Here is a 144,179-nt window from a genome sequence, read left to right as displayed (position 1 = left end):
TAATTCTGCTTAAAATCTTGCCCCCCAACTGCTCGTACAAATTGTGTACTGCACTGGATGATGTTTTGTCACCCTTTTGGTTGTTTTTCCTTTGGATTTTCTTCATCAAATTGTTTAAAAAACCAAACCAGAACAAAACAAAACACCAAACAAACAAAAAGCTTCAACCCCACTTGTTTCTTGAAAAATTGGTTGCCAGCCCCCTCTGATAATTCTGATCAGAATTTATCTGTTTAAAAAAAGATTAATAATACAGAATACCACTGAAATATGTGAGGTTTAGTATTAATATCAGTGTTCACAGAATCAGAAATTAAATGACACTAACAATACTTTTGCCTGAGATTCCCAGAAACTAACCAAAATGAGAATGAATAACCTTGTGCTAGCTGTAAAAGTAATTCATACTGCAAGATACCATGCCTGATTTGAAAGGATTTATATGTTTTCTATTTATTAACTGGGTAACAAATCAAATAGACCTAGGTTAGAAATGCTTTCTACTGAGCTTAGTACTTGTACTGAACTTCTAGTACGGATACTGAGAAACCAATTTGTGTTGCAAAGCACGTTAAAATGTGGAACACAAATATTTCAGTAAGGGGGAACTGGCTATGGATAATAAAAGAATTTACCAACACTTATGTAAATTACTTGGACCCTGAGGAGCGTGTTTATACAATAGAAGACAGGGTACTGCAAGTGATTACAAGAAATCTAAGATAGCCAGGAAACACTGGACCAAATTCTGTCTTTGTTAGGCAAAACCTTTATTGTGTTAGCAACCAGAGCCGTTGGTATGTTAGGTGTTGCTGTTACAATATTCACATTCAGTTAGTGTTTTTAAGGAGGGAAGACAATAGAACGAAAAAAGTATAGAATGAGTCAGTGCTAGCAGTGGGAAAAGTGGATGATCCACCCTTGAGGGGAATGAAATTGGTCATGACTCAAGTGTCTGAAATGCTGATCTTCTGTTTGAACTCTGATTTTAGTAGGGAAAACAATGACAAGAAGTGGAGCATATTTAGGCCGCGGTCTGAAGCCTACTGACCTTGACGAAATCACACTCAAAGAGTGTGTGCTGAATTAGACTCATGGTAAATAAATATAAGGAACTAAAAAAAGAGGTGTATATGACAGGCCTGTCAGCCTGGTAATATGCATATGAACAGGATGGGACCTAGTTTATCAACTCACCATACCTTTCTCGCCTATTGACCATTTAGATCTTTAGTTACCCCATATAATGAAGTAGATAGGACTCTGTGCTTGATGGATGAATATTGATGAGGAAATTACTCATGTTTTTAAACAATTTATGGTATGGGGCATAGAGGAGCATGCCTGAATTCATAAAGGTATTATGCAACTCTATGGCATGGAGTACTTCCAGACGATAATGCTCTTAGACATAGAGGGACACCACCACCTGCTCTTGAGAGAAGTGCCCTGCTTCTAGCAGCTCTCTTACTGTAGTTTGACTGCAGGCTAAACTCTAAAATGTGCTTGGTTTCCAGTTGTCTGTTTTGCAACTTTGCACAACTTCTGCTCAGAAAAATAAAATGGAAGAATTAAAGATGATACCTGAATTTAAAAACAAAGATTTTCTCCTCATTGCTTCAAATGTAAGTTGTGTAGGACTCCTTTCTCCAACCAGAAAACATTAAGTGGAGAGCAAGTTCTCCATGTGAAAACCTTACTCTCTTTATACAGGAACACCTGACTCCCTTTCAGATGCAAATGCTGTAAGGAAGGAAAGGCTTGTAGTGATTTACCACAAAGTATGTCTATTAACCACCCCCCCCTTTTTTACCCCCTCCCCCTTTTTTAACCCCCTCCTAAATTATAATATAGAGAGTTGGCTGCACTTGTGAAATCATTCCCCAGATTTTTCTGACTTATTATGTCTATGTTACCTGAGAGTGCAAAAATCTAAAAGAAGGAAAATGACAAAATAAAGCATTACTTTTCAATGGGAACTTGTGGGGAGGGAAGAACAACTGCCTTTAGAGCAGGGCACTGGGAGATGGGGAGTGGCTCAAGGATATGAGAAATTTTGCAGTAGAGCTGGAACTCATCACCATTTGGATGCTTACATTGAAAAACACATTAAAGTACATTACCAATTACATTTCTCATATTATTTCCCCCTAATATTTTTTTTCTTCTGCTTGGAAGATCTCTTCCCTCACAGGTTGTCTGTATCCTGTCTGGTTTCTGGCAGAATCAGTTGTTTGTAAAATAAGTCACTGGGAATTTTTTTGTCGGAATTGCCTCTTCCATCTGAGAGAACCTTCCTTCTGCATGTCCCACCAATTCATATTAGATGCTGAGCAGCATTAGTGTTTAGTTGATTGAATCAGTCATAAGTCATACTCATTTGGGGATTTTTAGTTACTCTGTTAGAAATCTTGGCTCCATTTTCTGTTTAATTTGGATTATAAAACTCATTGAGAAGGAATTATACATCTTCTACATATTCCGTATAATTATTTGTAAGATTGGTCATCAACAAATAAAATTAAAAGTATGATTACTAATAATAACGCTATATTGTTGTTGTTTGCGATAACGTGATACAGCTATTTTTTTCTAACTGTTCCTTTTTCTTTCCCCTTCCCAGGAAACTGATTTTAAACTGATATTGCTAAACAAACTATAGTTTAACAGATGTTACTTCTTTAACTAACTTTATCAAAAAGAAAGGGAAAATGCCATTATTTCTTCTCAAATCAGAATATACCATCAAGTGGATTTACCTTCATCCATGACTATGAACATCTTATTCCTGTTACTGACCAGTAACTAACATTTATAGGGAAAACCCTTGCAAGTAAGCACTTATCTATGAAGCAGGCTATTCCCTGCCTGGCTCACAGTCAGAGAGAACTTGAAAAAAGGCTGCCCCAACTTGGCCACCTGTCAAACCTCTTACCTTATTGACCGTTGTAAGATAAATATCCAAAGCATATTTAGTTTGCAAACAAAACTGGTGTTGCATCTCTCTCTGTGGACATTTTAAACCTATTGTTTTGTTCTATGTGATAATGTTTTCTATTGCTTATGACAATCATTAATGTTTTATGAAGCGCTGCATTTATTTGCTTATTGTTATTCCAAATCTTTTTCACACAGCCCTGAATCGGGCATGCCTGACTGCCTGAAATGCTGACAAATATCAGTGTTCAGGGATGGTTAACTAGGCAATGAGCTATTCACCACTCCAGTGTGGAACATACTGTATTTTGAGAGGTGTAAGAACATATGTATTGCTCTCTCATCTAATACAGAATGCAAATTAGATTTATAGTTGGCAATAGCAGAAATGGATTAACTGGTATGACCAATACACAGCACAATGGCTTGTCTTCCAACAGAAAACTGTTCCACCAGGTAAAAGAGTTGGTCAGTTGAGGGCCAATGATAAGGCACCAGGATGTATAGGTGACCTTGTTGTATGTATTATACCTGCACTACAGCACCTGTGACTGCAGTTGAATAAACTGCTTCTTCACCAGTTATACAGAATCCAACTTTACTCATGTGAAAGGATTTCTTTGCTTCTTCATTGGTCTGTTTGACTTTCTACAGTACAGCTCTAATTTGAACCTTCTTGGGTAATGATGGTGACTACTGTATATTTCAATAATACCTTTATTTCCTGAATTGACAAAAAAAAAATTCTAAGATCAAAAATTAGTGTGGAAGTACACCATTTAAGATAAGAATATGCTCTGTGAAATGGATACAGTCATGAGAATTTCACGTGTTTATTCTGGTGAAATTACTGCTTAAAAGCTGGAAATTCATTTAAGAAAATGTATATCTGAAGATGTATTTAAAAAAAAATAAAGGTAAAAGAAACCAAAACTCTGATGTGTTGGTATCATTGGCATATATTTAAGCTTTGAGATCTTGATTCCCAACCACCCAGGCAGTAGAGATCAGTGCAGTTTATAGCAGTCTTGTCCCTGAGGGTAGACCTTCCTACAATAACCAGAGTATGTGGCAAAAGGCAATGGAATGGTCAGGTCTTAGTGCAGAAGCAGACTTACAGACAGTAGTAATGTAGTAGTAGTAAGCTATGGGTTTTGTCAGTGACACAGGCCACTGAGCTGAATCCAGGATTATTGACTCAGGCTCAGCATCTTGCAGAACAGAAGCATGTGAGTGTGAGTACATAGCCCTTCACATACTAAATTCCTTGACCTCTCAAGACATACAACTTTAAACTAGCTTGCATCATGTAATTTTTAAAAAAGAAAGGTTTTTTATTATTGTTATTTTTATTTTTAGAAGCACTGTATTGACTTTGCTGCAGGCAGTAGGTAGAAGGATAAACATGCCATGTCTCAAGAAAGGATTGTTAGCATTCAGTTAAAGTAAATGATTGCTGTTAGCATTCAGCTGGAATAAATGATTACCGCCAAGGGACAGCTATACTGCAAGCTCTTCAGCTGTTCTCTTTCAGTGTTACTGCATACAGTTGAAGAGCCTTCCAAAATCTTGCATTTGTTTTTTCAGAAGACTTATCAGAATATCAGATTTCCACTCTTCTAAGGGAGTGAGAGGGGCAGGGGGGAGGGAAATTTCTGTGTTTGTGTATTTGAAATAAAGAAAAAGCTATAGTAACTCCAGCAGCCTGAGAAACAATTAGTGCTCCAGATGGTTTCATTATAAAACAACTATCACTTATATGTTGATTAGAGGAGAAAAAGATTGTGAGAGGTTAAAGGAGAGCCATGTTTGCTTCTGACTTTTCAAATGTGATACCAAATGCAATCGGCCACCTACAGACACAATTCATTAATACCAAATTTTATTTAATGTTGGAACAGCAGGAATTTACTGAAAATAATTGGGAAAAAAATGGACCATTTAACTTCTTTCACAGAAAATCCTTCTTTCAAAAGCTATTATGAATTTAGGAAAAATGTAGGTCTTGTATAGTAATCCAAGGAAAATGGGGAGAATGGTGGCCTAATTCTAACAAAAATTATAAAACAAGATAATGTTAAATTAAGTCATACTATCATGAGGCTAAAGAGTCACTTTGTCTTGTCTCTTTTACCAGGAATGTTGGCTTCTGAAGATCTCAGCAAACACACAAAATACAGTCACATGGCCCTTTCAGCTTTAATCATGCAGGTAGAATGCGGAGTTCTTTGCAAACTGAATTCTCTGACCTCTCAGAATGTACACCCTTAGCTCAGTCTCTAGTGTGAGGTTTAAAAAAAGAAAGGGTTAGACGAAGGCAGTGGTTATTGAGAGTGGCAGTCTGCCAGAGGGGATGACGGTGCTCCACCTGACTTTGTCTATACAGAATGAAGCAGATCTTTCCAGCCGGTATAACTGCCCAAACAGCCAGTGTCCAGCTCCTGCCCATGTCCCAGTGCTGCTGGTGGTGCAGGACAGAGCCAGACCCAGAGCTACTGCCCAGAGCTGGCGGGTGGCCTCTCCCAGCAGCTGTCCATGTGGCATCAGGAGCAACAGGCACTGCTCACTGGTTCTCCTAGCAGCAGCAGGAGGAGCAAGGAGCAAGGCACTGCTGGAAACTCTTGATCCAGGTCTGCCAGCAGGACTTGAATAGTAAAGACCACAATATTGTTTACATGTGTTTTCTATAGTTATGTTGCTGTCTGCTTGTAACTATTCTGAATCTAGGTCCTGTTTCTTCAGCTGTCTCTGTGCAGGCTGTGATAAAAAACCCTCAGCTGTGTGGAGCCCTGGGAAGAGCTGAAAGAAGACTTTTTGAAACATAAGTATACCTGAAAGAACATTTCAGGCTTGCAGGAGGCAAGATAGGAGAGAATAATGCAGGAATTCTTTAATAATTCAATATATTAAAAATTCAGTACATGATTTGGTTTGACAAAAATCTGTCAAATTTGAGGATTTATGGTTACCTTTAAGTGTCATAATTATTCTTTTGAACTCCACAAGAAAAATAACTGTTAATGTTGTACAGAAAAATCCTACTGTCATAGAGCTACTTCAGTGTACATGCTCATGTAAACTATCTTACACAAGAAAACTTTGCCTTTTACAGCTGTTTGTTTTACTAATATATTTGTCATATTAAATTTTTTTTTTTTTGTCATAAGAGTGGTTTTTCTATATTTTAGCTTAAAATTATTTTCCAACTAAAAAGGTGTTGGGTTTGGGGGGGGGCAGGTTTTTTGTTTGTTTGTTTTTTAATAACACAATGATTGTGCTTATAATGGAGATGTAAAGATATCTCAGTTCGCGCAAGTATTCTTACTTCAATATCCAGCATTAGGAAGGTAAGGAGAGCTGGTTCTTTTCTGAAGCTCTACAAGTGTGAGAAGGCAGAAATTTTAACCACCATTTTGTGCCTGCTCAAAACCAGATATAGTATTTACAAGAACAGGTAATGGTTCAAAAACCTTTATGAATGTGCAAAAAATATTGCACACTGATTAACTTTTTCAAGAAAGATGATTGCCAGTTATTCAGATTTAATTTTAGGCCACCAGAGGGAAAAAAAGAAAGCCAAACAACAACTAACCAAACAAAAAAAAAAAACAACCACAAAAACCTTTCTTATCTTCACCTAATAGTTACAAACCCTAATGTAATCTGTGTTGGTGCACTCTTCAATAGGTTTTGAGCCTGGCAATTGATATACTGAATATGTCCTACGTTTATACCAAGCTGTTGAGGAAAAGAGTTATAGCATAGAAATTAATAAAGGATTATGAGTGAACAGTGCTTCACTGAAAACCTGCCTTGCAGACTCAACTATAGGTAGAAATTTTTTTGCATCCCGAAGGCAAAAGATAATGCTTCAGACATAGGCACTAAAACGATGTGCACGAAAGCAAGGACATATATCGTGTGAGGACTACAGGTCCTGGTTGTTTTATTAAACTCTTCCAATTCAAGAGCACAAAGCCAGATTTTTAACTCTGTGGTAGAATTACTCTGTCAGGGGATGTATTTGGTTAAAGTTTGGATACCTGTGTTGCCTTTGAGAAGGAAGCGGTTCATTCACATTAAACACGGTAACTTTTTTGGAAGATTGTAACACATTCCTTAAATTGCTCTAACAGAATGACTGGCATGTCTTCCAATATTTATTTTGTTACCACTGCTATTACTGTTGCTGTGTTTACCCCCTGCTGGTTCTGGCCTCCTAAGCTGGCAAATACCGCTCATCATCTATAAACAGCTGTTATTCATTGCAAAAATTCAGCTCCTGAGAGCAGTCACATTCTGATGAGTGTTTAAGTGGCAACCTGAGATCACATATCAGCACCTGCATAATCTAAGATTCATTCTGTTTTGAAAATCACTGTCTTAAGTAATAGTCTTTCAATCAATATATGTTTGGAAACATCTTACAGTCTTTCATAAAGAGAAAATTTAGCACCATAAAAATTCCTTTAAATAGGTAAATTTAAATACTTCCTGGCCTATTAATCGGTGCACAATGCACACAAAGATATTACTAAGTAAGTAATGGTATATCGTTGTCTTTGAAATAAAAAATAAAGGCCTTTCCTAATTGTCCAGAAACCTTTTCTTGCTATAGTACCCCAGCATACTCTTTTAGCAAATGTCTATGCTCTGCATTTTGTACCTTAGAAACACTCTAGCTTGGATTGCAAAGTTAAATCACAGGCAGCTCAGCTGGTACTCTTGAGGTGCACTGAAGTAGCCGTGAATCAGTATTGACTTCATTTCTCCACTGTGTCTTTGAAAAATACATAGTTTGATGTCTTGGCTAATTCTGGAGATTCATAAGAATGGGCAACAGAGGAGGGATAGCTACTGTTTCTAAGCCATAACCTCTTTCCTACGAGGCAAACCTTCTTTACATTTGTTGCTCTCCTTTCTCTCTAACCTTGACCTTTTCAGCTGGCTATTTAATTCAGGATATTAACCAGCTCACTATGTTCACAGCTGATGACCTTTTTGTACAGTTTCTCACAGAGCTGTGAGAAAATTGACTTAAGGCCTTCTGAATACCTTCTCTTCTGAGTAGGAGCCTACAGTTTGGTTTTCAAGGAAGCAGCATGCTGATAGTCTGTGACAATTCCCCTCAACTGAACAAATTTAAAACAGACCTTTCAACTCCCTCATCTGTGTTTGCTCCCAAACAAATTCATATTTTCAGATGCAGATGGAGTTCTAGGAGCTTAACTCTACAGCTGTAGCTTGTTATCACTGGTGGCTCTTTGAAGAGCCAACAATGCATTTTAAACTTTAGCAGCTTATGCAGGAGAGTGGGTGTGGGGTTAGGGGGTTTCTTAGTATTATTTGTTTTCAAAAAACCAACTAGATTTTCTCTTTTGAAGATGTCCAAAAGTTAGATCCTTGATTTGTTTTAAGTGCCTGTTTGCAAATATTTCTCAGCTGTTTTATGGTGCGATGACTGCAAAATGGGCATTCACTGGCTCCCAACGTGCACTGCTTCAGGTGTACCTGTACAGGTGTGCTCATATTTGCCTGCCAATACTAAATATTTGAATAAGCTGGCAAAGGAGAATGAGGGCATGAAAAGAAATTAGGTGCCCAAAATTCCTTTCTACAGGACAGACTGCTGTTCCCAGTTTCCAGTATACCTACAGAATTAGGTGTCATTTCATGTAACCCTTAGGATGTATTTTCTCCTGTCTTGGGTGGTAACAATTGTTGCCCATGGTTTGGTTTTTGGGTTTTGTGGTGGTTTTTTTTTTTTAAGCTTTGCTTTTTCCTGTTAAAAATATTAGAAACCCCACGTAAAGTCACAATTCAGGTGGGCATGAAAACCTCACTGTTCATTCTTAATGCCTGGAGAAGTCATGTGTTGGAATCAAAACATCTGGTTGTATGTGAGGTCTGCCCAGGATGGTATCAGCATTACTGGATACAGTGGTTAAGTAATCAATCTTGCTTTTGATACAAACGCAGAAGTATGCTAAGACCATACTTATAATGATGAATAGCCCAGTGTAGCTGATGAACTAGCATATTTATTTCATCACTGTGAAAGGCATTTTTTATAAAGCTAGCTGTTTCACCAGGCCCACAGTTTGCAATATTCTCTTCATAATGTTTTGGGGTTTGTTTTGGTTTTATTTTTTTAAGGAGTGATATATGCTACAATTCACTTGCCAATTTGCATTTGCACTGTTGCAAAAATCTCATAGTTGTTAGATTTGAGAACGACTATAGCAAATCCTGTCAATTTTCTGTTTTGCTCTCTGGTCTGTATCATTTAGCTTGTTACGTGTGGTAGAGTTGCTTGACAAAGAGCAGCCCAGAACTGAATGAAGTTGACTTTATAAGTTACTAAATTGTATGTGGATGCCAACATCATGTCTGTGTGAAGTTGGAGTCCCAATTAAGAGATTGACTGTATTTTTTGTAAGTATGTACTTTCTATCATTTGATGGAAGATACATGTCTTTATCTGGAAGTTTTTGACAGAAAATAAGGTGAACTCTGCCTTGCAGATAAGTAGACATGCAGATTTGAATGAGTAATGACTAAATAATCAAATACTGAGATACAACATTGATAACAGCCAGTATATTTGAAAATGTAAACTATGTATTTGTGAGAAAATGCACCAGCAAGAACTGTACTGTCCTGTTATGAATAACATAATCTGTGAGCAAGTCATCTGCATTCTCCTGTGCACATTATGAAATAACTTTAACTTGTAAGAAGTCTCGCAGCTGGAAGTATGCAGCCTTGTCTGTACATGCTTTACAGATAATTGGGCTGTGTATGGTAGATGAAAAGTATGCATAAAAAATATTCTAAAGCATCTGTCAGTTTTAAACAAACAGATTTTCTGAATTCAAGGTGAAACGTGGTGAGCAGAAGGGCTTCAACATTTTTATAAAATGTTTCCTCTTTAGTAATTGACCTGGACACAAGTTTACTACAAGAAATATTCCTTTAAGCAGGCAAACAACTGTAAGCACCAAAGAGAGATTTTTATAGTGGCAAAGTTCAGTCCCATTATTGAGAAAATGAGAACTTGGCTCTGCAGTCAAATCAAAATGTGCTGACTGTAGCACTGGCACCCAGATTTAATGAAAGACTTTTAAGGAAAGAAAGTTTAAATAACTTTTTAAGTAGTTGTGTGCTAGTATGAAGTATCTCCAGGCAGATTTACCCAATTCAGATTAGATGATTGTATTTTACTTGTCTTCTTAAATGGGATACTATTTTAATATTTTTTTAAATTTGATTACAAAATGTTTTAATTTAATGTACTTATAACATAAGTAAGTCTTATAAGTAAGATTTACAGTAAGGTTACCCTCAAATCTGTGATGGGTATGGGCACTACATGAGGGATAGATTTAGACCAACTCCATTCCATCTGTGCCATCACAGAACTGCAGGCTTGTTTCACTGGCTGTCGGTACTATTGCTCGAAAAAGCATTAATTGTGCAATCCGGGTTCCTTTCGGAACTGACGGTGGTAGGGCCGGTGTCCAAACCGTAGCTTCTATTTGGCCACTATAATCAGCATCAATTACTCCGGGGACGACAAACAGGCCTGCCATGGTGGTACTGGAATGACCTAGCAACAGTGCACTACACCCTCCCCAAACTAGCCCCTTCACATTCAGTGGAATGCGATGTACATGTGTGCCCCAGAGAGTTGAGTCTTCTCCTGTGGCGACATACAGTCCGGCCCTCCCTTGGGTGCTGGCGGAGAGGGTGCCCACGGTGGCAAGCAGGGTGGTTGCATTCCAGGTGGAGTTGGAGATTTGTGCAACCATTACATGTGACGCTGTTCCCATCGGGGTACCCTGCTTTGGTTCTTGTGACGAGGGAGCTTGTGTCATTGCGCGACCTCGCGCCACGCTCCGCCTCCTGTTTCCCTGCCGCGCTGGCAGGGGCTGTCCATCTGTGTTATATTTGGATCTGCACTGGCTCACTCAATGGTGTCCTTTACCACACCTTGGGCAAAGCGTGGACAGTGCGGCGGGTGCGCTAGGGGCTCCTCCTCCTTGTCTTTGTTGAGGGTGCTCAATAACTAAGTGGTCTGGGCTTCCACAGTGGTAGCACCGCTTCTTTGTGTCCCTATTCATTGTTAAAGCTGCTGCAAAGGCTGATGCTAAGGACGCCGTTTGATGAGCAATAGAGCCTACACGGTTGCAAGCCTCTATCATTTGCACTAGGTTAGCATTGAGTCACAGCATTTGTAATATCTTTTTACAATCGGTATTTGCATTTTTTACCACTAATTTCAACAGCAGTGCTTCTTTTGCTTTTCTGTTGTCTACCTGCTTGTCTAATGCATCCCGCAAGTGATCCACAAACTGCATATAGGGTTTGGTTGGCTGCTGCTGGACTCTAGTAAATGATAGAGATGGCTTTTCAGCTTCCAGAATTTTTAACATAGCTTGAAGAGCAAGAGTGGCAGGCTGTCGGAGTATATTCTCATCCAACTGCGTCTGTAGGTAAGGGTCTGCTATGGAATCTGTGCCCATTAACTGTGATATGCCTTCTTCTAAGAGAGGATCTTCTTGCTGTTGCTCTAAATTTTGAAGGGCAGCTTGTTCACAAAGTTCCTTCCATTTTTGCTCTCACAACAACTTCTGCGTTGGGGTTAATATCATAGCCTCTATTGTTCGTAAATCATAGGGACCCAATAACTGCCTTGTCATCACATTTTCAAGCAAAGATTGGGAAAATGGAGCCCATATGTAGTTACTGGTTTTCTTAATTCTTTTATTAGATCCCATTGAAAAAGGCCCCAGTCATTGGGTCCTCCATCTCTGATCAATACTGGAAAGACTAGTCCTGCTGCCCCTTCCTCCTTTATTGCATCTCATTGCAGTTGTTTCCACCGGTCCCGGGGATCGAAGGATGTTGGCAGCTGTAAAACAGCTGTCACGGGTGATATGGATGGGGAGCCATTGGTTTTAACAGGGGTGACAGCAAAGGCTCACTGTCTGCGTCTAAATCTACTACATCATTTTTCTGGCAGGGACTTCCTACAGGGAGTCTCACCGCCCTGTCCACACCTCCAGTCACTGTCTGTGCAGATATGGTTTCCACACTTTTATCTGCTTGCCAGGACTTTAATGTTTCCAACACCAGCCACCAGGTAGTCATCACCTCCTTGGCAGTCTCATACCCCCGGGAGGCGGCCTCCCATACTATTGTCCCTGCTTCTTCCCATGTTTTAACATTGAACACTGCTTGAGACTGTTGATGGAACCCCATGCTTTTGCAGGAATTTCAGTAATAACTTTACTTTAAAGGTATCATATTTAATGCCTCGTTTGCTCAATAACTGATTCAGTAACTTAACAATCACCTCTTCTTCGGCAGAGAGATTAGCTCCCATGGTTACTGCCCCAGCCGCTCGCCTGTAATATTAAGGTGATGTCCCAGGATTAGAGCTGCGGTCCTGCTGTCAGCTTGATGCGTCCAACTGGGGCCCCTGCGGACGCTGCTCCTCAGCGTTGCTCTCCCACGTCGGGGGTCACCATTTGCAGGGATGAATGTCACGGACTCCTGACAGATGTTCCACAGAAGACCTTTATTGCCAGATTTTCACTGCTTATATATCTTTCGACACATTCTTCACACGATCATGCACGCAGTTTCTGTTATTCCTCAGCTACCTTTAAGCACGTGCCTTATGCTACATTCTAATAGGCTGTTCTGTTTGTGCTACCTCATTTGTTTTTGCTTACTTAAATTCTTCTTGGCATTCCCATGCTCCTGTCTCTGTTCTTTACTGCTGCCTTGCTTCAGTTCAAGGACGTGTCAAACAGTGCTAAGTTACTTGCAAATTCATCCCCCCCACAGAACTAAGAATGATGGATGTATAAGTTAAACTAGAAAATATAACATAAACATAATCTTTTAAGTTGTGCTAGTGTAAGGTGCTAGAAAAGTGACTGAAGCTTTTATTTGTTCACAGAAGATTAAAAGAAAAAAAAAAAAAATCCTTAAAGCTTGCAATGTCAAAACCACCCAAAACTACACCACTATAAGGCAGCTGAGGAAGAAAAGGTACCTGTTATCTGGTAGTGATAGCAGTTCTGTTAGGGAGTTAATTGTAAGTGGTCTATTTATACTTGCATAGACAGATCCTTACTCTTTTACAAAGAGGAACTGTCCTTTGAACTGTATTTTCTTTTAAAAATAAGATTATCTTATAGTTGTCTAGAGTAAAATTCTAAAAATTATTTACAGAAGTAATGGGCTGGGATATAAATGGCCTCAGATGGCACAGCAGTTTTCATGTGGCAGATATATTACAAAATAGGCACGGTCCTGACCAAACAGGATTTATGACTGTGAAGGTCAGCAAACTTTGTAATAGTTTCTCTCTAATTTGGAATTTATTGTGCTTATCTAGGTTGCTCTGTCTTCCAGGTGGATTATAAATGGCAGTGTACATATGTTCTCACAGACTGTAATGCACGCTACCTCTTAGGTGAGTCTAATGTAATTAATAGAGGTATAAAACTATTGCAAAATCAGTATCAAAGAGTATTGTTTCCAGAATTTCCTTCCTCATCAGTCCAAACAGAGATTAAGAAGGTACTGTTTGGTTTTTTTTTTTCAGACAGCACAAGGAGTAGGAGGGTAAAGATGCATTGACTTGATGTTTGCAGGTGTTTTATAATGAGTTTGCAATTGGGAGCCTTGTTGGCAACCAAGTCTCTCCCAGGCAACCACAGCCTCTAGTTCAGTTGCCCCGAACAGTTTAGTTAGAGAAAAACAACATCAGATTAATTTTCTGTGACCGATGCATCTGAATGTGAATTTGCTTATCATGCTCCTTCTAAAAGGACTTGCAAGTAGCTGTTTCTACAAGCAGCAGGCACCCAGATATTCTAACTCAGGGTATCAGTGATATCTGAGATCTGCAACTAATTTGCTTATAGTTAAATCATGAGATATTTTGTAACTCCATAAAATTCATTTGGCATGTCCAGATATTATCTGTTCATAAGCTGACTCCAACTGACCCAAGGGGTGTCCCACACCATATGGCACCAAGCTCAGCATATAGAGCTGGGGAAGAAGGAGGAAGAGGGAGATGTTGGGAGTGATGGCGTTTGTATTCCCAAGTCACCATTAGGCATGATAGAGCCCTGCTTTCCTGGAGGTGGCTGAACACCTGCCTGCCGAGGGGAAGGACTGAATGAATTTCTTATTTTGCTTTGCTGATATGTGTGGCTTTTGCTTTACTCGTAAAATTGCCTTTATCTCAGCCCACCCTTCCAGTTGTTCCTCCCGTCCTGCTGCAGGGGGAACAAGCGAGAGGCTATGTGGTGCTTCATTGCTGGACAGGGTTAAACCACAACAATTATGCAGGCAGCTGCATTGTGCAGGTCTTTCTGAGGATCCTGAGTGGAAGTAAGCGCTATTACATTGACTTTTGCTGGCCATGACTAGGGAAGTTACGATGACATTCAGAGCCTGACAGCACCCAAGCCATGCTGCAGCTTTTGGGAGCAAGATCTGCTTAGAGTGCCAGGGAATGCCACTGCACTTTAGCATAGATACCTGAAAACAGAATCCAAAATTCTCAGGCATAACCCTGCAGTCTGGTAAGCGTAGATCACAAAAACCCTTTTTTCTATTTGGAACATATAAGAGGATGAGTTTAAAGACAAAAACATTTTTTACTGGGAAAAAAAGATAAAGGTTAAGAATAGGTCATGGCCTTCTGTAAATTCTTAAATATTTACGTTACAAAAAGTACAAATAAGGGAGATATTAAAATACCACATCATATGTTATTCTGGTAGGTCTAGCAATTACACAGCCTTTAACAGTCCCTCAGGTATGGCACTGGGCTGGCAACAAAGATCTTTGTTATGCACCATCTAAAGATAAACAAGCAAGAAATGATGTTGGACTTGATATTGCATTTTTAAACATTGGAAATAGATTCCTTTCATTTAGAAAAAAATTCCAATACTCCAAATATTTGGCTAGTTATTCAGATCAAAGGTTTTATTAAATAAATCATGTTGAATAAGCAGCATAAAACTGAATAGATTGTACAGCCTCACAAAGAATGCCTTGGAGAGGATGCCATTTCACAGCAGTCTAGAAACACCCTTACATTACTAAATAGTCTGCTATGGTGAGCATTGGGCAGTCACCTGGAATCAGTAGGGTTGCTGTTGCCTCATGAAACTTGACTCCTTTCTGGCTCATTTTATGCTTTTTCTATAGCCTACTCCTAAAACGGTGAAAGACACCTTCAAGGACTTAGCGATAGAATTATATTTGTTTGTAAAAAGTGTCTTTCAGAAGGGTTGTCTTTTGCCTCAAAGGTTGAGAAGGTTTTAGAATTAATCAATAGCTCTTTTCAGTAGTTTCATTCAATATCCATGTTAAACCACGATATTTTGATAATATTTGAAATTAGGCAATTAGCAACTTTCTGAATACAGCTTCACAGCAAATGTCATGCTTTGTGTAGATTTTATATCACCTATGTGTCTTTCTGACATTTTTTTTCGCAAGAATACAACACTCTGTAAATTTCTTTAGTTTGCTGAAGTGCAAGCTGTATTGACGTTTACAGAGAATAATGAAAATTAGAACAATTGGAGCTACATCTCAGTTTTAGCAATCAGTTTTCATTAAAAATAAATATTGGCTCCTGCCCAACATAAGGTAGATCTCTCTTTATTCGCACAGCTTTTTCTTGTATGTTTTCTTCCTTATTTTATGAAAGAATAGCATCATGGAAATTCAATAAAATGCTATATTTATGGGTTGTGATTAAAAAAATGCAAAGGAATTCTGGCATTTGAATTCTGCTGATCTATTTCCCAAACATAGTATTTCTTTGGGTGACAGAAAAGTTGTTTGTCTTTTCCTAATATGAAGAATTCGTTTCTACTCACTCTTACAGTCTGAGCTGCTGGTCTGGTTATGGAACAGACTGAACTACAGCTGTGAAGGAAACCATCATTTGTCATATGGGTGAAAGCTGCAGCTCAGTAATGTAGTTGAGAGGAAAAGGGAACAGCAGAACATCATCTATAAAGTCAAGTTCAACCTGTACTAGTTGTTAAAGCAGGAATAATTATATATTTATAAGTACTTTCAAATAACTCTTCTTTTTCCCAGTATTCTTCTTCCCAGTGTTCAACAAAGCAGAAAGAGAGGAAGAAACACTGGTAGAAACAGTGAGCTAGAAGTGATGGTACTGAAGAATTATAAAGTGTTGTAGACTACAACACTAAAAATAAAATGCAATGACTACTTTCCTAATATTATTTTCCCAAATGGCACAGGAAAAATACGGGATTCTGAGCAATGGGGTAGTGGCTTATTGCGTCACATGGGCTAGATCATCACAAGGCAGTTCAGAAGTAAATACACACACAAAGAATATCCAGGGAGTCTTGATGTGAAATGTATGTAGAATATTAAGTAGATTTGGACAAAATCTACTTACATATAAGAAGCACTAATCCATGATAAGTTTTCTATCCACATTTTTATTAAGTAGGGGAGAGTACATGGAAACACTTAAGTATTGTGGTTTGATCTGATCCAAGAGAAATGTCAGAACAAGTTACAGGGAAATATTTTTATATCTAAAGTTTTTGCATTCCATATCTTGTAACTAAATGTTTATTGTGTTTCAGATCTTGCAGACATTATTTAGGGCAATTTTCCTAAAGTCCTTTAATACTAGCATAAACTTATTTAACAGTAAAACAGTTCCAGAGAACATGCATTTATGAAGATAGTAGTACCTAGACATGCCAAAAAAGTTTAATATTGTTATAAAATATTTCTTGGCTGTTAGTTTTATGATTTTATAAGGTTTATGTTGTTAATGCTGCTCTATCAGGACCCTCCTATGTCCTAAAGAGATTTACAGACTTACCGACTTTGTGTCAGAGTAAATATTTGGTGATGAATGAATAGCTTGGCTATGCTCTTTTCATAATGGGTATCAGCAAGAGTGGCAGATAAAGTCTGGTATTTTCATAGCACAACACTGAAGATTATTCTGAAGCACATAGAAACTCATTTCCTCCTCATTTTTGAAACTTCTGCTGATTCATAAACAGATTATAAGGAAAAAGTAGAGCAAGTGAGGAGGATAAATAGACAGAACACAATGGTGTGCAGTAGGAATGCTGTGGGGCTGCTATTACAGCTGGATTTCAAGTGGAAGTAGGTTTCCGACTGAGAAAAAAAACAAAAAGCCCCAAACCACATTCTAAATAGAGTACTGTGACAGAGGAATTGGAGTCTTTCAGTAACATATATTACATATGAGAAATAAAAAATTTTATGATTTAGAGGTCATGCCATGCTGGTTCTTCAAGCTAAGATGGAAATCAGATCCATGACCACCTATGGCCAAGAAAACACGTAAAAGTCAATCATTTTAGTGGGAGGCTACTACACTACAGTAAAAGCTTAAAAAACAGCATCTATCAATAATAAGGGGAGGAAGGGGAATAAATCATATGTCATATTATAATAATGCAATTTTATCTGGGGTTAAGGGTTATACTGATATTACTATCTCAATTTAAGAAAAAAAATTCTTAACTGAAAAAACTACTCTAGTACAAGAGTTAGTACCTTTCCAGGAACAGGAAGCTCCTCTTTTTCTTTTCCTTTTTAATGTTTTTTTTTCTTAATACCTTAGCTGAATGTACTACTAATGATGGAATCTAGTTGGGTTTACTCCAGTGCCCATGATAGATAATATAAATGCTTATTTTATTGCATATAATTAAGCTTGGTTTATACAAAAGGCAGATGTTCTCATTAATATTTTCATATAGGTCCTCCCAAAGTAAAAGAAATTTCCTCAAATATGCAGGGTAGGAAGCTTCTGAAGTCCATTCATGATAGCAGTCTCCAGAGGAGAATACAGAGCTATCCTTTCCCATTATAGTGCATTAACAAAAATTCAGAGATTAGTAAAGACTGAAAAACTCATCTTTGTCAACGGGCTGAAGGCAATGCAGCAGGGAGTGGGAAGGAAGAAATGCAATAGCATTGCACTAAGAGACAATGAAAGGTGAAGGATATGAAACAGTAGATTGAAAAGACATTTATTCTAATCAGGATATGGCTTTTAATAATACAAGTATATGGTCCTGCCCCTGGGAAGGAACAACCCCAGACACCGGTACATGCTGGGGGTTGACCTGCTGGAAGGCGGCTCTGTTGAGAAGTATCTTGGACTGTTGGTGGGCAGCAAGGTGACCCTGAGCCAGTACTCTTCCCTTGTGGCCAGGAAGACCAACGGTATCCTGGAATGCATTAAAAGGAGTGTGGCCAGCAGGTCAGGAGAGGTTATCCTCCCCCTCTACTCTACCCTAGTGAGACCACATCTGGAGTGCTGTGTCCAGTTCTGGGCCCCCAGTTTAAAAAGGACAGGGAAATGCTCAACCAAGTCCAGCAGAGAGCTACCAAGATGATCAGGGGGCTGGAGCATCTCCCTTATGAGGAAAGGCTGACCTACTTGGGTTTGTTCAGCCCAGAGAAGAGAAGCCTGAGGGGGGATCTCATCAGTGCTTATAAATATCTGAAGGGTGGGTGTCAAGAGGATGGGACTGGACTCTTTTCAGTGGTGCCCAGTGACTGGACAAGGGGCAATGGGCACAAGTTGGAAGACAGGAAGTTCCAGCTAAACGTGAGAAAAAACTTCTTTCCTGTGAGGGTGCCAGAGCAGTGGCACAGGCTGCCCAGGGAGGCTGTGGAGTCTCCTTCCCTGGAAACATTTAAAACCCGCCTGGATGCGTTCCTGTGCCCCCTGCTCTAGGTGTGCCTGCTCAAGCAGGGGGGTTGGACAAGATGATCTCCAGAGGTCCCTTCCAACCCCTACCATTCGGTGATTCTGTAATGCTGCTCTGCGCTGCTAAACTCATCACCTTGTTAATGCTGTTGGTACCATTCACATTTAAATAGGAGATTCCTAGCAGGAAAGCCTCTTTAGGCAATCTTAATCTCTCATGGGATAGGAGTTTGTATTGTGACAGGGTGACCGGGGACTCAATTTGATTTGATTTCCCGAATATGTTGATATGCTTTCTCATAACCAAAAACTGAAGTGAAGGTGCACCAGATGGCATTTAAACTAATATTATTTGCTACTTGCTAGAAATAATGTTGTCCCGGATCAAACTCTGTAATTTAACAGCATTCTCCCCTGGAAATTTCCTGACACATGGCATTTTCCAGAGGCAAAATAATTACTCTTTAGAATTACTTTTATCTTTCTCAGGAACAGAAGTCAACAGTGCCAAAGATGAGTCAGTACTGAAGGCAGTGGCTGAGTGGATATTAGTAACTGGGAATTTGCCACAGTACTCCCTGTTTCATGGGTACTTTTTGTTAACACAGGATGCTGAGAACTTTGCCCCAACACATAACTGCAGTTCCTGCAAGGAGATTCAGGGCATCATCACACCTGGAAGTGAGCCACCCCAGCCCTCTCAGAAAGCGAACTAAACATTAAGAAACCAACCATTGGATTTTAACAGTTTTGTGTTCCTGAATAAGAAGAACTGGGAACTTACCTGGAAAGAGAAACAAAACCAGCAATACTTTCCTATACTTTCAGTGCTTGCCTACTGCTTCTTTTTCTGTTAACTTTTCTCTAACATTCAAGATAAGAAACTTACTTTATGTATACTCATTAGATCTATATGCTAAGCGAAAAGTCCACAGAAATGCATTTGCAATTGAAATGTAATTTGCAGCAAAGAGACCGCTCTCACTTTGAGTAGTATTTGTTATTGAAGGACCTAATCAGAAATTTAAAAAATGACATTGCATTATTTAGCTTACTGACACCTCATATATATTTTGAAAATGAAGCAGTCATGATAACTACTCTGAATGAGATTGTTTGCTAAGGGATAGGATCAAATATTTCAATTGATAAAGGAAATCACTGGCAGCTTGAGAATGAAAAGAGGAAAAAGTAACTGACTATAGTTCATAACAGCTCCCAAGAAAATTATTTAGAATTTAGAATTTACAAGCTAAACGCTGGCTAACTATGCTTGTTCTGTAGGAGAATCTATTTGATGTAGGCAAACATAAAATTAAAATTTGCCATGGGACTTCAAACCCCACATTAGGCTGTGGTGGCTGCTAACAACTTTTTTTTCCTACCATTAGGCACTAGATACATATATAAAAATGCTCTGGCAGGAGGGAGGAGAGACAGCCAGCCAAACCTCTGCCAGTGATCATGCCTTTTTGCTTGATAAGGAAGGAGGCAAGCAGAATCCACTCTCTATTTTTTTTTCCCTCTTTCCTTTGTACTGCTTCTACTATTCCTTACCCTCATGCTTGAAGCTCTGAGAACTGATTTGGATTTTGACCTGTGATTAGGGATAGGGAAAGACTTGGTCTTTTCTGTGACCGGGCAGCCTGTATTATCACTAGCTGTCAATCTCTCAGTCTGAGGACCATATCTGCATTTAGCTACTGTCCGTCAGGGAAGACACAGAGCAAGTGCAGAGGTCTAGGAGAGATCTTAGACCTCAAGAAAACCAAAAGCTAAAAACCTCACCCCTACAAATGGAATTGACTAAATCAAAGAGTAAGGAATTTTTTTCAACCTAAAGATTAAGATGTCAAATTCTCCAGAGTCAGAGGGAGTTATGAGGTTAGAATATGGAAGTAGAGTTTCAGATCTGATAAGGGAAATTTTTTTTTAAGACAAAAAAATATGAAGTATAAAAATGCAGTGTCTTTGGATTCTCCATGACTGCCAATCTTTAAGAACAAATTAGATAATAATTTATTGGAAGTACATGGCTAGGTATAGCTAAGTCTACCTTGGGGCAGGAGAATAGACTATATAACTTAAAGCAATCCCTTCTTCCCTTTCTTTTTTTGCCATGTTATGACTAATGTTGATTTTGTTGTCATTGTTCTGGTCCACCCAAATGAGGGGAAAGACATTGGGGTGTTTTCCTCCTTTGCTTTGCTTTATTCTTTATCAAAATAATTAAATGATTTCTCTGCATCTTAAAGGAGGCATGTTTCTAATAAACTTTAACTGAGGTTTGGTATATGTCAGCAGAAGTAATCTAATATCAAAGGATAATACATGCTGCTGATCAGGTTATGTATTGTACAAAAATGTAGATGGATTGGAAGGAGATGATTGGTATTCCCAAAGACCCTCTTTCTCCCAAATGGATAGTGATATTTATGAGGCAATGGAAGTAAAGATGTTTAGGCTCTTTTTCCCGGTATGTCTGTTTGCCAGTAAGTGAATTTTAGTGTGAACATAACTGCTCTGAAGTTGGCAGCTACATCTGTCTACCAATATACTGTACTAGCTATGGTCATCCTGGCGCTATGTGGGAAGATGTATGAGTGAGCTAGCAAAAAGCTATCTTTTATGGTAATGAAGTGTAACAGCTTGGGAAAATGCCTTTCTGTGGAGTTGTCTGGACTGAAAACAAGCCAAGCACATCAAAGGAACTGAATCCCTGACAAGGGGGTTGAAAAATAGGTCTGGGCACACAGAGGAACAAGAACTGACAACATGGAAAGGAATGAAAGCCTAACAGATAATGTCCAAAAAGAACCAAACCCCAGTTTGAGAATGGACACCTCTTTCTAGAACTCAGTCACTGCCTTACTGAATGCTTTCTCTTTGAGGGGTTTCAGAACTGATATTTTCTGTCAACCATTACTCATACACAGCTGCCACTTTCTCTCTATTTATTGCTGGTTTTAATGAATCTCTTTGAAAAACACCTTTTGAGAATTAGACTGGCTTGTATACTTTGTCACCTTCAAGAGAACAAAATCTTTTCGGGTGTCAGCAAAAGTAATAACAGATAAAGGGTTGGAGCTGGGAAGCTGGTATCTTTTTCTTATTTTTTGCTTTCTTAGGAGACTTAAAAAACAAAGTAGACATAAGTGGGCAAGGACGCTGGTAGGAAGAGGTCCAGGAGCAGCAAACTATACTTTTTGAGAAGGTAGCTCTAGTAAAATCATCAGAGTTTTGGTCAAGGTGTTGAATTTAGTATCATTTTTCAGTACACAGTATTTTTGTCTGTGAAAGTAGGAGTAAGAAGTGATGCTTGAATTGAAAATACTCAAACAGTAGCAGTGCAATGAGGTAGACATCTAAATATGCCTCCCTCCTCAAAATTAAACATTAAAAAATACATACTCTACAGGATGTGGTGTTAAATCTCTGTTTCATTTGCTTATGCTAGTTCTGGGAAAATGGTTGAAAAGGGAACTTGAAAAACAAGTTAGAAAACTGTCTTGTTATGTTATTTGCAGTAGTTCTGACTGCAGAGAAGCAAACAGGAAAACTGTGTCTTTATTAAGTCAATATATTTTGCTGAACTTCCATTTAGGTCTACAAGCCCTTGTCTTGTCAGCAATGTATAGTCTTTAGTGCATTTGTGCTTATGTGCAAGGGCATTGTACTTAATCAGTCAAGGCAACATGGTTCAAAACCAATCTTCTGGGATTTTAGAATTTTTTTCTTTAAATATTCTCATGTCTTCTTTTCTTTTCCCCACAAAATCATACATTCTTTTCACATGGATCACACAAAATCACATTCTTTTCATCCAATAGTTTTGCATTCATATCCATTCCATTATAAAAGTATTTTAGGCAAATTTCCAGATATCTTTTAGATTTTTTTGGCAGTGCTTCTTAGTGATAATTTCTCCAGCAGGTCCTTTTCTTCTATCCTGCATCAGCAACAATTTTTAATACCTGTTACTGGGCAGTTGGCCCAAAATGTCTTTCGGTCACTTTTAGTTACCCGAATTTCAAATCTGAAGGCAGTAGAAGCTATGGGGCTCAGAAGCTATGAAAAATGAAGACAAAATTAGCTAGTTTGAACACAGCCTTCTCAGGCTTTCATCTTCAAAAAGAATTTCAACTTTGTCTCCAAGAAACACTGCGGTGACTTGTCTTTCTGACTACAGCCCGTTTTGTAGTGCCAGGTCCAGGCAAGGCACCAGCAGACCTGTCAATACTCTCCTGCCCTTTCTAGGTCACTGACAGCTGAGTAACTTGTGACTTTCAGTCTCTCTCTAATGGATTTGTACACAGCTAATTACAAAGGGCCATTTTCCTGGACTACAGCCATAGTCTAAATCTTTCTGAAAACCACTTTTCCATATGTATCTGAACTTTTTGCTCCCAAAAGGTGAGGACTGTGAAGTTTGCTGTTCATCCACAGAGCAGATGGTAGCCGTGCCTATTTCTATAGGACCAGCTTACATGAACCCTGACATGGAGGATCAGTCGTTTGGAATGAAAGGTTAATTAAATGTCTTATGCTTTTCAGTCCTACTTTTTCTAATGATAGTGCTAATTTAGTCTCACTGCAAATTCGAATATAGCCAACTTGCCTGGAGCAGTGCTTACCATGTATCTCCATTATCTTTCAGAAGTCTAAGAGTCAGACTCTGCAATGCAGCTAGACTTATTTTATTCTATATTCTAGGGAAAAGTGGCCTTCAAGTTTGAAATACTCACACCGTGTGAGACAACTTTGGGCCGGCAGAGATAATACAGCATCATGTCTTGTGTCAGCAAAACACTTTGTCTGTAGTAGGAATTAGGGAGGTAATATGGTTAAAACCTTTTTGAGTATAATTTTTGGCTTGAAAATGGAGAAGAAAAGCATAGTATATTTGTGTTCAGCTGTATATACTTACATAATAAGATAATATTTTGGAGAGAAAGACTGAATTGGCTACTCCCTACAGTTTGTTTTGTATTTAAACATAATGCTGGTCCACTGAGGCTAAGGCTTCTGACAGAAGTATTAATTAAGGTTCCAGCAACAAGCTTTTGAGAGACCTATTGTAGACTCTCAATGCACTTTCATGGGATTGGGAGTATGGGGACATAGCTAAGAAATCTGACCATTTTTCTTCTCGAAATTTTGGGCAGATTTTGCTCTGACAACAACAGAAATGAAAGCAAGTTTCCAAACCATAAGTTTTGGTAAAAGTCATAGCCCTGCTTGTTTCTAGAGGAAGCTCAGTCCTATGAGAGGTGATGATGGCTGTAAGACACCTCATGATGGCTGTAAGAGGTTTGTTTCTTGCACTGCATTTCCACTTACCTGCTGAGATTCCCATCTCCATTGTACTGAGGGGACTCAACTGTTTGTGTAAGAACTGCACTGTTTGCAACACACACAGTACATTAACATAGCCTAAGTCAGTGTCTATTTACTGTGTGATGATTTCAACACTTCATAAGCAACTGAAAAGTCTCTGGAGTGGGAAAAAGAAATTTTCAGAGATAGTTAGAGATAGAGAGAACCAAAGAGGAGAATTTCCCAGCATAAGCTTTTCCTCACTGATGAGTGAAATCCTTGAATAACCCTATGATCTTGGTGTAAGTCAATGCTGCTACTGTGAGGCTGTGAATTATGAATTCTCAGTAAATCCATGTCTTGCACTTCTCCACTCTAAATCAATCCTTGATATTTGGGTGGGGGTTTTTCCCCAGTTAATTCAAGATTAGTAGATTTTAAGAGCAGAAAGGACCTCAGTGAGCCTACAAATGCAATCAGGTCCTTTTCATAAATTAATTTATTAATAAATTTGGCATAAGAATTTTTTTCAAGAGGGGAAAAAATGTTTCCTATCTTCTGGCTTAAGGAAACTAAGAATATATTAAAAAAATAGAAAAACATCAACATTTTCAAAAAGAAACATTACAAATATTTCTTCTGAAGACAATTAAAATGAACTTTTTGTTTATTTTCATTAGTGCTTTGAAACAGATAAAAGTATGTATACAAAATATTTATTACTCACACATACCAGACATCTAAGATTACACATTATGTAGAAGAACCTACTGTAAATAATTTACAGATCATAGACAGAGACAATACTTCTCTACCTGTTGCATTTGGCTATGATTACAATTTGCATACTTTTAACCTGGCTAATCATAAGAAAAAAAAATCTTTGGGATTTGGGCAAACTGCTTTGTTACAAAAGTTGTAAAAGGTTCCCTGTTGGCTTTTATGAAGTAGGTTTTTTGTTATTTTTTAAAAACTAAGTGTTAAAAATGAGGGGTGGATTTTTTTGTTTCAAGACTACTTGGAGTCCCTACAGCCATACCTCTTTTTATTAAGTTTCCAAACAGCTGTTACAGTAGAAAGACATGGGGAGTCAATAGCTGAATTACAGTTTGGGGATGGATAATGAAGTCCTAATCCTGAATTTAATAGGTATTGTATTTCTGTATTGGGGTTTGCTGTTTTCCAGTCTAGATAACTTTGACTAGTTCAGACATTTCTAGCAGAAGCTATCTTTTAGTTAGAGTCCGATTAGCCCATGATAAACTTCAGATGTCTTAGACTGTTAGAGGGTGCTCTGTGTGCAGGATGATGTTTCAGCATACTACTTCAGCCAGAGACCTTGGAGTAGAAAGGCGTGTAAAATCAGACTGCTCTATACTTAGTACTGTTAAATGACAGTACAATGGAGCAATGGCTATGACCTACTGACATTTTGTTCAAGAGAAAACTGAAAACAAATATATCCGTAATGTTAGAAACTGATGTCTAAAGCTTCAGGGAGTTGCGGAAATATATATAGAGAAAGATGTAAAACAAAGCCACAGTATGATCTTGGGGTCTTTGGAACTATCATTGTCAAAATGATTCTTCATATTTCTGCAAAAGGAGACAGTGGTGGGTAACATGAGGTTTTCTCCCAGTTGTAGGAGGTTGTCACCCCAAACAGATGAATACCGTAGTGCAACATCTTTTCTAAATCCCAGTGTAAGAAATAGGAGGATATGTTCCATCCAATCTCAGGCAACAGCTATGAAATATTAAGAAAATAGAGCCATGAGATCCAGAAGAATCAAAATGGATGCCATCTCTCAACACCCCTAGGGTTTTTTAGCACCCATACTGTGAAGTGGAGAAGCAACCAACAGGACCTACAACTGGAAATGAAACAATCAAAATTATTGTAGACAAACAGTAAATGTTGGCTTGAGACAGCTCACCTTTTATACTGTGTGACCACAGTACACAACTGCTAATGTTCCACTGCATCTTCCGAGATTCAAGGTGATTTTGAGCAAAAAACATATCAGGGATTTTTGCTGGTGAACATACGATATAAAGTGATCTGTTTTCTACTGTTAGTGAGATTTAGTATGATTCCATTCTGACCTAAGATATGTGCAGGGTTGAAGTTCGCTATGAGCAGGTCTGGTAAGAGCATAACTTGTGGCAGAAGTGCGATCTCTTGGGTTTCCATGCATTGTGAAAGACAATTATGTTCTAACATATATGGGAGTTCCTCGTAGCTTTTAAGCGTATTAGTTGACGTACAAGGCTCTGTATCACATAGCCTTTAAGATACTTCACCTCCAGATTTGCACATTCAGACATGGGGTGTTCTAACATGCTTTTATCCACAATAAAGCTTTGTTTACCCCACTGACCCCCTCCCACAAACTTTATTGGAGCTCTGTATGACTTTAAGATACTAAAGAAAGGGAAATGAACTTGCACTGCCTAGCTGATATCATTGTGAATAATTTTAGGACTTACATTGTTTCATTCTTTATCCCACGAGTAGTCCCAGGGAAAATTACAAGGGCTGCAGAATCTGTTAAAAACCACTCATTTATTCAGGAGCATTTGCAGAAAATATTAACCGCTCCTCTGTGAGGGATAATGAAAATTTTCACATACTTTTAATTAAACTGAAAACTTCCATGTTTGCATAATAGGCTGGTGTGCTTGCTTGCTTGGTTGCATATTCTTTTTGCTCTTTTCAATTATTTCTATTTCTTATGCAAGAATCCTTTTCACACCTTCTCTTTGCTCTCTCTAAGCAGTTTGTTGTTTTTCACAGCTTGATCTTCACTGACAGCTTTCTTTGCTGTGTTTTGGGTGCATAAAGAGCAAAACATACATTTCAGTCTCAATGACTTTCATTTTAGATTAGGAAAACTGAAATACAAAATGAGAACAAATATAAAATCTTCATGAGAGAGAAAGCAAAGAATCTGTAAGATCTGCAGTTTAAAAACCTCTGTAAAACCTTTCATCTTTAATCCTCTTATAATGCTGTCACTGGCTGACAGTCAGGTGGAGAGATGTTTCATTTTATGGCATAGAAAGGACAGATTTGTGCTTAAGGCATAGATTGGGTCTCAAAGGATTCTAGTTCAGTTTATATCTTTTGATATAAACTTTGTACGAGTGTCGGTTTAGGCTTCACATTGGCGGTATTTTTTCTTTCTTTCCCTCTTCTCTGTAATGATAGCATTCCTCTATCTATTTAGATGTTGTAATCTCAAAAATGCTGTCTTTTGCACCAGAACTATTAACTTGGTTATAATCTGAAATTTAGGCCTGATAAATGTTATACCGTGACTCCAGTTCAGGAATGCAGTTGTGCATGTGTCTAATCCCTTTGGAGAGTCAGACTAAGAGCACACTCAGTGTATGTCTCCATACACTCACCTGGACTGAGGCAGAAGAAGGGTGACATAGGGTTGTTTTCAGAGAAATTAAATGTACCAAACAATGTGTCTATTAGCAATATAAAATCTGCATAGTACAAACTTTAAACAAATTTCTCTTCAGTACTGTGAGAAGGATGGGGATATGTTTATATTTCAGGGTGTTGCTAACTCTGAACTATAAGCACAAATGAATATTCACCTTTTTCATACTGCACAGACAGCAGTGGATATTTCAAGGGCATCTTTGATAGAATTTGAAATGCATATCTATATCTTTAAAAAGTTCTTATTGGAAGCTATTATTTTTTACTCATGTTATCTGATATAAAGACAATTTATTTTGACGTTCACATTTAGTTGTTGTGGCTTTATATCTCATCTGACTTTTATGCTGTTCATCATGAAACCAGTTTCCTTGTCAGCTAAGAGTAACATGCCTTGTTTTATTTTAGCCTAACTTTTGTGCATTGGGAAGATGTGTAAGCATTCACACTATTCAGTCTACTAGACTTACAGTATCAGTCAAGTGAAGATTTCTGCACCAGGAAAAAAAAGTGAATTTGTGATGGCTTGGCAAAAAGAAACAGATTCCATTCCCCAGCCCCCCACCCCCAACTGATGAAACTAGCAACTGGGTTTTTAATTACACATTAGTCACCTTTAAATGGCTCCTGGAAAGCCATCTCATATCACTTAAAATTTGAATATCTATAATAAAGGAGAGCAATGTCTCAAGTTGGTATTTCTCTTCATTCACGTCATTTCACTTCCTCCCACTTCATTGACAGGACAAAGGGGAATGGACACAAGTTGCTCTTGGGCAGATTCCAATTAGACACAAAAGGGAAATTTTTCACTGTGAGAACAGTCAACCATTGGAATAATCTCCCCAGGGAAGTGGTTGACTCCACCATATTGGACACTTTTAAGACTCAGCTGGACAGGGTGCTGGGCCATCTTGTCTAGACTGCGCTTTTCCTAGAAAGGTTGAACTAGATGACCCCTGAGGTTCCTTCCAACCTGGCAATCTGTGATTTTGTGATTCATCCAGAGTCTGTAAAATAGACCCAGCAGGATAAGAATCAACTAAAATAATGGAAAAAGAGAAGCAAGAAGAGGTTTGAACACATTTACCACTTCCCCAAGAGAAGAATGATCAGAAAAGTTATTGGTAGGAAGAATTGCTTGGCAGTGTGAACCACTTTTTCCAATTTTTGCCTGCAGATCATAGTCTATATAGGAATATGAGAGGAAAGTTCTGTGCCGTTGTACAGAATTGCTACAATTGCTGTCACCCTGATTCTTCTGTCATTTTGTCTTAGAAGGTATAGGAACAGAGTCATCCTCCTATTGTCCAGTGGGTTTACATTAATTTCATATTTTTATTCCCCTTTGAAAAAGCTTTCAGAAGCACATCTTCTGTTCATCATTGCATCCAAATATTCTTTTCAGTCTCAAAACAAGCAGAGTCAGGGGACATGAATAAAAAGTTCCATATCAGCTGTAGAGTACACATCCTTGGTTTCTACAGTAGCAAAAGGAATTTCTTAGAAGATTGCCTGTTGTGCTGGTTTGGGCTGGGATAGAGTTTATTTTCTCCACATAGCTAGTATGGGGTTGTGTTTTGGATTTGTGCTGGAAACAGTGTTGATAACCCAGGGATGTTTTTGTTCCTGCTGAGCAGGGCTTACACAGAGCCAAGGCCTTTCCTGCCCCTCACCCCACCCCACCCACAAGGGGCTGGGGGGCACAAGGGGTTGGGAGGGGACACAGCCGGGACAGCTGACCCCAAGTGACCCAAGGAGTGTCCCACACCATATGGTGTCATGCTCGGTGTATAGAGCTGGGGGAAGAAGACGAAGAGGGGCAGGATGTTGGGAGTGATGGTGTTTGTCTTCCCAAGTTACCGTTACACATGATGGAGCCCTGCTTTCCTGGAGATGGCTGAACACCTGCCTGCCGAGGGGAAGGGGTGAATGAATTCCTTGGTTTGCTTTGCTGGCATGTGCAGTTTTTGCTTTATCTGTTAATCTGCCTTTATCTCAGCCCACGAGTTTTCTCTCTTCTACTCTTCTGATTGTCTCCCCCACCCAACCTAGGGGGAGTGAGTCAGTGGCTGTGTGGGGCTAAGTTGCCAGCTGGGGACAAATCATGACACCTATACAAGTTAATTCAAGGTAGAATTTGTGTTTTTAGCTAAGCGTGAGCACTTACGGGAGGATTCTCGTTTTAGCTATTGTTTCTTGAAACAGAAAAATCTTATTTTTATGTGACAGTATTAGTCAATGATTAAGGAATTGTTATGAGACCGTGGAGACTAAGCCTTGGGATTTTTCACTGCCCATGGGTGTGTTGTTCTGACATGCAAGATCATACTTGCCTGCTAGCAGCCAACAATTAAGGTCATTATTTTTAAGAGTAATAAATAAGACAAAAGAGCCTGGATGTAGGCTATAGGTTGCTATAGGTTTTGTTACCATGAAGTAAAGGGGTTTTTAGATTTAAAAGAGAACAAATAATGCACTATATCTTTATATGTCATCCCCCCAACCTGGGAAAAAAAAACACTAAACCAAAAATGACTTGAGGAGAGTAGGGCTGCTGCTGTCTTGAGCACATTCATAGTGCTTTCCTCCTTAATGGGGTTAGGCAGTTTGCTAGACAGTTTGAAAATGTAAGGCAATGCTTCATCTACTCTCAGAACATACCCAGGTAGCATGATATTTCACAGATAATATTTGGGTAATGTTTATGAATCTCATAAAACAGAACACTTTCTTGTTTTCAATATTTACTGCAAAATATGTAGTACAATAAAACTGAAGATTACTTAAGAAGAAGGCATAGCCAAATGATATTTTTTAATGTTAAGTGGTAAAGCAAACACTTTAAAGGTATGAGGGAGACACGCACTAATGAGTACTGTTGCCTTTTTATGCATCTTTATATTCAGCTTTATATAAGGAAATGTGGCAGACAGAATGTATGACTGAACTGATAGTTTTTTAATTCTGTACATACCTTTCCAACAATCTGAGAAGAGGAGAAAAAACGCACTAACTTACAAAGAACCTTGTAACTGTCTCCTACATTTCTATTTTTATGCTAATCTATGTATCTCTGTTGCCATCTATATATCTCTGTGATTTTGGTTGTAGTCAGCAAAATCCCTGACAAAATGCAACAAGTCAGAACAAGCAGATGGTTCTGGAGTTTTGGGGACCATTTTGCTAACACAGGTTAGAATATTCTTCTGCAGCTGTATGTTTGTATGGTAGATCTTAGCAGGGATTTCTTTGGTACCTCTAAGCTCACATAGATGGGCGTGGGGGATCTTAGACTAAGGACAAAAATGGGCATGTAGCAGAAAGTGACTAGGTCCTTAATCAGTTTAAAGGCCATTTTTCCCCCCAGTTTTCCAAGATATGGCAATGAAATGTCAGTGTTTTCTCTGTAGAAGCTCTGGAGAAAATGTGAAAATATGAATTCTGAAGTTCATATAGATGACTAAGTGGTAACTCTCCAAGTTACATGGGTTTTGTTCTAACTTCTTAAATTTCGGTTGTCTAAGCATACTAAGGAACAGGTAAAATGAGACTCCTTTTAAACAAAATAAAATTTATGTTTTAGGAAAGCTTTAGAGAGAGGATTGATGTCTTTCTGAACAAGATAAAACTAAATAAAAATATAGATTTACAGAGCTAAGTACAGATGCTAACTTACCTTCAGGTGGGGATGTATTCATTGACAGCTGTGGCATAACTCTCCAATGGTTCTGACTTTTGAATGGTAATATATTTCAAATTATTGGAAAATAAGAATATAAACTTTCTCAAGTGTGTTAACTCTTAGAAATGTAGCTAGTGAGCTTTTAAATTTATGGGTTCCATTATTTTACCGTATTTTCAGAGATATAGTTCTTTCACCTGCTTTCATTTAACTTTTATTTCCTATGTAATTATTTTCATTGTTTTATTAATAAGTAAAGGACTTATTTTGTATTATAACTCCTTGAAAAGCATATTATTCCTCATAACTGATAATTGCTGAACATCTTTAGAAACTGGTTGTTGTTGTTTAGAATAAAATGCATTCTATTCTACTATACCGTGAATGATTTTGATTAGCATTTTGATTAGTATTTTGCCTGCTGCCTATGAGTTAAGCAGAGCTTTAAAACTTAATAAGAATTTTGTTACTAAAATTGAAAAACTGGTACTTTTCCTTTCTGTTTCAAAATGTTCACTGAACATATTTTCTAACTAACAATCATTTTATTGGAACAGTGACAAATTATTCAGATAGGGTAGAATTATTTAATTGTGCTAGTACTCAAAATGATGTAGGGATCTAGTGTACTTCTCACAGGATTGGTCATGATTGTCTTAGTCTACCAAGCTTAGTTTTCTAAATTACTAGCTTCTTATTTTTCTAAGCATTTTTAGTAAGAGAAATAAAGAATAGGAACTATGCTGCCATTGCTTTTCTCTTTCTTTACCTAGAAAACTTGATTGCAGAGTTAAAGTTTTTCTATTTTAAAAATTCCCCAAATACCACTTTTTGGTTCTGTGGTTTGTTTTGTTTTCTTTTTCCCTAAAACACAGGGTTAAAATAGGGGCAGCTTTGAAAAGGATTATCTCCTCACATTGTTCTCCTTTGCACCACATATGAATTCAAGTGTACTGAGGGCTAGCTCCTGCTCTGCCTAGGTGCCAGGGAGAGTGGGAGGGAGGGTAGAAGCCACAACAACGTAATACTTAGCATTTCTTTGGCAAAATCCTCAGAAGAATTTTTACAGTTATCTCAAATGTGCATGGGATGTGAACTTCAACCTGTTTACATAATCAAAGCCCATGTGTCTGCATTAATTGCTCAGCACTATTGGTTGTTCCTCTTTGAACAGGCAGGAAGAATAAACTCTGGAGACTAAATTATATGTTTACAATATGAGCTTGTGTCCAGCTCATCCCCTAGGAAATATTACTATAGCATACTTTATTTCAGGTTTGGGGTGAATTTTTGGAAAGATCAGTGTTTTATCCATAACTTCCATGTAGAGGACAAAATCACACAAAAATAAAGTGGATTAAATGGTTCTCAAATTTCAGAAATCTTGAGCAGAGCTAATCGCTTAAAGATTACTGGGCAGGCACCCTGTATTTTTGTTTGCTTCACAATAGCTCTAAAATATGCAATTATAGAGAAGATGTATTTTACCATTTACACTTGACAGTTTTTAGTCCCAGCTGATACCGTTACTAAAAGGAGCAGCCAGGAGCTAAGCAAGAGCAGTGTAATTAACAAAAACTTATGACCCTTAAGATTATGTATAGAAACAAACATCAGTTTAAAAATAACTTTTAATAGATAATAGCAGTGAATTGTTAATAAATTCTCCTGTTAATCATTGATACTGTACCATCCTAACCACACTACTTTTCCACATTATTCTTTTACATGCTGCTCGAACTTGCGTCACAGCATTCGTTTCAGAACACTGGACAGCAAACACAAGTGAGGAGGCACCAGTAGCGCTTGAGTAATAAATTATTCAGTAAGGCAACAGACCGGATAAGCTAGTGGAGCACACAGCTGCTTGCACAAGCTGCAGCACACTTCATGAGAATAATTTTTCCATCCTTTAAAATCCTTCACAGGTAGGTGAGAAGGCTTCTTAGAGGATTTTGGAAGAAAACTATGATTTTGGTTAAAAGAATCTCACAAATTTTTTTTTGTTTCTGTTCGGTCCTCCTGTCGGATATATTTGGGACTTCAGTTTGTTTCTTTGCCCACAAGGGATAGGGTATGAGGCCAACAACAACTGGCCTACCTTTTCTTTAAGCGGATGCTCCAAAGGGCAGAAGAGGCTTCCAGCACCTAAAGATGTTACTTTATTAAAACACAGACTAATGTACTAGAACAAGATGAGTCTTCAAATAGAGAAAGTTCTGATCAGCTATGGCAGATCATGCAAAGCAGTTTGAAACAAATCTCTCCATGCATATTAGGAGTTTGCAAGGTGGTTTCTTTGACACAGTTTTGTTTTCTACTGTACAAATTTCAGATAGATTTGTGATTTGAGTGAATGTGTTTCCCAACATAGCATTCTCTCCACTTTTGGTGGTTTGGACCTGGCTGTCCAAATGCTCCATGGGAGCTAGAGGCGAGCAGAACAAATAGACAGTCATGCTCCCTGTTGCTCACTCACCTTTGTAACAAAGTCTAACTTAAGATGTTTCTACAGTAAATTTAAAAGAAAACAAATTATTCTGACAAATCAAAATTAGAGGCATCCTTGTTATTCTTAGTAGTTTGTTTTAATAATAGCTTTTTCTTTTCCTTCTTTTTGCTGTGGAATTATTGCAAAACAATCTGTAGAAATAAAGGGAGAAAACCACTTTTATAACTAAATGACCATTTCTTAGGCTGCAGTTGCAGTATCATTTTGTTGAGTGTTTTTATTTTTCAGACTTGATATTTCTTCTTCTATATACCAAGTGTTTGAGCTGAAGAACAAATATTTTGTTTTGATTCAAATATTATAATATTTTATAAACTACCTTCTCTCATCCCTGTATAGCCTGTACCTGTGATTCTCTGACACTGAGACCCCCCTAAGGGCCATCCAGGGTGTGCTCAGCCAGTGCTTATCTTTCCAAAAGAGCTGCTGAAGACTCCTAAGAAACCAGCAAAGCTACTGGAACCAGGGAGGGCAGCCAAAAATGTTCATGATGTTTCACTTGAGAATGAATTAATGACAGCTGTTTCGGCGTGACCATTGTCTTTGCTTTCCAGAAACATTTGAGGAGCTTTGGCAGCTGTAGACAACATTCTCTGGCACTTGAAACCAGCAGGAGTGCTGCTATATGGGGAGGATATGGCTATGGTGAGATTTATGCCACACCTAGATGTTGTCAGGGTTTGCAGATTGTGTGAATATGGATACTCTGGGCTATTACAAATCAGTGTAGAGACACTGGTTCTTAACAAGAGCTGGCATTAGCACTCCTGAAAACAAGTAAAATAAAGGCAAGCTTGCAGTTAGCAATAGGTCTGTCTTATCTCTTTTTAGCTTCCTAGTATTGAGTGCATTAACTTTACAACCTCACCTGCAGTTTCTTTAAAAGTTATATTTTTCAAATTACAGTATTTTTTCAGCATTGAAAAGGAATCACAAATCTGGGTGAAGCTGTGAGGATGGTGATTTATGGAACAGAGCATTGTAAATGCAAGAAAGATCCAGAGCTGCTAGATCAGCAGGAAAGCTATCAAATTCAGGTGAATATTCAGTAAGGGCAAAAGACTTGGAAAGAACAAACAGAAAATGCCTTTTTCTACAAGAAATCTCACTGTGGCATCAGGTTAAAGAGCACTGATATAAGTAGAACAAGAATGAGAGGCAGAAAAACCTGTGAATTCGGAATAGATTTGTGAGATTATAGAATTGCTGAAATTGTTGGTCCAGTCCTTCACTTCTAGTCTTAAGGGAAACACTGAAATGAATTCAGGGAATTTATGAATATGGGTTGTTTTGTCAATACAAACATGTAGACTTTTTTCCTTTTTAAAATTAAAGCAATGATAAATTTACATGTTTTTTTTTTTCTTCTTTAATACAACAAAGTATCCAGGTATGCTAAACCCTGTCTAACAGGTTTACCTGACTTTCAAGCAGCTTAAAGCCTCATCTACTATTTTTATAGACATCTTGTAAATATATTAGCTGCATAGATGTCTCTATGTGCTTGTGTCTCATTTTAGGAATGAAATGAGAAGTCTTGGTTTGGAAGGGGTATTCGGGGACAGGTTTTTTGGTTGTTTTGTTGTTGCTGTTGGTCTTTTTCTCTCCTTCCTGTGGGTAAATTAAGGTTAGGCTTCTCAAGCAAAATCACTGAATCTATAGTGAGGCTTATAGCATATACCTGAAAATTCTAAAGAGTGGGATGGCTGATTAGACCTCATCAGATATAGATTCAATATGCCAGTAACAAAAAGCATGTGTCTGGTGGAAAGATCAATATTGCTAATCTCTTTCATACTGGTTGAATTAAAACTATATTAATCTTTTCTCATTTCTTATTTTCCTTTTTCTCATTTTGATAATCAATATTCATTTTATGTGAGTCCAGATGAAAAACTCTTATCTGGTCTTATCATACTGTGCCTTTTTTTTCCCTACAAGAAAGGAAACCCTTTTTAATATGTTTTTGTTCTGAATTAATTCAGTATTCTGGAATGAATTATTCAAATGGATTTGCTGACTTATAAGCAAAGCTTTCACTTCATGTCTGTTGTTCAAGATCTTTTAAAGGTCATGAACTTTCTTTTACATATTCAAGAGATATGTATTTCATTGTAAACCTTGGCTTTAAAAACAAAAACACAGTAATGTGTAAGTAGGAATTCCAAAACTTTTTATCCACAGGATCCTTCTAAATAAGGAGAGAAAGTACACTAGCTTTTAATTTTTATAAATGGAACAATAGATCTGTCATGGGTATAATAAAACTGACTGTGAAGATTTTTGTAAAATTTAATTATATTCTCTTGACATAGCAACAGAAATTTTGTTTGAAAGGCAACACTTGCATTTTAAAATGTCTTTTTTTTCCCCTGGGCTGCAATTAAGTTTTATTTAGACAGCTTCTTTATATTTTTACTTTTCTTCTTGTGTTCATGCTTACTATTGGATTCTGCCTTGGATCCTGTAGCTTAAAATAACAGACTTTATTCTTCCAGATGCAGAAGCCTGTGAACAGGCTTTATTTTTCACTAAGTCCTTATCTTGGACCTAGCAATTCATTTCCAAAAAACATTAACTTTCTGCCACGGCATCACCAAAATTTGGTTCTTCATCCATGTAGATGAAGCCTGAACCTTAAATGCGCTCTGTTCAGTTCAGGGAACTGCAACCTTCATTATTGCAGCCTTGACAATTACTATATTTTCTATGGGTCATATTGCCTCGGAATTCTTCTTAGCTTGTTTCTTTGGGCTAACTCTTTAGTCCATTAACATACATAATTCTTATATAATTCAGCAAATTCTCTGGTTTGCTTCTCTAATTCATTTCTCAGCTGCAGGCTGAATAGAGCAGATTAGCTCGATATTGACTTCGGCTTCTGGGTCTTAGTCATGCCTTAGTTTCAGTCCTCAGCTACAGGCTTCTCCCACAAAGACTTTCTTACCTAGTCCTGACTTTCCTCTGTAGCATGCGGAACACTTCAGCAAACCTGAAAAGAACCTTCCTTATCCTCTTTCAAATCCCAGTTTACAGCTCATCTCTACCATCATCTTACAAAACCCAAATTTTGTGGTAAGACACACAATCTAAAACTACATTTTCTCAATTCTTTTTTTTTTTGTTCCATGTAAAGTAGTGGTATCTACTAAAATTTGGGCAGTTAACAGAGCTTTCTTGTTCCATTTCTCACATTATCCATTTGCTTTAGTATTTTATAACTATTCTTTTTCCTTTTTCTACCCGTTTTTAGACTGAAGGGCTTTGGGGGCACAGGAGGAAGGAGGTCCAAATATTTGGACCTCCAATATATGCCAATACTTGCTGCTATAGCTGCGTCATTGAAAATGATACACATAGTATATTTGACCTGTCTATTCATGTTAAATAGTTTTATGTGACTGTGGAAAAATGAGGTAGAAATGCCTGGATTAAATAGATGACTTGCTGCTTTTTTTTTTTTTTTCTTCCTCCCTGGTGTGTGTGTATAATCTGTGCTGGGAATGGCACCCTTAAGAGCTTTAGCATTTTGTATTGCATGGAGGCAAACATTATTCAATACTGGCTAGTTAAAATACAGTCCTTTGTGGCTGCCTAGCACTGAAAATTAGAAAACTGTTGTTGAGTCACGTTATCTCTCTGTAACCAGCTCTTTATTTACAAACCGGGGTTTGTAAATGATATAAATGTATAAAGATTTATAAATGCTTTAAAGGTATTCTTTGTTTATATATATATATATATATATATATGATATCATCTCTGGGGCAACAATGCCTTGTCTCGGTCAGGACATCTGCATACTCTTGGAATATCAACAGCAAGTAAATAATTGTGCCACTAGTGTATACTTGACAAAACTCTTAATGACCGTCTGAACATCCTCAGACATATCCCAGAGCAGTAATAGCTATCTGCAATGTGACAAGCTTGAAAATATTTTAACAAGTCTGTTCCACCAAGAGTGAGCTTCTTCCCTAGAATGCAACTGGAAGAGTTAATATGGATAATGTATATATTAGTAGAAAATTTTATATAATATGTATATGTGAATATGTCTACGTAGATAGGTTTCTGAGCAGTCTCCTTCTGAATAATAACCTTCATCATACCCAATTGGTATTTCACTTGCTATTTTGTTTGCTGTGGTGGCAATACAGCTTTACAATGCAAAGGTCATCTTTTGATTCTGTGTTGAATAGCTAATATAATCTCTATTCAGAGGAACACTGTCTTTTTTGTTTAGTTAGCACTAGATTGTCCTTCGGTGTCATTTTCTCACTGAGAATTACATGTTTCTCCAAGAACCGTCCTTTTGAATCTCAGCCATTTTCCCCAGGAAGAAATGAAAAATCACCTAAACAAGTGTGGCAGGAGAAAAGGTGTTGGGTAATGACTGATTAAGGGCATATTTCCTTTACTTTGTTTAGTGATATAGGGTGATAAAAGTTCACTCAAGTCCTTAGCTGCAGGCATGGTATGCTCTTCTATTTTGTGTGGTTTACATTATTGAGATGGAGGTATATCAATCTTTAACTAAACTCTTCCCTTGCTGGAAGGAGAAAGCCAGCTTGCACAAGTGAGGGATCTGATAGTTTGTTCCTCATTATTGCATCCAGTTCTTCAGTGTCGCAGGCTTTCTATAGGTACATATAATCTGATGGTTGAGCTATGGTAAAGTGCTCGGTGTCACCGAATTCTTAATTTCACAGACCTTGGCAAAAAAATTATAAATACGTTAACTTGGACTGAGGGAACTAAAGGGCTGTTTGGGCTGAGATTTTTAATGATCTGTATAAAACCGATTTGGTAGCAGAGAAAAGATCCAGGTAAAAATTGAAACCTTTAATGTATAAGAGCAGCCACTCTTATTAACTTCAAGGAACTAATAGAAAGCTTTATATAACTGACCACTGGAAAAGAAACAAACAAACAAACAAACAAAAACCTAAACCAAAACAAAAAAAATAGCGGTCTGTCTGGCACCGTCCGAAACACATTTCTATGTGAAAGATGGTTGACACTCATTCAGGGAGTGGAGACACTCTACATAGTTAAAGAAAGGTTATATCTCTGCATTAGGAGAGTTCCAGTTCAGTGATTTGTTTTTCTTTTAAGAATAAGATAATCTTCAAAATGGTTTTCAAGTTTTAGTCTCCAGCCTTGAAAGTTATGTGGGTGAGCCATTTGACTACAAAATGAGAAAATGCAGAGGGTTATGAGGATTATAATCACTGATGAATCAAATTAGTCAAGCAGTCTGGTCCTTGAAGCATACTTTTAACAAATTAATCACAAGAAAACTGGAATTGAGTGCAGCAGTTTTATTGAAAAAGTCCACAGGGGTGTGCAGTTCCTTTATTAAAATGTTTTCAAACACATTGGACAAGGAACAATTGATGATCAAGATTTATTCCTTTTTTTATATATATTTTTATTTCCAAAACTATACAAACATTGGAAAACTTTCCTTTTCCTCAATTTTAGCTATTAATAATTCTGTAATGATAAGTTAGATATCTCCATTTTCAATCTGCAAGCCCACATTCCTGGAGGTGACATTTTACATCATTGACAATTAAAAAAAATGGTCAGTCATATTTACATGTGCTTAAGGTTGCATAACTGAGCATTATACGGGTTCTGAAAACCAATGGATAAATGGTTTTCAAGATTCACCCAGGTGGGTTGAAGGTTTTAAATACACATAAACTGCATACGTGTAATTTAGTAGCCAAGATACCTTTGTTCCCTTTTATTTTCAAGGCTATCTATAAACTGTGTGCTAACCATGGTAAAGGTTTGTTTTAGCAAAGGTACTCAACGAGTGAAAAGCTGCGCTGACAACAACTATTGCTGATCAAGGACATGAATGGACAGAGAATTGTATGTGTATATATCATACAAAATCTGATGTTTCAAAATTAACTTGAAGCTCTTATGTAGAAATGATGTCTAGAATAAAAGCTATTTCCTGGACTGGATTAAAGAATTAAAAACCCTCCACAAACACTTGTGTAAGGAAAAAAGTAGAGCTCAACATGGGAAAAGAACAATAGAAGCATGTGGATTAAATTCAGAAGCTGATCTTGCAATGTATAATTACTGGAAATTCAGTTGAAATATAGTAACATTATCAATGGAAAATGAAGACTACAACTGCAGCAGACACATACAGTATACTTTATGAGCTATTATATTGGCCATACAGATTTGTCTACATGTTATTTATTTGAATCCTTAAGGCTTCTCTAATGTCTTACATGAAAGTGCTGTCTGCTTGGATCTTCCATGCATGAGGAAAAGGGGTCATTTTTCAAGGAAAAAAAATGTCCACATTTCAATTACAATAGCACATCCAGAGACACAAAATAAAAGACAAAACTTTATGGTACCTTTGTTTCATTTGTTTTGGCCCCCAGAGGATGCATGCACTAGACTTTATGTACTACAATGTATTGAAATATTTACAGCATTGTACATGTGCTCTTAAAGGGATGGCAAAGAGAAAGGTCTATTTTTATCTTGGTGGGAGTAAAGTTACTTTCTTAGCTTAATAATACCTATTCAAAGTGAGAGATGACTCTTCCAAAAAGAAAAGCCCACAGAGAATAAAGCTATAGCATAATTATAGCCAATGTTAACAAACTGAACAGCACTTTACCTGGGAATTCTCCTCTCCCTCACTCCTGTGTTAAGTAGCAGTACCAACTATCAAGTGATGTTGCCATGCTCCCCTAGCCCTGACTGCTCTGTTTCTCTCTATTCCAGCAGGTATAGCTGTGTATTACCTGTTTATATGATTTTTATTTCAAATTATTTTGGCATGTTGAATGGACATTTAATTCACAATAACCTGATGACAATTTCTGGACAAATGATATGATTGATATTTACTGGGTTATGGCACTAGAGAATTCAGACCACTATAAAGCGCATCATAAATACTTCAAGTGGACTTAGGAAACCATCTCTCTAAGAAATTCAGTGAGTAAGGCTCATATCACTGATTTCGTTCTGCTTTTAAAGGTAAAGATATGATACCCAATACACCAGGTTAAACAAACAGAAGGCAGTTGGGAAGAAGATGCGGGCATAGGAGTCCATTTTGGCAATGCGGATATGTATTCTTCCATGCCTCCATGCTCCCGTTCGACAATCCTCAAAGCAGCAAAAAAAACTGGCACAGTCCTTGCCATCAAGACACTCATACCCGTATTCTTCATCCCTTTCTTGGAGGTGTGTAGCATTGTTCATTTGAATAGTAGCTGATCGAGGCCGGATGTCAATTGTAGGTGCCTACGGTGGAGTGGCAAAAAAGAAGATGGCAGGAGGGAGAGACTGTTATTGTCACCAGACCAACAGGGAGATAGAGACTAATGGTCAAAATGTGAATGATGGTTCTGTGTGAGGTACATGGGAAACTGCTGAGGAGTTCTAATGGTAATATTACCTGAACTTATTAAAATCAATTACATCATACTCTTTAACTTTACAGGAAAGCAGCACCAATCAATAAAACTTAACAGCTGTGGACAATTAGCTATAAAGCCAAACTAAGGAAACATTAGAGGTTAAAGGAAACATTCACAGCTGTAACTGATGGTATTTTGAATTTCTTTTGTGTTTTATATTTTACGTAGCTGCTTGATATCTGAAGACAGTTTGTGTGTTACCCCTGGAGGGAACTGAAATAATCAATTGGAAATGCAGGATTTTAATATAGGGCTGGTTTGTGTTGAGGCAGGAGCAAGTATTTATATACAGGAAAAAAGGCAAAAACTGGGTCTTTTGAATTAAGGTTAGGAGAATCTCTATAAGACTCTCCAATTGTTTGAATATATGCAGCTCACCATCTTCTAATGTTCACCAACTAGAAGGTTCAACACATGCCAAATTTTATATAGTAGCTGTACATATATATATACACGTATATATTTGGAATGAATTGACCAAATTAAGCATTTAAACACATTTGAGCACTTGGCAAACAGAAGGATGACAGGCATTTGAATTTCCTGCTGATAGCTATTACAACAATTCCATTCCATAAGTATGTACATTTCTTGGCTTTTATTTTATGTGGTTTCATTTTTCCCTGGTGGGCTTTCTTTTTTTCCTCTCCCCACAAAATCTCTGCATTTCTGAATGAAGATAAGGTTTAGATGCGGAACATAGCTAGATATATTTGCTAATTTGCTAAGAGTGGATTGATCCAGTGACAATGTTAAAAATATATATGCATCTTAAACCCTTTCAAAACTCTGATTTTTGGCATAAGTAACAGCATTTGAGTAATTGATGACCATTCAGTTTTGCTCAGGTCAACATCAGAACAGATTTGGTTTTATAATTTGGAGTGAAATCACAAAGGTTAAAAGGCGAGATCAGAGCTGAGTTCTAAAAGGGTGTATTGCGGGTTTCTGGTGTAGCTGGTGCTGTTGGATCCCATGGCAAATTGAGAAAGAGAGGAGCAGAAACATTTTAACATTAAACTCTCTTAATTCATGTGATCCAATCATGTTGGTCACTTTTGAACTTACATAAGTTCAGAACTAGTGTGAATCAGTATTTGGACTGCTGATTCAACTCTACAAATTGTTTAGAAATATGTAACCATTCTACTTAATTAGGAAGTTACCTGGAGTAGAATGCTTAGATGTCTCATTAAAAAACAAAATAAAACAAAACAAAACAAACAACAAAACACCACTATCATATAAGCTCTAACAGTTAAATTCAGCAGTTGCATGCAGTGAATTTCTATTCCAAAAAACATTATACCTTGAAGGAAAACATCCGAAGAAGCTTTCATTTTGTAGACAGAAAAGAGAATCAGAGGGGTTTGTTTTAAATTAAAGAAAGAAAGGAAAGAAAGAAAGAGACAAAAATAATGTAAATTAAAAATATGTTTCTAAAACATAGTAAGTCAAAAGAACTAAATTTATAGAAAGGTTGGGATAATAGCAATTGAAATAAGTATCTGTAATAGAAACACACACACCCCCCCCCCCATTTTTGACTTGTCACTGTCTTGTAGCTACACCTGGGCCAAAAACATAAGACATCAAACTCCATTTAGATCCTTTCATATTTCCAGGGGATTCCAATCTTTTATGTTGAACTGTTTCAAAGGAAACCATTCACAGTTTATAAAAACACTTTTTTAGAAAAAAATTTTACCTGCAGACTGGGTCATGAACACTCTACTTTTAAGTTTTTTAGACTCTCTGATTAGGATCCAGGCAATCATTTATAGTTCTCTTTGTCCCCAAATACTCACAGACGAGTAATGTAAAGAACAAGTAATCAGCCATTATATGGACATCTTGAAGTGAGAAAAACTAAATATGAAGTAGTTAATCTTTACACCTTTAACTGACCGTGCAAGACACCTGTGCACACAGCCAGCCTTTTATTTCGGCCTAAGACAGGCCAGGACGCATCACCACCGGAAGTGCTTCCTTCTTTCTTTTGACTAAAGAGAGGCCTGTGATCAAATCCAACTTTAGCATACCTAAAGTTAGGTGAGAATTCCTCCTCTGTAGTCTTACAGATGTTTTTCAGGCTGTTTATTCATGACAGAGTACATCTTTTTTTTTTTTATTTCCCAGAGTCTACTTCTCAACAGCTTTTAAAATTGAAATTGCAGAAATGATGTGCAATAAACGGTTCTTTAATTACAAATTTTTCTGTATTCTTTTAGTGCTATATGCTATAACTAAAAGGGGCTATTTGAAAATAGTCTCTATTAATGTTAAACGCTTGTTCTTCACATCTTTCACAGGGATATTTGGGTTTTTTTGAAGATGATTAGGCCACTCTTCCCTCTAAGATTTTACACTAATTCTTTTCACCTCAGAGATTATAGACAACAGACTTTTCAGCTCAGTTGCAAAAGGCAAGAAGAAATTTGTCCTGGACAAAATACGCAACAAAATTTTTCCCTATCCGGGCAAAACCCCAAACCCCTACTGAGAGTATTTCCAGGATTTTTTTATTGTGGCTACTATATAATTTTCTTTTATTTTTGAGTAGTATGCATCCATAAGTAACATAGTAAACTGCTAGCCAAATCACTTTCTAAGGGAGAGAAGTAGATAAAGGAGATAAGAAATAGAAGAAAAAGAAGATAAGGAAACAATGAAAAGGAAAGAGATGCTTAAGGGGAAATTAGAAAAAACACGCTCCATAGTTTGTATACAAAAGTTTAACCATAGTCCTGATACTAAGAAAAACAGTCATTTCAATAATACGGACACAAGTTAATGGCAGAGAATATTGCTGAAGCTAAGACAGTGAAACAGGCAGTTCTTCCATAAAGGTCAAGGCAAGAGCTCACTCTGCTACATAAATAATGGCTTTGGTATTAGTTGTGATTTGCAGAACATTTTGGTTGAAAGGATCCTTATCCTAAGAAATTAGTTTCTCTGGCATCCAGACAACTGTAATAGGTGAGCTTTTCATTCTCAAGGTGAATGTTTTCATTCTTATTAATACAAAGGAAGAATATATATGTAATAGCAAAGTCTGAAAAGAAAGTGCAAGCATAAAGAGGGATTTAACTGCTCTCTCAGAAAACTTAATTGAATTATAGACTTTGCTGGTGGGAAGATACATACTGGATTTTTCTTCTTTTTGTCTTTATCCTTGCTTGGCTTTCTGTTGCTGACAAAATAGTGCAAAGTTCCATATTCCACCAGTGCAGAGAAAACAAAAATAAAGCAGACTGACACAAAAAGATCCATTGCTGTCACATAGGAGACTTTGGGAAGAGATTTACGAGCAATTGTACTTAGCGTGGTCATTGTCAGGACAGTTGTAATACCTGGAAGATAAACAGAAAACAACAAAAATATTATTACTTCAAGTTACAAACTAATTTTGCCAGTTATCTCTCTCTGACTGGTTTTGAAGTATGCCTGGGGTTCAAACATATAGCAAAGATATTAAAGAGCACATCCCAGCAGTGAAATGTGAATTCAGTGAGAACTTTGAGGATTAACATGGGGTATGAAACATTTTTACACGGCCGCTGCAAGCACTGCTCTGCAGAAAGCTTTGGTTAGATAGATTCTAATTCTAAGAAATTTAATTTAGTTTTCTATTTTGCAGTTTGCTTCTAGGGGGCTTTTACTTATTTTTAATTGTGAAATTAGTTTTAGGGTTTGAGTGTTCAAACCCTTAAACAGACCTAGAGAGAAGAGAACTTGTGTCAGAGTGAGAACAAAAATAGCTTTACTCCATTCTTCAAAGTAACCTCAAGACCAATCTCAAACTTTTTGTGCTGTTGGGATAAATTTTGCTTATTTTTATTTGCAGGGTAGTGATACCAGGGTCAGTGAGAGACCCACTTGCAGCCATTATATGAGGTAGAAATTAATGAAAATTCTTTTAAAAGCATGTTACCCAGCAGGAACTTCAGGACAAAATGCGTGTGGATTTGTATGCATGCTACATAAAGAAATAAAACTGTTTCCTTTCTCTTGCCTGAATGCATTCTAGTTGTATGCAAAAGATGCTAGCCCCGCAAAAATTATCTGCTGCTCATCGTTTAGGTGATTTCTTGCATATAAAGCTGGAAGGGATTGTCTCCCAGGGCTCCTTATAATTGTAACACTGTGAGGTCAGATTCTCTGTGCCAGAGCAGTATCTCTTCTGGCCTTCATAAGTGACTTTTGTCTATAACCGAGAAGTACTGTGACATGCCTCACCATCCCTTCTCCTTTCAGAACATCATTCCCTGTATATGATGTGAAGGACATTAAAAATACATCAGAACAGTTATGATCCATCACATTTTATACGGCAAATCTCATACCACTGATCTTACTTCCTCAGTGGTACAAATAGACTAACAGTCAACAGAGGCACTAGTCTGTTTTGTACATCTAAGTAAAATTTAAAATAACAGTTGAATGCCTTTATTAATTTTCTACTTTAAAGCAGATTTTATAACATCCTTTTAGAAAGGAAGTGAAAAAGGAAATTAAAAGCTTAAAACATTGTCATGGGAGCCACTGGTCCTCTATTCCTGTGTTTCCTTCAAGGGAGTTCTGGAATGAAAAAGCTGTCCCTAATTTTGCACTCCAGTGCTCTGTGCTGTAGTTCTGTGAAGAAATGAAAATGCAGAAGGAAAAACTAAAATTATTCTCACTTGTGTGTATTTAATGCAGAAGTTGAAACTATGTTTAACTTTCTCTAGTTGAATGTTTCTACTTTGCCAATTCTTACAGCTACAGATTCTTTGCAGAAGCAAAGTTATATTTGGTACCTCTTTTAGTTTATTTGTGGAACAGTTGCTAAATGTGTAGAAATTGCTAATTCTGATTAATTGCATATCACATTTTCATGTATAGGATTTTAGATACCACCAAATTCAGTTGATTTTGTGGCCTGAAGGCTACATTTGATTGTTGGTCCCTAAAGTAGAAGTCAGGGTACTACATTCTCCCCTTTTTACCACTACAGCACACAGACAGCCAGAAAGATTGATTCCTTCTTGGTATTTATTTAATTTGTATTTCTAGTCACCGTGATATGGAAGTAGAGCAAATAAAACTAATGCTCCCCTGCCTCTAATCCAGCAATGCTCCCCATCCTTGATGTTGTCAAAAATATTGATGTTGTCAGAAAGGATGCAAAAGTTTTTATTATAAGAAATCTACAATAGTCGGAGTTAGGATCTGACATAGTAAGAGGGAAAAGATGCAAACATGGTTTAGGCTGTGCTGGAAATTACTATATCTTTCTAAACGAGAGGAGCTCATGTGAAACTGTTGCTCCTCTTATATTTACAAACTGGCGATCCGCAGAGATGTCAGTTAAACATCATAATGCCTGAATGAAAACAGGAAGAAAAAACAGCTCACCCAGTGATGTTCTGGCTGGAACTGCATCCTTATTAATCCAGAATGAGACCCAGGACAACACAACAATGAGTGTGCACGGAATGTAGGTCTGAATAGTGAAATAACCCATTCTCCTGCTCAGGTTAAAGTAAACAGACATGACTACATAGTCTCCTGTAAAATAAAAGCATATAGAGATAGAATAATATGTTAAAAACCTAACATAGAATTTCTATGTAATAGCTAGTATTTTCCTATTCTATGCCTGGGGAACATATATTAAACTGATTCACCAGATATACTGATGGCAAATACATGCATATCTCTTCTTCAACACCGATATAGCTCAAGAACTGGTGAATTTTCCACACCATGAAAGTAAACAGTCTTGCAGGTTCACTTAGGTAACTAGTACTTTGAGATTTCAAGGGTAACCACCCTCGCACAGCACAACAGGCTTCTTTCTACCCAAGTGATTCCTCATAACTTGCAAATACCTGGTATAGTCCTCCTGCACCAATTGAGTGAGTAGTGGTGGTCCAGCAAACCTCCAGTCACCATGCTGTCCCTGCTAGCATGCTTTCAGCTCTGTTCTCAAATAATGCATGTTTTTAGATGTACTTTCTAAATTATTCATGCTCTCAACTATTCTTCAGGGCTGGACTGTGTCAATAATTAATTTTTTAGTTGCTTGCAGATCTTCTGTTGTATTATTTCCTCTAAAAGAATTTGAACCCACACCTCCTAAGTGCCCCAAAAAGCCAGGCTATATGTTACTCTGGTGCGCATAACACATCATTCCCATTCAATAGTTTTGTGATCTTTTTTCCGGGCTTTTTCCCCCCTAAAAGTATTAAGTAAATTCCATCTGGATTCAAGAGTACAGCAAAGCTTCAGGTTTTGATGTATTTTTTCTAAACTAAAAAAACCCTAGTTCTCATCTTTACTTCAGATTGCAGCACTCCTGGGAAATCTTGATTGCAAAAGAACTACAGACCCCCAGGCTACAAAAGACTTCATCACAATTCAGCGAAATGCAGTTCAGAGAAGTCTCAAACTGAAACAGAATAGGATTTGCAAATTTAGAGTGAGATAGTTTGCCAGCGTTATCAAAGAGACTCTGTGGCTAATGTGTATTCTGCTTAGATCAGTACCTTTAGTTAACATTGAGTTCTCTGTTTTCAGGCATAATTAAAATTTTAATTTCCTTCAGAATAATCCCTTTGAACCTGGTCACAGAAGAAATTTCATAGATCACTTTTCAGCTGGTGCTTCTTTGTTATATTATATTTTTCAATGTGAACTTCCATATACCAGGGATTAATTGGTTTTAATTTAATTATATTATGTTATATTTAAACCAAAAACTTAAAACCAAATTATATATGTGTGGTTTATAAGGGGATATGGCTGAATACGAGCAACCAATTTTAATAACTACAGTCTGATTATACCCTTAATTCACAGATAAGTTTACATTATATATGTGTATGTCCTTCATATACAAAACAAACCAGAAGCAAAAAACCACCAATGATCAGGAACACTGTAAAACTGAAGTCACAAAACTACAGTATGACTCATTCTTCATCTCTCTGGATCATGTATTAACTTTCTGAGAAGTGATTATCTTGTCAATTTTGGTATTTCAAAATTTGGGGTTTGTTTCCTGCTGTACTATGGTAGAGATTACTTGAAGCAGGAGCGAGCTGTATTACTTTCATGCAAACAGTTTTAAGGAGAAGGCTGCTTCCAAGCTCAGTGTTATTATATTACTTCAATGAGACAAAAAATTACCAGAAGAGGTGAAATATAAACCTGAACATAGACGAAAACATAAAAAGGTACAAAAGATTAGCTCAGAATTGAAATTAAAAAATCAGATGTCTTCTTTCTGTTATTACTGCTTTTTCTGAAGCTGCAACTGCTCTACACTCTTTTGCAGTAGCTGTACAGATAGATCAGATCCTAGGTAACTACTTCGTCCATATTTTTTGTCCTGTACTTGGACAGTTCTTTTTGCCCAACTGCTTTGGTAGTTCTAGCCTTGTAGGATCTTTTATTTTTTTTATTTGAGTCAAATCCACATCCTGGCCTGTGAAAATACACAGATAAATGCAGATGACCTAGACCAAGGCATACTGCAAAGACTTCATGCAGTGTCTTTGTTCAGTAACACTGTATGCAAACCAAGCCAAATGGTGGTGTGGATAACGTACGAATATATACATATATGTGTATACAGAGAGACTAGACTCAGTCCTTCCATTTTATAGTCCATTTCCACATGCATTGTTTTATTGTGTTTTTCTAGAAAGTTTAGTGGTGATCATCTGGTCTCTGTGGAGACTTGTTTGGACTTTTTCCTTAACACGAGGAGAGGTTTTTATACGGTAAGTTATTACAATAACATTCTTTCAATATTTTATGGATTATTTTAACATAAAATATTTTTTTTTTGTCAAAATGTAATGCATAAGAGCTTTTAAAATGTTAACTAACTTGTAACAGCCTCGGTCCATTCAGCAGCAATGAAACATTACTTGAATTCTCTGTCATCCTAAAGATGCACTTCAGAGGACAATCCATTTCCATAGAGTAAAAGCAGTGTCCTATCACAGAGCATTTTCTACACAAACTGAGGCACTCCAAGTGGAAGTGTTTTGTATCTAATTGAACACAATTCCTTCTGCTTTTTTTTTTAATACTCTACTTCTTAGGTGTCTATGTTTAGAAATAGCACATTGCTGCTAACATGTTCCAAAAAGTTGAAAAGTGATGTAATTGTTCTAGATTTTGTTCAATCCTCCCAAATGTTATTGTACCTTCCTTTATGCAAAGACTTTCTTTCCTAATGGATATATGTGTAAGAAAATCAAACCCACCCCAGAGTGATCCATAGGAAACACTGTATCAGGTCCCAATATTTATAGACAAAGTCCACAGAACTATTCTGGCAGACCTTATTTCTCGTGCCTTCTAGAATTGGAAACATTTTACTGAAAGCTTAAGGAAATAAGAGACAATATTTACATTATATGGGCTTTAAGTTTTCTATTAATGGATAAGTTAAAACAGAGGAAGTAAAAACTTCAGTGTCAACTGTAACTTGCCAGGCAGTGTGGAGTTGACCAGTCTGAAGAATCAATCAAGGATGCATGAATTCTTTTAAATTACATGTTGCTTTCTAATTGGAAAGCCTGCTGGTGCTGCGGACGCTGTTTTGTTGTGGAGTAAATTCCACTATTTCAGAGAATCTTGCTAAGGAAAGGAATTAAGTAAATACCACAGAGAGGTGGGGTTTTTTATTTCTTACCTTGCTTGGTTGGAGTTTTGGGAAGTGGGATGTACTGATGATTTTTTTAAAATGTAAGAGTGAAACTAACAAATATGTCAGGAAGTGCCAAGACAAGGCAATCCAATGATTCTGAAATGTATTGAATTACTTCTAGCCTTGAAGTAATATGAACAACTGTAAATAAAACATTAAGGAAGGCAGGACTAAGTGGTGGGATGGTCCAGGGAAACATCTTGCTGGTATTGCCTAGTTTACCTAAATGATGTTGGAATGATATACCAGCAGGCCTTCTGAGATTTTGAATAAGAAAAGTACTCTGAGCACACAAATTAATGCAAGACCAAAGATGCACAATTTAGGACCTAGTATGAGTTGTCATAATATGTACATCCAAACCATAAAATGCATTAAGTCCTCTGTGGAACATGGACTTGACAGCACTTTGCTTTAATCACACCTTTCATGATGGAATCTTGCCCCAGCCCTGGTTTTATCCACAATTGTTTTTTCTGACTCTGTTTATGGACTTCTCTGCTCTTCAGCTGGAACCAGCTTAAATACTCTCTGTTATTTTCAGATTATCTCTGTACCTGAGTTGATTTTTCACTCCTGGTGTGATGCCTGCATGAAGCTGTCAACTAAGACATTATTTTAGTAAAAAATGGCCACACTTGATCCTTAGCACAGTGTCATTCATTAGCCCTCACTTGGCAAACTGATAATCTTTTCATTATTACTTCATCTTCTTTCCCTGAGCTCTGGCTCTTGTTTGTCCAATATTGCCTACTGCAGCAAGAAAGCTTCTCAGAGTGCCAGACTGCTTTTTGAAGGGTTAATATACTTTTGGATTTTTCTAGAAGTGAATGATAATGGAACCTGGCAGTACCTTTGTATGACAACATACTTAAGTACTTAACATTTGGCATCCTAATTAGAAGATTTTGGATTACTTAGCCTTTTACCAGAGAACTCACAGTCCTGCCACCCATTCTAAGGTATGTATAACTATTACATATTTCTAGAAAATAACACCTAGATAATTTTTAATTTTTAAAGAAATACAAAATTTCACTGGAAAAAATAATCTTATTACATTGAAGAGCATAGTAAGTCATCCTTAATATATTTAGACCTAATCCCTCCCTCCTTCTCTCTCTCCCCTTCCCTCTCTCCCTCCTCCCTTCTCTGGTCCCCTTCCCCCCATTCCTCTGTACTCATCTATGTTTGTATATATAAATAGGTAGACATAGCCTTCTTCATCTGAAGATATGATAACCAGTTAATCAGTTTCTTCAGTGACATATATTTAAAGCAGAATGCAGTCTTTTGGGAAAATGCTATGTAGGTCATGTTTATCCTCACATATGAATATTTATATAATTTTTTTTACTAAGTGCACATTCCTACCAATTATGTTTGGAAGATCACGAGACACACGGCAAGTTCTGACTTGAGCCACACCATCTTAATACTGCTACTCTGTCTAGGAAGCTTTCTGTTGGTGGCAATAATCCCTGCTGCACACAGAGAAAGTGTGTGAGCCTTAAGTCACTTCTAGAGTAGGAGATATTTTGAAAAGGAGATATATACCATCAGTATCCAGTGATCATAGCTTAAGTAAGCCCTTACAAAAGGTTTTATTTCTTACAGTCCTGTGCCATCCTGATTTACACAGACTCAAAGTAGTCTATGTGAACTTTGGAAATTGCGAAGCTCTTCCTACCGTATGCTTGTGTGATATAGTGATTTGAATACCAGGATTCAGGCTCTCTTAGGTAGTAGGGAAAGTGAATTCCTGATTTGAGGAACCATCTGTGCATATGTCCTGACCTAAGTCCCAATGGTTCAATAGAAGGAATTAGTCATGCCAGAAATCATAGCCAGGGGGAATGTACGCTGCACTTAACTGATTTAATCAGCACAGTGGGTGTGATCCTTCATTGCTTCCTGGTTGTGGAATCATTTATACCTGTGCGAACTGAATGGGAAATTATACCCATTAGTACTCTCTTTATGCATGTTTAAGTGACTGTGTAAAGTGTAAGGTACTGGGGAAACAAGCCTTTAATTTGTACTCAGAAGTTATTTGGAAGATACTACAAATGCTAGAGAAAAGAACAGCTTTCTAACATCATAGGAAATTGGTGTCTTAATTATAGTTCAGGTAGCAACACTCATAGCTGAGATTGTCTCACACTTACTCTTATAAGATTCTGTTTTCTGTTGTTTAAAACACTGCCAGATTTAAATAATTTTAAAAAACTGCAGAAGAGCTTCAAAAATGGTTGGCCACCTGGTCAAATTATTTCTATGTCTCATTTCAGTTTATTCTCATAGATAGTTTTGGAGTGGAGAAAATTCAGTGTTTCATTTCTGTTGAACATATGGAGTTTTGAACAGGGAAATTCAATTAGGCGAAGGGTTGGCCTTTTTACATGTTGACATTTCTGTGAGAATCTTTCAGGGTCATGCTTTGGAAAACAACCAATGTGTGCATGGAAGTCTATCCATAGACGTAAGAAATTGTTTGAGAGTTTGTAGGAAGACTTTCTTCTGACTAGCCCCGTGCTACCTCTGTTTCTTACAAAGCTACACACCACTCTGAAGGTCACAGCAAAACCAGAGGGATGGTGAAGGCGGCTTTGTTCTTAAACTTCATTTGTTCCATTATACAGTCAGCTACCTAAAATGTCCAGAATGTCTCTGTGTGCTGAAAGTATACAGCACGTGAGCTCTTCACCTCATGCTGACTCCACGGTGTCAGGGAGCTTAATTGTGGAGTTCTTCTCCCCCAGGAACTGTATGTGTTCTATCCCAGGGTCTGAACAGGATTTTGGTTACCTTAAGTATTTTTTGCCAGTGTTTAAGGAGGATTAAAATCAATGCCTGTTTTAGTAATTCTGATAATCTTTATAATTTAGCATGTTGTATGCCTAAAATGTAAAATTCTGTGGAGAAAATAAATTATATAGGAGAATAGTGATGATGAATCAATAATTGGCAGAAAAACACTACTGAATATCTTCACAATATCTTTTTAAAACTTGAAGTTTTCCTTTACTAGGTGGATTTGTGAAGCTACTGAGAAAAAAAAATCAAACACAGGAGAAGAGTAATGTATGAGTCAAACTCTCCCAAAATTTCAGGTTATCATTTGTTCTTTAAGGACCGATCAAATGACTAGCAACTAGGATTAATGTAGATCACTGTTTATATCATAATAATAGGTGCAATTTTTTTAGCATGGCCAATAGCATCCTCATGGTTTATACAAACCGAGGCAGCACCAGCTGTCTGGATTTCCAAGGGGTTTTTCTCTCCTAATTTTACACAGAAACCATACAGAAAAGAGCAAGAACTCTTAAAAGATTTTTTTAGAGAACGCTTTGAAAATATAGATAGAAATTGAACCTTTTCTCGAAATTAACTAATATAAACAAGTACATAAAATAATAACTTGTTTATATGTGGGAAAGCCATAGCTCATCTGTTCAAAGTTCATCTTTCTGGACAGAGCATACACAGGAAAAAAGCAAATTAAAAAAATCTTTCCACAGGAGGGCACTGTCACCTCAGAACAAAAATGAGAAACGATTGCAAGTCTGCCAGCAGAAAACCAAACCTTAAAAATTTCTAATTCTTCTCCCCATGGAGTGTTTATACAAAGACTCAAATGGTGTAACTGACTTCTATGGCTCTGTTAATAGGGGAGCGCTCATAGGAACTAACCTGACTTTTGTGTGATAGAAATTTTACCAAACTAACATCACCTTTATGCTACAAGTAATGAGTATAAACTGCATAAATTTTAAATGAAGAACAACTGTGGTAGCAGAATTTATCTTCTTTTCCTCATAAATAACTAATGGATACATCCTTGTTCTCTCTGTCTTTTACCATTAACATGGCCAACAGTCTCATTTTCTGTTAGGCAGAGATCACAACTGTTGTTTGGGAGGCTTTTTTTTTTCTTAAATGAACAGGTAAATAGCAGTTTTATATAAAAGGTGTGTTTTCTTGGTTTTAGTCACGGTACATGGAAATACCATTAATATAGTAACATATGATTTCTACAAAACCTTTACAATTCCTTTAAGGTAGGAACTTTGTCCTAAGTTCATTGTTGTCAGTACTCTAAGTAAACTCTCACTCTGAATTAATCATTTGAAAAAAAAGAAGACAAAACCTTTTATTTTTAAAGATGTCTAAAATATTTTAACAGGACTGAAAGGCTTTAATCATTGACCAGTTTGTTTCATGATGTACCCACACATAAAACCAGATGAACCCAGACCCAAAGGGTTTATTGGCTAAGTCTGCAATATTCACATTTCTAGAACATGTGAAAAACATCTGTTATTTTTCTACATCCGACGTTATTACATCTTGCTGTGTATTAGTTCAGTGCCTTACATTTCTGGGCTGAAGCTACACACCCAAATCCTACTGAATTCAGATGAACTTTTAATTTTCTGTAGCTTTTAAAATGCCAACCTACTGGACCAGTACTGACTATGAAAATCATAGCAAATTGGGACTAAAAGGATTCTAAGTGGATCCTTCTTCTTTAAAAAAGAGTCAGGCTTGGTGCCGTTTTTATACAGATATTCTGTAATAATAAATAATAACTAGTCGGTAAGTTTGTCAGGCAATGCCTGTAAAACAACTGATTTCCTTCACATTGTGTGCCTTTCCTCCACTTCTGGCACAAGTGGAAGGCAGGAGGGTTACCCAAAAACTGTTACAATTGGAGACATAAAATAACAAGGAATGGTAAAATACGGACAAATCTTTTTCTCTTTCATGTCAAAACAGGTGATGGTCCAGAGCTTTGGCATATGCTCTGCTCAGCAGTGGCTGGATGCAGATTACTGCCCCAGGAAAGGCAGGAAAAGGGAAGAAGGGGAGACCGGAGTCAAACCTCTCTCTCCCAAATCAGGCCAGTGTCAGATATGGACTGCATTGTACAGTGCAGCTCTAACTTTGGATGGAAAATCATGCAAATAGTTAAAGATTTGTGTGTTTGTCCTGATCCATCTTCATTTGGCTTTTTTCCCCATCTCTTTTCTTGCCTTGACAGGGTCTGTATTTGGAACTCTGCTGGCATTTGCTGTCTTGGTGAGTGTACTGAGTCAGCCTGAAAATGCATTTCAGTAAGGTGTCTTGCACTGTTAGGGTGGTATGAGGGAAACATAATACTTTTTTAAACACACGATTTTCTGTGAGGATTCAGATTTAACCTATTCAAATTATTCTTTTGTATAAAATCTAAAGTGACCTATTTTTGATGGGTTTCTTTCTTCTTCCAATATATCAGAAAGTTCTTAAGCCTGACTAGTTCAGTACTAATGAAACAGTACTTCTAAAATTGGTCATTTATCACATGATGAGATGATATTAGCTCCTCCAGGGCAATATGTTTTTACATATGCCACAGGAAAATTATTTCAGCTGAAGTATTTGATCACTGGGCACGTGAGTGAATTTTCATAAAGGTAGGACAGAAATTTGATCACAGTGCTGATCATAAGCTGGTATTTATGAGATTTATTGGTGTCCACAGCCAGAAATTAAAAGTCTGGGGAAAAAGCACAATCAGAAAGAACACTGTCCCCTAGATATCTGACCATGAGACCTTCTCATTATCTCATCCTTTGCCCTTTTCATTATTTCTGTCCTTCCCAGTTCTTTTTTTCTCTCATTGACTTATATTTAGACTGTATAAAGGCCAGACATTTTAAAAAAATATTTAAGTCTCTTCCTTTTCAAAAATGTTCAACAATCTCTTTCCCTCTGAGGTTTAGCAGCAAAATACCACTATTGTGTCATAGGGAAGTCATGATGTGAAATAAAACACAGTGAATGTTTAGCCTTTAGGGCAAAGAAAGAAAGAAAATCTGCCATTGCATAGTAGATATTTGCTCGCAACAGGCTTGAAGCACTTGGAAGCAGTGCCGTTCTCTACCTGACTGTTGGCACTTGCCCTGTCTGGGCATTACATAAAGAATGGGGTAATTCATGGTCATTGTTGATAGAGCACAGCAACTTTACTAAGGGATTTCACCCCAATTCTAAATATCCATTTCTAAGCTATGATTATAGCCTGATTATGTAATGAAGCAAAACAGTATGAAGACTTTGACAAAGCTTACACTATAGTCCATTTATGTAAGATTATCTCTGGGATCCAGATAGCTGCAAGCCTGGTTTTCAATTTACATTCCAAAGAATGAATCCTAACTAGATTGCACAGCAGGGAGGAGGGCAGGGGATGGGAGTTTTTCTCTTTTTTTCTGTTCTTAAAGAGTAACATGTACATCTGTGTGTGAATGTGTCTGACATCAAACACCTTGATTTCCTGTGGGATCGGGGGAAGAGAATGCGAATTAGTTTATGTTTGTGTGAAATGACAACCACAGCTGATGAAACTCCTGCAAATGAGATGAATCATTACAGCCATCCAAGCAAATGAAATTTATTTATGTATGACATGACTTTTTGCCCAATGGTTCTAGATTTTGTTTGGTCCTTGGCCACTCATCCCACTTGAAGTGCCGTTTTCTCAGTTCATTTGACAGGATGTGGTCCACTTCTCATTGGATTTTAATTATAGGAAGAAAGAAGGTAATAACACTAGACAGTAATTAAAATCTATTACTGTTGTTCCCACCTTCTCTTTGAATTCACAGAGACAAGATTCACTCTAAGATTTTTCTGTTGTTAAAAAGTGTCAGTATGTGGAAAAGTATTGAGGGACTGAAGGCAAACTTAGGTGTGTTTACCTTCTAAGTTCCATCTGTGAATACTAGAAGTTCAAAGGGAAAATAAACATTACTGACCCTATATAGTTACATGTTTTTTTCCTAGTTTGGGACATAATTACAAGCAACTGACCTTTTTTTGTTTGTTTTTTGAAGGCAGCTAAGCTACTACACTAACATTAGCAAACACAGGAGGATTTCTAGCATGCAGGATTAGTGTTCAGATGTGGCAGCAGCACGATATAATAGGTTGTAACTGCTGTGAGTGAACCATTATGCTCCAATGTGTAAACAATCTGCACATTACAGGACCTCCTGCTCCCTTTCCCACTCCCCTCATGCCTAGGAAGCATCAACTCAGGACAAAAGCTCAGCATCTCATTTCTGAATGCTTAGGAATGGTTAGGTTTCTAGATAACCTGTTTGACTTTCTGTGATAGAAAATTGGAGCAAAGGGATGAGAAAATGTGAGGATGACAGAAGTCTCAAGTAATGTGAGAAAGTAGAGGGCTACAATTTCCAGGCAACACAACCAGCTGGGGTGCTGTTCTGTTAGAAATCTTGCTGTGCCTAACACAGTCAGGCATCCTGTGTCCTTTTGGAAGTCTGGTTATTATCTGAATACCTAAAGAAAAGCTGCTGCTTCAGAAAAATTACGCATCTATAGCTAAGGTGCATACTTAAAGAAATTACTTGATTGATTTTGAATATTTGATCTATTATCTTTATAATAATAAGGGTTTTGTGATATGGTGAAACCACTAATATGAGCAAATAATACATATATTTTATTATATTTAATTCATTTCATGGTATCCAGATGGTATACCCACTTCCTGGCAACATCCAACCCTGCCTGCTCTTACATTAAGGGACAATTGGAAATAGCTGGTTTGTTTCCATCCTCAAAGCATGAAGCATACTACATCCCTTGCACTTTAGATCAAAAGTACATTATCAGGATTAAGAAATTGCATGAAATAAGAATTGCCAAAGTTACGTAAATTTTATCATGTTGAAATTTTCAGCAGTTTACATCAAGGAAAAAAGCGCAAATGGTGACTGATTTTATTTTACAGGGGTGGTGAAGCACATCATTTATACTATATCACGGGTCAACATATTTGGACTTCCTAGACAACTGTGCAAAGGATTTGTGTGAAAAGGGAGTGTGGGCAACTCCAGCGGCAACAAGATAAAAGTAAGATGTAAAAATGGGAATGAAGTTAAAGGTGGCACTTTGAGGCCTAGGTTAAAAACTGCTAAAATTAAGTACCTGAAATAACAAAGTTAAAAGCAAAAGGTCAATCAAAAGGGACAGACAACTCCCAAAGGGAGATCTTAAGTGGACCAATTCCCTTCATAGTGTCATCTCAGCTAATCTGATACTAGACATCAGGGCTCTGTTTGCAGGCAATGGATGAATCTGTGGACAGAACCGCTCCCATACTGGCTGAACAAGAGACCGACATGCCTTTTATGGACTCTGCTTTAGGCTTCCTAAAATTTCGGAAGTGGTTAAAAATTAAATACAGAAGAAATGAAAATATTTAATATTTTTGGTCTGAACAACATCAGACTTACAGACATGTTAGAACGTTCCCTTGAAATGAGTACAGTTTAATGACTTTGCGCATGTCCTAGTTGTTAAAAAACTGCACAGGGCTAATGCAGTTCATAAAACACCACTTCTCAGATTTGCTTTGACATCTTTATAAATTGTCTTGCATGGCAAAGGTCATTCTGTAATTCTTCAGAAAGCCTTTCATTCTGAGAGAAGAGGAATTTGAGGATACAGTACATTTAATCTTTGACCTTGATGTTTTCAGTTATTTTCAGAGCCAGGAGACAGTATTACATAACCTGAGGCTGCAATAAAACTTGATGTTTTCTTCTACTTCCTCTCCAGATGAGAGAAGGCATGGCTTCATGGTGGCAATGTTCTGCAGGGGAGCTACAGTTTTCACAGATTCATTCTGTCTGAAGCCCCCAGCAGAAGAAATATTTATATAAGAAAGTACCACTCAAACACCAGCATCTCACTTCCACTGAATGCACAGGGAGATTACTGGAAAGACAGTGCCATAAACAAAGAGCCTGAGGGATGCTAGGAGGAATACAACATGCTTTATTGCTTGACTTCCAGCACTAATTTTTTTTTTTTTTTTGGACGTCAATTCAATTTATTTTTGGCTTTCTTTAAATATTTTAGAAGATTTCATGAGTGAATACTTAGTTTTAAACCCCCAGGAAACCAATCTAAGTAACCAAGAAAGGACTAGAACTCATCCGGGTATGAAATCCTGGAAGGCAAAACATCAAGGAGCAAAAGTAGTACAGATCAAACCCAAATTTCTTCACAGCTCAGTGGGATCAGCTACCAAATGTCATGGGCTTCAGAGAGCTAGGGCAGCTCAGTAATAAAAGAAGATTAGTGAGCATAAGAACCCAACCAAGATACGTAATAAAAAGTAAACTGGCTTGCTGGAAAAAGCATAGCCCGAAAATATCTTGAAGAAGCAGCGTGGATTATTGATTAGGACACTGAAGCAGCAGACAAGGTATTTCAGGTCTAGTCCCAGCTCTCCCACTGAACATCTGTAGAGCGACAGCTATTTCTCTTCTCCCAACCTGTCTTTCCTCCCATGGAGGTTCTTTGGAACATGTGCTTTCTATGTGCTTCAGCAAAGTCTGGCAGATTCTGCTCTAAACTTACATGGAAATATTTAATGCAATTGGTCAAAAAGATAAAATAAATATTTTATGTTACATAGTATTTATGACATGTTTATACTTATTACAATTTTTCTTTGGCTTCTCACACAAAAGAAAACGCAAAAATATTTTACTATTATTCTGTTTCTGGTAATACTAAAAAGTCCAAATGTAGACATGGTCATGCAAAGAAGGAAAATAAACGAAACCCACAAATCTTCTGATTTAAAAGCAGAGCCCGTAATCAGTGGTATAAGGATTGATCTGAAACTATTAGCATTTTTCCAAACATTTTTTCTTAAAATACAAAGGGAAAAACCAAACTTCATTCAGTTTTGTCATCTTCTTGTCTCGTCATGTTTCTGGGTTGCCAGAAAAAAGCAGGCTGTATGCTTTGAAAAAGTTTTTTATACGACATGGAAACAAGGCAACACCTATAGATGATAAGAAAATTCAAAAAACAGAATTTTGGAAAAGAATAAAAACTCTTATGGCCTGGGGCTTACAAAAAATAACAATATTAAAGGTGACACATGCATGAGAGTTAAATTTAAGGTTGTCATCTAGGATTGGCTCCCTGCACCTTCCACTGAAAGACTTGTCCGTATTCAGAATCTTGCTAACCACTAAATGATATCAGTTTGTGAATGATTATGGTAATTCTGAACTTCCTGATACACCTGATTCTTACAGGATACCCCTATGTAGTTGAAGGATAACTAAATAATTTGGTTAATTAAAATGTAAGTATGTGCATAAACCAGGTAGTAATTATGCCATTGAGAGAAACATTCCACAACTTTTGGTTTCATTTATCGATGACAGACACAGCTGGCAGCAATATATAAATGCATTTTAAACTTTCATTATTTGCCTCTGTTGAATATTGATTTAAAGTGAAATTACAGAGCAAAACATAATTTTATTGCTTAAGAATTCATGGTTTTATTATAAAGACTTTCAATGTTGAAAAGCTTGCAGAATTCTGCAGGGAATCCTCCCAGTCAGCTTTCCACTTCTACTTGTGGACATGTTAAGTTTACCCAGATACACAGGTAGGCAGAAAGGATGTTCACACACTTTGTTACAGGGAGCTCTATCACTAACTTCTTTTTTAAGATTTACTAGTACTTTTGTAGGAATTCCAGTTCATATCTTAGTATTTACCTGCATTAGCAGATGAACATGTAATTGGTTACACCAGGAGGAGTTGCTGTTTGGGTTAGTCTTGAACATGTCTCTGTGTGTGTATCATACATAAGGTGAAAAGAAGAAAGGAGAAGAAGAATACATTTTTTTGTAACTATTTGTGAAGTTTTTGTATTCATCAATTTTTAAAATTGTGATTAACATGGTAATCTCACTATCTGTATGTGGTGCTGTATGGTCCATATTTATGCTAGGAAAGGGAGCCCTGTATATCTTCTGCTGACATTGCGTGACACCCTTCTGAACCTGCAGCCAAATGTATCTGCTGTCAGGGATCCCAGCATCACTGCTACTCATGGGCTAGGTAATTTTTCTTTTCTGCTTACATCTAATGCCATGTTATTGTTTACGAACGGATGGTTACCTTTTTTTGTGATATGGACACTGGTAGAATGCTCCTTAGAAACAGTTGCCTGACAGAACTACAGGTTTCTTAGGTTATCAAGTTCAAGGCAGTTTCCCACCAGGAACCTATAAAGTTACTTCAGTTTTGAGTCCCTCCCTGAAGTGTTTCATGATGACAATAGCAATAGATCTACGTAGATTGTGTTAGGATCTTTTTAAAGCTGGACAAATGTGTACTTGGTTTTTTTTCTCTAATTGTTAGTAAGTGGCTGTCTAGAATTGAAGCTGAGATAGTTGCATTTAACTTCTACAAGTAAGTTGAGTTCAGTTGCATTTAACTCAGTTAAAACCAGGAATTAAAATAACCCATGGTTAACCCGTGCTCAGAGTTTGGTCATTCTGGAGAATATATGTTAGATTTTGCCCATTTATGCATGTCTGTATATATGTATTTAAGCTTGTTTCATAGGTCCTAACCAGAATTTTGGCTTGTAAAGTTCCTCCATAGCAGAGAAAACACAGTTTGGACTGATTGGAAGAGCACCTTTTGACCGAAGGGAATGAGGGTGACTCAAAAGAAATCAGTTTTCTAATCTGAAATACATAAATCCTGAAAAATATGCTGCATTTGGCTATTACAGAGGTCTACATTGCTCAAAAAAACAAAGCATTTTTCTTTATGTTGCATGGTCTGTTCAAGGCATGGGAAGAACAGCCGCCTCTGTCTCAGTGAATATATATCTGTTGCCTGCCTACATTCTGAGCAGTACGTGCTGTCTCGCACAAGTACATTCTCTCCCACGTGAGCTGTACTTTTCTCCTGCTGTACATACAAATGGCAATACTGGAGCAGGTTACTCCCGTTAATGTGCGTGTTTCAGGAAGGTATGCATCTGCCTCAAGATAGTTGGTGACTGCTAGGATTTAGAGCTCTCGAGTTAGAGTTTGCCATGAGCTGAGCTTAATAAAAGGTCATTTATTTATGTAATATACATGACATGAAGTCATGTATATTACATAAATAAATAACATATTACATACAAGACTATATTACATACAGTCATACATACCTGACTTTAAAAAAGCTTTAAAAATACCACAAATCCTACACACGAAAGCTTAGAATGATTTTCATGAGAAGAATCTGTTACTGTATTTAGGTTTACTTGTTTGAGAGTAACTTTTTTATTGTAAACATCTAAAATTTCTTAGAACCATACTTTGAAACTATAACATCAAGGCAAGCCATTTACCTCTAGAAACTGTATTTTTCCAATGAGAAATGTGGAAGAATTTCAAGGCATTTTGTTCCATATTCTTAAGTAGATAAATCCATTATATTGCTGTAAGAGACTGACAAATTACCTGGAAAAGACTCCTGCAGAGTTCACATCTATGGCTATTAAAAATAAGATATTCTGAATCATACTTGTGGGTTTTTATAACTACCTAGAAACAAAAATATCACAAATGTATTTGTTTTCCAGTTTGAGACATTCCTCTGGAAAAGGTTATTATGGACTAATGTCTGAGAGTTAAATTGTATCCTCATTCTCCTGCTACTGGTTTGCCTGAGGACAATGCCTGCTCTGTGTGCAGATCCCAAATTGTTTCTGGATTCTTAAGTATTTTGTCATGTAGAAGCCACGTGCAAACCTTCAGCAATGTGCAAATTAATCTTGTTCACAATCACAGCTAACATGTAACAGCAGAAACATCCACTAGCAAAAGTAGGTGTTGCAAAATAGACTGAGGTGTGATTGGTGAGGAAATGACATGGAAAAAACTACCTCTAATAGAACAGTTGTATGCAAAGAAGGAGATGGCAGATGTGTTTGGGTGTATTTTTAACCTCTTGAGCTTTCTAGGAGGATATTATTGACATCAGGTAGAAAGTAAAATCATTGGAGGAAAGAAAAAGAAGCTGTCAAACCCAGAATCTCTTTAGCTATTAGAAGTGGTGAAAAATTAGTTTTAAAATCAGAGAACAAGAACAAATAAAGGCACCAAAGCAGAAGGAACTAGCTTATGGTTAAAATGGTAAATAAATGTAGAGTTAAAAATGTGAACGGTGTCAGAGATAGTGAAAGAGAAACTATGAAAAATGGAAAACAATGAGATGATGTTCTAAAATGATACTTAATACCAAGAGCAACAGTGAGACAGGCCACAGGCCTGCACGCAACAGACCTAAAGGGAAGGATAGAGATTAGGAGGGTGCTTAGTTTGAAGATCTGTCTCAGAAGAGACAGCTATGAATCATGAATAATTTATAACCAGTATTGTAATCTGAAGTCAAACAGATCAAGCTTAGGATGTAAAAAACTTCTTTAAAGAATACAGATACCATCTTCAAGTTTCAGTTACCAGCTTCACAGGAATAAGCGTAGAGCTTCTAACTATATGTAATCACACTAGTCCAAATCCTACAAAGTATTTAAATGGCTCACCCTTTTCAAGAGAAGACCTTTGAAGAACTATTTATTTTTCAAATAGACATATTCAGAACAATGTTCACAGCTACTACAGGACAGGTTCCCTATGAGTCTCCATTCCATGTTGCAGGGTGAATACCATCACATTGTATGTTTTCAGGCCAGGAATTACAACCTTTTAATCTGTTCTTAAAAGTGAGGCTATAACACTGTGAATCCCATGGGTTACATTTTTTTAAGACTTTCCTCTTTTAACATTTGAAAATGTTATGTCCTGGAAAGCTTTTAAAAATAAACGGGCAATTCTGGATCTGAAACACTGTGTGCTATACAGAGGAGGATGCATTTGGAGTCCCACAGCACTGTGGCAAGGAAATTGTGGAGTGAGCTTTACCACGTAGGATGGAGTGTACCCTACACATAGGTAATATGAAGTTACTGGAAGCTAAATTTCTGTAAGGTCTCCTACATTGTTTTATAGAAGTCCAGCTGCTGTATTTGTAACTCCACAGAGAGATAAGGCTGCAACAGGTGCTTGGTACCAGAAACGGTTAATAAGCTCAAAAGAATAATCCAATGCCTTTTGCATTTATCTTCCTGCTCAGGTTGCTATCGTAAAAGACTTCAGGGTTGGGATAGTATGTTGGATGCAGAAATGATGCAGTGGTCCATTCATATCTTGCAGGCGTAGCTTGTTATAGAGATTCTCTGTGAGACAAAGTCAGTCGTGATGTTACCTCAGATGCCATAAGAGAGAAATGTACTCAAAACCCAAGAGGCAAAGCAATAAAAATGCAAGCAATAACTTCTTACACCCAACAAAACAATATTTGCTTTGAAGGAGCTCATGAATTTCCTAGAAGGGATGTGGATATGGAAATGTCACCCAGTTTCCTTCAAGACACCAACATTCCCACCAGGCAAACGCAGCACTCCTCCACAGCACTGTGCCCAGCAGCAGGCCTCTCTTCTGGTTCAGCTCTGCTGGCCCCATTCCCTAGCACTTTGCCATTCATATGCACATACGGCAGGTGGGAGAGAAAGAGTAGTCAGAGCCAAAACAGCATTTGAAATACTTCAGTAGAGTGAAAAAGTTGGAAGTTTGTTTTTCTTGTAATGACTTTCAGGTTTTACCATGGAAATGACAGCAGTGTTCTCAAATTGTATCCCAACAGCTCCCAGCCAGATGGAGAGATGGATTTTATTTTATTATTTCTGGAAGTAGAATAAGTTTAAAAGAAAACCACTGATGGTAGTTTCTGAAAAATACATTTTACTGATGTAGATTCCTTCCTGTTTCTTGATCCTAACAGCTCCATGTGAACACCTCTTTAAGCAAAGTGAATGTCTGAAAATATGAACACAGGTGTAAACAAAGTTTTCCAAGCAGCTCTCAACATGAAACAACTTAGTTGTTTAGTTGTATTAACATCTGCTAGCAGCCCCACTCTTGGATTAAAATTTCACTATCATAGCAATTATATCTAGAAGAAAAAAGAGACTGTGTCCCTCAAGTTTGCATTCCCCAACTAAGTGAATTATAGAACTAGAGCTTTGCCGTATCGAAAACAATATTGCTCATTGCCCTTCTCTGAAACGCTACTTTTTCCTTTAAATTTATTTTTACATTTTATTTTAAGTTTTGTGCATGGGTAGGACCTGTGGCACTGCATTCAGATAGGCATAATAACAATTATCATACATTTATGTTTGATTTTAGCTAGTACAGGTGGAATAAAGCACCCTATTTAACTCACCTAGTCTGAAGTGTGGGCTTTATATATGAAGAACTTCAGCTTGGGCTGAATTTCCTCATTTTCAGAGGTGCTAGAGTCAAATACTAATTTAAGAACATTTCTATGTAAAATTTTTGTTCTCAAATCTGCTAAAGAATCTTCATACAAAAGTTCACTATATATTAGAAAATCTCTTTAATCCCATACACCAAATCCAAACTGTTTAATTGAATTGCACATAAAATAATTGCCATTCTTCAACCTCAAATATTAAGCTGAACACTGTTCAGATTATTTCCATTGTTTCCTGATTTCAGTTTAATTCCCAATATTCTCGTTGGGATATTTTGTCTTGTAGAGCTTGAGTAATATCCGGAGGTCGGAATTACAATGGCTTGTGAAATGTAATGAAAAATGAAAGAAATAATGAATAGCCCTTTTCTATAAGCCTCAAAACTGGTATTAAGCTTTTGTTAAAACTTAGAGGAGTGTATTGCTTCCTACCCTGTTCCTCTAAGATGAGTCAAGGTTATATTATCTCAGGCCCTCCTTGTTTATAATTCTGAATATATTGATCAATTATAACAGTTAAGACAGAAGTTGCAAAGTGTTAAAAAGACAGGTAGAGGGATTTGAGGGACTGTCATATAATGCTACCCTATTGCTTTCCACAACATCAGCCACTCCATACACTCTTTCTCCCAAGAAAAGTTAAGGCATGAATTTGGTTCCTGTTAGACTCCAGAGAAATTACTTGGAGAACACCTGTGAGGAATGCTTCACCTGCTGAAAAAGCTTAAACTGTCATTTACATGTTCATTAGACAGTAGGGAATTCTGCCATGAGATGCAAATCTGTAAGAAATCAGCCCTTCTGCTCACAGTACTATTCATTTTTCTTACTTAATTCTCCCTAGACAAAATCTCTTATCACACCAGGAAACAAAAATCCAATTTAAATTTTTAAGGATGTGGCACTAGGAATGAGGTGGTCCAGAGAGAATGAGATAAGAGGTAGAGATTTTTTTCCTCCCAACTCATGAGCCTCATCAGCACAGCATTATGATTTGGGGGTATGGTTTATTGTAAAGCTACTTAAGAAAAGGTGGGCACCAAAGCTGGCAAACTCAGCAGGAGAATGTCTGCTTGTGGTTGCTTTTATATATGTTTCAGAATGTAACCAGAGCTGTTAAGGGTGACAGAGCAGTGACACAGGCTGCCCAGAAGGTTGTGGAGTCTCCTTCCCTGGAGACATCCAAAACCCACCTGGATGCGTTCCTGTGCCCCCTGCTCTAGGTGTGTCTGCTCAAGCAGGGGTTTGGACAAGATGGTCTCCAGAGGTCCCTTCCAACCCCTGCCATTCTGTGATTCTGTGACGACTATTGTTAGTATAAAATGACTCATCCTCCTGCACAGAATAGGCACTACCACATCTAATGACATGCAAGCTGGGTTATCCTAGATCAGCTGGCTGGTAGGAAGCTCAACATCAACAGTCTCTGTCAATACAAAGCCCTGAAATAATGCTACCATGACCAATGGGACTACATTCTAAAACAAATCACCATACGCTCTGTGGGAGGTTATATGGGACCTTTCCTGTCTGGGGCACTGGTGGGATCTGCACATAAAATGAACCAGCTCATTAATTCAGAGAAATGTCGTGTTCCCATATTCCAGTGTTCAGAAGTTGATCTTTTCCCTTTCACTTTTCTTCTCTGACTTATAGAGCGATAATGGGTTTTCAATATTTGCACTATTTGCTAGTAATAAATTCTCCTGGTGAAATTCTTTGCTTTTCTTGTCAAGAGATACAGTATGTCTTTCTCAGAACTGAAGGAAAGCATAGATTTTCTATACCTATACTTGAAAGTCTACTTCTTTTTTGCTGCAGTATTGCTAAATCTAGTCATACGGGTTTTAACAATGATTACTTTTTAGAAATAATAATAAAGAAAAGTAATTTATTTTCTTCATACTCAATAACATTCTTGCTTTTCCCAGATTGAAAATAAATTATGTGAGTTATCAGAAAATTCTTATTTCATAGCTCAAATCCTTAGCGGAGTGGCAATATGCTGTCATGAATTGCCCTGGTTATTGCTACTGCACTTGTACAACCAAAGTTCCAAGACATTGCTGTTTCACATCATGATTGTGCAACTGGAACAATCTAATAGTTCCAGACTAGTAGTTTGCTACAGTGATAGGAAATGTTGATGAACTACAAGGGTGGTTGGAAGTATTCAAACTTGTTTTATTTCATATTTAAATAAATGTTACTGGATAACAGCAGAAAATTATCTAAGAAATCACTACCAGTTCTTTACTGACTGTATATTTTTCTATTTTGCATAACTAGAGAAGGGATGTTAAGTACAGTCAAGTAGTTATTGCTATCTGTAATTTGAATGGACAGGGATGGACAGGGTGTGAACTCATTTTAGGGTTTTTGGAGGGAGGCAAGGGAAAAGAATTGTTTGGGTTTGGTTTTTTTTTTTTAACCTATAGACTTACAGAACAGAAGCAACCTTGTATGATTGATTGTTACCTACACAGTATGACTGTACTTCCTCTTCAAACTCATATTCTCAAGATTAAAAGAGAACAGTACAATCAATAAGAACATGATAGTCAAGTTTTTTGATGGTTTTCTCAGTTAGAGAATTGAGAAAGAACAAATAACAATTTACTGACTAGTTTCATGATCCCTTCTAGCCACCAGCATTAAGATACACAAAGGGTGTTGTGGTACTTTATGCATTAAATCTTGAAAAATATTTTTAAATTCTCTTATCTAGGGCATGATACAAGAAAGTATTATTACATAAATTTTATCCTGCAGCTCTTTAGCTTTAATTATGCAGTCTTCTTGAGAGTAGCAAAGAACTCACTTAAATAGACTGTATCACTTTTTGAGATAAGTGGCATATTTATAGCTTCTATAATGTATATCAAAATGAGGACGATTATGCCTTGTTTAAAAAAGCCACATTAAAGCACATGCAATGTACAGTTAAGAATTTGTTTTAACAATAAAAATGAGGGAGTTAATGTTTGTGAAACATAAAATGATAATGACAAATAATTGAACATTACTACCATGCTTAACATTATGCTACTATGTGAGAATGTGTTGTCAACATTATAGGATGGTTTTATGGAATTATAGATAACACATATCTAAAAATGTAAGTGGAACATTTTACAATCACAAGGTACTGCACAGAGTTTTATGAATTTGTACGTACTCTACACATTTTTATTTAACAACCTAGTCTATTTCCTTTTTGTTTCTCCTGTTTCATTTGCCACAAAAAAAATTTAAAAATCAAAGCTCACTGGGAAGGTCTCTTTAAACTTAGTGGTGTTAAATTAGTTTCATTTGCTTTTTACATGTGATATTTGGCTGAATTTGAGTGTTATTAGCTCCCTTCAATGCTGCCTGACTCGGATACTCTTGTTATGCAGACTTGTGTGTCTTACTTCCACTCAGCCTTTCAATTATATCTGTTCAAATACAGTTACAAACTCCCCCAACAAAACAGCATCTTAGATAAGAAGGTTACTAAAAATGCTATGTAATGACATGAGACTGAGAAGCTAGAAATTGCACCTGCAACCTGAAGGGATTTAACTGTGTAAGAACAGCCTTAGAGGCATATGTTTATTATTTAGGACATATACGTGCCCCAGGCAAATCCAAACTTATTTCGTATGAACTATCCCTGCGCTATACACGTAATGAACATTAAGCTCTCATCACCTTCAAACATCCTTAACAAATTTGTTTCTCTCCACTGAAAAAGCAGGAAGATGATAAGTCAGATAAGACCAAGGGAAAAAAATGTGAAAGAAAGAATCTTAAAATAATTGTATTACAACCATATTTTTTGAACACAAAAAGGGCCTGGAAGTGAAACATCAGTGCTGTGCTGATCAGTTTCCAAGTTAAAGATTACCTTGTGAGTCTACAGCTGAAAGGCTGAAGTGTTCGGGAACCCTCCAATTTATCACAGGATTCCTTGAAGTTTAATTATTTAAACAGCAACACCATAAAACATTTATTTATTTAAATCAATAATTTAAACATACTTATTCACTATGGAAAAAAACTATTCTAAAAACACTTAATATTCAGACTTATTTTCATGCTAAAATATTTGTGAATATACATTGTTCTTTAAATACTAAACCATTGTGTCTAATCCTTTTGAATCAAAGATCTCTCACCACTATTCATTATAATTAGATCTAGCTCCAGTTGAAAAGAGTGGAATAACACTGATTTTCTCTTGTGATATTGCAACGGTTTCTGTGAAAGTCAATCAGTGGGTGGAGTATGATGACTTCATTACCAGACAGGAATTAAAAAAAAGAAGTTGGGATATTAATAGACTTTGTGTCTCAAAAAAAGACAATATATCCATAAAGGCATTAGAGGTATCATAAAAATTTGTATGCTTAGTTATTTGCAGGAAAGACTCTAAACATAGAATAACTCTTAATTTCCTGATTTTTTTTCCATAAAATTTAAAACATTCATAATGATGGTGGCTTTTTTGTTTTTAAATAATTCAAATGTCCTAGAAGATCTAATTATTTTCTTGCTATTAAATGAACAAATATTATTTCTTAAAGCCACTGTTCTGTTTTATCCACAAAACTATATTTATTACAAAACCAATCTTGCCTTTAATGTCTGTGCTTTTGCAATTACCCTGCATTAGTTTCAGTGGAAATGCTCATAAGATTCCACATTGTTCCTTATTCTCTGGTTACTTGTATGTTAATCCTTTTTATCCTTACCTGACCTTCTAAAGCTCGGTTTAAAGTGTAGCAAAACATGCTTCCAGATATGGCAAACCTTCAGAAAAACAAGGAAAAATAAACTTGACCCGCAAGAGTCTGTTCAGTTGTGAAGTCTTACTGGGGTGGGTTGAAAGAGGTTTCAGGGCCCCACAACCCTTTTCTTCAGGGACAGTCATGATTTCACTTTGCTGGGTGACTCAGCTGACAGTGAGTCTAAGAAAAACTGACAGTAAAACAGGGCTGATTTACTGTCACTTTTCAAAAAAGCCCTTAACCCTTCTCAAAAGAAAAAAAAGTAATCATCAAAGAGGCTTTCAACTCTTTATATGATTAGAAGCAGGTGAACTGGAATGCCTAAACCTGAAGCTATACAGATGCAAACCTGAAGAGAGAAGTCAGATTCTTTCTATCTGTAAGAATTTTAAACATATTGATTCCCCAGGAATAGTGGGGGGTTTTCCTGCCCATTAAACCACAAAGATCTAGCCTGTCACTGTGAAAGAGATAGCAAAGTTAGGGACTCTTTGTGCGCTGGATGCTTTTTTGCATTAATACCAAATTGGTAATGGCCCTTCAATCCTCAGTCACAGCTCCGCCACTGCTGCCGTGGCTTGGCAGTTCTTACTGCTTACCATCAAGCTATTTCCAAGGAGTCTTACAGCATCTAACAACATCATGGAAACATATTTCACATGACTGCAACTACACTTTCCACATAAACAAGAAAGATCCTTTTTATCGTGGTCATAACTGAGCATGGAGCAGAAAAACAGGCCAAAACTAGCTATTAGTTGTATGTATTACTTGGATCCACAGGCTTTCTTGTTAGATGTGTCATTTGTATTAAAAGCTCCTTGGCTTATACTGTTAAGGTGGCATGGATTTTCCTATTGCTCTACTGCCAGAGGAATGGTTCCATAGTGATTTCAAAACCAACTACAGACCAGATGACAAGCAGAGAGGTGTCTGGATGAATAAAGAAAGTGGGAAGACAACTGTGCAGGTTTTCTCAGGTCTTTTGGGATGCTGCTAAGGGCTGAAGCAGCCAGTACAGAAGAGACCCAAATGCAGTTGACTCGAGTCCTTCCCAGCCTCTGTCCCTCTTGTCTGCAACTCATTGTCCAGTTTCTCAAGAAGCCTTCAGCTTGTCCCTGTCGTCTCGTCTGTCTCACAGGGATTATGCAAGGATAAATGGTTCTAAGGGGTTCTGATTTTGCAGTTCTGAAAAGGTGAGTGTACACGGACCTTGGACATCTGCATGACAGAGAGGAACCAAAAAGCCTGCTTACTGAATTAGTTCATTTATGCAAGCATGTGAATTAATCTATAAATACTCATTTGCCACACAACCAAATTAGATGAGAAAATGTGGAGTATACAACAGGTATGGGAGGGAGGAAGTTGTACTACATCTTTACCCTTTGAAGACACGATCCTGAAATGTAGCCTAATTATTTTCAATGAACAAACTTTTCAACAGATATAACTTCAGCAAATGTTCATTGATTGCCGTGGTTTGATGAATGACTGAACAGATATGAGTATCTGGATTATTTGAGAAAATATTTTTATTCATATTCGATAAATGTTTGTTATTCATTATCCTTCAAAAAATTATGCAGCAGTAGTTACCTTAGACTGGTTTTATTCCCTGACAGCTATATCAAACTATTGTAAGATACTACCATAACAAAATCCTCCTCCTGCTCACAAAATTGTCTGTAACTCTTCATAATGGTGGTGTGAGAAAGTTAAATAACTCAACTCCTGTATTTTCTTTCAAATAATGTTATGTTGGGTGCAGCAATGTTAAAAAGTGGTTCATGTGAGTTAAAATAAGGGAGAGTTTACATGAAAAAAAAATTTACAAGCAAAAGTATTCCCTGGTGCTCTTTTTCTGGACAGGTGACAAGAATATTTATATTAGGAGTAAAATATCAAGGTATCGCTATTAACATATTTTAGGGTTATCTTAAGTATACTGCCTTAGAGCTAAGGATTTCCTTTGAAGCAGCAAACATAAAAGTAGGCCTTTTGGTCGATTGTGTCTGCCTACAGCTTTAAATGTTTCACTGCCTTACAGAGACAGTATTCTTTTAGCAAGTATGTTTAAAATAATAATTTAACATAGCTTTTCAAAAAAAAAAAAGGATATTGAAAGAAAAACCCTCCTAAACAATAAAGAGAACAATAAAGACACACGGAACTATTTAATAGTAGGCTGAGTTTTCTTACTTAAAGCTTGTGTCATCATTTGTTCCTCTGCAAAGTGGATCCAAAGAAAGTTTAAGTTCTGCCAAAAGCAAAATGCAGGTACTAGTATCTTGTACCTATTCACTAGATCAAATTCTTCAGACAGGGAATGTTTTCAGTTCTCAGATGGATCTCCCTGACAATGCCATATGCTATAATCAGCTCATAGGAGGACTCAGAGCTCTGTATGGGGCTATCAAGGATTTCTAGGCACAGTGGCAATCCACCCATGGCCATTTTTTAATACTAGGCCTATTTCCCAACACAGATCTTCAAACAGGATCTGCACCTGTCATATTTTGACTTAATAAAGAAGCATAGGGTGAAGACTCCTGCTTTTTTTGAGCATTATGAAACCTCTGGGGACTGCATGCCTGCCAACTGTTCAATTCATTATGATAGAGATTTAAAATGAAGTATCGAAGTCTGTGAATACATCCTCTTCCACAAATAATAGCCTTGACCACATTTTCCTGATAAAACAGAAACCAGACCCAGATCTATTTCTGTGGCTTAATAGTTGCATAGCAAGATAAATATTTAATTATCAATTTGACACTGTTTACCAATTATGAGCAATAGACTGCTCTACTGCACAGCTCCGATTAGCTCTGTAAAACACAGACCAGGAAGAAAATTAAAATAAATTTAAAGATATTGGCTCACCAGTCTTGTGGATCCTGTGCAGCTTGTTGAATTGCTATTTATTGGTTAGTCTTATAATGCCTTTGCATTGAATTAAAAATTCAGGATAGGCCCTGTGATTAAGCAATAGACAACGTCTGGTCTAAAAAAGGAACTACCAAGTCAAAGAAATGAACTGGGAATAGCAGAAGCTCCGTCTGTCCTGAATAATTACACATTCACAAGCCATTTTGCATAGTACAACATTTTGTACGTTCAAAAACACTGGAATAGTAAGTAGAAATGCAGTTTGTCTAGTAATTTTATGAAATTCATAGAAACTTACTGATGGAAATAATTTCAAGGTATAAGCTAGTTCTTTCCTCCTAGTCGGAGGTATGATTTCATAAAACCTCTGATTTTAGGGTTTCTACAATCTCCCTAAATAATATGTGCCAGTGCTAATAATTGTTATGGCTTAAAACCAGGATGTTTGTTTTACTCCTTTGAGCACCAGTTATATTTACTTACAGGCTGGTTCCATACTTCCAAATACATCCATAGGTCATGTTTTCTAAACCTTTATTTATTACACTCTCCTTTGCTCCCCTGTCTTTCCTAAAATATTGCACATAAAAGCAAACCTTTTTTTTAATCGAACAGAATGCAGCAACTGTTTGACATCAGTTTTTCAGAGTAGAACAGTGGCTATTTCTCCCAAGTTTACACACAACACCGGGTGATGCATCCCAGAAAAGGTGTTTTTTTTGCAACAGTAACGAATTCTCTGTCCTTGTGTGTTTGTGGACTACTACAGTCCCCAGAATTTTTTTACACAACTACTGATCTTTTTACATTTGTGCCTTTGATTATTTCCTTACTACAGTCTTTCACTTTTTATTTGAAGTAGCTAATTATGGATTTTTGAATTTTCCTGTTTTCCTGTTCTCAAAAAGTTCAACATATCCCTGATTGGCGTCATCCACTTGTGCATTATACTTCACAAATCTAATACTTCTGTATCACTTGCTGTATTGCAGTAAAAATCAGAAAAATTAAAGCTGATCTTTCTCGCTAGTCAAATCTGAGTTGAGAGAGTTCTCTAGAAAAACTTCCTTGAAGGCCCTTCTAAGCAATAGGCCCCTTTTGTTCTACAATGTGATTCTAGCTAAGCTGTATAATACTTTCATTTTGACATCGAAAAAGTGAAGAACAGCAGCATTTGCTGCTACGATTCACAAGTGATGGACTTGCTGGACTATTTTTTCACCTAATTTGTTTCTTATTTCTAATGACAGTGAATATAAAGGATCAGAAATTAGTTATAGAATAGTTTTTTAAGCAAAAAAGAACTGTCATTCATTTGAATTAAATGTATTGTGCCATAGTAAATAAGAATATGGAGGATGGAAGAGTATGCCTTGTGATAGAGCAGTCATTTTTTGTTTTATTCTCTTTATTATTGCTGCTTGTTTTATGATAAAACTCTTTTTCTTTTTGTCCACTTTCTGCCACATTTGCCACAGAGTTTTACGTTGGTCCCACGTATAGATCATATGTCTAATAAATCACACACCCTTTAATAACTAAAGACAATATAAGCATAACATGAGCTCTGAACATGTCACTAAAGCAGCTGGCTTTGCTCTGCAACCTCAGTATTACTCTTGAAGTAGGGTTTGGTAAATCTCATGCTTTCTTTGTAAGGACTACTCATGGCAGCGTCCATCCAAATTTCAGAAGTTGGTGAATTTTTATTATCTAGACTTTTCCCTTAGTTCATCCCCTTTTTATTGAAGAATCTCACTACCCTTCAGTGGATGGGGCCTTACACTGTGAGCAAAGAGGTCACACAAGAGAAATGGTAGTTTCTTCATAATGACCAAGATTTGCATTGCTGAGGTGCAGTGATTATGAACATGCTTCAGTAGTACAATAAATCTTAAGCCCATCTCAGTTTATAAGTGTGTGACATCAACTGTAGCAGTTTATATAACTCAGATGATATTATATCTTAACGTGCACTTTATTGCAAATAATCTGAACTAAACCACTGCTGTATACACAGCATAGGTTGCAGTGAAAAGGCAAAAAAAACATATACAGGTAATATATTATTAAATGTACAGGTTAGTTAGTCATTTTGATAAAATGTTCATAGGGCAGAAGGTTGAGCGTTAAATTTTCTTACCAGTCCTGCTATTAATGGACAGTGGATTCTATTAGCTAAGTCATTTCCTATTGCTTGGTCTGTGACTTTCAAAGAAAATTAGAGTTACATGTGAATGTTCAGTTTGGAGAGAAACAAGCTGACAGCTCAGGATGACTCACCTCAGATAAGAAAAAGACAGGATGGTTTGTAATATTCCAGTTGCTTTTTTCTGCTGTTATTGGGATTTGCTAACTGAGCAGGGACAGAATTCCAACACCTGGCCCTTTCAGTTAATCTTACATTTCTGCAGTGCATGCAAAGGAAGAGCAGCAGATAAATGTAGTCACTTCAGCAAGTCCATCAGATCTTAGGAAGCTTACTCTCAAGCAATCCGTGTCTGTCTCTGCCCATAATTCAGCCCAGATCTCAAATGTTCAGCTATGGCATGACAGAAAGAGAGGTAACAGATTTTGTAATCACCAAGTCTCAGCCATCCTTTCTGATTCTCTTATCTGCTCCAGTCACCAAGCAAGCATACCCCTCAAGGACTAGAACGTGTTAGTCACTGGGAGGCATGAAGCTGGAAACGAGAGTTTGTTTTGAAATGGAGTAAATGCAGATATGGAACGTTTATTCCAGTTTCAAATGCCTCAATGCTACTCCCAGCCTCCTTCTGTTCTGTAACTGGTCAATCTCATATTCTTTAATTCCTCCTTCTTGTGTTCAGGTTTCGCTGGTTTCTGTTATCATTTAAATTTAGTTTTGGGGAAGAGTTCTCGGAAGTATAGTATAGTCCTCTTTCCAACACCTCACTAATATTTCTGTTGCCTCCTCCACTGTACCTCGGCTCATATCCCCACCGAGGCATTGGCAGTGGTACTGACATTAGTTTGTACCTCAACTCTGTTATATGCAGCATTGCAATTAGTTGCATAAAATCTTAAGACTTGTTTTGGCTATATGGGCATTCAGACATTTAACTTGTGTGCTCAGGCTACACATGGGTTGCTAATAAATCTATAAGCTTGGAATATTTTTCTTGCTTTTTCTTTTGGGGAAACTATTAAAAATATGTGTGTGTATATAAGAGAGTAATTATAGGTAAAGTATGGGCCCGGCTGTGAAATATTGGAGTTAATGTAGTTCCCAGCATTCTAATATGGCACTTAGGTAAACAATGAACACTCTTTAGGATCTGCCAGCTTTAGTAAAATATAAGTAGGAGATAGACCAGATTCACGACAATCCCTATTTTGGGGTCTTCTTTTTTCCCACCTTCTAATTATTTAGATACTGCACCTAGATCAAAATCAAATCCAATTTTCTTGCATACCTGTGGTCCTAAAAAGAAGAGGAGCAAGGAAAATCAAACATAAGATAACTGCAGCAGAAGAAATATATCCACAGGACATTTTCCCAAGTTTTTATACTCAGCAGGTCTTTGAAAGCAGCTCAGCAGGCTGAGTAGCTTTAGGAAGCATTTATTCTTAAGAATCGAGAGATGACTAGAGTGACTGCTGCTTTAAAGTGCACGCTAGCTGCTAATTACCCTTTTTTTAAAGCAAATTAAAAGGGTTGGTGTGTCATCATATTAAAAACTACAGAATCAGCATTATGGCAGTACTCCAGGTGAGTACTACAAGCTTGAATGGCTAACCCCTGAAAAAAAAGGAAAGGGTGTCTTTGCAGGTGAAAGTATCGTAGTTTATTAGAGTCAAGTTTATTAGAGGTCAAGCAGAAAAGGAAAGAAAAAGAGCAAATAAAAAACCCTGAAGTTAAGGCTGAAATACATTCGGTTTCCAACCTGGGCAGGAAGAGACCTTAGACCACAGTTGGGTATGCTGCTGCCTTTTGTGCTTGCCTGTTGCACGAGCAGTGTGAGGTGAGATGTATTGCTTTTTATATATTTGCTTTGAGAGCAATTCCACCATGTCATGTGTAATGGTGGTTATCAGCAGCTATGGCTCATACACATGCTGCTCTCTTGTCCTCTTTTGCACCTTTATTTTTCTTTTCCTGGGAAAATGAGAAAGGTCAAATGCTTTCTTGAATAGCTGACTAAATATCTTCTTCAGCTAAAATGGCAGAAGATGCCATAAGGCAAATGTGGCTACAGCTGGGAGGCTTCATTCCATTTTTGCCCTACTCATAAGACTAAACATGTCATTGGTGCTTAACGTCCAGTGATTCAGGAGTTGGAACTTGAATCAATTCTTCACCTCTTTGTTTGCTCTCCAGTGTAATGCACAGCAGGCTCCTCTCAACTCTAGTGTATCTCACCCTCCTTTTGAACATAACAGCAATGCTGACCTTTTAGAAATAAAATGGTTGGGGATATCTATGAAGTCAGAATTAACACAGATGTCTGATTTTAAATCAATATATTTGCCAGAACAATAAAATAAGGTAAAAATCAAAAGCAACCTGGAAAGAAAAACTGCTTTCATTTCACTGTTCTTTCTGAAAGTAAGAAATCAAAGACAAGGGATATCATGCACATACAAGAATGTTAATATGCAATTCCTCTTTATGTCCTTTCTCATATTCACTGATTTTCATTCCACTGAGAAATAAAACAATACATACGTCTAGAAGAATGGCTTTTTCTTTTTAGTTAGTAGGGTTAAAATTGCTATTTTTATTAAATGCTGAGTACTTCCTCATTTATAATTTTAAATTCTATTACTTGTTTCCAAGGAGATAGAAATAAGCAGGAAAATCATCTGAGACTCTGATTTGTAAGGCTGTTCTCTTTAATGAGAGTTGAACATGCCCCCTTTTAAGGAATAAAATAAACTTGGAGCTGCTGTTGTAAAGAGGTTGGGACTTAGAATATAATTTCCGTGCAGGCTTACTTTCTGCTTCTGGAAGTTGGAAGGGGATTGCAAAATATCCAAATCAGTATCAGGTTATAATTTAGTGTCTCAGCTGTTTTCTACTGCTGTTTTCTACACTGAAGCAGGATAGGAAGTCCCCTTGCCCACCCCTTGTAGTAGTGGCTTTCTCTGACAGTTTTAGGTATGTCTTGGAGGACAAGAATTGAAAGTAGGCAACAACTTATTCTTTCTTCCTGTGAGGAGTTCTTCAGAAATACTAAAGCCTGGATGGTTCCACAGGTATTTAAAAGCCTGTAATTGTTCACTGAAGTGCCAATGCTAAGTTCTAAACAGAGATAACTTTCTTTTTTTCTTTCTGTTAATAAAATCATAAATGAATCTGAAGGTAAAGAGATCAGTTGTCTTACCTGAAGTAGTCTTCACCACCTCAGTTGTATTTCTTAATCCTGTAAAGGAGAACTGGTAAAGCCTCCAGGACCTGGTGTCCCCCACCTCCACTGAGCTGCGCTTCCACTGGTAAATGATCTCTTCTCTTGGGTAGCCATCTTATTGCAATGGAAAATACAGAATGCTTTGTTTCATAGTCATTGTTAGGATTTTAGTGTACTTTGGGGAGTAAAAATGCTATTTTCTATTTCTGGAAAAAACTGGAGAAGCATATTGCAAGTAAATTACAGGTAAGTTTTTCTCAAGTTACTTAGTAGTGCCTTTTACTTAATGTCACATTTTATTTATTGTAAGTTAAAATAGCGCTTGAGATAAATTTTTTCAAAAATTAGTTTTCCACTTCTGTGGAACCAATAGGATGCGATTTTGCCCATCCTTCAATTATGGCCAAAAAGTCCACAGCTGGACCAGGAGTTTACACCTTGATCTGACTGAAAAATATCTAACCCTTGACTCCAGCTATTGCAATAGTAAAACTCCCTTGCACAGAGAGAAAGTATCAGGCCATGAGACTTTGTTGTTCAAAGTAAGAATTTCTACTGTTATGCTAAGATATAAGCATAAATTAATCACATAGGTCCCAGAAATTATATCATTCTTTATATAGCATTCCTCAGTTATATTTGTTGACATATATGATTCATGTACTTGAAAACAAGGTCAAAATAAAACTGAAAACCTTTGGACTATGTCCAGTTAAGAACATAACCCTTGCTAACTGTAAGTATATAAATATAAATTCATAATAAGTGGTTCAGTGTGGGTCAGAAAAGGGATATTTCTAAGCACGTTACTTACAGCTTGAAAATTCCAGGGGGCAGGAATGGGCATCCATCGGGAAGTTGTGTAACTGTAGCTGACACTCAGCATCAATTGTCAGCCTGAAGAGAAAGAGATCAGGATATACAGAATGCACCTGAGAAGTTTGTCCTGAAAGCTACATCATGGCAAGTAAAATGAGATTCTTACTAGTGTGGAACCTGCCTATGAACTATATAAATATATATAAAGAGAGAAAGCAAAAGTAAACTATTGATCTGTGTGTATTAATTTGGATATTCCAAGCATAGAAAGACATCATGGTTACTGATAAGCAGTGTTTCTTTTTTGGTTACATAAGTCCTGATGATCTACTTTCTGGACTGTGTGATAGAAGAAGGTATTAAAGTTCTGTTCCTATGCATCTGAAATGGCATCATTACTCATGACTGGCAAATCCATGAGAGATATACAGGTCATCTCATGAGCAGTGGCAAATGTCTGTGTCACAACATGTCATAATGCACTAGGGAAATATATTTTACGTGACAAAAATTCAGTTTCAGAAATGATGGATGGGAGTCCAAATTTAGACATCTGCAGCCAAGACAGCTGTCTAAACTACCTTCATAGCTAGTGGAAAGGCACTTTGAGGGTATGCTTCATTTCATTCCAAAGTAAGACATTTAAATCAAATCAGAAGAAGAATGTACCGAAAGGTGTTTTCTTCCACTGAGCATCAGGAGAGTCTCCATGATAACTCAGGTGGCATAGGTGTTACAGATCAGGCAGAGACATGTACTTTCAGAAATCCAAAATTAGGTGAGAAGTACCCCCTGATGTGCCGGCTAAAACTCTACCATTTTTCATTCAGTCCTTTAATTGTTTCTAGCCACTATGTAGCCCCCCCCCTGCCGTGAGCTGCATGATACTTGGACTTTGGAAAAGGAGGGAGGAGATGACGTGAGAGCGGAAAAAAGGAAAATGAGGAGAAAAAAAAGAGCATAGTGATGTTTATGTGTTCCATGAGTCTCTAGGAAAACTGTAGGTTTCTGGTCTTTGCTGATTCCTGGGCATCGAAGTGAGCAACCCTGTGACCTGGGTTGGTCTCCTAAATATAGGTGCTGCATGCAAATGAATCCCTGAGTCTCATGCTGTGGGATGCAGAGGAATGCTGTGACCACTAGCCATCAAGTTAATGAAGTCAAAAGGAAACTTTTCTGCATTAAGGATTTAGGAACATCTAATTTCCTTTGTAACCAAGGGAAGTTCTGTTTGTGACACAGAAGGAGAGCTGATTGTGTGCTAATATTATTGATTTTCTTTCTCTTCTCATTTCCATTGCCTTCAGTTTCATTTCACGATAATCATGATATGGATCCAAAAAATTATTAAGTTCTTTCTTCGATATCGCCTTTTCTATGGTGAATATATTTAACACTATTTGAAGTTGGGGTAGGCTCAGATTTACTGCTGTTTTCATTTGTTTTCTCTATGGAATTGAACAGATCTCGTTCCCCAGCACAAAGCACTATCCAGGCTTTGAACATGTCCAAGCGTGGGTTTTCTGGGCAACCTGTTCCACTGTTTGACCATTCTCACAGTTAAAAAGTGTCTTCTTAGGTTTAAACAGGATTTCCTGTACTTCAGTTTGTGCCCATTGCCTCCTGTCCTATCACTGGATACCACTGATAAGATTATGTCTCTGCCTTCTTTACCCCTTCCATCCCCTGCCTTCTTTACCCCCACACACATTACACACATTGGTAAGATCCCCTGAGCCTTTTCTTCTCTAGGCTGAACAGTCCTGGCTCCCTCAGCCTCTCCTGGCACATTGGACACTCCCAGCCTTTCAGCATCTTAGTGGGCCTTCGCTGCACTTGCTCCAGCAAGCTGAGATCCTTGTTGTACTGGGGAGCCTAGCACTGCACCCTGCACTCCAGATGTGTGTCACTAGTTCTGAGCAGAGGAGAAAGATCATCTCCATCAACCTCTTGGCAACAGTCTTCCTAATGCAGTCCAAGATGCTGTTTGCCTTTTCTTCAGGGGCACTTTGCTGGTTTATGGTGAACATCCACCAGGATCCCCAGGTCTTTTCCTGCAAGGTGATTTTCAGCTGGTCAGCCCCCACCCTGTACTGCTGCATGAAACCCCTGGTTCAGGACGACATTTTCCTTTGTTGAACTCCATGAGATTCCTCTTGGCCCGCCTCTCCAGCATGTTGGCAGTCCCTCTGAGTGGTAGCATAACCTTATGATATGCCAATCACTCCTCCCAGTTTTGTATTATCTGTGGACATGCTGAGACTGCACACTGTCCCATTTTCCAGGTCATTAATGAAGATGTGAAGATATTGGCCCAGTACAAAACTGGGGAGTACACCACTGGTGACTGCTTTCCAGTTGGCCTTCATGCCACCGATCCCAGCCCTTTAAGCCTGGGAGTTCAGGCATATTCAATACATCTCAATGTCCACTTATTTAGCCTATACTTGATCCTCTTCCACCAAATCTTCCTTGCTCCACTTTTCTACTGGTTTCAGGGACCTGGGATTGCTGAAGGCAAGGCTTTGCCAGTGAAGATTGAGGCAAAAAGACATTATGTACCTTGACCTTTTGGTGTCCTTTGTGACAAGGTCCCCATTCCCATTCAGCAATGTACCCACATTTTCCCTATTCGTCATTTTGCTAAGGATGTGTGTTTAGAAAGCTGTGCTTTCATTTCTCTGGTCAGATTTGACTGCAGATGAGCTTTGGCTTTTCTAACCCTGTCCCTGAGTGCTCAGACAGCATCTCTGTATTCCTCCTGAGTCACCTGTCCCTACTTCCACCTTTGTATATTTTCTTTTCACATTTGAGTTCTGTCAGGAGCTTTGCGTTGATCCATGCAGACTACCAGCTACCTTTGCTTGATTTCCTACTGGTCAGGATGGACTGTTCTTGAACGCAGGGGGAGGCAATTGAGAAAAGCAACCAGCTTTTCTGGAGACCTCTTCTTTTCAGGGCAGAATCCCAGATCTGTGATGATACTATCACATTTCGCTTCTGGGTTAATCCAGGTCGAATCCTTACTGGTGCTTGTGGTGACTCACTAGAACACCTAAGTATACACTAATAACAGATAACTGTTTCAAAGTTCTATCAGAGATAGCTTTTGTAAAGAAACTGAGGGGTTTTAAAAGAAAGGTAACAAAATCCAAAGAGACAGTAGTGTGCAGCTAAGTCCAAATTTAGCATTTCAAAAGTGGACCTAGGATCTTCTTTATCAGACTGACTTTGTTTTGCACTGGACTTCAATTCTGATCATTCTCTTATCTCTTCTGGTGATGTAATATGTTATGAATGTAAAATAACTATGAAATAAAGCTCCTTTTTGTAATTCAGACAGTTGCAACATTAAAAGGTTGTCCTACCCAAAGCTTCAGTTCTATTCATTAAAATTGTAATGAGTGTACTTTTCTTCAAAACTTTATTTTTAGCACCCAATAAACCAAAAGCAGAAAAAAATGCTTTGAAAAACATGCAGTCTAAAACTCAAATGGTCTTCTGTCTAACAAACATCTTTGATTCTGTACCTCTGTTTTGAATTATAAATTCTCTTGAACAAATGCTGTCTTTACATTTTACATAGGACCAAATATTATATTACATATAAAAAAAAGTAAAAAAAAATACACTTAAGATTTTCACATTTAGGAAGTATGTTATGGTCATTGGGAATATGATATTTGAGTTGTTACATGTTGCATATGTTACACTTAAATGTAGGCATATGCATAACTTAATTATTGAAAAGATAGTTTTTAAAGGTAGTCTGTCTCGGAAGAAAAGCTGTACATGTGCTTGAGAAATTGGGATATGTGCATATCAAGTTCAGATTAATGAAAATTTTAGTCGAACAGGCCATATCTGTAGGTTTTGGATCAAACTGTGAATGACCAAAGCTGAAATTATAATCCTTATTTTCATGAGCTATTTGAGGAATGAAATGCTTTTACAGGGTAGACCTTCATCTTGGATTGTAATCAATTCAGAATAAGAGGCCTTTGATGCATGTAATACCTCCTTTATACCATCTACTTAACTCAAGGATATTTCAAAATCATCAGTTTAATTCAATAAAAAGGCAAAAGGCAATATGGAGCAAACCAGTGGCAAACAATAAAACATACCTGGAAATGAAGATTAATTACTATAACAATGTTTATATTCATTTTAGTATAGGAACATGACTATTGTGGAGCAAGACAGTACAATCTATAGGAAGTAATGAAACTCTTTACTGTGTCAATATAAGAAATGTGTCAAAACTCTATACTGTGTCAATATAAGCATGCAAGTAATATCTTCTAAACATTTCCATTTTCAGGGGTTTATGCTAAGTGAATATGAAAAAACCAATGTTTTTCCCTTTAGATTAATGCCAAATGACCTGAATTCACAGGACCTTTCCCCTTGGCTTTCCCTAGAGAAACTGAAATTAAGGTCATGTATAAATACCTCAATGTGTACAACACTCTGCCGTCATTCCAGATTCTGAGCATCCTATTAGGAGTTGTTATCCAATGAGCATCAGCTTTCTTGGAATTTCGGAAGAATGTATCTGGTATCCAGATCTTCCCAACCATGTTGCTGTTTAATCTGAGCACTTTTATAGTGCTGTTGAACTTCAGACGTCTGTCATACCACGTTTGGGCGAAAAATATATCAATTGTATATTCCTGTTGTGTTAACCAGAAATACTAATGAAAACATAGCACTCAGCGTTTCACATAACTCCTGATATGCTTTCCTTAATTTCATATGAAAAAAATGTGAACTACAGAAGGTGATACAAGAACAGATAAAACCATGTTTTACAAACCATGGTTTACAGAAGATTATTGTTTAAAAACAATTTATTCTGTTTTTTTTCCTATTGACAGGTGAAACAAAGATGCAATTGAGTGGCATATGCACCTTTAATTCTGGGTCCCCACACCTCAATCCATGCCTGATCAGGTCAGAGAACAATTACTTAATCCCTTGGATCTAGGACAGGAAAGTTTTGAGCTGACTTGGCTGCCATAATTGCCTGTGCCCCCCAGTTAATATCACAAGTGGTGAAGTTTCACTTTCCCTGGCACCACAGAGCAGGCAGGAGCTGCAAAGGGAATTAGAGAATGGGAAAGAGCAATCTGAGATTTCTTTCTACACATGAAAATTACAAGAATGAAGTAGATATTGTGCCAAGACTGGACTATTTTCCGGCACCTGTATGAAGGTATAATTAAAATTTTCTCTAAGAATTTTGGAAAGAGGAGGGGAGAGAGGATCTAGGCTTTTCTAAATTTTATTTCTTGGTGGCAGAAGTGGTAATATAACTGGTGAATGGTTTTCTTTATTTTGTAGCAATGTAGAAGCTCAGTTTTACAGGAGTTAAACTGTCACAAAGCACTTGAAAGTAGAGCACGTAAGACTGTAAGGATATGTTAAAACTCTTGTTACATTTTTTTCAGCATAAAGCTCAGTTTCCCTGTCATGTAAAGAGTCATAGCTTGTATAGTCCTCGCATCCATAGTAATAATAATAATGAGATTTTTAACATAATATAGGTATAGCACAACACTAAAACTAATGGAAGGTTTGTAATGTCAAAAATGATGGAGGCTTTCTAACAAAGTGAACGTTGTAGGAACGTTGGCAATCATTTACCTACCATATTGATAGCATTCACAGGTCCAATGCTATTTACGTACATGTCAGTGTGTATTACTGTTGGTTTAACTGGAAGAGAAACAACAAGAATCAGTAACATGAGTGAAAGTCAAAATCAACCACATGAAAGTCAAACACAAGCAAGATTATTATAGTACCTCTCTTGTATGGCTATAGTTGCGTCACATTTAAATGTGCACATATACAATAAATATAAATTTGCAGCAGTGTCGCCAGTTTAAAATTAGCTGGAGACACTTTGAGACAATTCTTATATTGTTTATTCTGTCAGAACAAATTCACGTATGCTGTGAGAACAAATACTGTTCCGACCATCGTCATTACCTTAGAGTGAGTCATATCTGACTGAGAGTATGTATATTTTGTGTCAAGTCACAGCAACGTATCTGGCAAAACACTATCAACAAAAGCAAACTTCTTCTTCTTATGATGTCTTGCATCACTTGTTTTACATTATAATGCCAAATGCAACATGACTGCTGTTGCCTGCAGAGACGGCTGTAGGTAAGTAACAATTTCATGAGCCCAAAGCAAAAATAATACTCAAGGCTCTAAAAGAGAAACGAAAACCATTGTTAGATTAATTTATTTTGAAATTACTCTATTGTAGCTTTATTATTCTCATACACCTTGACTAAAACGTGATTGTTTTTTCGAAGAAGCTTTTATGAATGCTTAATTTCTTTCTGTTCTCAAAAGTCTTAGATCATGAGAATAAGACAAATTCCTCTGCTCGTTTACACTACATACATACACTGAAAGTTAAATACTCATCCCTCACTGCGAAAAATTTCTCAGTTTATAAGCCTCTATAAACTTGCTAGAAACAGCTTCATTAACCTTGCTGCTCCCTGCTTTCCTCTGCCTGCCTCATCCATGAATACCCTGTGTTTTTCTATAATCTTTTACTGCTGTATCCTCTTCTACAGAAGTATTGTCTGCCTGTTCTGTGCCCACATGGAGCCTTCGCAAACTGACATGCAGCAACTCAGGAAGATTTATCTCTTCGAGCTCCCTCAGTTATCAGTGGAGAGTAAGATTCCTGCAGAAGGTGATTCAGTCAAATAATACTTCAGTTATGAGTCCAGGCTTGGGACTATATACTTATGTTGGGTGTGGAAAAAATCCAGTGAGGTTGGCCTTTCTTGACTGCAGTTATCTTTTGTGAACTTCTTTCTCTGTGCTGCATTCCCCAGCCACTTCTTGCCCTGCTGTGCAAGTGAGGGCCCATGCTATATCAGTCAATGCAGACCTGCTGCTGTTAGAGGCTTTGTCTCTGTCCATCATATCACACAAGGATCAGGCTGCATTATCCTCATTTTGGCCTTCATTTCCAATATATTATTTGTGATTCTCTAACACCCTTAGATATGCAAAGAGAAAAACTTGTTTTTTCATTCCCCAGAAGTTAAATTCTAAACTTCCTGTGCAGGTGCATCATTACAAGCAGCCCGATTCAGCAGATCACAAGAATCTTATTTTATGTCTCAGGATAGATTTAGCAATTTTAATTTATGTCAGCTTCCAAATGATGACTACTCTTTGTGCCACTGCTGTTTTACTACATTGTATTTTGTTTTCATAACTACTTTGAATGGATTCTGCTTCCTGAGTAGCGTAATATGGTATGAAAAAATTTTCTTTTCTCCACTAAATCAAAAGTCTTCTAAAAAGAAAACCAGCATACCTCCTATGTCGGGTCTTAACTTGTTGTCATATCCTTCCAGCAAGCCATTTAAAATAAGAGTGACATCACTCTCATGAACTTTGGGAGTCAAAACCCAGGTCTTATTTGAAGTGTAATCTTCATAATCATCATCTCCCTTTTGGGTGGAACTGTTAAAGAAATAAAAATGAAGAATGGAAAGCCTTGAAAAAAATGGGAATTTGTAGGCAACCTCCTCAGAGACAATACATTCATAATCCAGGTTTTCATAGTACTCTACAAAACACTGAAAAATTGCCTGCTTTAAAAAAGGAGACTCACAGTAAAGATGTCACGTAACGATTGAGGTTACAGTTCATTTTAGCAACATTTCCTTTTGTACAGTTGAGATCATATGGTATTTATTCAAAGGAACATCAGTGCTTATCACTTTTGGCAAGCTTATTTTTTCTCTCACTGACTCAGGTGGGACCTGTTATGAAACAAATCTAATTGTCACTTAGCTTATGCAACTCTCCACCAAAATATCACTTAGTATGTACACAGTGTTGTTGCATTACTTCTCTTTGAGAGAACAATTTGATGCAACACATCACTGACAAGACCAATAATTAGATTCGTTCAAACAAACTGTCACACAGCTTTTCTCCAGTCTGGTGAACTTGAGCTTATTGTGCATTTGGAAAGTTCAGCACATATTGTTGCCAATGGTTTTCATTTTCACTTTTGCTAACCAGAACCTGGAGAGAATAAAAAGTCTATCTGCCATTTCTTTTTTCTGATACTGAGCAGTATCACAGCAGATCTAATATAATTCAACCTGCTTAGCACGCTAAAAAGGGCAAGTTAGGAATCAGGAATGTGTAGCCTAGCCGTAATGGATGTTTTGTTTTCTTAAAATATGTGCCTCCGGTTCTAGAGGAGAATATAGAAACTACTTTAGAATATATCATCAGATATTTTCATTTGAGAATGTCAGTGGTAATCAGCCAAATGGTGCTAGGCAACTGTGGTTTTTGCATAATATGCCCGTGCCCTTCTTTCCCGACTTGCTTGTTTCTGTGACAAAGTTTGAACACTGCTGGATAAGAAATTCTTAATGATACTAAAGATGTCTTAAGCCAGTCAGTGGAGTTTGGATATGAATGGGTCAAAGGCAGAAAATGTAATTATTTTCCTGTTTCAGCCAGAATCTGTACAAAAGTGGGAAAGAACACAAAGAAGTAGATTTTCGTGGGGGCTGGAACTCATGCTTGGCACACAAAGTTGCAAGCAGACACAGCTGACCATGGTCATGGGTGCAATAGTGAAGGGATAACGGGTCCCAGAGTCTGAAAAAGCCATTCTGTTAACACAGATTCTCACTCAGCTGAGGTCTTGCCCACTTATCCCTACAGTGCTATCCTGCTGGATCCTGCTTATACCTATCCAGAGTGGATGGCCTGAAGGCTTTCCTGTGTCGGGCATTTGGGAGCTGTTATCCAACCACAGAAATACAACTTAACTATGAAAGAGGCTTCAGCTTCCATCTTCCCCGTGGACACAGCTTAGCAGGAAAGAGCCACAACACATCTATGCCTATCTGTGTCAGACTCCGCTTGCCAGGAGGTGCTGAAGGTACAGTGAAATCTGAAGCAGCCTGAGACTGCACATAGGACTGTGGCAACTAGGAATGTATAGCATGTACTAGAGAGCCAGTCTTGCATTGCATTGAATTGAGTTTGGAAGCTGCTAGTGAAGCTGGGTTACTCTATGCCTTCATGACATGTACTGAGTACCACTGACTGCAGCCTCCAGGCACCACCTAACCCACCTTGCACCAGCAATATGCATCTGGGAGCTTCAGTGCCACAGATCAAGAATAGGCAATCCAAGCTCCTCCCTCTGGCTACACAGGCCTGGACCTGTAGTGCTTTACTGGTAATTGAAAGTGGAGATTTACTTGGCAATGTGCTCCATAGTATTCTGCTGGTACTGACAAACAGGCCAAGATAATTAAATTAGTGGGGGCAATTTGTTTATTCAGCTGTCTGGAATTCAAGGGTCTAATTGGAATTCAAAGGAACGTAACTGAAGCAAGGTTCTCCCTTCTGGAGGAAAGGAAATCCTTCTATATAGTCTTTGCAAGCAGAAGAAACTAGATTATAGGTTTTCAGTCTGCACAAAGTGAATGAAAAAAACCTAACTTTATGTATGAAAAGACATATTCCTGTTTTATAACCAGTGAAACACTCATTCTCCAAAAATAATAGTTTTTTCTGAAAAACTAAATCAAATACATTCTTTTCACAAAAGCAATGTGTTCCTGAATACTGTGATGAGAAAACTTCAAAAGTCAAACAGCTAGTTAGTAGAGTCTGGTGTACTGGCCAGTGCAAGATTAGAGCATGAAAAAGTATGTTTGTCTAGGACTTGTCTCAAATCTAGAACAACCTTATTGAAAAGCAGCCCACAATCACTAAAACTTCCATTTCCTCTTGGTAATTATTTGTAGGAAAGAAATAGCTATTTGTTTGCTCATCTGCCATTTCAAGACATTTTAGCACTCCAAATCTCAAAAAACAGCAAATGTTTTATGAGATTAGTGTGAGAGAGAGAAGAGGGAGCACAGTCAATGTAATTAGGGAAAAAGGCCACTGAATTCCAGCTTTTATATGAATTCCAAGTGATCATGGGTTACCATTGGTATCCAGTTGTCTTTTAAATGTCTGTCTGTGTAAAGGAGCTGCATAAAAAGGAGTGTGGCCAGCAGGTCAGGAGAGGTTATCCTCCCCCTCTACTCTACCCTAGTGAGACCACATTTGGAGTGCTGTGTCCAGTTCTGGGCCCCTCAGTTCAAGAAGGACAGGGAACTGCTCAGCCAAGTCCAGCAGAGAGCTACCAAGATGATCAGGGGGCTGGAGCATCTCCCTTATGAGGAAAGGCTGACCTACTTGGGTTTGTTCAGCCCAGAGAAGAGAAGCCTGAGGGGGGATCTCATCAGTGCTTATAAATATCTGAAGGGTGGGTGGCAAGAGGATGGGACTGGACTCTTTTCAGTGGTGCCCAGTGACTGGACAAGGGGCAATGGGCACAAGTTGGAAGACAGGAAGTTCCAGCTAAACGTGAGAAAAAACTTCTTTCCTGTGAAGGTGACCGAGCAGTGGCACAGGCTGCCCAGGGAGGCTGTGGAGTCTCCTCTGGAGACATTAAAAACCCTCCTGGACGCGTCCCTGTGCCCCCTGCTCTAGGTGTGCCTGCTCAAGCAGGGGGGTTGGACGAGATGATCTCCAGAGGTCCCTTCCAACCCCCGCCATTCGATGGTTCTGTGGAAACTGCATACCAGCCAGAACAATCAGAGGTACATTTCTATCCAGACGAGTAGGGCTTTAGCTGTGCAGTGCCATTAATACTAATGAAAGTCATAATGACAAAGCCTTTTTCATTTCCTTAAGGCTTCCAGATCAGTCTTTCTGCTTATATGACCTAAATTTTACAAGTGCTTTTAATGTCCAGAACAAATTCAATAAAGCCCAGATTATTCCCAAATGTATATTGAAATCTCTTTTTATTTTTATGACTGCTAGAAGTTTTCAACTCTGGTAATACAGGTATGCAAAGAAACACATATTTACCTATTTGCATATTACAGTATAATTTTTTGGAAGTTAATGTTTCAGACACTGATACAAAATCTCACTGTTTAAGACATTCCCACTCCCGATGTTAGCGCTCTTGGAAGATGTCTGCAAGACTGCTCCACATAAATCCAGTTTCCCTGTTTGGAAAAGAGATGGCTTAAGAGGGTCAGAACCCAAACCTGAAATTTCAAGTCATAGAGTAATTAGAGTTAGAAGGTGCTTTTGGAGGTCATCTCATCCAATCCCTGCTCAGTTTGCCCCCTAAACCTGCGTGAGGTAGCTATGATTGTAATTACTTATATATATATATATATAAAACCGTGAGTGTGTCTAACATTCAGGGGGGCTCTTTGTATGTCTCAAATTACTTGAAATACCTCTTCACAAAGCAGATGGAGGGCAGAAATCACTACATGTTAATAAACAGTTATTAATATAGATCAGAAAGTGCATTAATTTGGACTACATAAATATTTGGGAGGGATTACAGCACAAGACTGAGTCATTTTTAAAATTTTTTTTTATAAAATGTGCAAAGATCTATGAACTGGTATCTCAGTCTACAATTACACACAAACCTCGTTCTGCCAATGAGGTTTTTACCATGGCAGGGGCTAAAAAGAGTTTTAACTCACGTTTCTTATCTTCTTCACTATAAAATACACAAACGAATCCTAATTCTGCATTAAAAAAGTTTTTACTTGGTTTGTAGCATCTATATAGCTCTTTTGGGTTTTCATTGGTGAGGTGTAACTTCAGCACACCAGACATTCAGGACTGGGTTCTCCAGATCTTTGCTAGTGCACATCACCCATAAGTTTTTTGCAATACCATCTGGGCAAATTTAATCATTCACGGATCAAGTGTAACCTCTGTGGGCAGAGGTACCTTCTGCAGGTAAAACCAGGTTCACCAAACAAGGGATAAAGAACTAATGAAAAGATGCTCTATTTCACTGGCACAGCCTCTTTTGCAGACCTCTTAGCGCTAAAGGCCTTATTTCTGTACTGGAATATGTTGAGGTCGTAGAAGATTAGTTCAGTCAGTCCCATAGGATATCTTTGCTGAGAAATCACTGATGTGTTAGGAAAATCATTTTTTTCCATCTTCTTTTCTAAACCTTTTCCAGAAGACACAGCAAAACCCATTAGTCAAAGGTTTCGTTGAGGTGCTGATATACTCTTCTTTTGGCAGACCAAAACTGTGAAAGCCCACATTACAGTTTGGGAATTAATTCCTCTTTTTAATAGATTTAGTGTGATTTATTTTCTGTTTTGCTTTTATTTCTGCAGAATTAAGATTGATACCTCCGTAAAAATAATCATCACTTTAGTAAAATTTAGCAAATAATTATATTAATGTCATTTAGCTGTCTTATATTATTATAGTTTCAATCCCTTTGGCTTAAATTCTTTAGTTCAAAATTAAAAATAAAGGAAAGATTATCTATTTCAAAACCACTGTGTTTTAGTTAATTGCTAACATAAAGTCAACATTATAACTTTTGATGGTCTCTGCTGTTCCATGGCATCTCTATATCAAAGACACTCTAATGTAACATCCAGAAGAATCATACGCAGCATTTCTTGGAAAGACACTACCATATGTTGGTAAAGCTACACCATACATTATTAAAAATCACAGGCAGCAGCAATAAACTTTCAGTCCAAACTGAGGGGCAGATTGGGCACATCTTATTTCATTAGTGAGCAATAACTCATGAAGGATATACCTTTGAAATAAGGTAAATATTTCCTAATCTGCAGGAACATGATTTCCACAATTTGTTACAAGTAGTAGAAGGGAAATTATACTCTTCTCTGATACCAAAACCTACCATGACTGCTCAGTCTCTCACCGTTCAGATATGAGGTTGTATACTTAGCTGGTCAAAATCTCTATAATTCCAGTGACTTTAAATAAGGTATGCCAATTTGTGGCTGGTATGGCTCTTTCCTTCAACTTTCCTAAATACAGAAAATGAATTTTAACTATTTCTGAATGTTCAATTACAAAACTTCACACAAGGGTCAATTATCCCTGCTGGAATCTGCCTGCTAGTGCTTTGCTGTTTGCAAGCAGAATCAGAGCAGCCACAAAGTGCCTAAAGAAAAAGCCCTGTAGCAGTGCTGAATAGCCAAAACCTAATTAGTTTAACTCTAATTAAAAAATTGAGTTTATTTGCAAAAAAAAATCTGACCATAGCAAGTAGGCTATAGAAGCTACAGAGCCTACAGCAAAGATTTAATAAACTGCTCACACATATGGTGAGTCTTCCACTTAAAGCACCAATATTTTCTGCCTCTCAGTGGAGGACTGAACAAAAGCTTGCTATTTTACCTAACAGCACTGTTTAACTTTATGAATAGTCAAGCTAAATTAATTCTCTGATGTGCATAAAAAATTACCCTAATCTATAGGTCATACATTATTCATGGTGATAATATGGTCACTGTGAGGGAAGGACATGTTGCAAGTTCCCACTGTGGATACAGAGATGCTGAATGCAGATGCAACATATGTGTACATAGAGAATAATGTATTGCCGGAGATTACAGTGTCTGTGGAAATCTAACTGTATCTATATTTTCTCTTGTTGAGAGCCAATATTATTTTAAGTAAAGCTATCTCAGTTGAAATAGAAAATGTTTTCACAAAGCTGATGCTGTATTCTCTCTCCTGTTCATATTTCTATTCTTTCCATTTGTATTGTTTAAATCCTAATTCTGTACCCAGGACCATGCTCCTATCTTTATCACAAAAATGGTACCTATTTTCTCTTTTACTTCTAGATGTTCATCACAATACCCAAACTTCACTTCTCTTAGGCTTGCAAATCATATAATGTGAAGATTAATCTCGTCCCAAGTCAATTCCCGCATCAGAGATGGAAACTCAGAATGTTTTGCTTAGAGAGGAAAAGAAGAGATCCAATCAGTTATCGGAAATTCCATAAAAGGAAATGGAGACAGTGTTGAGAAATCTGAACTGAAAAATCACAGAGGAAGTGTCTTGTTGTCCTGCTCCCTCCACCTAGAACTGTGGTTGCTGGTGAATCGCTGGTGAGACTGCAATTCTGGTACCTGGGTGGAGCTTTGTTTCAGAAGAGCCTGAAATACTAGGTTCACAGTGTTTCCAGAAAACCTTGTTTCAGACTTTGCCACTTGGGAGTATTAACTGTATTGTGGCCATTTGACGTAGTCATGTAGTGAGGGAGGCTGAGGAAGTTCACAGGGAGAAATAAAATAGTTTTCACCTCTATGTAATGGTTTGGGTAGGTTGGATTTTAGGTAGCTCACCTGTAGAAGATAGTTAATTTCCTAGGCAGCGGCTACTGCCACAGCTATCATTCCATGAACTAGCCAAATCATGTGAAGTATTTAAAAATTTTTCCTGAAATGATCAGTGCTTAAAAACAAAAAAAGCTGAGTTTTTCTGTCATTCCTAAGTCACAAAAGTACTGAAGTGTACAAGAAAAAAACCCTACTATAGTAAGACTACAATTCTCATGAATAAACTCTTATAGCTGAAACACTAGGATTAAGTAGGGACTGAGCACACAAGTATCAAAATGTGAATTCAAGACCCAGAAATCACTAGAGTAGCACAGATGAGTACTCCCAACAGATGACTTTTAAGTCATCTTTATAGTACAGGAAGGCCCTAGAGCGCCAGCAATCATACAGTCATTTCTGAAAACTGCGCCTACATCGAGACTTAAAGGCCAGCCACATTCCTGTGAACATTTACACTGCTTTCCACTAAAAGAGATGATACCTGGCAACACAGCATCTAAGTATGCTGTGGATTTTATAGGCCGCCTTCTAGTCATTCAGCAGCTCACAGTATCCTCACTGGTATTTGTCAGCCATTTCGAGTAAAGCAGTCCAATTCTTAAACCTCTTCACAGACTTTTAAAATACTATATGGCAATGTTGTTTTTGTATTAGTCACTATAAAACTGCCAATCATGGTAGACTAGTTTATCTTACAGTCAATCTACATCTTCCCCAAGACGCGCGCTCACATTAGCTACCACACCTTATCATATCATAAATTTTAGCCCTTTGTACTTACAGTTAAAGCATCTATTTTCCGTATTTGCAGATTCAGCTGAATGTGGCTACAGCAACTGTTTACACAGAAAGGTTGAAAATGAAAAATTTAACTTGGTTTAAGTTTTGTTTCCTTCCTGTAATTCTGTGAAAATGCTTTTTAAAAAAGCCCTTTGGAGTGCATTTATCGAGAGTGATACCAATAAAACTTCTGTTTTGTAGTATCTGCTGTGTTTTAGTTTAGTTCACTGCAGTGTAATTTTTGCATTGCACAACTGATTGGATTCAAGTTGTGAGTGAGCATGAGGATTATTGTCCCTTTAAAAATATTTCTAGTACCAACAAAGTAGGCTAACGGCCAGTTGTCACCAAAATTACCAGAAACAAGGACCAGTGTTAGCAGTCCTGACAAAGCACCAAAAGCTGAAAAGTAGCACCCAGTCTAGAATCTGTTCCTCCAGCAGAAAGTTGAAGCACATTGGTTAAATACACTGATAATGGATTTCCATCTTCAGACCTATCAGAACAGATCGATGTGACTGACCAACTGAACTGCACCACAACATAAAGCATGTGGGCAGGGAGAGGAAATACATGAAACCCCCAGGGAGGATAGCAAAATATAGAGCAATGAAACAAACTTGTATAGCCAGTAACAAACAAGAGAGATAATTATAGAGACAAGCACACATCATTAATTTTTAACACCCTGAACTTGAAGTGCAGCATTTATACTTATGAGAACTCTGGAGGAGTCTAAGATGTAATCAGATGATTCGGATAAGCCTCCATAACTTAAGATGATTATTTCAAAATTTTTTTTGAGCTGGAATTTTGGATGAATATGTTTCCTTACACTTAGTTTACTGGAGGTTATATAATCTACGCATTTGTCTTTTTTACTGCAGTTATGGCTACTCATTTTAGTGGCAACTGAAGGAAAGCATTAGCTAGAAACAAACAGAAAGAGGGGAAAATGGTTCAGATATTCTTCTCCGTCATTAGGTTAGCTTTAGCTGATCTTGTACTTTACTTGAAATTATCTACCTATATCTAATTGTAAAAGGTGTAACCTTGGAATTCTGTGAACCTCAATAGGCTTATTTTTTGGTTTATCTTCCTCTCTACCTCTCTCCACTTCCATCCCAGCTCCTTCTATCCTCATATTACATTTCTTAAATGTAATACATCCCTGCATGTGAAATCTAAGGCACTTGGGGTATGATTTTGCCTGTTGCTATTACACAGTTCCTGCAGATTTCCACTATAGCTGGGAGAGCTCAAGAGAGGGAGTAAAGCTAATGGCCATTACTGAAATATGATCCAAGTAGGTCTTTTTTAGTGTGAGCTCTCTTAATTTTTTCTGGCTGTGTTTTATTATATGTAATTGTAATCTGTTACTATTATATGTAATTTCCCCAATAAGGTACGTTGCTTTTACAAAACATTGGTCTAAAATCTCACTATAAATTAATAAAAGGAGCAAAAAGCTTAATTCTTTTCTCAGTGAGTAAGATTAGGAAAACATGGATGCCCTCTAGCCACCTATTTAAACAAAATTTTCTTAAAAAAACCCAATCCTGTTGCTCAATTAGATTTGAAAAATGAAAGAATAAAGATTCTTGTTCTGTAATACCCCACGAGGTACTCATATTCATGACTTTTCAGAATACTTGCACAGATTTTTTTCTATATTTTTTCTGGGAATTTCACCCAGAAGGAAGTAATTTCTGGAACCAATCATTCATAATGTAGTCGTCTTCACATCACTATCTATCAGTGTTTAAAAACAAACAGGTGAGGTGCTAGAAGAGTCAGCAGTTTTGCTTATTGAATAACCCTCCTGAGCATTTTTTTGAGATTTAGAATACCTTTTTTCATCTACAGATGTGAGCTTTAAAATTCAAGTTAAACTGAATATAAATCCTCATTAGAATTAAATCTGTCAGGGAATGTTTTCATTCTTGTCTTCTATGTCCCTGTACACAGCAAAGCACTGTAATGTGGTGTTTCCCAGTGTTGGGTTGGCAGTCAGGAACATTTAAAGCTTACCCCAGTTAAAGGACTAGTGTCCTTCTACTTGCTATGATAAGCCAAGTTATATCAGCTCTGCATGTAAATGTAAACCATTTTTATACCATAAATAGGTGCATAAATACGCCTTATTACTTTTGTTTGGTGAAGACTAGGCATGATGGTAAACCATCTCATTATGGAGGAAGAAACAGTCACTAACCATGCTTAGGAAATGACTTTGCATAGCTGGGAATCACACTTCCAGTACACTTATCAGCAATGTTATAGCCCATATCTTTGGAAAAACCAGTTAGGTTGTACAAACCCTGAATGATTAGGGAGCCAGTCAAATTTAAAACCAATGTAGACTTATTCTGAGTATTTTCTTAATTATTGCTTCTTTCAGATCATGGAGGTATCATCACTGAAATGTTTATTAGATAGAAATATGTCTTGAAGAAAGAGCTGAATGAACAGAAAATAGTTGCTTGACATACATGTCTCATAGTGAAGCTAACTCATTCACAAAGATGAGTGTAAGCAAATGGTGAAAATTAAACTGATTTTTGTTGGGGTTTTTTAAACAATGCTTCTGATTTAACTTCATTTTTAATGCATGGTAACCAATAGTAACCCAAGTGTTCCCACATAAACTGTCTTATATCATGCAAGACGCTGTTTGCACTCATGCTCATAAAACAGACTGTGCAGGGGTGGATGTGGAATTTAGTTCTGATAACAGGGTAGATGTGTGATACATTAAGAATGTAAGTGGCAAGCTAATGTCTCTATGTCAGCTGAGTAGGAAAATTGTCAACAAGTGTACCTGAATTACCCGTAAGGAATTTATTTATTTTGATGAAATGACCTTGCTTGGTTTTGTTGTGTAATTCTGGTGGGCTTTCATTGGTGTTTGGTACTGTCGTGATAGTTTTAGGTCAGGTTGTCCTTAATTCTGTGGGGCATATGAACATCCTGGCTTCTGGATGAGGATCGTTAGCACCTCTGCTGTAATATGCACACAGGCAGGGTAATTCAACAGCAAAGCCACCCCATGCCTGTAGCCTTCTATGCTGCTTCCCATGTCCACTTCTCAAGGCCTCTGCTGTCATACTAGGCTTGCATTTCTCTGCACTGTATAACTATGTAAATAACACGGTCTTCATAGAGTCACTGCTTGTTACTATTGTACATATAAAACTATGGTTGTACCATGACCGAAAAGTCAAACAAATAAGCCATAGATGCCTGGTCCATTAGAGAAATTGCTGTGGTAGTTAGATCAAGTAAAACAAAGCTGTGGGCAGGTCAAGAAAAGACTAGACCCAGCAGACCTGACGAGCCTCTGTCCTGAGGCTTTGCAAGCTCAGTGCAAAGATTATGGCCTGTCATTAGCAATGGCCATGCTGTATTGCAGGGCTACATGCTACAATCCACAAATGTTCCTTCCAAGGTAGATGTTGATGCAAAGCTGCTACATCTTCCTCTCCTATTTATGCCCCACTATGACAAATGTTTTGGAACAAAATTTCAAAAAGAAATTCCAGGGTACAGAAAAGGTTGTAAAACACATACTTTGGATATCTATTCCATAGAAAGAAAGCCTCACTATTAAGCATATTCACCTTTTTATGCCAGAACTTCAAAATATACTTCTGAAAAAATGGTAAATCATTTTAATGGTGCTAAGTAATAAATAATATTGTGACTCTGCAACTTCATTTTAATGAGAAGAAACTCTGTATGAGTTCACTACCTTATTTCTCTTTTTTTTTTTTTTTTTGGCCTTTCTGTCAGTCACTAATAAGCAAAATGTAAGGCACATAACATGCAAATTCTACCTAGCTCTGAAATTTTTGACATTTGAGTGGGCTAGGCATAATGATCACTGCAAAGCCTATCTTCCTATCCCTTATATTTAAATGTGACTATTAAAGCCAGTCAAAACACCAGGAAAATAGGAGCAATTTCTAGTTCACACACATACAAACATATATTTCCCAGACTTTTCTTTTTCTTCCAGAAATATTTTAGCATACCTTTTTTACTACCTCTCATCAATATAGTAGAATTTTATTTTATAAATTGTCATTGTTCTGATTATGATCAGAGAAGTTTGTCTTTGTAAAAGGAAAGAACCTTAAAGGGAAAGCTACTAGAACCTCATTTTATAAGTAGATGGTATTCAGGGATGGAGAAAGATGGATGCCTCATAACTCAAAAAGAGGGCAAGAATCAGAACAATAACGGAGGAGCAGAAGCTAAGAGTGGGTTTGATTAATGTGTGGAAATGGCTACAAGGGTCAGAAATAGCAGTAGCGGTAGCCATAAACATACCCCAAAAACATTACTTTGAAAAACTGCATTGGGAACCACATTTATAAGGTATAACTTTTACCAATTTATTTCTGAAATTCCTGGAGAGGAGAAGCCACATTAAGGTCTAGGAGATGTAGACTCATGCAACTAGAGTTTCAAAATATGTTTAGCAATGGAATAATATAGAGTACAGAAGGTACTACAGAGAAAGATACAAAGTATGGAAAGACAGAGGTGGAAATGTTTCCTTCGGTCTGAAAGGTTATATAAGAGGATTTTTTTCTTGTCTTCTCTGCAGCTCTATCCTGTGGCTAAAACAAAGGGCCCACTAAATGTGCTGCAGAGACTGTTTCGGATGTAAACTAAAATGTCTATATTTTCAGGCCACAATGTCCAGATCCCCAGCAGGTTTCCTTGGCCCTTTCTCAGAGCTCTATGGAGCATCCACTGTGGTACAACAGCAATAAACTTTAAAGGTGAATCAATAAAAGACCAAGTAGTGAGAGGCAGCTGCTACCACCTGAGCTAGTCCATCCCCAGCTGTGGGGGCTCCATTTAGGAGATGTGAGCACCAGCTACGTGTGGTGTCGTTTTTAGAGATTGTACTGTTTGTAAGCACTGAAGCAAGATTCATGGAGATATTCAGAGTAGCAACACAAAGCCTCATGGCAACTAAGAATAAGCTAATTGGTGAAATGTAGATGGTTTCATACCCCATTTTCTATGCATATAGAGAAAGCACCATGATGCTTCAGCGATTTTGCTGGCCCTTTGTGGATCTTATCCAAACTGCATAATCAGGAACTTTTTAAAAACAGGAAGAGTCTTTTCGTGACTCAAGCAGATGCCAGATGGGACCGTCAGGTGAAGATGGAGACCTGAAATCTTGGAAAGAAGGCAAATCCCTGAAATTAATGGAACATGACCAGAAGCTAAGGAAGGATAAAGATGTTTTACTAATCACAGCATGTCTTCCCCATGGAAAAATTAATCTTCAGTTTCCCTTGCTAGATATCCAGCAGCTTTTTATTAGCTACAGATTTATGCAGAATAACTGGCAGAGTATTGATAAGAAGAAATACCACTGGAAGCCACTGAAGCAAAACTTCTACATGTGATTTATTCTCCTGAAACCCTGGAGAATTTGGCAAACACACCTCAAAATAATTTATTAAATAAAGAACAGGTGCTATTCCAAGCACTACAGTTTTACAGGAGACATTACCAGTGAAATAGTTTAGGAGAGAGGACATAACTGGAATACATTTGCTGGCAATGTTGGAATTTTCAGCTTATATCTGTCAGAGTTTCCAGGATTATGCTTTTCATACTGCCAGCTGCTTAGTGTTCTGATCCCAGTGCAGAAAACCATGTTGGTAAACATTTAAACAGGAGTGAAAGTGCTTTTCTGGATGAAGGCTCAAATGCTTAAATCCTTGCAGAATGGAACCCCAGTTTATGTGTCTCAGCAGGTGTCCCAAGGTATCAATGCAGACATGATTTCTCTGTTGAAGAAATATGTTGTTCACATGCTGTTTGGAATTCTTTCAGGTAAACTGAAATGAGAAGTCCTATTTAAAATATGTACTATTTATGATTGGACATAATTTGACTACTAATCTTCTGGGTTTTTTTAATTAAATCTTTTCATTACTACCTTATCAAGGAGCTCAGAACATTGCATATGCAGGTAACATTTGCAAATAACAAATGTTTCTCATTTTTAATCTGACTATATATTGCATTGAATTGAATCACCTCTGCTGCTTATCTACTATAGAGACAGTAGATAAGAGCTTTGGGGACCATAACAGAAGAATTGCTTTTACAGATATAGTGTGTTTCCTTTTTTTCCTTCTTCCTTAACAAATTGTATAATTAAAGCTGCAAACAATTTTCTCTTCTAATACTCTCCAAAAGCCTTCACATACTCAGAACTTTTTCAAAGTTACCATGTGAGCTAAAATTCTTGGTTTCTGGCCAAAGATTAATTTTACTTCAAAGCTTAAAATAAAACTCACTTTTTGAAATCTGTAAGGATAAAATTATTCCCTTTTAAAATCAAATCTATATAGGGTTTGTTTTCACGCATATAATCCCTAGATGACTGAATAGTAAATTCTGGAAATCATTATAGAAATAATCCTTATTAAGAAGTATACTAAGAGTAAAAGTGATAGGATATTATGTGGTTAAAGTGTATTAAGTGGGTATAAAAGTGGTTCAAAGTGGTTGATATTAATAGCAAATAATTTGGAATTGCTTAATTTCGTTTCTGAGAAATGAACTCTCTCTAGAGGCAGTGGTGACTTGTTGTGAGAGGAAAGAAATATTGTCCTTGCCTGGCCAAAACACAGGTCTCTTAGTTTTACAGCCTTTTGACATCAAGGAGGCAGAGTCGTGGATCTATATCACAATAACCAGTGGCAGAGAACAATATTTTCAGGTTGCTCACCATTGCATCTTAAATATGGTGTTCAGAGTCTCATTACTTATGCTGGACTTCGAAGTTAAGAATTTGGCCTTGACTAGATGATCTCTGAGGGCTCTTCCAACCTGTGATTCTGTGATTCTGTGATTCTGTGAACTTTAATCTCATGTGCTGCATTAGAGCTTTATTAAGGTTTTAAGTCATTTTAAGTGTATGCTTTAAGTCTTTAAAGTAGCTTAGTGAGTTTTTTAGCATTTCCCTTAGAAACTAGGGAAATAAAATGAAAAAAAAAAAAGGCATTATTAATGTAATGTTGATTGTCCTTGCCCCCAGGAGCTCACAAATATCCTATACATTTATTCAGTACAATGCAGTCTTTGATACTAGTTAATTATTTTCGTCCAAGAGAAGATCAACAATATTTGTGATTGTATTCTATGGTCCTCCAAGTATTTTACTGCTGGTAACCTTCCCCTCTTCTAAATCCTTACCTTTCAAGAAAATAGTTATTTCTTTACTGTGTTATAAAACAAAATTGTAATATTCAAACATATTTGGGTTCACAGCCCTCACAGGCTATAGGAGCAAAATGCATAATTTCAGTTATGTATACAGAAGCCAAAAGGTGTCTTTTTGGTCTTCAAGTTCAGCTACTAGACAGTTCTTGGCAGTGTAGATATTATTACATGGATCACACACCTCATCTTCTTTTCCAAGCCATCTTACAGCATGACAACTCCTCCAGCCAAAGTTACTTATCGTAGTAAGGGAGTTGCTTCTCTCTCCTTTTACTGCATAGCTGAGAGCTGCTACCTGCATTCTCGCTTGTGTTCTTATTTGAGTGTGGCATTTCCCTGGCCTCTAACTTCCAAAACATATACACAGGCTACCATCACTTAATGAAAAACATTGTCGTGCATTTATCACCTTTGTTAAAATGATCATAATAACCCCTCGTTCTGAATCCCTGCACTGGTTTTCTATTTGAAGGAATAGCAGGCTTCTTGTCACTATGTTAAAAATGCTGTATAATTCAAGCCATCATAATTCACTTCCATATCTCCTTCAGTTCTGCCACCTATTCATGGTAACTGTACACCCCTTCTGGGCTCATAACTGAAGTCCTTACCCTCTGTAGTATGTAACTCTAAGAGCTATCAGTGATTCATCCATAGAAGGTCAAGATGACTGTAATTTTAATTATATAGCAATTATTTGGTGGCATTCTTCATTCACTGACATTTGTGTGCTTGTTTATTTTGGTGGGGTATCTGTTCGGGCAATGGTTTCACAACTGTTTTGAAAATATTGGCTATTACCACAAATAAGCATGAGCTAACGATCTGTGTATAGAATTATATTATTGATTTTTGAGGGGTCAGGTGATTACTTTTCTGCACACAGAGGCAGCTTGAATGCCTAAATTTTTGAAGAATGGCTCTTAGGCCACAAAAGCAGAAACCAGAAATGCTGTTCAGGGTAGCAGAGGGGGAAAGACGATGGATTGCAGGCTCCTTGATGAACTGTTCCTGATTGAAACCTTTTTAAATGTTAATCTACAGTGTGAAGTTTTTTGTGTCTTCATCTGGTTTTGGAGATTTTCCTCTCCAGGATGCAGAGTGCATCCTATACCACCCTTTCATAGGATGTACACGAAATGGCCATGAGATGACTGATCTCCTTATCTGACCATTGTGAGTATTCTCATGCTCATTCTGGTCAGTGACACACTTTCTCCAGCTTTATCAAACAAATGCACGGATCAGTAGGCCCCAGAAGTGCATTATCAAGTAATAATATATTGAATAATATATTGATTAGTTTAGTAAGGCTTTCTAGCATTATCTAATTCATATTAATTGTTCTTAATTGTTCTTTTTCTCATTCTTTCTCCTATATCTTTTTCTCTCTTGAAAAATAATCTAAGGGAATTAGATGAAAGTGGTATTGAGTAGATAATCCTCAATCTGTCACAGCAGGCAGATTTCTGCTTGGATCTGAAGATATCTTACTACAGATTAACAAAAGCTTCATATGACCAGAACATGCTATTTGTGTTACACAATATAACTTTGAATCACCACTGAAGGCAAATATTCATCGTCTGATATCACCCACTGTTTTCCAGGGAATTCTGTCAGAAGGTTATTTTGGGTATGCATGAGATCCTCTTTAAGATGCATTTCTCATCAATGTATAGAACCATAGGCATTTTTCTGTAGAACATGGAGTATTCAAAAAGCTTAGAAGATAAATAGCTCAGAAAAAAGCTGGTCTTTCATCTCAGGGGTTCACACCGAAGTCCAGGATGATATTCAATAAAGAATATAATATCATACATGATTACCCACATCATTTGGAAAGAGCTAATGCAAACATAAAAAGTAGATACCTTCTTCTCGTTCCATTCCTTCCAAATGCTTGTTATTTTACTTCATTTCTTTGAAATAGGTTTATTTTTTTCCATATATTGATGTTTTATTTCTGGTAATAATCTGTATATGTTGGCTTAGGTTTTGCAAAAATGCTATTTCTTTGATGTTTTGCTGTCTGTCTGCAAACAAATGAAAGTTCTGCCTTATAAGTGTAATATTTATTTTCATATACAATGGCTGGATTTCACAGCTAGGCCTACACATTGTGCTGTGCTTTACTGAATGTGTGTGAAACTGTCCTTCCACTAAATCTGAAAAAATATAACTGATCCTGGAGACAAGAAAGTCTGACTTAGACATTAGTGATTTTCTTCCTTAATGATAATAATTTGCTGCATTGTGATTCTTGTATAAATTACTGAAGAAATTCTGACACCTGCTATCACTTTGCAGTAATCATAATGTAATGATTACTTGGGGCACATCAGCTATATATTGTGCCATGTATTTTGCATCTGGCAGATGCCAATAGCAGAAGCTAAGAGCAAAAGGTCAGGGCAAGAATATAACGATGCTTCCCTGGTAAAATCTCTCCGCTTCCAGAAACATGCAGCTAGAGATTTCCTATAATGAAATGTTACCACTGAGTTTAATGGACTTTGAAGTATTTTTCTTCTTTTTGAATCAATATAAATCTTTGGGCTCTGCATTACCTCACTGATTAGAAAGCAAACCATTTTCATAAGTTTTCGGGCAGCCAATGATAATTTCATTGGGTGCTCTATGCCCTTTTATGTTAAAGAAAATAAGTAATGCTTCTGTAGCCAACTTTTTTCCATGTTTCTCAGGACATCACATGAAAAAGCATTATGCAGCTGAGGTAGCAATTTACACAGACAGGTGTTTGCTACATTTCTCTTCTGCTTATGCAGTCACTGGTGGTTTTCAGCAGCATTAAAGCCTCCTTTTTTTTTTTTTTTTGACAGTAGTTGTGTTAAAAATATTACCCAGTTATATAAATAAGAGGATATCACCATGTGTCAGACTGAATACCCAATATTCAGTCTGACAAGACTTGCATATTAATTTCCTGTCACAACTATACAAATACCCCAGAATCACACTAGATGTAATCCTCACTGTTCTCTCAATAGCTTTCTTCAACCTACCACCTTCGCCCCTCTTTTACATCAGTTCGTCTCAGCCAGTTGGCAGGTGCTGGGACTTGTGAAGATATGTACCCACTACCTCCCTCTTCCCACTCTTTTTTCATATGGATGAAAAAAAAAAATACAGTTTTTTGTAAATTTCTCACATTGAAGGAGATGGTTACACATTCTGATATAAATGAATTTCTAACTATTTCATACGGCAAGTTTAAAAGCAAGTAATATTATTTTCTTGTTTCCAATTAAAAAAAAAATTAAATGCTGTTTTTTCCACCTTCTGGCTTAGTGCAAAGCTAAATTTCTTCTTAGTTGGAAGAATCAAATCAGCAGGTTACTTCTGGACATCACAAATGGAAAACTGGGCCCAATTCAAGCAACAGCAAAGTTCCTTCTTACTGCACCAGAGCTCTTCTGAGCCAGGAGCTCACCTAAATAAAATGCCTGTAAAGACAACACACGTCTCCAGGTGTACACACCAGGTGAATTCAGACTTTTATGGTATGCTTTTTGTTAGTGTCACGACAACTTGGACCATAATCCGGTATCAAAACGGAACATGCAATGAATGTTAAGTTTTAAGTCATCAGAAGTCACTCATCCTATTGAGGCTAAAGTTTTAAAAAAATCAGTACATTTAGAATGAAAAAAAAATAGCTCCTCAACCTTCTTTCTGTGCTTTGGATATATTCATGAGGGGCAATTGCAGTCCGTAATTTCATTAGTGCTCAACAAGTTTGTTTTTAGTCTCATTCTATGAAATAGGCTCTTCCTTACCTAATAATAATTATAGTTACCTGACTATGGAGATGGACTTTTTCTTCTGCAGTCTTTTTATTCATCATATATTAAATGTATCTTGTTCTAAGTAAACAGCTTTCACCTTTCAGCCCAGAAGCATACCTCTACTTCCAGTGAAGTTACCTGGATGTCTATTTCTGTCAGCAGTTGACATATCTTTTCTAAAAAAAAATAAACGTCTTTTTTTTTTCTTTTACTGCCACAAAGTCTCCCTAGTTCTTTTTCCGAACTTCCATTTGCAGAAGACAAGCTCTGTTCTTGAATGGAGAAAGTTCTTGACATCCAGAGGGCAAGGACAAAAGCTATGTGTTACTTCAGATCAATCTACATTACAGTCTGCAGCCTGAAGTGGAGTGCAAATTTTAAGATGATCTTCAATACAGAATTAAAAAGAAAGCATGAAGAAAAAAAGGTTTTAGACGTATTGTAAATGATTTAGCTGGAATGTAGGTTGAGAGTGTTCTGCAAAACGTAAAAGCATTATGCAGTGTAAGGAACACTTCTTCAAGATTCTTACTGAGTTATAAGTTAACTTTGGGATATTTCCCAGTTCTTACTTATGAACACATAACTATAGGTCCTGGTCCTGATATAGGTGTAGGTCCTGGCTTTTCCCTCAGCAACAGACTGTCTTCAGTGGGTCAGTGATTACTGAGAAGATAAAACTAGGCCCATCATGTGAGGAGATTCCTAAAACTGCTGAGATTTTCAGCTTTAGGTATAGGATAGGGGGTTCAATTCTTAGTAGACATAACTGGGAAGATGGACAATTGAACCTTACCATCCGTGTTAAAGGGAATTTATATTGCAGTAAATGTCCATAGAAAAAGTACAGGACTAGATAGGCTATGCAACGTAAAAATTAAAAAAAAAACCCAAAACTTCAGTTCTAACATCCTGATGTCAATCATTTTTTATGTGTAGATTTTCTAAGCCCAAATTAAGCAAGCCCCCAGGTAGCATTGTATTCTTCACTGCCATTCTCACATAATCTACCTGTTTTTTTCTGTAAGACTGTGAGTGGGGCTGCAGGTACAATAGTTTGTAAAGCAGCCGTTTGACTGTACCAATGAAGCAGAGAACCATAGTACACTCTAGTTATTCTGTTGAATGTTCAAAAAAAAAAAAATCAGATTAACACCCTAATACAATCTCTGTATCTAGGAATATATAGAACAGGGCACTGAGCTAGCTTCAAATGAGCTAGTGCATGTCCACATGGCAGGACAGTGCCAGTCGGGTGTATTGACCTTAAAACAATCCAAATGAACAAGATATTTTTCCAGACCAGCACTAATCAAGAACAGTTTAAACTTAAGATCCAAAAGCATGATTTGGATGGCCATGAAGAAGACACATGACATGAATCATATGGGAAATACTACATTAAAAAGTAGATTCATTTCCCAAGCTGTTTTTACTGTAGATAGTTTCTATAGATTTTTTGCTCCATCAAGTTATTAACAATGAGATAGTGAGACTTTTACTTAATTGTTCAAATCCACTTTAGATCGGTGGCTTTGGTCGTATTTTTATTACAATAATCCAGTTTGTATCCCAGCATTAGAGCTGATAGCAGTCAGGAATGCGGCATGGCTATGAAAAACTCAAAGCCAATCTCACCCTCCTTGTTACCCCTGAAATGTTTAAGTGGAGTGCAGGTATTCTGTCTATGCAGCCTCAGCTCTGCTGAGACAAACACTGTAGTATATAGGCCAGTCAGCACTAAATATTCAATTTCATAGTCAGGATAAAGTAATCATTTAACAGCACCTAGATTCACATCTTCTGTTGTGACACTTCTTTAAAAGGGGCCATTCCCTATTAGTTGAGAAATTGCCTCTTGCTGAGCAACATCTTATTCCAATAATGCTCCAAGTGACTTCAATGGGACCTCTGACTTAATATTAGAGCTATACACTGTGTGAAAGTGTTGGAAGCTACTGTATGAGTAACTACAGCTGCAGGATTAATACCAAACTGATGTTAGCTACCTTTACAGTAATTCTAAATGGCTGTTCAGCTCAGGGATATTCATGCCTCTTTTAATCAATGTTCTTACTTACCACACAGTGCAAGAACCCAACTGACATTGCTAGTGCTTTACAAGAACAAAACAATTTTATTTACTCCCATGTTCAGTAACTTACTAGTAAAAATACATATATTCACATATGCACCAAACTATTTTGGTGTTAAAATTATTGCCTTATTTATGTTTTTTGCTGATTGGTCTTGACAGTTTTCAGTTTCAGGTATCTAGCTGCAGCCATGACACTACTTGGGCACGACCGGGTGAAAAAATAAAAGTAGCTAGTGTCTAAAATTTCACATCTGGCCATTACTTTGCACTGTGTTCATCTGATTTCTGCAGACAAGTTAAAGCTAAGGACTGTGCAAAAATAACTAATAAAACCTATATATAAATAGTGTGCAGGGTATAGCTTTAGATCTATTTGAAACTTTGCTGGTGAGTGAGCTTCATTACATGTAATGTGTTAATGGCCTATTATATGTCCAATAAGGTAATCAAATAATTAGTTCCAATTAAACCCCATATTGAGGTGTGCAAATATTAAACTATCTTATTTATATTTTTAAAGTGTTTTTAACCCCCAAGATTTTGATGCACAGTTGTCAGAAATTTGGAGTTTGGTTTGGTCCATTTTCACTGAAACACAGCTTCAGTCAATGCTGTTACACTAGTCTGAGGGATAAGATGATGGGGGAGCTTTATGCAAGAAGTTTGCAGTACAGTTATGAATGTCAAGAAACAAATTGGAAGAAAGCACTTCCTAAAACTTCAGTGTGCACAATTGTACTCTGTGCATGTAATAAAACGCATACATAAAATTATTGAAAAGGTAAAATACTGCAGCGCTGTAATATTTGTTCTGAATTCATTCAAATCATGTTTTGCTGAAGTAAATGCCAGAATTTTAACTACTTCCATTAATCCCTGAATGATGCCTTTCTTCTTCTTTAACCTTCTATCAACAGTTGTGCAACAATTAATTTCTCTATATAGTAATTTTTTGTATTAAAAAGGGAGAACTTCTGCATGAGATTGGTAACCAGTTTTTATGTGCTAAATTACTCTGATCAGGTTTTGCAAATGCTTAAACTTTTGTGTGTATGCTGATTGATGTCAACATATTTATTCACATGCATAACGTAGAGCACATACGTTAGCGTCCAGTTGTGTTGGCCTTTAAGAATGTCAATGTCCAAAACAAGCAACACAATGGTATTCCCCTCTTCTGAAGTGTTTGATGAGTTTTTAACCAAGAAAAACTTTTATCCTGGCTATAAATTAACAGTATCTAAGTCCAACTTTTGTAACTCTGTCTTGGTCCATGAGTTTCCAAAACTAATAGTAAGTTTTCTTCCACCACAGAAGGAGAAAAGTGTCCTGAATATTAGAATTAAAATCATATTTGCATGTTGACTAATTTAAAATATTTTCATAAAGCTGTAGGGATAATTTTTCCCTTTTACCTTTTTAATATTGTTTCTCTGCCTATTATTCATTCTTTAAAATTATGAGGTCAGGAAGCTGTCAGAGGAAACCATCTTGGCTATCAGATGGCTATGAACAGAAAATGGCACGTTTTGCTGAGATAAAACTTTAATTTGAGTTAACTTTAATTATGAAGAGTTTCCTTTAAATCTTATGAAATAATTTTGGCAAAATTCCTCTCAGGCTATGGTATTCTGAAAGATGAGTGAAAAGAAGGAAGTGTGTTGAAATAAATATCCAGGATTATTTTAGTGGAAGCTTTATGTCAAAATAATCTGAGACCCTGTGTTCATGAAATCCTGTAAAAGCTCATTTTCCATTGCTGTATTCACATAGTAATAATAAACCATTCTGTAAGAGTCAGAGGTACCTTGCACCTGCCTTATTCCCAATAACAAAGTATCCCTCATGGTAGACTCACCAAGTTTTATTTCGCTTTCTACTCCATTTTCAACCATTTTAAGTTTCTTTTCACAGGAATTCTTCACAAAGTCCTTTTGTGAGAAGAAAGTTACTCTAAACCCCAGCAACTTTTAATTTCCCTGACCAATAATTTTGGCCTTTTATTTTGCTTAGAACTAAAATCCTACCACTGCAGCTACAAAATCTGATTTTTCTTAAACAAACAAATAAAAAAGCAAACAGAAAGAACCCACTTTTTAGAATGGCAGTGTCTAGGTAAAAGAAGAGGAGAGAAAGAAGGTAAATTTGAATAAGGAGCCTGTATGAACACAGCATTTATAGTAGAAAAGAGAGTGGGCACTAACTTCTCTAATGTATCAATGACAACATGGCTAATGCAGCTGTGAGGAAAAGTCTGTTACCACCTGAAATGCCAGGGGCTTTGTAATGCAGTGCTGCTTTCTCCTCTAACCTGTTAAATGTACAGTCCACAAATTTTTGCAGGAATGACTGGTTCAGTGTAACGCTTGGCACTGCAGAATACTCACTCCCCCCCCTCCACTTTCTACTCATCCACATACAAACTCCTTCTTCCTCTGCTGTTAAGATTTTCACTTCTTTACATTTATGCATACAATACACATGCAGCATACACAGGTTGTCCTCAAACAGTATGTGTGTCAGAGTGGGGGGGTAAACGGTGTTGTAAACATTCAGCTCATATGATCAGTGAACGCTATTGCATCCCATTGCTTGTTCCGTCAGCATTAAAAGCATTTCAGTAAGTGGGGAATGCAGGCAGCACCTCCCTGCCTGCCTTGGGAGGGTTGTGCAGAGATCTGCATCTCTGTCCTTGGTCCTAAATCCTTGCACTGGCTCCTTATGGATGGAATAACCGTACGGCGTTTCGGAGCCCATAGCCCAGGCACAGCCATGATGTGGCTGCTTAGGTGGAAACAAGCATGGATGCACTGACATTCTGCCCACAGAACACAGCTGTATTATAACTCCATGCGTTGTAGCAAACAATAATTCAGAGATAAAAGGCTTCGTGAATATGGCATCTATTTCTATGAAACACTCAGCATGTACCACCGTCACACACACCCGCTGCTTACCCTCCCTGTCCATTTCAGAGCGACAACAATTGTAAGAGAAATAAAACATTGTAAGATCTCAGCTGCTAGGAGATAGATGAATGTAATGCCACTATCCGAACCTCTGGCATTCTCACCACAGCTCTGCAAATTTGCAAACAGATTCTTCACCCCCAGCCCTCCCTCCCCCCCCCCCCCCAACAGAATCAGAAAGCACATCTTACCACTGGATGAGAGAGAGGAACAGAAGTGCCCACACCATCATTTTGAGAGAAAATGCAGGATTCAAAAATGCAGTGCTCCCCAGGCTTGTTGGATTTGGAGGAATCATCTCTTTTTCTCTCTTCCCCCCCCCCCCCCCCCCCAGTTTTTTTCCCCTTTCTTCTTGGTTGCAGATGGATCCGTCCCCTTCTTTAATTTTTTTTGGTAGTGGTTCTCTCCCCCTCCCTACCAGGTCCCGTCAGTGGGATGATACATTGCGCCCAGCTGCGGGAATTAATATGCAGGGGGACAGAAATTAGATCTGCACAAGCCCTTTGCAGATATAATCAGAGAACGTCAGCTCAGGCAGCAGGCAGCAGCTTCCAAATCCAGGAGAATAATATAATTGGGAGAAAAGAAAAAAAAAATAACCAAAACCACAGACAGTCATAGAATAAAACAGTCAAGGAAAGAAGAAACACGTACATATGCACACATTTATGGAACCACTCACACACATGCAACAAAATCCAAAAAAGCAATAGAAGGAGTAAATGAGAGGAAAAAAAAAGAAAAGAAAGAATAAAGCAATGGAGCTTCTGCCTGAACGCAGATTAACTCTGAGGTCAAAGTGGAAATGATGCACTCTGCTGCAGCACAGATTAACACATGCGTGGTGTCAGCCGGGGTGCTTTTTAACCTTTGATTACACATATGCAGGCAGCCTGGGTTTTCATTTTGGAGGCGAGAAGGATTTGGCAGGCATTAAAAGGGAGGTTGGAAGGAAAAGCTTGCCCTATGCTGCTGAGCATCCTCATTTTTCTAAACAGCCTGGAAATCGTGATTGCAAAGGGAAAAAAAATGAAAGGATCGATGGGGGAGTGGAAGAGGGAGGGATGGTTGTTGCTAAGTAACTCAGGAAATGGGGAAAGCAGCATTGGTGGAGTCAGAATGAATGAGGTGATTTAGTGTGTGATAGGATTAGGGGGACTATGCAAGGTCTTTATCTCCCCTCCCCCTAATAAAATCAGGCTACACAGACACAGGAAATGCTTCCTGGCCAGGGGGGAAGCACTAGATGGCTATAAAAGCTGGACCTTGCCAAATTTTGGAACTGGAATCCCAAGTTCCATTGTCAAAAAATGCACTAGTGAAGCAAAAAATTCAGGGAATCTTATGAGTTCCCAAAGTAAGAGCACCTCAGTCTAAAATAGGTACTTGGACTATGACCTGCAATAACAAATTTTTTTATGCCCACCCCAATTTTTTCTGCCTAAACCCAAAGCAAATATAGACAACATCAAGCCTTCCTAGTGCTGTTTAGAAACTGGGAGGTTGATGTGCAAACATAATCATCAGGAACTGGGTGATGTGACCTGACACTGTTTCAGTTCAACACCCATCTTTCTAAAACTCAAGGGAGAAATAAAGAAATAATTCTCCTAAAGAATATTTAATTGGAAAGTGAAATGCTTCTAATAGAATAAAAACATCAGCATTTCCCTCTGGACTGAGTCTAGTCTGAACCAAATTTGGCACTTGAATTCTGCTCAAACCTGCCAATACCCAGGCCAGTCTGGTAATTCCCAATGTCCAAATGCAGAATGAAATTTATCCATCAAAAATAGGTAGTTACAGTAGCTGCTATCCCAGATTTACAAAAAAAACCCCATAGATCCAGCCTTCAGCTGCCAAGATAATATTTTTTTCATTTCCAATCACAATATATTTAACTACAACAATAATGTTAGTAGTTGAAAGAAATACATCTTAGCCTCTGGATAGTTCTGTGATAATTTGAGCCCATATCTTACACTGTCACTATATTTTTGACAGTGTTTCCAAACAAAGTAACAAGATATGAACCTAGTTCTTAATATTCCCGGTCAATAGTCCTATTATTAATTACATCATTTCACCAACTTGTGAAATACAGACACTTCAGAGGTAAAAAGCTATAAAATATTCCAAATGATCTCCCTGTATCTCTCTCTCTCAGTTTGTGTGTATATATGTACGTATGCATATTCAAATATCTACATTTGCTCGTGGTTCACTTCATTATCTGTGAACATGACACTTTTGTGATTTTATCATAAAATCATAGAATGGCTTGAGCTGAAAGGGACCTTAAAGATCATCTAGTTCCAACCCCCTGCCATGGGCAGGGACACCTTCCACTAGGCCAGGCTGCTCAAAGACCCATCCAACCTGGCCTTGAACACTGCCAGGGATGAGGCATCCACAACTTCTCTGGGCAACCAGTTCCAGTGCCTCACCACCCTCACAGTGAAGAATTTCTTCCTTATCTCTAATCTAAATCTACCCAGTTTCAGTTTAAAGCCATCACCCCTTGTCCTATCACTACATGCCCTTGTAAAAAGTTTATTGCTGTTATCTGTCTCATCAATTATCAAAACATTCCTTTGAAGCTTAAAAATACTGGTATATTTTGGTGAGGGAATCAAAATTGTTGATAGCTAAGAATTTGAACTGTGTAAATAGTTAGTGCCTTAGCTGCAGCAACTATGTCTGCTGTAACATAGGGAATATCAGCTTTACGCTCCACTTTGTTTACTGAAATTTGTCCCGTAACAAAATGTTTCACAGCCTTCTTGTCTGTAGATTGTTCCTGGGCTTCCTACAAAATTGTTGTGCAGTTTCACTCCAGAGGTTCCACTTGTTATTCTTGTTGAGAGAGGCAAGAGGTCTGCAATAGAAGAAAAACCTGCTGGTGTCACATTTTAAGGGTTTTTTTCTAGGCTTCTTATCAAGTAGCGGGTATGTGCAGAGTTCATTAAGATGTACAGAGACATAACACATTGAAAATATTATTCATCTAGGTATTTTATTAGCTGTTCCTTTTGTTCACATTGTTAACTGGATATCAGTGAGTTTTGATGGACAAGCGTACACTGAGGAATGTGTGGCTAGTTCTGCATATTAAAACTTGCCTCATCACTTTATCATCAATTTTCCACCTCGGATGCATCTACTTTAATTTTATTTTCAGATGTGTGCAACCGGCATTTAGGCACCACCTTAGGTAGAAGGAATTAGGACCTCCAGCCTTAGATACAGTCAGTGGACCACAGAAAGGCCAAGTCAGGTTTTTTGGTGCTCCGAGATGGTAGATACCAGAGCTAACACCATTTAGATATCAAAATACTTGACCATGATACGTAAAACTTATCCACTAATAATCAAGTAATAGCAATTTAGCTGTAAGTAATTTCAAATGTGAAATTGCCCTTGCAGTCTTTTGCAACCATGGCCTGAAGGAAGAGAAAGCAAAACCAGGTTTATGCTTAACGCATTTCAATACTATAATCTCTGGTTATGATGATAACCTTGCTGGGGAAAAATTTTATTTGTCTGTAGGAGATATATCTGCTACAGAAAACAAAAATCTAACTGGCCATTTTCTATTTGAATGCATTACCTTGAAGCACAGGGTTCTGCTTTTTGTGCTCACAAGCTCAGAACAGATAGTGGTGCTTTAGAATGCCATCATAATAAATTATCACAAAGAACCAAATTTACATGAGGACATGGCCTAGTGTGAAATATTTTCCTGACACTTTTTGTATGATAAACCAATCCCACATAGTAATTTGCCCCTGAGCACCAATGTGGTATCTTCACAACCAATGACTCAGTTTTCTTATGGAGAAAGTGTCTTATGAAGAACAGTTGAACACAGAAGTGATTGTTCCAGAAACATGCATTCAATATCAGACCAGAATAATATTTACAAGAGTATCTTACTACACTCCGGGAGACAGCTTGTCCATTTACAAGCAGGTTCTCCGCTCCCGTTGATCTCTGTAGGTGTCTGTATCTTTAGGCCCAAACAAAACATCACTCTCCCTTACTCTAAAATTATTTTTTCCTGTGTATCAAAATTATGTCATACACTAACAAAGAGGACAGAAAATACATGTGAAAAAGCAAATTCAAAAATAGAAGTAATATAAAAGATAGATAATGTAAAAAAAAGAACACTGTCAATGTCAATATGTTGCCAAGTTATCCACTAAAAGATTACTTTTTTTAAAAAAACATGTTCGTATCTGGAAGTTCTTTCTGTTTCAGCTTGTAATTCGTTGTGTTGCCTTCGACAAAAAAAAAAAACAAAAATGAAATGTTAATTTCACTGTCTCTCAAATGGCAGAAGATTTGGGTAAGAGGTAACTGGTTCTTATGGGTCCTGTTAAGAATGGTTTCTTAAAGGCAAAAGAAGGAAACATTTCGGTAGCTAAATTCTCTAGTGATGACTTAGGAGTCTGTTAATTACATATCAAGTAATGTTTTGATGCTTAGAAAAATACATTAAATATTTCAGATTTTTTTAATCCAGAACTAAAATATCCTAGTTATAAAAATAAAGCCTTTTGAATTGCATGAATCCACATATTTTTTAAAATAGCTTGTTTATAGCAATATATAAATATAGGATTTATAGTGGTAGTAATATTATTGGTAACATTTTTGTTTCCTCCAAGATTCTCCCAGCATATTATAGCCCTGGGGATTATTTTAATGCTGAATTCCTGAGGAAAATAGCATCAAATATAAAACATTTCTTAGATGGAATTCTAGGATTAAATACAATCTCTCACTTTTCCCAAGGCCGATCTTCTAATACAGTTTCTGCTCATCAGTGGGGGTACAAATGTATATTAAAAAACGGAAACAACTAAAAGTGAATCTTGCAAAACTCCTAGAAGAAAGGTAACTCATGTTTTTCTACACTTATTAATGAACATTTGTGGTTGTGGTTGTGTATGGGAGGGTGTGTGTGTTTTCCTCTTAGTTTATTAGTTTCTTATCTCACTGATAAAGCAAATTCTGTACCAGAGCAGGAACTGCCAGGTCTGACATTTACTGCCAAGTCAAGGGACTGTGGGTGGACATTTCATTTAGAAGACCCAGACGTCTAGATCTCTTTTAATTCATGCACACAAAATAGAGATATTTTGTGAAGGAGTGGTATGGAGGTGGGCTGAGTAGAAAGTAGTTTTTAGTGCTAGACTAAAATCATAGTTTAGAGAGGATTATTGATGTCTTAGTCAGAAAAGCTCGGCCTTTCAAAGAGTTTTTTAGATCAAGTCTAACTGAACACTATTGCAACTGCATGAATTTATACATTCATATCTGTACTAAATAGATGAACTCAGAACTGTAGTGCATATGTATTCAAACATAGGCCTGTCTATTTTGGCCAATGTAACTGAAATCTAATTATTTATTGCTATATAACTAAAAGTAGTCATTTCTTAATATTGAATCTCAGTGCTAGTCTTCCCTGGTAAATATTGGATGAAGGAGTCCGTCAAATTGCCTTTTTCTTTTTTTTTTTTTTTGTCTAGATATTCTACACTGGCAAAGTAGGACTCCGATGGTTTGTATTATTTAACTGAAAAAGTATCATTTAAGCATTTTTTCAGTGCTATTTATTATAATTAAGATGTTTCATTTGAGCTGTCAGAATAAAAGAAAAAATAAGACTAAAAAGGAAAAAATAATAATTCTTTCAAGAAAACCATCAATCTGAAGCCAACTTCTTAGAGCAATCAACCTACTGCATTTTTTAAAAAGCCAAAATCTTGTGCTGCTTGGGAGATAATTTTTAAAGGTTTTTTTGGAGCTTAGCAATAAAAAAAATGGGAATTCTTTCCTACAATATGCATACAGTGGTATTTCATGTTTTTATGCAAAATGAGAATTTTTTCAGAAAGATTTTTATTTAAACTGTTTCATCAGGTTTCTGTTCCAAGCAATCACTGAGTATTTGTCTTACAGGAAAAATGCTGGTAGCCTAAATACAACCAAAACGCAACCCCAAATATTGAGTTTGTTTACATGCTTTGATCTTGTGCTAAAACAGTAAAGAACACAAGTTTTTGGCTAGAAGCTCTCTCACTGTACTTAGATTTACAAGCTCCTGCCAGCAGCAGACTTAACAAATGCTATTTTGTGCTGCAAACATCTAGGATTCTCTTATCATAAAGCTCTTTCAGCAAACTGCATTCCACATCTCCCTGCTACTGACCTGAGAAAGCTTTCGTATCCTGTAGTATAACCCGGAGGACCCAGTTACATTACATTAAATTCTTATGTGAAGAAATGACCATACTAAGATACTTTCCGAGGAACAAAATAATGGTTGTTTTCTGAACAGTTTTATTAACGCCTAAAAGAAGTCCCTGCTCACCAAGAGTTTAAAAAAAGCATGATTTTCAGGAGCCGTATATTGATATATATTCATATATATTTAGCCGTGATTCTTGTGCACAGTATTTTCAATGTGTTTATACTGTATAAAGAGCTTAGGTCAAAACCCTGTGTTCAAACTATACCTTTCTCCCCATACCTTGTGCTAAATCTCTAAGTTTAAGACCAGGGGCTTTTGAAACCATCCCAGCAAGGCAGTCTCTGCTTCCTGTAGTCAAGCACCAAACTGGAGGGGAAAGGAGAATGCTAGAGTTGTCCTTCTCTCACTTCTGGCAGTAGAGAGTGAGGGACAGCAGAGAGGCAATGCTGTTGTCACTTCTGGGATGATGCCAGAATCTTTACATGGAGGAATGAGGGAACCCTATTCACATATATGTACTTTCAGTGGGACGAGTTCAGTTCAATTGTTTCAAGTATGATTATGACCAGTAGTCATTCAACCTAGTTGCATACTTCTTTTGGAAGTTAACTTTCAGTACTTGCATGTCATAACTAAACATGTACTTGTGTATATTCTCTATTTAGCCATCAGAAAGGAAGAAATACAATGTGTACAGAAGCAGTATGGAATACCAAAGGGAAAGACACATTAGAAATTTGAGGAAATAATTTTGAAAAGGTACATTTCAATAACTATATTCTGGTACTTGAATATATGTGTATTGGAATGAAACCAAAGGGGTATTCTTGAAATCGTCTAAGAAACAGCACAGTTGATGGATCAATATGCTTGCAAATGTATTTTCATCTGTGTACACTCACAATGGGCAGGATTAATGTGCTCCATAAATTATTTGTTAATGTTCTAAAGCACTGTATATATAACAGAGAGCTATTGACACTGAGTTATTTCATATTGCTAACGTCCGCTTTGCCATTTTATTAAAAGCATCTATTATCACTCTATTTTATGTTAAGGTATAGGTGAGTGATAAAGTGAGAAATAGAGTCCTGAATTTTTTCTTTAGTTGTTCAATCTTTAAGTTTTCCTTATAAAGCAGTATTTTTTATGCTGTTGGGAAATTTAAAAATTAAGATTTTTTCTTATTTAATCTTACAAAAAAGAAAAAATCACTCTTCAGGATGCTAAATCTGTTCATTTAAAATATGCACCTGCAGTATTATTTTTATTTCCAGATGTAGAATGAAAATTCTTGTATACCAGGTGTACATGGTTCATTCACTTACTAGTTTTCCCCAAGCCATAATGCAATAAGAATATCAACACCAGATACTTGGTTTCTGCGCAAGAAAAAGACCTCGGATGTCTTAAGAGTGGTTACTTCTTTCAGAAAATATTTTATTGGTTTTTCCATAAATATATATAATTTTCAGAAGAGTGAAGTCTGCAAATACCTAGCAAGAAGCCACAGGAAGCCTAGAATATGCTTAGAATAAAGCCCAAGCTCAAGTCTCACAAACTTTGATGAGAATTAAGAGCATGTTTAAATGCTGTCTATAACATCATGGTTATCTAAGTTCAGGTCTGTCTTTGCACAAGGAGATGCAGCTTTTTTTTCATTAATGCAAGAAAAGACCACTACTTGACAGGAAACAGTTCAACCACGGAATGTCAGTTTTAAAAATTGTAATCATTATTTTCTCAGTAAAGACAATTTTTTTGTTTCAGACAAATAATTCAAACAGAATTTTGGTTGTTTCTGATTTTCTTGCATACCAGAAGGGTGAAATCTAAAAGTAAAGAGGTGAGATTTAGCAATGCAAGACCTGACTTTGTTCATCAGTGAGTATTTTAAGACACTGGTCTCCAACGTCTGTATTACAGCAAATATTCAGAGCATGCCACTTTTTCTATCAGACTCATTGACTGTTTCTGTGGTTGTCATCCCTTTTGTATAAAAAATCTGATTTGACATACAATGTAGGTTTGACATTTTACTTAGTGTTCACTAACACAGAGCTAAAACATCTCTATTTCCATGCCAGATTCAGTATTTCCTTTAGACAGTTTACATAATCTTAAGATCTATTTTGATGTATCATTATTTGCAATGTCATATGCAATATTCAAAGTCTATTCCCATCAGCACGGAAATATCTCCTCCCCAAGTAAATGTGAAGAAGGACTTCCTGCCATTTGCGTAAGAACACATTTGGGCACAAATGTTTTTGTGCGGGTTGAGTGGAGCAGGAATGCCTGCGTCAGGAACGGATCCAGAGTGCTGAGGTCTGTGCAGCCTATGCTGTGAAAGTCTTACAGACAGCCTTGCCAAGAGAATGTTACATCCATCCTGTACAATCATTACAAATGGTTTTTGATAACTTCCTCCAAAACATTAATGGAAGTTGTAGGCCGCAAAGAATGGTTTTCCTGCAGAAAGAACACGGTCAATTCTCTCCTTTTAAGAAAGAAGAGAAAACAGAAAACATCTGTTCTAAAGCATTATATTAATTATACAAGAGTAATCATAAACAACAGTATAAATAGTTATCAATACAGTATTCAACATCTTGTTTCCATGTCTATGTTTGAGTTAGAAGGTTGACATATTTTTTGTTCATGTTTTTGCCTTTATATAATGCTGAAGAAGTCTCATAGTATGACCATGTTTTCTGTTCAGGGCAAGCTTTTTTAATCTCTGTAAACAAATTTTCAGCATTTTGATGGATCACATTCCATACAGCGGATGCAGATACACATTGGAAATTATACCTGCTAACAGTCCATGTGTGCTCGCAGGCACACATTTTGACTCTGGACTTTTGATATTGTGTATGATATTCTCGTGAGCGAACTAGGTATATATTAGCTAGTTCTAGAAATTTGTTCTCAGTTATTTTCAATGGTTTGCTTTTAAAATGCAGGTGGGCAATGAGTAGGATCCATCAGGCATTTATTCTGCACTTTTTATTACTAAATATATGAATTAATGATCTGGGTGATAGTATGAATAATTTCCTTACTATATTCTGTAAGGATGCCAAGCCAGAGGCAGGATAGTGTTGAGCATTGTAAAGATTAGGGTTAGACCTTTAAAAAAATAGAAGTGGATCTCAGAACATCCAGAAAGAATGATCAGAAGTCTTGAAAAATGTTTTCAAAGGAAAAGTGAAGAAATGGGAAAAATGCAGTTTAGCCCGGGAGGAGTTACGCCAAGTTTTCAAATATGTACTGGTGGAATGAGGAAGGGAATAGCAGGTATTTCTGTTTTGTAGGATGATAGAGATTTATCACAGCTTCTTAGATTAATTATCTTTGGATAACTCAGAAAAAATTTTCTATGGTAGGAATCCCAGAGCACTTGAGCAGTTTGCTGAGGTCAAATATGTATATGAGGTCCCTTCAATGTTGCTTTCTATGACTGACAGATAAGCGCTATGTATGTTAAATAGCGGGCTGAAATTAAACAGAGAATTGTTCAGTTGAGCTTTTAAACACAAAAGTCAAAAGGCAATCTCCTACGTATCTTTTTGTCAGTAAGAACTGATAGAAATTAATTCATTTAATAGGTTAAAGGGCAATGAAAACGTTTGATGCCACAAAAATAAATGCATGCATTTTTCATGATTTGGATAAGAAAAAAATAATGAGGAAAACCACACATATTAAAGGTAATGAGAAATCAGGCATGTGACTTAAAAAGCAAATGGAGAAAAGGTAATGGGAAATTAGGAGTATTTCTTACAAGATCAAAAAATGAAGGAAAACAAAGTGATTTCCAAGGATGTTATATAAAGTTTATAGCCTCTTTTCATGTCTGTCTCTCAAGTTCAGTTTTCTGACATGGAAGTCCACCGCGATGTAATGACTTTCAGGAAAATATTCATAACAAAAACCTGAACCTTATTACTTTTTGTGTTTGGTCGTGTATTACTTACAGCATCCTCAGAACTGTAACTGCATTGAAAATCTCTTCAAGTTGCTGCAACTGCAAGAGACCTGTAAGGCTTTTATTCCTCTTTCCTGTTTGTCTGCTTATCTTTTTTGTGTGTTTGTTTTGTAAATGTTAAAGAGTAGCATCATTCTCTTATAGTGTCCTCTTTTGCATCTCCAAGTGACATGGACCATATAATAACAGAAAAATGAGATCTGAATCATCCCTTCTCCACTGAAGTGTAGATGTGTGATGATCTCAGTTGGAAACTAGGTCCTAGCTTTTACCTATGTTAACAGATTTCTGTCTCAATGTTTCTCTATGGTTTTAATTTTTCAAGAATCCTAATGCCCCAAAATAGAAACTTCCTAATATATTTTAAACAGTGACTCATCAAAGGAAAATGATGTAATGTAATTCTGTATCATGCATATATGTCACTTAGTAAGTCAAGTGTATACTGAAAAAAACATTTCCTCTGCTGTAAAGGCTTATACTTATATCTTTGCCTTTAACTGGCTAACAAAGTTTATCTTCTCAGATGAAATGAGCTTCAGGAGCTGCTCTGGGAGCATACAGTGACAGGAAGCACAGAAATTGCAGGAATTTCTTATTTGACTATTTTCAGCACTATAAAGCTCTCAGAACTGGGACTGAAAACACAGAATCTCTCTAAAACCTGGCATAGAAAAATGTTACTTATCATCAGGCTGAAACCTGAGGCCTGGTACATTGTTGGGATGTCCTCATAGAATCAGAAAACAGGTGGGAAGGGATTGCATGAGGCCTCTCATCCAGCCTCCAAAAAAGCAGTGCCAGCACTCACTGAATTTAAACCAGACTTTGCCTGGCCAGGTCTAGAAAAGCTTCAAGGATAGAGATTTCAGAACCTCTCTGGGCAATTCATGCCAATCCTTAATTATGCTCATAGTGAATTATTTTTCACCCTGCTTTGATTAATGACCCTTTTCTCTGGCCTTCTGAGCCACCTCCCTGGGGCTTTGGGGGAGCTGCTCCGTGTGCAGCCAATTTCATGGCCCTCTGGGGACTCACTTAAGTTTATCAACAACTTTCTCATATTGGGGCCCCCACAAAGGACACAGTGCTCCAGATGTGGTCTGATGAGGGCCAGGGAAAGGCAAATGATGACCTCCTTACTGTGTGCCTTCATCACTGCCAGGACAGAGTAAGCCCATTTCTTTCTGCTTCCCTGCAGTCAGGTCCCAGTCCTTACTTTGGTGGGGGATTAGTTAATCCCATACGCAGTACTTTGCATCTGTTCTTGTTGAATTTCACAGTATTCCTGTTGGCTCATTGAAGCCTCTCTGAGTGGGAGCCCTGCCCTCAAGCACATTGACAGCACGCCCCAGTTCAGTGTTGTCCACGAACTTGATGGTGCCATGGCCAGTCTCCTGTAGTATAGAATTGTATTAGCAACAAAATGTAAAATGTAACCAGAGAATAACTATAATTAGTTTTTCTTTTGCATTAAAAAAAAATAATAAAATTAATTGTAAAATACCATCACTAGCACCTTTCCAGGCATATTTATTTATTTATTTATTTATTTGTGCCTGCCTTGTATGCTGGGTGCTTTGTGCACCTTCTCATGGTTAAAAAAAAATTAATCTGTAAACTGCCTTTATTTTCAAAGGAAGCTATTTGAGTTTCCCCGTTCTCTTACAGTAAAGTCTTTATTAGCAGTGGGGCTGTTACAACTAATGAGTTCATGCTTCAACACAATCCCATTAGAACTTCAGTAGATTAAACTGCATTTTAAAGCAAAAATAAATTAAAAAGTGTATTCAAACAAATTTAAACATAGAAAGCACTATAATGTCTAGTCATGTTAGGTTACTGATTATTATTAGAAATGGTAATTATTAAACACTTGTGTTATTATTAAAATTGATCATGTGATAGTCATGATTAGGTGGCATTGCCTAGTTTGAAATCTGAAGGCCTTGATATGTGTGTGCTATTTTTCCAGGGGCTTGGACTAAAATGAATATTAATGTACATATTAATAAAAGATAAAGCAAAACAAGAAAAATCAAATTAAACTAACCACTATGAGAAAGCTTCCTTTTGAATACCGCTGGACCTACTGTCACTGCTAGATACATAGAACCAGGTAGAAATTAAAATGAGTGAATCTGAAAATTTGTCCACTTGAAATGAAGTGTACTGTTCTCTGACACAGTAGTGAGTTCACTAGTGAATTGATACAGCAAGAAAACATTAGAAGGAGCCTTTCAGGTACTTTTTAATTATTGGATAAATGTTACACACCTCTTTCTTTAGAATAGTGTCTCAGAAGCTATAAACCAAGATTTATTTTCCTGACACTTTTGATCTTTTTCATTCAGCAAATATTGATGTAATTTTTCATACTTTTCCCAAAGAACAAGCCAAAAAACTAATGGCCTGTACACTTTCATCTCTGTCAGATGACATCAACAACAGTGATGTCAGGGTGGATCCAGGAATAAAGGCTAACCTGCTGCTTTTATATCTGGGTGCTTAGCAGTAGGCACCTTCACCATTATTTAAACTAGGATTCAAAGGAAATGAAATGGCTGGTAATTTCAGAGATGCTTCTTTAACTAAGTTTTGCATAATTTCACAGCAATACTGAGGTATAACAGAAACAAATTTTTATGCCTCTGAGGTAGCATGTTTGCATACCCACCAGCAAAACATATATTTTTAGGTATTATTCATCAGAGTCTATGAAACAGATTCGGAAAAAACAGAGAGGTGTGGCAAAGCTTGTAAGTTTAGATTTAAAACGGAAATTTCACAGACCTGGGTGGACATATGGGAAATCAAAAATTCAGAAATTTTAACTTGTTTTAAAGCTTATTATCCTACTGGCTCTGAAATAGTTCTTTACAGGTGAAATTTCTTTCTTTCCTCTCCTGAAGCAGAGAAGCTCACCATACTGCACAGAGCTTGGCTTTGAAGTACCCAGGCAGGGAAACATGCAGCTGCCCCAGCACTTCTTGGACAGTTTCTCCCTGAAGGGTGAGAAAGATCACTACTGTGCCCTTGTGCTGCCAGCTCCCACTCATCCCTGCTAAGGCTTCACCAGAGAGGAGAAGAAAAAGTGGCATTTCTTGCAGGCTCAGCGCATTGTTGAGATAGGAAGGGATTTAAGCCACAGGTTACAGTGCATTAATAGAGGCACTCTTTGTTTTTATGAGTATGATTTTCTATCTGAATGCAAGACCATCCTTACTTTCAGTTAAACAACATTGCTCTTATTTGCTCCACTCAGTTGCATTTCCTAGGTATTCATTCCAGGCGGCTGCTGCACAGCAGTAATGGAATATGTGGGCAGTTTTTGCATACAGGAAAAATACTACTTAACACTGTTTGAAAAACACAACAGATGGGGAGACTATTTCTCAAAATAATCCTCCCTAATGGACATTGCAGTCACAATCCTGCAGAGAGAAAGAGGAGAAAAAAATATCTTTGCAGCATCTGTGAAAGGAAATCCTGAGAAAACAAATAAATTAGGCTCTTTTAAACTCACAGATAACTGCACAAGGACCCAGAGTTATTTATACATAACAACATGTTTGCTTAGCTACTTCCTTCCATTTTGTTTATGGATCATTTAACTGAAATTTCACGTGTTCTATCAGATCATGTTCACAACCCTGGTTCTTTTACACTGCTTCAAAGTATTGACAGAAATTTGCTTAAGCAGCTGGGAAATTCTTGGTGTCAGGATCCCAAAGGTAATGCTATCCAAGCTTAGGCCAGGTTTTTTTGCCACTTGCTTTCATTTTTCTCACTAACATAGAAAACAAAATGTTGAAATAGAAAATTCTCCTTTTTTTTTTCTTGAAATGGCATCCATATATGCAAATATTTCTCATCACTTCCATTCTCCTTTTGCCAGAGAATAAACTATTAATCTGTAAAACTTCACAGAGTTCTAGTTCTGTCCCATTCGTTTTTTAGTATAATGAAATCATATCTTCTTTATTCTAATTGTTGATCTGGGCAGCGTCTTGTATATTCCTCTGTAGTGTCTAGAGGCTAATTATAATACTCTTCTGTGTCATAACATTCATTACAGCTGCTTTCTAATATATCAGTTCTGTATTTATAAGTAGACAGTTTTCTTTCTTTTCACAGCTCTCTTTTTCAAAAGTCTTGCTATTTCCAGAATTTGCATATTCATTGTTTGATTGAGTCTATTAAACTGTTTGGAAATAAACATGGATTTTCCCTGTAGCAAAATGTCACAGAACGAGCTCCAGTACTGCTAAAATAAGTTAAACTAGGGGAATGAAACAGAAAAAAAAAAAGTGTGCTGGAAATATGAATAAGAACAGATGGCCTGAGTTAGCATTTTTAGATATTATATTATATAAAGTGGTAGGAGGGAAACTAAAAAGGTAAATAGGAACCTTTTTAATAGTAGAAATGTTCTGTTGATACTCTCTTATCCAAGCTCATCTACAGTAATGAAGTAACTAGATAGCCTTAATAAATGGTAGTTATTCTCTCTGCATTGTATGGATATGAAAACTGGAAATCACGTTGCTAAATATTACCAATTTCAACACTAAACTTGCTAATTAGTTAAATTGGAATTGCAAGGATACCTACAATAATTATGAGAATCTGATCTTTGAGGTTTTTTAATACTTTTTTATTTATTTGAAAGAACAAAATTTTACATGACCAGATCTGAACAAGTCATTTGCAAGTTAAATTCACAGTAATATCCATCAGAGACACTCTGCCACAATGTGTCTCCAAAGGAAAGAGGAGTGTCTCCAGTTTCTGGCTTGAAGCTGTCTACCACACTTCATGCTTGATTTCTCCAATATCTAACTCTGTATTTAGGAGCTCAGTTACTACCCAAAAGTTTGTAACATTGCCAAGAAACTTCCAGTTGAATTCTGACAGCACTTCTTATTTTATTGTGTGAAAAGAAAACCAAAGTAGACTCACTTGCATATTTTGCGCCGTGAAAGGTTATTCAACATAGCATCTGGGACTAGACAAAAGCTAGCTTTTTTGTGTCATTATGTAAAATGGAACCCAGACAGATCCTCAGGTGATCATTAAATTGTCACTGGCATCATTTTAAAACACAGTCATACATATAAGTTTAAAGAATGTAGGTCATGTTTAAAATGTAAAGAGTAGTACCAGAGATGCAATTGTTCTGACAATGGTCTGGGATAGTGGTTAATCATTGTACCATGCCTGAGAAAGTTGCAATCCAAAACACTGAAGTATTTTGAAGTACTTAGCTTTTAGGCAACGGTTTAGGATATGCTCTTTGGAGGTATGCAATGTAGATTTGAGTTTATTTAGGCAGAAGCGGGCCTTGAACCTGTAACAGAAATTAATCTTTTAAAGCTGTTTTTTTCAAACAAAAAATGCCGGCCCGCCTGATTTAAAGGAGAAATCAGCCATATCTGAAAGTTTTCAAAATTATCCTTATTACATATGCTGCAAAAACATTTACCAGCCTGATTAGCTAGGATGAGACTGGGAGCAGAACAGAAAGTGTGCTACTTCTGATGATGTTTAGGAAGACTAGGTACAGAACTGATCAGCATGGTCAAAACAGGTACCGGGGGTAAAAACAAAATGTCTCACTGACAGCATGGGGGCCCCATCAAGGTCACACAGAAGCTGAATGACTGGTGTCAAGAATCACACATCGAAACGTAGGTGCTTACACCTAAAACAAAAGTTCCCTTTAGGTCTTTGAATCCTTTTCTGAGTCTGGACAAATATACTGAAGATATAAGTAAGAACAGAGGATGAAGAAAGGGTAAAATGAAAAAGAATTTCTAAAATATGCATTTACTTACCAATGATTGAATGTTTTAGTGAGTCCATTAAGGCCCAAAACACAACATGAGTTACATCTTTAGATGATAAAATTTGGTTAAGTCAGATGTTCTTCACTAATTTATTAGCTAAGAAACTTTTCTTACTTATTCATCTAAGACATGCTATCTCTCTATTCCTGTCTAAAGCAATTTTTAATACAAGTATTAAATATATTTCACTGAGCCAATTATTTTGGCTGCAGTGCATCTTCCCAATTAGATAAGACCTGAGCAGCTGTTCAGAATATAGCCATCAACCTCTTTATGACTGTGCCTATTTCATATGGAAAATCAGATAGTTTCATTACATTCACAGCTTTGAACAAAGTAATGCTCCCCTACATTATAAATAGCCATTTTCCTTCACCCTTTGATGTCTCTGCCATTCAAAGAATATGTCATTTTCAATATGCTAGTCAAAACGTCATAGGAATCAAAGCTCTTTTGTGAGCAACTATGGTGGGTCATGTTCATCTGTGTAATGAGAATGAATGCGTAAATTATTTATGTCATTTTATGTTGTTTTTTTTTTGAAGTTATGTTTAATGTCATGTTCTTATTGTATTTCTTCAAAGAAGTATTTTCAAATAGATAATGGATAAGTAAATTATGTCATTTCTTAAGGGACCATGATTTTAAAGAGTGCTGTGAATGAGGTTTATCATTGACAGATTTAGCTGCCCAAAGAAACTGTCTCTCCACTTTTAGAAGCTTTGTCTGCACCGGGAAAAAAAATCAAAAAACTTTTCCACTGGATTCGCTTCCATTTACGCCAACAATATCTGTTTAAAAGCATAGGTAAACATGGATGAGAGCTTGATTCAGACAAAACATAGACAAAGGGTTTATCTAGATGAAGTATAGTTCATTGGTTCATGTACTAGATACATTAAGAGCTAAAATAATGTACATTATAAAATAGAGCTGTGCTATACTCAGACTGCAGTCAGATCCTCACTTCAGCTGAACCTCTAGTATTAGTAAACTTTAACACTGTAATGGCAGGATTGTTCAGATTTTCAAGCAGATTTTCGATGTCTCTCACAGTCTCCATACTCTTTCTTATATATATTTTGTTGGCCTACTTGCCTACTCACTGACAGAGTACGGCTGGTAAGTCCAGTTTAAGAGCTATACTTTCACGTGCATTCAACAACCTCTCTAGCCTTACTGGGTTATATTCCTGCAATAAATTCTAAATGCCTTCCTAAATCTTGCTGTAAATATTCTGTTGTTTAAAGACGAGGCAAGAACCTCTAAAAAATAGCCACCCTGATAAAATCAAGCACACCATTAATTTGGGGGGGAATTATGTTGCATAAGAGGCATAATAGGAAGAAAGACCTCAGGAAATGAACCTTTAAAAGCACACAACTCACTACCTAGACTCAACCAAAATTTTTTTTTTCTCTGCAGCTTTTTGGAAAGTTTTTTCTATACTCACCCTCACTTTCTTAGGCAATACTGTACTGTTTAACATTGAAATATCTCTTCTTTATCCATGATGTCCCAGAGTAGATTAAAGGAAGTGATGTTGGTTTTCCATGTGATTATTAACTTCTCTTAGCTTAGCTGAAAGATGCCTGTATCAATTCCAGAACTATGTGCACCGAATGAGTGATCAAGTTTCATCAAATTGCAGATGAATCTATAAATAAATCTGTCCATAATGAATTAGTATAGGGCTTAAATGTATCTTAAATCTGACCTGATTTATTAGTCTTTGTGCAATATTTATTTTATTTTATTCTTTATATAGTTTTATAAAACTAGAAGGAGAAATATATCATAATTAAGACAAATATAAATCTTCAACTATACTTTTATGTACAGATGCTTACCTCCTAGAAGGCCACAATAATGTAAATGATTCATTTCCAGTGAGGACTATTTTATTTTGTTGCAAAATAATTCTTATTTAGGCTAGTGGTAGAAAGGAAAAACTGAAGTCAATTGATAATTTTCCCATAGCAATTGAACCAACTGTAAATAACATTATCTGTTAAATATAACTGGTTTTGATAGAAATGTTCCCATAGGCTTCTTTCAGGCTCTGCTGAACCAGCAATGTATGCTAATCTTATCAGAGGGAGAGAAACTCTTGTGGAAATACAATAAGCAAGCTTCAAGGCAAGGTGAAGAGTCTTCCATTATATTACTGAACCTAGAATTAGGTCTGAGTGGAAAAAGGCCTTTAAATGGTCAGTTATCATCCATTCAGTAACTATCTAAATTGTGTTAGCTATCGTAGTTGTATCTTGCTTCTTGAGAAAAGTACTTAATTGTAATAGGCCATTGGTATCATGATACAAAAATAATATGCATGATCTTTTATAAATGTCTTATAATTTAGGAACCATATACTCTATTCTTTAATTTTAATGAAGTTTATTCCCCTTGGCTGAGCGGACATCACAAGAAAAGTGGTGAAATAAAACCAGGTAAAAAGCATGCCATGAAAGTTTTCTGTACTATTTTCTGTTCCTATGTTTCTGGAAACTTTTCAAATTTTTACTGTGTCCATATACATCAAGTAGCTGCCAGTCAGGAATATCTCTAGTGCCAAATCAACGAGTTTTTTCTTTTCCTGTAGGCTTGCACTGACCCAAGAGAAATCATACAGCTGTAAATATATTAATCATGGGTTAAAGGGCTCGTTAACACAATGACAGTAAATATGCATAGCTCTGTATGTATTACTTGTTGATTAGGCTGTCTGCTATGAGCAAGAAAAGTGAGAGTAATGTACTGAGTCTGCGTATTCTTGGATATTGATTCATAACACTGCTAATGTTTTACTTCTCTAGCTGTGTTTGAATTCCTACCTTTTCGCTTATTTTCTCACTCATCTTTTTTATTTTCCCTTGGTATTAATTAAGTTACATTAGAAATAGGTTCTTTTCCACTATTTGGAAAATAAGGTTCAATAATGAGAACTAGGAAGACATGGATTAACTACAAGGCTTTTTCTTTTTGGTCTAGTATAATGGAGTTTAGCAAAAAGGTGATTTTTTTCCCCATGATTACTTACCATTTTTACATGAGCGCCATTAGAAATTATGGTGCAAATGACTGATATTATGCAGGATGGTAAGAATAGAAAGTTTCTAAACATTTCAAAGTATCCTATATTAATTACAATTTAAAAAAAAAAAAGTTAGTAATATAAATAAACATGTAGATTATGTGCATTGGGAATAGAAATTGGGTACTGGAGTTTTCATGACAAGTCATATGCTTCAAGAAAAAAACCAAACTATTGGAAGGAATTACAGGCATCAGAATATTTTATGAGCCAACTTTGAATATTAACATGAAACATTCACAATGAATACAAAGGAACATGTGAGTTGATATAAAACATTCATCTGTTAAATAATTTGCTTTATTTTTTTTTTCCTGTTCATCTATCCTACTTTCAGATTATGCTTATATTCTTTTAAAGTTGGTCACTTTTTCAATGAATGGAGAACTCCTTTGTATACAAGTTTATTAGTAAAACTGTATAAATAAGTGATGGTTTCAGTTCAGCTATCTAACAGATAAGAAAATTTGATTTAGTCCAAATGAAATCTTCATATAACCTGAATATTTCCTTTTTTTAAAAAAAAAATTATCAAACTCTTGAAGCAACAGCAAAGTCAATGAAGAGTTAAAATCACAAATTGCCAAAAGCACAGGGAAGACCCTTTCTCTCTCTTCAGGGAAAAAGAAAAAAAAAGAAAGAAGAAAAGGGATGTCTAAAAGTGATTTATCCAGCATTGTGTAACACCTAGGTTCAGTTCCTTCTACTGCATAAGGATATCTCAACCTACAGCACCTAAAAAAGCCTTCTAACCAGTGTGTTGTGGGGTTACATGGAGTAAAGTGCTCACTCACCATTTCCCGTGTGCTGTCATTGATTGTTGTATATTCTTTTAAACAATTAATAAACTGAGGAAGAACAGATCTGTAGTGTTGCTGACAGTCTCTTTGTTTCTAATACCCAGACTGAATCAGATAAATCTAGAAAAATTAGCAGAACTTGAATCTCCTACCTTCTGTGAATGTATCTGGTAAATACCAGTTTATTATATTAATCAATAGAAACAAAGATGTTCTACATCTAGGCTTGATCCAAGACTAACAGACGAAGGAGATAATATACAAGTAGGAACTTGGGTGTTACCTCTCCTGCCACAGACTTTGTACGTCTTATTTCCCTGTCTGTAAAACAGTTAAAAACATGTTTTTCTGTATTTTTTCAAAGAATATTGTAAGACCTCAGAAGAAATAACCAGTTCTTGATGTACACATGAACTGCATGTGCCAGCTCTCTTCTTAGCTGTGAGCACTGTGCAATACAGACAAATTAACTAGCAAGAATTTAAATCAGATTAGGCTTCTAAGTGCTAGAGAAATCTTAGTCAACCATTTGTGTTTTCCTCTTGTGCCTAGGATTACAGTGGCTCTCTCTCTATCTCAAAATCAAGCTGGATCCTCTTAATAAAACCATGACATCATGACAGGAGTTGCTGGATGCAGATTTGCCACTTATAATCAAATCACCATTTCCTCTATCAGTTTGGTAGCATTATTAAGTGACACTTACAAGTAATCTTGATGATTAAATGAGCTGTTCTTCACAACAAGCATGTAATTTTCTGTTTTCCATGAAGAATACAAATCAAGACAAAATGACAGAAGTTCTGTACTTGGTGCTTCTATGCCAGGTGTATGAAAATTGGTCTGCAGTTCTACTTCCTTCTCTACCTGCTTCTTAAATGTGTCCATCACTTGTAGTATATCTTTCTTCATGATTTTATTTGATAGTCAGGAATCTTTTTGCTCCCAAAGGCAATCCTGACAATAAGTGCAAATAATTATTTTTGCTAGTAAAATGGGAAGGTGAATATGCCAATTCAAGTGGTCGTATTGGCTTGTTTTGGAGTTGTCAACCATCATTGTGACATCAGGTGGTGTCTCAATTTTTTGAAGTTATTCTACAAGCCTCATGTGAGCAAATGGAAACGTTATTCTTTTCACTCAGACCTCCCACTCAAATGTTATTCACACTGTATCTAAATGCCATTCAATGTAAGGAAAGTCTATCTTGTTACTACTCTTGTTCAATATGATTGAAGACATTAAGAAAACATAAGCAGTATTTGATGTTATGGCACCTTTAATAAATCGTTATATGACTGATTTTCATTAAACACAAAATATGTGGTCTCTTAACACTCTTAGTGATAAGTATGTGTAAGAAATGGCAGCAACTCAGTTTATGAAGGACTTTTCAAGCATGGATTTGTTTTCCTTTGATGCACAAGTGTTGAATTTTACTTTCTGCAAATAAAAGGCTTTAGCTGCTACAGTGATAGATTCTCTCTACTAATTTGAGAAGTGAGACTTAATCACGGAAGGAAACCAGAGAAGTATTTTGTTAGCAGGGAACCATATTCATAGCTTCATCTGTATACATTTTATGATCTTTGAGCACTATATTCCTGTTTTGTAGATGTTTATTTTGTTCTTTGCTGAAAAGACTAGAATTTCTGGTATTATACAAGGAACTTCTTTCAAATTCTCAAGTCAATTTGAGAACTGATTGCTATCATATGAGGGTAACCTACCTACAAAAATGCTAGGAAGCTGGTTGTACTATATTTTTCAGAACTCTAAATCTTAAATGTTCATGCCTGTAGCAATAACATTTGCAACATTCAGAAACCTAGGTTTGTGTCTGTCATTCAGTATTTATATTAAAATAAGAGTCAGGCTTATGTGAGGTACTTCCTACTAAAAAAAAATATCCCCAATGGAGTATGTGGAGTAACAGCGTGGCCTTGTTTGCACTAGCAGGAGTTTGACTTCAGTGTCATTCGTTGCCCCTTTTCTAGGTATCTAAGATACCAGTCACACGTTACAAGAACATTTACAAAGACAATTGTGATCATGACAGCAGTACTGACTCCCAGTATCTGCAGGTGGTGACCAAAAGTTGACAACGTATCGGATTGTGCATCCGTCAGGGAAGATGAATGAAATGCTTCACTCTTGGGGGACGGTAGTGAAACTGTCAAGTGGGCAAGCAGAGGACTGGTAGTCTGTAAGTGGAGCTTTCCTAACCCAGAAGTAGAGTAGGGAGGAATTCCAGCTTTACTAGGTCAAAGACTTGCACACAAGAGAGCAGTTCAGCCAGCCTAATAAAGAATTGAAGGAAAAGATGTATATAATGTTATAAATACATAAAATTTTATTAATTTAAGAAAACATGTGAGGTATTCTGCTTACCAGTGAGACTTTTCTTTTTTTATCACATATTCCTAAATTATCTATTAGTCTGCACATCTTTACTCCCGTTTATACATTTCAATTACAATATGTTTGTTTTTCTGTTGCTTACTCAACCTTTGTTGCTTTTTTCCTTAAAGACAATTTTATTTTATTTTTAATAATGTATTTCAACACAAGCTTTTGGAAAACTCCAAAAATTATGGAAGGAATTTCAAAATGACAAGTGTTGTCATACTCATCAGAGAAAATTTCTATCCATTCTAAGCGCTTTATTAAGTCTACGTCTTCAGAACTGACTAGTCAATACCTAACTTCATCAGTTCTTTTAAAAATTAGAGAAATACATACATATTAAAAAATCTGTTCTGTTGGCTGGGAACATAGTATTATTGTTCAAATGTCTGCAGCAGTATGTTTCTTGATTGTTCTTTTTGTAGCTCAAGTTCAATTTTAGATTATGTTTAAAATTATCTGCTGTATTCTTGGTATCAACTGCCAAGCACATGATACTCTGGAAAGCTGAAACTGCTAAACCTCTTATGTAGATTTTTTTTTCTAAATGTTATCCCTAATTTTAGCACTGTTAACATTGTCATCTTGCAATTATATAGGGGCATATACAGCATGACCTGCAAATAATGTATCCGCAAAGGGTTTTCCCTCCTACAGGCTTCTATTTCAAATGCTTCATGAAATCAGAAGATATGCAAAATTATTCTGAGCTACTAGCCCACCTACAACATGTCACTGTGGATTGCTGAAAAGTACTATTATAAAAATGAATTTAAGAAGGTGACGAGGATAGGAGTCATTATTGCATTTGTTGTGACGGAATTTGTAAGCTGTTCAGCTTTATGAGTCAGTTAAAAGGAAAAGAGAGAAAGAATGTAATATTTCAATCCACAGCTTCACCAAAGTAGTTTCATGAGTTGTTATGTTGCCAAGTGCCAGATGGTCAGTGACTTATCTGAGGACTTAGATAAGTTATTGAAAATCACATTAATTTTTTTCTATCAAATTTCTATTTATGAACAATTTGAGGTCTTCCTGTCTTACTATCTTTCTTCTTATGCAGTGAACGAGGAAATGAAGAGATTTGACATGTCCTTGTTGCTTTGCCCTGTCATTGGGCAGGAATTCATGGGGATAGTTTGAGCTTCTGGTGGATGGGAAGACAGAATAGGTTGAATGCACAATGACTTTCAAGTTCTGAGTCATTAGGAGACCTCTAGCTGACAGTAGAGATGAGCTGGGCCTGGCTGGTACAAAATTCAATAGCACATCATTCAGCAAACATTGACAAGATCAGAAGTTTGCGGTTCAGTAAGGAAAACATGCTTCTATGCAAGGCCTGTTACAGTATCCCAAACAATGGTTCAGGGGACCATGCAAAGGATGGAGGGGAAAAAAGAGGCTCTATCTGACAACTGACCTTATTTTTGCCTCTCCCCAGCTTCCCTCTTTTCTTTTTTTAATTTCCCAACTCTTGTTGTTGGAAAAGTTTTTTTTTTAATTTCTAAGAAGTATAGGACCAGCACTATTAATTGCCACAGACGCCAGAGGTCTAATACAGTAAAATAGTATGATAGTAGTAAAAGGTGACAGGAAATGTTATGTAGCTGAAAATTGAAGTCCTGGAGTAGGGATAAACTTTTCAGAACTGAGCACAGCTATGGAAGGAATTGGCAAAACTCATTAACTTTGATTACTTCTGAGTTTACTCCTGAGTACCTTCTTAAAAATCCCACTCTCTAATAAAAAACATTAGTGAGGTTTTCTAGCTGAGATTTCAGATCTTTGAGATCTTTAACGAGGAGTTCTGAAAAAGAAATAGAAATTATTTTCACAATGCTCTGAAACATATCCAGTGCACAGAAGTTGGAATTCCATCATATCCTATATAGCTGTTCTTGCTCTCAGTGATGCCCTTGTTGCCTGAGTACTTGCCCAGCTGTACTGCACTCAGACGATCTTCAATCTTGCTTGAACTTTGGAGGTGATGTACAAGGAAGGCAAATGTAGAATCAGGTAATTAATTACTCTGTTCTATAAATTGCAGGTAATTCTCTTAACTGTATGTTCTTTGATACCACTAGGTAGATGATACTTCTTTTTCTCATTAAGAGAAAGAAGAGGGAAAAATATTAAAATACTAAAATGATATCATTAGGATAAAACAAAAAAAATTACAACTAACAAAATGAGAAGGGAGGCTGAATAGCCAAGAGGTAAGGCACATGAATGAAGAAGGTGAGCCTGTCTGATTTACAGCCAGTATTTAGGGTTGGGGAGGAAGGGAAATTAGAAATAGACCCTATTTTTATTTCATTGCATAATAACCTCAATGAACAAAGTGATACACTGGAAGTTACTTAGGAAATCTAAGTACCTGAGACACTTAAAGTTCCTAAAGCTTAGTAAAATCTTTTCAGTTCATGATACCTCCCTGTTAAGGCAGAACATGGCTTTTGTTATGCTCTTTCACTGCTTTGGACTTGGAATTAAGATTTTACTTTAGATCCCAGGTACTAACAGAACATGAAAAAAATAAAAAACTGGGAAAGTAACTACCTGTAACATTCACTGGGGCTCCAATACTCTAATAAATTCTATGTGCAGATGGGATATACTGGCTATCACAAGTGTGCTGGTTTTGGCTGAGAAGGAGTTAATTCTCCTCACCGTGGGGGATCGGGGACCCTTCCAGCTTCCCGCGCTCTGCCGCGTGGCGGGGGGGGCTGGGAGGGGCGGGGCCATGGCGGGGGCGGCTGACCCCGACTGGCCAATGGCAGGTTCATTCCATACCATGTGACACCATGGCCAATATATTGAGGACGGGCAGTGGCAGCTCGGGAGTGGCACGGCGTCGGGTCGGCGGGCGGTGAGCGGCTGCATCGCGTGCCGTTCATTTTGGTGGTTCGTCCCCCTTCCCCGGGGTTTTGCGCTGCTCGTTGTTCTCCTTTACATTGCATTTCTGTTGTTGTTTCTCTTAATTTTAATTATTAAACTTATCCCAACCCACGAGCGTTACCCTTCTGATTCTCTCCCCCATCTACCGGTGGGGGAGTGAGCGAGCGACTGTGTGGGGTTGAGCTGCCGGCTAAACCACGACACACAGGAAAAACAGGACATTTTTGATCTTAGCTCCATATTCACGAAGATACTACCATCTAATAGTCTATTCATCTGCCGAAACCAATAGGAGCTAGGCAATGGATTAATACTGGATATTTGGGGCCGGTGTCTTGCCTTCAGTCACCAGGAAGTCAACAGCAGGGAATGTAATTGAAATCAGGCTCCTCAAGGCATAAACTAATAACCTGACTGTTGGCCTTTTTCTCTGACATCTAAACAGCAAAACTGGAGTGAAGCAGTCTTAGCATGTGAGAAAGGTGCTATATATTACTAGTGGGAACAGACACAACCTCTAAATCTTTGTAGTATTCATGTCTGGTGGTTTTATGTTAGGGCATGTTGCTTAGTTCAGTGTGGTTGTCATTCCCTGGTTGTTGGGCTTGCACATATGGCAGTAAGTGCAAGAAAACGACTTATGCTCTAGAAAATTAAATCCTGTGCTTATCACAATAGAGTACTGAATGAAAAATGGAATAGTTGAATTAAATGAACCCTGCTGCATGTCTCATATCTTAGCAAAAAATACCAAAAAAACCCCAAACGAACAAAAAACACCAATGAACCAGAAGGATCCCACAATCTTCACTCTAGTAGAAAGAGACATGAGGACAAAATGTGCTGGCTTTAAAACTAATTGTTCCAAGGGCAGGGGGCATAAATGGAAACTGTGGTGTTCCATAGCAATATCACAAAACACATGACAGTATTGTTCCCAAGGGTATCAAGGATATACCATTCATTAGATATGTGATTAATGGGAAACATTGATAATACTGATGACTCTTTTGTATGAAAGGAAAAAAATAAAATAGAGTTATCCCAATGAAGAGAGAAAAATAAGTTAAAAAAATCATCTTAGAATGATGTATTAATCTACTATTCTGTTGAATTTGCATTCTAGTACTGGTCTCAGTAAAGCACTGTGTTCCAGTTTGGGGTATTTAGTGTGATATTTAATTTAAAGCTGTGATTGACTTCTGGAAAATCTAACAAGCATTTAGTTTAATTTATTAACATCTAAAGATGCAGTATTCATCATCAGTGATTTTAATTAATGTTCCCCTTCAGCAATGATATACAACAGTTAGGTGACCTTGACGAGAGAACATTCCACTCTATTAAATAATAGACATCCAAAAGATTATTTTGATTTCTGCATCTGCCTGATTCATTCATTCCATTGGCAAAACATTTTCTTGGTAGAATAAAGCCATGCATGCAATGAGACAATTCTTTGAATTGTAATCCATTTTTCTTTAACTTTTAAATTGAAGTTTAGCTTCCTTTGGGGGGGATTATTGTTAGATATTAAAGGTCACTTCCTGAAGAATTGTTTTTGTCCAGTGACTGCTTGCACTTTGGAATTTTTCTTGTCTTTTCCATATAATTCTTATAATATAGTGACCAAAAGTTACAAGTATCAATAACTAAATAGTACATATTTATAAGACAACTTGCATAAGTGCTCCTCTAGGATACTTTGGATTAAATTATTTACTGAACTTAAGCAGAAGACTTGTGGGAAAAAAATACTTTTATCTGCCACTTAGCATGGAAATGGTCCAAAGGTAGGAAAAGGTTCAATAAGGCTGAGAAACATTCAAGAAGCGTATTTTTATGGTTAAGGATGTGATTTAAGAAATAATGTTTAATAATAAAGAAATTCAAGAAGGTATAAATAATTGAGTATTACAGGAAGAGAATATTTTGTCCTGAAAATTTATTCTTTAAAGTCTACAATTTCAATTCATGGTGAGTTCCTGTCATGAACAGTATGGGACAAATTCATTGTTTATTTATTATTGCTATGCTAGTCACATGGAAAAGACATGGACACAAATATTCTGGACACAAATACACTGGGCATAACTTCCTTCTTAGAGTGGATTCTCTTCTGCATCTGAGTCAATTGAAAGGCTTGTAATAAAAATACCACGAATGAGAACAGCACTGGATCCACTGTGCTGAAAATAAATTTTCAGGCCTTCCACTTTTGAATTGCCCCTCACCTGCTGAAATAAAATTTATTGAACATTCTATGCCAAGGCAAGTTTGAATATTTGCTCTTTGTTATATCAGGATTTGCCCTTACCACATTTCCCAGGAAGCCATTTCTTAATTCACTTCAGAAAGACATAGATTTTACTCTATTTACAGTTGTTATTTATTTACTTATTTGGTGCTAATGTGGAAACAGTAAAGAAACATCAGTGGTGGTATTCACTGAATACCAGAATGAACTCTATCCTCAGATTGCTCTTTATGTTCTCTCACCAGTGGAAAGTTTAACTACTTCTTACATTAGCTCTGAAAGTTTCCAGCCATGATCCATGAGGCTGCTGATGTCAACGAAGTTAATAGCAGCCATTTCATCTTATTTTCTCTTAAAACAGAGATGACAAAGATTTTGAGTTCAGCAGTGGATAATACAGCCTTTCTCCACATGTGTTTTACCCTGAAAAATTACTGCAAGCCAAATGTTGAAGCGCTATAAGCAAAGAAAACTATGGTGAAACCAGTAGAGTTCTTTTTTACACATTTAAGGATATCTTGAATTTGACCAGCTGAAACTCTTTTTATTCTCTAGCATGTAGACTTGAATAAAGAAGAAGAAAAGTAAGGGTAGCTCTTTAAACAAACCATCATTAGAGGGGATAGAGATATTCAGATTCAAAACATGGAGATGTTGTATAGAATTCACCAAAAGGAAGAGCAGATAAATTGACACCTTTTCATTAATACTGTAACTACTGCTTTCCTTTCAACGTCTCATGAATTGAATTTGCTCAGGTCACAGAGTATCTACTCCTTCTTGTTGAATTATAAGGTCAGTATGAAATAAATATGAGCTTTTCTTTTGTTTCTAAGGTCTTGAAAAGGACCTTACATTAGTACCAATTGTTTGCAGTTAGCTACACTAACTGGGTCCTTGAGTTTACTGCTAACTTAATTGACGATGCAGCAGGTGGGGGAAAGAACTTTGGAAAGTGCACTAAATATATATATGTGTTCAGACTCCCAAATACCTTTGAAATCCAGTCTGTGATCATTTGCAATAGAACTAACTTCTGTAGAGCTCTGGTTTATAGAAATACTTGTGGAAAACAGAGGCTGACCTCTAAGTAGTACCATCTAATCAGAAGATCATGTCTGCAGCTGGTTGACTGTTTCCTCAGTGAAGGGGAGCGTGTGCTCAGGTGTGAACTAAATCATCACAGTCTATAAAAGACTGGTACCAGAACAAACTCATGAATAAATGGATGTCTGGGTTTAGCTGCCAAGAGAAGAGAGGTAAGTGCTGTGAATGCAGTGTGGGGCTTTGGGGAACTTTGCTAGAGGCTGTTAAAAGGATGCCAGTGTTCAAAGGTCAGTTGTCATTCGATGTTTGTTAGTAATAGCATATTGGGAAAACTATAGGAGCCTACAGTAAAAATTTTTTTGTTGACACGTTTTACTTATATTGTGTTATTTTTTTTTAGTTAGCTCACAGGTCTATTCTTTCCCTTCATACAGAGAGCAGCTAATGCTTCTGATCTGGACTGGCTTATTTAGAGTGATGTATTACACTTCACCGGTTTCTTAAAAATCTGTCTTTAATTTGCTTTCTAAAGATAATTACCTAGTTTATTATGACTTAATGAAAGAAGGTTCAGTGGTAGCATATCTCTGAAAAAAAAACTGGTAGCAGAGTTAGTTTCTTTGGCATTTGTTTGCAAAGTTTGATATTTGTAGCTTTTTAAACTGATACAGTGTTACAGAGAAACTAGTACAGTGTGAGCAAATAACACTTTTCTATGGACCTGTGGCTACACAGGGCTACTTAGTTAAGCAGTAGCCAGTCTGTTGAACAGAAGTGGTCATTATCATAGCAGTAGATTTGCATGTTAAAAAGCCTGATTACACATGCATTCAGAAGACACACAGGCATTGTATTTCAGGGATCAGCTGAAAAACCTTATACTGGTGCATGGAACCAATTACCTCTGTTTCATGAGAAGTTTGATTGTAGCTTTTACAAATAGATATTATGACAGCTTCTTCTCTCTAGCCTTTGTGGCAAAAGTGGTTTTTGGGAAAAATATAAATAGTATGCAGAATGTAGTTAAAAAGCAAAACTGTAGTTTCAAAAATGAAACTGTATGATCCATGTTAAATAATGGCAAAATCGTTTCCTTGAAGCTACTATTACAGGAAAAAGAAGTCTGATAAAATTAATAGAAGTCATAAGTGCATTCTCACATTTTAAAAATTAAACAACTTCATTACATAATTTCAGAGGTAATTCTGTGCTTATCTTGGTTTATGTATTGTGTATTTTTTGTGTTGAAATCTAATCTGATATGATAGATAAAACAGCTTTTTTTCACTACTGAAGATCATGAAAAATCTTCCCAAATATTCTCTTTCAAATATCTCTAATCTCTTTTAGTTTTTTCTACTGTGTCTAATCTACTATGAATTCACTTACTCCTCAGATTTCATATGGAAGCACTCAGGGTATATCTGAATGCTTAGTGTTCCTTGCTCTTATGAGATGAAGCCCAAATGAAGGCTGCTCCTTTGATCCATAGCAAGCAAGTGGAATTGTTTAGAGTTCCTAAGAAGTCTCACTCTTTATTGTTTGTTAAACTTACAGTAGTAGTTAAAACATTGCTCATTGTGATCAGTAATTTACGTGTTGACAAAATTTTAAAAGACCAAATAAAAATGATGCAATGACTGAATGTAGTTATGCTAGGGTGTCAGGCCATGGCTCTTATGTGCAATCAAGCAGTAGAAAATCTGACTTGCTGTGGTGGGTTGACCTTGGCCAGAAACTGTGTCCACCCAACTGCTCACTTTTTCTTCCCCACCAACTGGATGGGGTGAAACAGGATGGAAATGTTTGTAAGTCAGGATAAAGATGGAGAGACTGCTTCCATGTTACTGTCATGGGCAAAGCAGACTCAACCTGGGGAAAATTTATTGCTCATTAAAATAGATTTAGGTAGTGAGAAAGGTAAAAAGCTTCCACTTCTAGCCACAGCTCTGGCAGCTGCAGCACCCCTGGAGCTCTGCAGACTGGCTCTGCAGTGTCCCGCAGGCCTGGCCTCCTCATGGAGGGTACCCCTCCTGCCAGACCTTTGACATCTACACCCAGTACACCTGTATTTTAAAATAATACAGATAAGCTTGAGACAAGAATATTAGACAGCCATTTCTGACTGGGGAATAGGGTAAGTGGCTCTCAATACCTAAATTCAGGATACATGTGTTATATCAAGTCCTTTGCTTAGCAAGGAATACCAGGTGATCAGCAATGGCTAACAACTCCCTCTGTAACGCTTTTTAGATTTATCTTTAAGCTTATGATTATAAATCTTAAAAAAGTAAAATATCCAAGTTTTATCATTAATATAGTAAATCAAAGAATGCTTAAAAATAAAAATGCTTTTGGAGAATTCTGTAGCTTCTGGTTTGAAAACAATGGCCAAATGTATTTGCTGAAGGGATGGGAAATGGGACAATACCTTGCATACTAATGCAAATTAGACTTGTGATATTACTTCAAGAATTCAGCAGCACAATCTAATAAAAAATAAAGGAAACTTTACCTGAGTTTCATAAGTGATTGATTTACTGTGGTTTGGTTGAGGTACATTATGATCTGACCATAAGAATAGTGACTTGTAGTTCTATCAACCTTACCATTCTTGTAAAATGTATTCTATTATAAATCCATTTTCCTCTACTGAAAAAAACTCTACAGGAAAAAGCCCTAGATGTACTGTTGCTTTAGGAATCACTTGAACATTAATATCTGTACACAAACTGCCTAGCACAAGCATTGTTTCTGTTATACTGACTGCCCTGAAGATATCCAAATGCATGAATGTTGAAGTAACTCAGTAATTTTGCTGTCACTCTTGATGTAAACACCATGGGCAACACTTGCATTTAAATCAACACGCTTCCTGTTCCCATTCCTATTTTTGCACTCACTTTCAAGTAAAGCTTAAAGTAGGTGTCTCGCCAAGGTGTGTTCAATGGTCTAACCTTTTCATTGCAACAAGCTTTTACGTAGGATGTTTGAAGGAAATGTATGTGATTGTATTGAAATGTATGAAACAGCACTAGAAGAAATGCTGAGCTGCGTTACTGTTATGTATTTCCTGGAAGAGTGGTTGGCTGTGGAGGTGTGGGATTAAGATCACCAAGTTCAGGTTTAGCTCCAACTTAAACTCATTGGTTAGCTTTAATAACACAACAAACTACTACTAGTTTAGTTTAGTCATCAGTACAGTGGACGTGATAGGACCCATCTTACCAGGTTTTCTGAGGCCTCGTGCAAAAAAATTTAAATCTTTAAAATTGTTATAAGGCTGTACAGCGGCAGCATTTCCCAGCAATGATACGATAATTGAATGTAATGGAAATTCTGTATCCCAGTGGTTTGCCCAGTGCTCTGTGCAAGCCAGAAGGAAGAAATTTCAAAATTTAATAATGTATCTATTGGAATGCCATTTGAAAACAATTGCAACAGGAATATTCAAATGAAAAACAGTTTTACGAATATTTGATTAATTTTAGGCCTTTTTAATTAGAATTAAATTAGAAATAAGACAATTACATGAATGCATAATCTGTTTTTAAATCATATCTGAAAAACACATACCTTCTCTATCAGAACTTAATAGCTGGAAAACTAAAAATAATTTGCTCTACAGCACAAACTGATCATCTTTTTAAGAAAATCTGAGAAAAAGATAGAAAACTAAGAAAATTTATCTTTTGATTAATAGATAAACTTTGAAATTTGTAAAATGATATCCCTATATGTAGGTTTGGAAACAATAAATATTGAAAACTTGGATGCCAGATATGTTTTAACCATGATTGTCTTAAATGCGTGGAGCTGTGCCTGTTTTCCTTTTTGACTGCTTTCTGCTCATGGTTGTGCTGTAACTCTACTTTCTTTCTCTGGATGCATATAGTCATTACTGGACTCTGCATAAGATTTTTATAAGAGACCAACCCATTTTCTGTCATGCTGTTTTAAATCTAGTGTGTGTATGAGCTGGCCAGTATCATTTTCTAAAACTTTACATGTTGCCACCAGGGTCAAGTTTAGGATGAGGGAAATGCTAAGTAGTATAGCCAGAGCCAGACAATTCATACTGATCTATCACTTGTGCCTAGAGATCATAGTGGTGATTGAAGAAGCAGCCCTTCAGCTGAATCCAATTTGATCCCATTCATCTCCATTAGATTTGTAAAGGATTATGTCCAGCTGCCAGAACAGTTAACACTGTTTTTACAAAAACATCTGAATGTCTGAAGAGGCCTACATTTTTCGAGGCTGAGTTCAGCATTTTGAGATCTAATTCAAATAGGCTACCTCTAAGATTATAACAAATGGGACTTCCAAGAGATTTCAAGTCTTTATATGGTTTTAGATACATGTATCTAAGACTTTCCAGATTTTTGCTATAATGGGATTCAGTTGTTCATGAACTTTTCTTGGAGTAATATTGTTTTCGCTTTTATTTTACGTTAACCTGGCAATTGAATTTACCATGTTTTTAATAGCAAAAAAACTCTAAAGATGTCAAAATATTTTTCAGAGTATCAAGTGTTCAGACATTAATGAAACTCAGTTCTTCAGTTCTCATTTAATTTGACTAATCATCTCTTTCAACTAATGTCAGTTTGGCCTTCTGGAATCTGCCACTGAATTAATGAACGAAAATTTGTCAGGGATACGTTGGATCTACAGCATTAAAAATATTCTGGAAACCTTTCTATGAAATACTAAGTCATACAGGATGGTTTTGCTGGGGTTTTTTAGGAATGTGAAATCACAAAATAGGAGTATGTGTTAAGACCCTCTGTGAATATTAATTTGGATGAACAGATTTGCTGGGATTTGGGTGTTTTCTGGTTGGTTGGTTTTTTTAAGCCTGGTCTACTACTGCAAGCCCTTGCCATTTCATTTGCAATGAAAGTCCCCTGGGCAATGTCCCTTCTCTTGCACTTGAAGACAAGCACTCAATAGAATTATCAGATAGTTATTTCTTATAAAATATTATAAATGTTTAGGTTTAATAAAATGCTTTGAAATAATTAGTTTTAAGGTTTCTGTGTATTTATTGTGAGCAAGTCTCCTCATCTTGTATAGGTGTAAGTAGCTCATATATATGTCTACCAGAATAAATTGTGATACTGCCAATGTACACACAGGGACTGATGATACATTTTGCATCACTGTTTTCTATAAAACAGCATAAAATATTTGATATAACAAAAGAACTTAAAGTCAAAACCTTTGATTATATTTTTGCAGAAATTAGATGACCTGGCTTGAAATAAGTGTCATTCAGTATTATAATTAAGAAGGGAGTAGAAAAATTAAGCTGGTTGGTAGGAAGCAACTTGTGTAGTATCAGCATAAATAAGCATCTTTACTATCCTAGCATCCTGGTATAAGAATATGACAGAGAAAAATATTTTTTATTTA

The 144,179-nt window shown here is 37.0% G+C and overlaps 1 protein-coding gene across 2 annotated transcripts; it reads right to left on the bottom strand.

Moving 5' to 3' along the window:
• Positions 1-39,024: 39,024 nt before the first annotated feature.
• GABRG2 (gamma-aminobutyric acid type A receptor subunit gamma2) lies at positions 39,025-110,452 on the bottom strand. Of its 2 annotated transcripts, XM_075102106.1 has the most exons (10): positions 110,346-110,452; positions 86,341-86,489; positions 84,634-84,701; positions 83,436-83,656; positions 78,976-79,058; positions 78,138-78,275; positions 46,576-46,728; positions 44,326-44,531; positions 42,488-42,511; positions 39,025-41,002 (listed from the first exon to the last, which is right to left on the bottom strand). In XM_075102106.1, exons 1-10 carry the CDS (start codon positions 110,450-110,452, stop codon positions 40,727-40,729), a joined length of 1,425 nt encoding a protein of 474 aa, XP_074958207.1. In that variant the 3' UTR covers positions 39,025-40,726. The 2 variants fall into 2 exon arrangements, with proteins under 2 accessions (XP_074958207.1, XP_074958208.1); XM_075102107.1 differs by lacking the exon at positions 42,488-42,511 and having other exon boundaries at positions 110,346-110,407.
• Between the last annotated feature and the right edge of the window lie 33,727 nt (positions 110,453-144,179).

This window comes from Phalacrocorax aristotelis, chromosome 8, assembly GCF_949628215.1.
Source record: "Phalacrocorax aristotelis chromosome 8, bGulAri2.1, whole genome shotgun sequence".
Classification (NCBI taxonomy): Eukaryota; Metazoa; Chordata; class Aves; order Suliformes; family Phalacrocoracidae; genus Phalacrocorax; species Phalacrocorax aristotelis.
The sequence above is the reverse complement of the archived record's forward strand: the minus strand, read 5'-3'. Positions and strand labels throughout refer to the sequence as shown.

Bases quoted from the DNA above. Each gene is read 5' to 3' on its own strand.
- GABRG2 (XM_075102106.1), bottom strand. From the start codon at position 110,452: ATGATTCCTCCAAATCCAACAAGCCTGGGGAGCACTGCATTTTTGAAT. The intron at 84,702-86,340 runs GTATGCTGGTTT...TTTCTCTTCCAG, and splicing joins GTTAAGACCCGACATAGGAG to TTAAACCAACAGTAATACAC. The intron at 46,729-78,137 runs GTAAGACAACTG...TTTATTTTACAG, and splicing joins GGTGGTGAAGACTACTTCAG to GAGACTATGTAGTCATGTCT.